This window comes from Capricornis sumatraensis, chromosome X (assembly GCF_032405125.1).
Source record: "Capricornis sumatraensis isolate serow.1 chromosome X, serow.2, whole genome shotgun sequence".
NCBI lineage: Eukaryota > Metazoa > Chordata > Mammalia > Artiodactyla > Bovidae > Capricornis > Capricornis sumatraensis.
Window position 1 is genome coordinate 131,676,198 of NC_091092.1, and position 144,179 is coordinate 131,820,376.

The 144,179-nt window shown below is 40.1% G+C and overlaps 3 protein-coding genes across 3 annotated transcripts; 1 reads left to right on the forward strand and 2 right to left on the reverse strand.

Annotated features, from left to right (window-relative positions):
• Nucleotides 1–837: 837 nt before the first annotated feature.
• On the forward strand, nucleotides 838–27,515 carry AP1S2 (adaptor related protein complex 1 subunit sigma 2). Its single transcript, XM_068962441.1, has 5 exons — nucleotides 838–870; nucleotides 3,006–3,184; nucleotides 9,014–9,122; nucleotides 9,743–9,880; nucleotides 26,048–27,515. The coding sequence occupies exons 2-5, from the start codon at nucleotides 3,006–3,008 to the stop codon at nucleotides 26,093–26,095; spliced, it is 474 nt and encodes a 157-aa protein (XP_068818542.1). The 5' UTR covers nucleotides 838–870; the 3' UTR covers nucleotides 26,096–27,515.
• A 9,822-nt stretch (nucleotides 27,516–37,337) lies between these two features.
• On the reverse strand, nucleotides 37,338–59,899 carry ZRSR2 (zinc finger CCCH-type, RNA binding motif and serine/arginine rich 2). The gene is made up of 11 exons (XM_068963322.1): nucleotides 59,859–59,899; nucleotides 59,390–59,469; nucleotides 55,906–55,996; nucleotides 50,590–50,698; nucleotides 50,152–50,238; nucleotides 47,307–47,345; nucleotides 46,594–46,712; nucleotides 41,816–42,029; nucleotides 40,914–40,969; nucleotides 39,891–40,000; nucleotides 37,338–37,858 (listed from the first exon to the last, which is right to left on the reverse strand). Exons 1-11 carry the CDS (start codon nucleotides 59,897–59,899, stop codon nucleotides 37,398–37,400), a joined length of 1,407 nt encoding a protein of 468 aa, XP_068819423.1. The 3' UTR covers nucleotides 37,338–37,397.
• Nucleotides 59,900–66,348: 6,449 nt separating this feature from the next.
• CA5B (carbonic anhydrase 5B) lies at nucleotides 66,349–95,162 on the reverse strand. Its single transcript, XM_068962402.1, has 8 exons — nucleotides 95,141–95,162; nucleotides 86,112–86,306; nucleotides 75,030–75,227; nucleotides 72,257–72,375; nucleotides 71,113–71,208; nucleotides 70,520–70,582; nucleotides 69,319–69,474; nucleotides 66,349–66,528 (listed from the first exon to the last, which is right to left on the reverse strand). Exons 2-8 carry the CDS (start codon nucleotides 86,251–86,253, stop codon nucleotides 66,349–66,351), a joined length of 954 nt encoding a protein of 317 aa, XP_068818503.1. The 5' UTR covers nucleotides 86,254–86,306; nucleotides 95,141–95,162.
• Between the last annotated feature and the right edge of the window lie 49,017 nt (nucleotides 95,163–144,179).

Sequence of the window (144,179 nt, forward strand, 5' to 3'; positions counted from 1 at the left end):
GTCGGGCTTTTCAGCAGGTAACGGACAGTAATTCCTCAGGTTCGCAGCACTGAGGATGGGCGAGGCAAGCCCCGGCAAGAGACAGTTGCACAGTTTGGGGCCAAAAGGTGTCTAGGACTGCAGCAGTGCGATGGGAAGGGCCGGATTCCGGGCGGTTTTGAGGCAAAGTAATTGCAAAAAAGCCCTCTAAACGCGTGCACGAGCTCCACGAAAGAGCTTTGTTTTCTTCCGAGTTGCAGCACTCCCTCTCTCCCCTCACCAACAGTACCGGCCATTAAACGGCCCCGTCCCACCCTCTCGGGGCACCGAGAGTTGTCGGAGCTCGAATGTGGTTCTTGGAAGTACGGACCTTCCCTGCCCAGCTTAGTACGGTCAATAAACGACACAGTGAAACACTATCTTCTCTCCACAAAATAGACCCGACAGCCGCACGGGTCAGAGAAGCGCACTCAGGAGAGCGCAGGCGCTCCAGCTCTGGCAACAGCCGCTTCCGGGTCACGTGGCCTGGCTTCCGGTTCGGACCTCCCTCTCGGTAGAGACGCGGCCAATCAGATTCCTCGGACTTCGCGGTCACCTGAGCTGCCTTCAGAGCCGTTGGCAACAGCCGAGCTGCATCCAGCGCACCGCCCAGCCCGCCCCTCTGCTCGCCGCAGCCCCGGCTCCTCCCTCGTCCGGCCCCCGGGGCGGGGTCTGTCGGCTCGCCCTCCCCTCTCAGCCTAAGCCTTCCCTCCGCGAACCGGGTCCCCTCCCCACAGCAAAACGGCTTCTCTTCCTCAGCTCAGCGACAGGGGCTTCCCCTTAGTCGCCGCCGCCGACGCTGCCGCCGCCGCCGCCGGCCGAGCCCCGCCGCAGCCGCGGCCCGCGGCCGCCGTAAGTCCCGGGAGGCGAGCGGGGACACCGGGGTCGGGGAGTGGGGAGGGAGGGTCGGGCGAGCCCCCCGCCGCCCAACGAGCGCCTGGACGACCCCACCCCGCGCCCGCCCGCCCGGCCCGCCACTGGGGCACCGCGCCCCGAAACTCACTTCTCTTTGCGTCCGCGCCCCTCTCCACTCGGCGCCGCGTCCCGGGCTGCGGGGGCCAGTTTCGGACGCTGCAGCGGGTCCGCGGCACCTGTGGTTTGGGAATCGCCTCAAGTTTTGCGGGGCATTTGCGGGCGGGGTCGGCGGCCGGGGGCGGCGGAGACGGAGGACTCTTGGCGCCCCCTGCGCGGCGGCGGTTGCCATTGTCTTCCCCGCTCCTTGCCTGTCACCTCGCCCGGGCTCGATCGGTCAGTGATGGAGTGCGGCCCCGTGGGGCGGCGGGCAGGCAACGGCCACTGGCCCCGAGCCCGCTCCGCGGCCGAGCCCATTGTTTTTAATACCAATCTCCAGGAATTGAGGCGCCTTGTGATTTGAAGCAAAATCGGAGCATTGGTTTTTAACTAGAGGGAAGGAATACTTGTGCCTTGCGACCAGGCATCATCCTATGTTAACATATAATTTATTTTAAAGAGCATAAATTATTTATTCGTCATATAAAGTGATAGTGGGGAGAGATGGAGGACCTTGCTATAGACTCCCTTGAGTCCTAGAGTTTCAAAAGCAAACCCTCAGTCCTCCTGGTCTCCAAGATCCTGGAATACGGGTCTGTTCTTTTTCCAAGTTCTGCTAACGGGTTTGCGTGAAACATTGTCCAGTTGATGCGTTACTTGCTGTCCCCTTCTAATGTCGCTGTCTTAACAGGACTTCTGTATGAGGCACTTTGACATCACCAGTATTGTTCGTTTATTTCGTGCCAGTGATGCGTTTTAAGTGTGATGTTAACAGCCAGTTTTAACTTTATTTAAGTTAAATTGTCGCATCGTAAATTTCTAAACACCTTATTGATGCCCGTTTGGATTATTACAAAAAGCGGCAATGATTTCTTGGCGAAATTTAGCGCCCATTTTATTCAGATGGATGGTGTAAATTCCCCCACCCCATGTTCAAATTCAGTATGGTGTGGTTAATACCAAGAGTCAGGCTGAATCCTACTTGCAGAAACTAGTACTGAAACTTAGAATAATTAAAAGAAAAGAAAATATCTGATTTCTACCTTTAAATTAGCTTTGTAGAAACAATGCTTTCTGTTTGCAGTTGGGGAGACTGATTGAATTACAAGAAGGTTTCCTTAAAAATTAAAATATGTAGACTAATCATCATTTGCAGATTCTAAATAAATGTATACAAAATAGTTTGTGTGAAATACACTAGAATTCAGCATCCACTCCATCTGTAGATGGTATGTTTTTAAATCATTTTAAATGAAGTATTTCGTATAATGTCTGAATGTGTGTAGCTCTTAGTTTGGCTTTTTAAAGGTTTATATTCTCTTTGGTAAAACTATATTAACTCACTTTATTGTGTGTATATTTATGTTGGAATTTTTTAAATGAGATGTGAATTTTTTTAATCAGGCTTTTATTAAGAAAAATGTGTGTTTATGGGATTTTTTGGTTTATATTTTAGTTCTTTTGTTTTGCTTAAAATATGTAAACATAAACTGAAGACAGCATTCCAAGTTATAGCAGTCTGTCTACAAGTAATTCAGTTTGGCTCTAGAACAGCTTGTTCTGTGTAGGGTGGAAAATAGTAGGTCTGTTTATTTCAAATGCATCTAAACCAGTTGATGTCAACAGTTCTCTTTTGATCCATATACATTCCTATAGCACACATACACAGTAGTTTCTTAAATTGCAAGAATTATCTTTCTTTTTCATCAGAATTTTCACCTCACCTGTTTTTGTCCTCCCCCTCTCCTCCAAACTTAAATGGAACAGGGTGAGGTGGGAGGATTTGCATCTGGTGGAAAGATCTTTCTACAAGAATTTCCTGCTATTTTAACTAGCATAGAAATATTGATGGCTACTCATCATTTGTTAGCTAAACGCCCTGTCCCTCAAAGCTTCTCTTTGCCACGTGTCATCTTAATCTTAACTTTATTGAATCAAAGTATTGCCTGTAATCTTGCTTCTGTTTATCTTAACAGATGCAGTTTATGTTGCTTTTTAGTCGTCAGGGAAAGCTTCGACTGCAGAAATGGTATGTCCCATTATCAGACAAAGAGAAGAAAAAGATCACAAGAGAACTTGTTCAAACCGTTTTAGCACGGAAACCTAAAATGTGCAGCTTTCTTGAATGGCGAGATCTGAAGATTGTTTACAAAAGGTATAATTTTTATTTATTAAAAGGGTGAAATAGAATCAGATATTAGATCATTTATAATGTGGAAATTGCAGACTTTCAAGAGATGACATTTATAAATAAAGATTACTAAAGATATAAATGAAATAGTCTTAAGGTAAGGCTTTGTACTTTTAAGATAACTACTGTTTTGGTGAAATGATAAAATCATGGGACTCTTTTTAAACGAAATTATGTAACTAAAGGCATAAATGATACTTCATGCTTAATCATCTTTTTAGGAAAACTGAAAGAATTCATTTCTTTGCAGGGGAAAATAAAATCAGTATTTTAAATTGTGTGAGTAATTTTCTGAATTTAGATAAGCATTTACCTCCCCCTCCCTTCTCCCCGCAAATCTGTAATGACTGGTATTTGATATGCCTTTTAATCTGACTTTCAGAATCTCTTATTCATGTATAAACTCCTTGGATATGTACACTGTTTTAGTCATAGATGTTTAAAAATCGGATATATACACGATTTGTTCGTTACTGCTTATTAGTTTGAAGTACACTTGTTGCTGTGGTGGTGGTGTGATTAGATCTGATAGATAGATAATTATGCCCAGAACAGATTTTTAAAATTTTGATGTTGCAAAATGACTCATAGATTGGCTTTGAACATTAAGCTTTTAAATGATGCTATACATCTTTATTAATATCTGAAACCTTTTGATACCTTAAACTTCTCAAGATTGTTCTAATAGGGTTAAAAGAAATATAATCACTTTGTTTCTTCACTATTTCTGTTCCCTTACAATTAACTTTCTGAATTTAAGATAAGAATGTTCATGCATATAAAAATTCTCTTCTGTGGGGGATGTGCAGAGAACTAACTATGGATTGCAAGGAGGGTCAAAGAGAAGTCTGGGTGTTACCTCAGTTTTCATTTATTCCACTCTACTATGGATGGGGTTGTGGGCAAGATGGCAAAGAAAGACATGAAGATTATAGAACATGTAGAATTTTTAAAATACCATGGATGACTCTACAATTTTTAAAATACCATAGACTCCTCTTTACAATCGAATGAGTTTAGTCATCTTTGGGTGATTTTGTATCCAGTGTTTGCTGTAGTATTTGTTGAGAAAACTCATAAAAATACCATTTTAGAGGTGGAAGATGTTTTAGAGTAATCTAGTCAAGTGTTTTGTTTTTTTTTTTTTTATTTAAAGAAACTTTCTGTCCCAGAGATGAAACCTTAAATGAAACAAGTGGAAGTGGAGGTGCTTATGTGACTGTATCTCTACTCACTTGGCTTCCACCCTCTGTGTAGGGCTCCTGAGTTTGAAAACCACTACTGTTGGTCAAAACTGAGTTTTATTTTAAAAAAATGAGAATTTGGGAGAAGTGACTTGTCCAAGGTCAGTTGCTCATGACTGCCATGGGGGCCAGAACTCAAATCTTAAACCTGGAGGCAAGGGTTTTAAGCTGGGATGAGAATAAAATTTGCATTTCTTTAAGGATCCTGTAGTTGGAAAATGGGTAGGGGAAGGGCTGAGACTGGCACCTGAGGGATCTATTAGGATATGGCGGTCCTGAAGGAAGATTTCTGCTGTGGGCTCAGCAGGTGGAAGAGTTGTTGCTGAGGTAAGTTTGGTAAGACTTGGTCATTGCTAGAAGCAGGGAGGGCAGTGAAAGAGGGGGAGGACTGGGGTGATTCCACACTTCTGGTTCAGCTGATGAGGTAAATGGTGAGGTAGAAAGTTGACTTTGAGGAGCCTGTGTGACTTCGATTTGGAGATGCCTAGGTTTCTCAGGGTGGGCATAGGCATGGACGTCTGGGGGAAAATGAGGCGTAAAGTGTTAGATCACCAGCATTTAAGCGGCAGACAGAGGGTAAGTTATAGGGTCAGTCACCTTAGGAAAGGGGAGAGAGTTCAAAACTAAGGTCACCAGTGCCAAATGTTGCATGAAGGTCAACTAAAGTGAAGAATCTATTAGATTTTACAGTGAGCATTTCACAAAATGTCCTTTTCAGTGAAATAGTAGAGACAGAACTCTTGAAAAAATAGGACAAAGTGTGAAGAGGTAGAGACAATAAAACAGCAGGTGTAGACTGTTGGGGGGGCGGGGGGGCAGGGGAAGCTTTGCTATGAAGGACAGAAGAGGTGATAACCACCCATAGACAGGAGTGGGGAGACAGGGTTAAAAAATGGCATGAGACTTAAGCTTATTTCTAGATGGGGAAAGGAGTCCCCCATGTGGAGGAGGAAAATACTAGCAAGGGAATCAGTCCCGGGAATCAAGATTCTTGGAGCTGAAGGAGATGGCCTGTCCATCAAGAGGAAAGAAGCGCTAGTTGGTACTCTGCATAGCATTCAGCCCATCCATGTTGGGATACTGCTTTTTCTGTTGTAAAAACCTGTAAAATGTAGTCTCACCTGACTATGATATTTACATCAAATTCCTATAAATAAAGATGCATTTAAAAATACCAGCTTTGCTAAGATGAAATTCACATACAAAAGTTAGATCCCATTTTATACTAGAAACTTTCCTAGCACCTTAAGGACATTTTTTTGGTAGATATGAACAGGTGATTATTTTTTCCCTAGTCTAGCTGGAAGAGAAGACCTTTTAAGTAAAAGAATTACCACTTAGCTCCTGAGAAATTCTGAACTAGCATTTTTTGCTGTTCATATCACCAAGTGATCTTTCTGTTTGCCTTCTTCAGGTTGCCTCATCCACATTCTTTATTCCTGAGCCTTTCTTACAGTTGCCCCTCTTGGGGAGGGAGAGGTGAGAGAGTGGAGTAAGCTGAAAAAATAGACTGAAAATCTGGGGACTTGAGTTCAATTCCTTTGTGCCATTAGTTTTGTGACTTTGAACAGGTCATTTTGCCTTTGTTTCCTCATCTCTAAAATAAATACTCTTGAAGATCCTGCGAAGACAGAAAACACTATGCTTTTTTGATTCCTATTTTGTGCAGCATGTTACAGGATTAAAGTCTTTAAAAAATATACACCTACCAATTACGAGCTTCAGAATTTGTTTAAGAGTACTGTATTGATTTTCTTCACTAACAAAAGAATTTTTAATGACATACCAGTAGAATATTGAGAACAGTTCGGTTACGTTCATCCACAGTCAGCTGATATTTAGCTGACTGGGGAGAAGTCATGTGTTATGAATATAAGAATAGGCACTTTCAGATGTTCTCTGAGTGCCAGTAATTAGAGTAAGCCTTAATCTACTCTGCTAAAAATAACCAAACATACCTTCTTTCTTACTAGTCTATTAATTTTACTTCAGATTTAGACTTACAAATATGCACTGAGAGAACAAAATGAATTCATTATTGAATTTTTTTTTTTAATCACTTGGTTCTAAAAATAAGGAATACTCTTCAGGTTCTCTTGGTAATCTTTTACTAAATCAGTATAACAATTTTTCTTTCCCTCCTCAGAGCATGTGAAATATTGCTTTGAATATGTTTTAATTTTTACCAGTTGCAGGACTACTTTATTTAATACAGTTTTGGACTGTAGTTTTTAATATAAAACTTGGGCTCTGGAGTCAGATTACTGTTCCTGAGAAGGTTACTCAGTTAAGCCCGAATCTCCTATAAATGCAAATAATAATGGTATCTCTCTGAAAGTTTTTTTGTGAGGATTAAAATGGTAAATTATGCCAAGGCCTTAGGTAACATTTAGTGCCTTAGTCACAGTGAGGATTCAATGAATGTTACCTGCTTCTGTTTCTTCCTTAAACTTTTTGGAACGAGGTGCCTTCTTATGGTCCTAATAACTAGATGTTCACCTACAGTGAAGAATTCATTTAATTTGATATTAAAATAATATTTCTGAATGATTCATACAATCTAGGACCTTTGACTACTGTTTAAATGCTATTTATTTATAAGTAAAAGGCAGTTCTGTGTTTAAGGAGCAAGAGTGGTGTAAGCATTAGATTGCTTAACAGTAGCATTGGAGAAGTCTTGAAATTAAAAGTAAAAGGAATTTTACCCAACATTGCCTATTAGTAAATTCTTTCTAGTAGAATTTATTTAGCACTGTGTTCATATCAGCTAGTCGTGTCAGTTTTTTATTTACCATTTTTAATATCTTTCCCTTTAATCTTTAGTTTTATTAATTCGGAGAATCTTATGTGTCATTTGTATCAGTTTTCCAGATTTACAACTCTATTTGAGCATCATGGGTTAAGGAGGATGGAAGGTTGGGTTGGAATATCTCATTGCCTTTAAAGCAATAAACAGAATAGTGCTGGGAGAGGGAGCACTTTGTTAGTAAAGTTGGAGGTGGTACATGTTGTGCCCTTTATGATAATAAATGAATGTGCTTGAATGCCTTCTGAAAGACTGCAGGAGACCAACCATTTAAAATAACGTCGTGAATGTAGAAATCAGATAGAACGGACATGGCAACTAGTGTACGTGTATGACAAGGGAGTCACTATGGTAGGTGGAAAAAGGCCTGGAGTTAAGGTCTCAAGATCAGATTTCTTGTCCCAGTTCAACCACTTGGCAGGCCTTGTACTTTTGGGCCTCTTTTTTCTTCTGTAATCAAGGATGATGGTGTTTACTGTTGAAAAGCTCAAATAAGAGGAAATGTTTTTTGGTAATATTGAAATTAATAGTGTTATGAAAATACTAGTTATTCTCAGACTGAAGAGCAGAAATTCATTGGATTTCAAAACTGAGGTTGTATGTGTGTGTGTTTGTGTATTATTTTACATTAATGCTATGAGCAGTGATTACCCATTGTTTTTCCTAAAAATTGCTTAAATGCTCCTCAGTGAAAATTATAACGGCACCTGAGACTTATTTGGAATGTCTTAGTTTTTCATTTTGTTCCTTTTCAAAAGCTTCAAACACAGTTAAACCATTTGAAAATACTTTTAATCCTCCTCAAAGGACTTGGTTAGGTCATCCTTTGTTATGCCTCAAGGTTTTGTGTTAATAAGTTTTGGCTTCCTTGGGTCAAGTATAACCTAGTCCCATGTACTAGAATTCTTATTTGGAGAATATGAGTTTTCCAACCTTATACCTTCTTCAAGGGTAAATAGCCTGACCTTCAACAAGGAAAACTTAGAAAATTTGAGGACATGTCTTAGTTTTCCCTGTTCTCTTTCTGCAACTTCTGTGATACTTGCAACTTGTTTTTTTTCCTCAAGGCTTATTTTCCACAATCCTATATACCTCCTTTAAAAATAATTCTATGCTGTTAGGAGTCAAGATAGTAGTTACCTTTGGGGATAGGAGGCTGTGACCTGGAGAGGTTAGAAGAGGGGCTTCAGAGGTTCAGTAATAATTCTGTTTTGTGGTCCAAGTGCTGGTACCACAGGTACATTCACAGTGAAAACTCATCAAGCTGTACATTTATGACTTGAGGTCTTCTCTGTGTGTATATTACGTTTTAGTAAAACATTCCAGAACATTGACTTCATGTTGACAGTATCTTCAATAAATCCTTCAGTTGGAAAGTTTATTTTCTTGCCTGTTTACTTGTGGTTTGAAATAGTCACACAGTGCATTTTGTTTTAAGTAAAATTCAGAACAACGTATGTCAACTATGTTTTAGAATATTCCTACAAAAGGAGCCTGAATGAAGGAAGAGCAAATAAATAACTCTTTCTAGATAGTGTGGTATTTTTTTTGCTTTCCTGTACTTTTCAGAATTTCTTTTTTGTACATTTATTATTTTATAGTCTAGGAGAAAAACAATTTGCTGTTGTAAAGAGGAAATAAATTGTATAGGCACAAGGTCTTTCACAATAGGATATGAAAGTATATTTTAGAAAATACATGATTATAGGGTAAATTTTTTTCTGCATCTGTTTTTTGTTACAGATATGCCAGTCTGTATTTTTGCTGTGCTATTGAGGACCAGGACAACGAACTAATTACCCTGGAAATAATTCATCGTTACGTGGAATTACTTGACAAGTATTTTGGCAGTGTGAGTAGTATTTTGTTTTAGGAAATTGAATGCCATAATATATATTTTTTAACCTTTTCTGTAACAAGTTTATTATTTGTCTTGAGAATTCTATTTGACAGTAACCTCAAGAGAGGGAAGGAATGACTCTATTTCTTGTCATTGCATGTCAGAATTGCCTAGTCAGTTAACTGCCAGAATTGCTTGACCCCACAGACCTACTCATTTAATTATGCTGGTGAGAATGAAGTTTAAAATAGTGAAATAGGAGTCCAGCTGTAAAGATTAATATACTGGAAGTGCTTAGTATAGAATTTAGATTTGGTTAGCACTTGTAATCATATTACCCCGAAATATGTAAATATTTCAAAAGACCAGTCTTTATGAGTAGAAAATCATTATTAAGTTGCCCATGTTAGGAGCTTGCAGAACCTGGTCTTTCTTAGCTTGAAGGCATTGTGTGTTTCAAGTACTTGAGACTTGAAGTTAAGCTGACTAAATCAATGATGCTTAGTTAGCAGGATTGCCATTTTTAGATATAATTAGATTAATTCACTCTGGTCAGATTTTATTGACTACCTGATAGTAGATAAATATCTTCTGCTTTCTTCAGGTTTTATTTATTTATTTTTGCTTTTCAGGTGTGTGAACTTGATATCATTTTTAATTTTGAGAAGGCTTATTTTATTTTGGATGAGTTTCTTTTGGGAGGAGAAGTTCAGGAGACATCCAAGAAGAACGTCCTTAAAGCAATTGAGCAGGCTGATCTACTGCAGGAGGTAAGCTACTCAGAGTTCTCTTAACTAGACACTGGCATGTTTTGCTCTTGCTAGGGAAGTCTCAGTCATCTTCCCTCATTCTTACAGTTTCAGAAATTACTCTGAAGCATGCTTGGCATGTAGTGTCCATGTGCAGTTTATTGATTGGCATATTTGTCAGTCACATCAACTCAGTTATCTGTGGATGTATTGTTTACTTTGGAGATGGTCTGGAGATGGCCCATTTTTGGACCCCAAAACACCAAAGTCCAAACATTTAGAGGGACAGACTACTTTAAGATGGGAAAAGTAGGAGTAATTTGAGAACTCTGTGTCTGTTGTTCTGAATTACTTAAGATAACACCTTATCTCATTAGTGTCTGCAATGAGGAGTTGACTGTGAGATTATGGCATTTTCATTCCAAGTTGGTTCATATTTTCATCCCATGTCCATTAAGTGCAAATGTAGCCAAGCAAATGATAGTGTTTTATTATATTTTTTGTAGAGTCCTCTAGTTTCTTGTTAGCAGAACTAACTGAAAAGTGTTTCTACTTCTCTTTGCTTTTCTTGAATACAAACCCACGTTTTGTCAAACAGCTACATTCTTGTCTTGCCTTGATATCACAAGAACCATTGATAAAACCCCCTTCACTTTCTAATTTCCAGTTGTCTTGGGTTAAATGTATATTTGATGCTTCTGTACCTTCAGTTTCTGAAGCTAAAAATTCATAGAAAAGGCTACCTTTCCTGAAAAACTTAATGATACATTAATTCAGGTACCTAGTTGAATTATGCTTTAGTCATAATTGAAGTTTAATCAAATAGAAAATTTGTAGCAAGAGGAGGAATTAGTTAATATTAAAAAATGTTACTTGTTTTCATTACAGTAATTATCTTTTATATTATTATTGAAGGAGGTTTTAAATCAGAGTAAATCTTTTTTTCTTCATTATAATTTATTAGCTGTTGGCCTCATTCGGGCTTCTCATTCAGGATCTCTCAGTAATCCCTCTGCATCAGTCACTGACTTAGGTCAGTTGTGGGGATTGTTTGAAGTTGGGATGACAACATCTATAACATACGTAAATTAAACATTAGACAGTGATTTTTTACATTTAATGATACTGAGTTACCAAAACAGGGGTTAAGGTGCCTGCAGAATGAAGTATTTTGTTGACAGCCCTAATACCATCTGCTGCTCACTAGTGAAATGAACACAGCCCCTTTTCTGTGTGTGTATGGTTTACTATAGTTTTTTATTAATTGATTACATACTTGTCTTTGGGAGTTTTTTTACTTTAAGTGTCAGGTGTGCTGACTACACACTCCTATTCTACTGTTATAAAATTGGGTTAAAGTTAGCACCTCCTTATTTTGCTGTTTGCTGACCAGACTTTTCTGAAAATTAGGTCAAAACAAGGGTCATAACTTGGAAATTTTTCATATTTGTTCCTTTATTTGATCACTTTTATATTTCATTATTATGGAACTGTATTCTGTGGTATCAGATCCTGGTATTTCCTTTAGTTTGTTTATCATTTCCTAATTAACTACATTTTCCTTAAAACATTTCTATAATTGTTGAAGTTAAGCTTTTATTTTTAATATGTTTTTTCTGGAGAATAATGTTTAGTGCATTGATACCTTCTTGTGTTTGGGCTGTTTTCTAAACTTTACTGGGAAATCGCTATATACTTTACAATATGACAAATATGCTGAATTTACTTTATAGCCTGTAATGAATAATGTACTAGAGGATCAGAAAGTTATTACATGTACATGTTTGTGAATGTGTGTGTGTGTCTCCCCTATAAAAGTATTTTAATAAGAAGCCTCCTTTTTTGAAGTAGTATTTTATATCTCTAAGTGGGAAAAGTAGGAATGGAGAGAGAAGCATGGGATGTCCATAGTTCCATGCAAAATTCTCCTTACCCCATCTTCACCTAGTTTAAAAAAAAAAATTTACTACTGTTAATTATAGTTCCTTGTCTTTAGAAGAGACAAGGCCCTATTTCTCTTCTGTGACTACCTTTACATTTGTTTTTTTGGTACATAAACCGAATTGATAACTACTAAAGACATTTTCTATTCAATGGACCAAGTGAACCATTTTTCTTAATTTCCCCATGCAAGCAAGTCTTAAGGAGACAGAAAGTGGCTGGTCCATTCTGAATTTACAATGATGTTAAGGCCTTTATGAAACCAAGCTAAAGTCTGTATAGGGCAGTTAAGCTTCAGGTTATTCTGTTCAGTTTAACAGTTTAACTTGTTTATTCATATTATTCACCAACAACATATTGTCACAGGAAATCAGGATGATAAGATGTTTGTTTCCTAAAACAGAGTCATTTATATGTTGATACATGATACAAGTTTATATCTCTGGGCGAGTATTTGAATCTTATGTTCACCAAATAGATGATAGAATATAATGAGAAAAAACATTCCACAAACTGCTAAAATGATTTGTCTGGACACTGTGATAACAAAAAAGAACTTCGATGATAGCTAATCCTTACTGAGCACCTAGATGTGGGGCATCCTATGCTAATCATCAGGATTTCCTGAAAAAGGGTCCTGAGAGCTTTTTAACCAATGAAGTAGAGGCTCAGTGAAGTTCCAGTGACTGGTCCAAGGTAGCAGTTGGCAAAACCAGGATTCTAAACCCAGATCTGCTAGACTTCAGAACTGTATGAAATCTTAACCACTGTGTTCTATCTGCCCCAACTCCCATTCAGGTATTTTCTTGGTATGTATATTTTAAACATTCTGTTTTAGATACCAAGTTCTGTTTGTCTCAGTAATATAGTAAAGAAATTCCTTATTCTCCTGGAAATATTGTCCAGTTTATCAGTAGTTGGAATTCATTAATCGGATATATAGATATACATTAGTATTTTTCAAGTCATCTCTTGTTGGGTTTATCAGACTGTCTAAATCTATAGTAGCTTTTTTGGTCTTATAATTTAGGGTATAATAATCACTTAGTTTATGTCATGAAATGATTTTGCTTCCAAAATTGTACATATAGCTGTAAAGACACTTATCTAAATGCAGTCTTAAATTTGTAGAAGTCCAAATTTATTTTAATTTAGTTTACATATATCATGATTTTTTTTTTTTTCCTGGTGTCAGGTCTTTTACTTGAATCAATTGTTCTGAACATCAAAGATGACTGAACTATATTGAAAATATCTGCTGGTTTAAAGATACATGCAAATCACAAAATAATTTTGGTTTTAATCCTTTTTTAATTTTGTGAAATAATACATTTCTATTTTTATGAATTTTTATTTTCAGAAATATTTCTTTGAAATGTCTCTTTTACTTTGTGTAAATGTTATGTAGTTTGTCTAGGTAGTCCTTCATTTCATAGGCAAATAGGATAGACATCAGTGGATAAAGTAGATTTTCTATTAGCATTTTACAGTCAGTAATGAGAACATAAAATGAATGTTTATTTGAATCATAATTACTAAAATATCAGACATTGTGATTAAAAAATAGATATCTTTCTTATTTTACTTAATTACTTAGTAAAGAAGGGTTCAGTTTTAATATTTCTAGACTGAACTCTGTTTATTTCTTTTGGTATTCCAGTGTATGACTCCTTAATTAGATTTGGGGGTAAAGCCCAGAAAAATTGGTCCATTATCCAATTTTTAATGTTTGACCGTTGGAATTTAAAACATATTTTCTTAACATGCCACTAGTACTTAACTTGATTCTTAAATTATTAAAGTGCAACATGCTGAGATTGCTAAATTGACTTTTTTTTTTTTGCAATACTTGAACATTTTCCCTAGCACCAAATACCTATTTTAAGCTAGATTAGATTTTTTTTGGAGGGAGGGCATGGGGGAGTGGTACAGTTGGGGTTTATTTTATAAACATTACATATAATGACCAAGGAAATAATAGAGTGCATATTCTTTGTGAAGTCAGGCACTTACCAGTTTTTCTCTGCTCCTTAATTTTATAGAGCCAGAATGAAGAATGGGGAGGTTTGTCTGAGGATATCTTATGATAAAGAGCAGTCTAAGGCTTTAGTCCCTTTGACCCCCAACTTATTTATTGGTAACTACTAAATTTACCATTTTTGTGGCATGGATAAGATGGGGTGTTATGCAAAAACTGTTGCACGTGAAATGATTTCAAGTCCTTGCTTGATCTGTGAAGATCAAATAGTTAAATACTGGGCGTTGGGCTTTAACCCTCAGCGGTAGATGCATGATGGTGTTGATCAGCGCTTTGAGATGTGTCAGCCTTTTTTTTTTATACTAACAGCATCATTTTCAAATTTGTGGAGGCTTTCCTTTTGAGCTTTGTTTGCTGTTGGTATTGTTTCTCACTAAAGTAATCTGAGAAATGAAAAACAAGTGAGGTACCAAAAGCAAGCATTACACTCATGAATTTGCTTCTACTTCACGGTGGTCCACTATATAAACAGGTTTATTGGATTTACAGTTGTAAATTTGCCTCATCTAGAAAGTGGTGCTCTATGGAAAATTAGTGCTGCTAAAATTGATTTGTTTTAGTGCTGGGGCTGCATGATATATCTTAGTACTATACAACATCTTTGTGGAAGTAGTAATTAATAAATCTGTTGGACTGCATAAAAATGGAAAGGTAAGAATCTTAGGCGACAAAGGGATTTCTTTAAACATGGATCTTTTGTAAATTAAAAGTATTTTAAGTAAGTACATACTTATCAAAGTATTTGATAACATGCTTCTTAATAAGTTTTTTTAATTAAAATCTTGCTAATTAAGAATATTAAGACATTGGGTAGTTAAACTCTATTAAGAATATCTTACATTGTTTTAAAAATCAGATGCTTTCAAATATGTACAGTAATATAACAGCAAAAAGCATTTTGATAAAAATCCTCTTAGATTGGTTTTAATAAGACAAACTCCTATGATTCCTTTGTAATTACCACTGTTTATGTTAAAACCTTTAAGCCTAAACCTTTTCAGTTGGGTTAAAAATTAACAAGGCTATCGTCCTTTATACCAGCATATTTTAATTTTTTATATGTTAACTTGATTAGGTTCTACTAGAACAGATTCTGGATAAGTGAGGTTTAGTTACATTAATGCTTCAAATGGAAAATACAGAAGGGATAGATACAGAGAAAACAGAAGGTGGAACAAATCTTGCCTTTCACTTTGCATTTAATAAGAAGCAATTTGGCCAATGCCCTTGGTCACTGGTTTTCAGGTTGTAATCATTCGCTCTATGTCTTTCGAGCTCTTTTTCCTTTGCTTTTCAGAATTTTGAGAATTTCCTCCTTACTCTTTCATTTTAATTCATTTTGAGCCAACTCTTGCTACTCTGGTCTATTTGTAATAAAAGTTGGAATAACTTAAAATATTCAGTTACTGTAAATCTGATTTTCCGAAGTATTTGACAAGAAGCCACAGTAATACCATACTTTTTTATATCACAATAGTTACATATACATAAACTTAAATTATATATGCTTACTTGTATTTCTTGTTTTATAGTCTCATGTTGTCTGTTCTTCTTTTTTAATGCTGATCCTGATCTACTAAGTTGATTGCATGAGCCCTAGGATTGAGACCTGCACAGGGACCTGCAAAGAACATATTCCTAGGTGTTGGTGATGGTTTTGTTTATTTATGTATTTATTTTTGAAAATTAAAGTAAGTTGACATGATTTTTTAAAAAAAAGTACTTTCTGAAAAATTTCAGTGTTTGAGTTCTTTTTTTACGCTCCTGAGACATTGGTGGTTTTTTTTTGCTTTTTCTGTGGTCTTTTTTAAAATAAAAATTCCCACTATAGGAATACAAGCAAAGACACTAGAATATTATCTTACCCACCAACCAGAGAATTAGATTAATTCTGGTTCTCAACTGGAGTTGGGAGTAGGGCAGTTGTGCCTCCTCAGGGGACACTGGGCAATGGCTGGACACGTTTTTGATTGTTACTACTAGCCACTACTAGCCATGAGGTGCCACTGGCATCTAGTAGGTGAAGATCAAAGATGCTATTAAATATCTAACAATGCCCAGAACAGCCCTCTCAGAGTAAGAAATTATCCAGCCTCAAGTGTCAATGGTGCTGAGGTCCAGAAACCCTGGTTTAATTTAACAACCATGTAATATATAAAGATTTCATTTACAGATTTCATTTATATTTATGGACTGCTACATCTTTTCGATATAACATGCAGATTACAAATGACTAGCCAAAAATGAATCAAAAGTATAAGGGGAAAAAAACCCTAAAAATTGTGAAGAAAGGGATAAATGTGCTCAAGAACATGTAAATGGCTATAAAACTCACCTCTGTGATTCACCAAAATTACTTTTACTTGATCAAAAATAATTTTTGATAACCAGAGATAACCCACAGCAAAACTTACGGGATGTCACTGTATAATTTAATTTCTTCAACAACTAAATCTGTTAACATTTATTCATGTTATTTAGTTTTTGTCTGGAAACAAAATTGAGCATACCCTGTAGGCAGTTAGAACACTTGAACTTGCTGCCAATTTCCCTATCCACCTTAGGGATTTGATAGTTCCTTACGAGAGGAATAGTTTAAATGACCAGAAATTACATATATAATATAGACTTATATTGTACATACATACTTTTTATTGTTTTTCTTTTATGCCCTATTAGCCTTATAGAATTTACTTAGTAAAGAGAATATTTGAAATTCAGTGATTCCAAGAAATCATTTATATTTTGAAAACCTTGGTTAAATTTAGGGCATTTCAAGTTATGATCCAAATGGAAGACCAAGACAAATACAATACAATTACCCTAAGATGTACTTAAAACTATTTCTTTACAGTCTAAAGTTATATTTACTAAGTTAATTATTCTGCTTCTTTATTTTTATTTTTTTGGTTTGTTTCTTGGATTGGCAAAGAATTGTTTTCTCCTTATGAGCACTTAAATTTGTATTCTATTTTGGAGGATTAGTTTAGTGATATCTATTAACAAACGTGTACACTTTTTGCCCCATTAGTTATACTTGAAGGAATTTTATCCAACAGAAATACACAAATGCACTAAGACACACGCTGGGTATAATACTAAACCATTGGAACCTAATCAGATGTCCATCAATGGGAAATAGGTTAAGAAAATTACAGTATACCATATATAAAACTGTTACCTGGCTATAAAAGAAATGAGATCAATTTCTATGTAATGATATGGAAAGATACTCAAGGTTTATCAAGTAAGAAAAGATCTAGGAATAGGACATTAAAAGTATTACCTCTGATGATATTTGAGGTCCCCCCACCTCCTGTTTTAAAACATGTAATGTAAAAAAAAAATCACTCAACTTTCCTAGTGCTTCAGAAGTGCTTGTGAAATAAGACACCATGAGTCCTGTCATCTAAAAGATACCACATTAAGTGCTTTCATTTTTTTCTCTTTTTATTCATTGCTAAAAAGAGATCTTCATGAGTTTGGATACTCAGCGGCCCTTTGGTCTTTAGATCAAGGAATAGGGTTCCAGAGGTAAGAGTAAGAACTTTGCCACAGTATTCAATAAAAAGTACCACTGTATTCTAGAACATGAAGGACTAAGGATACTACATTCTAGTGCATGGAATAAGTGAAGCCCCTTTAAGAAAAACTGGAGTGTAGCCGTAACTTCAAATTATACTTATTTATATATATATATATATATTTTAGGGCTTCCCTGGTGACTCAGTGGTAAAGAATCCACCTGCTAATGTAGGAGACACAGGTTCAATCCCTGGGTTGGAAAAATACCCTGGAAAAGGAAGTGGTACCCGACTCCAGTATTCTTGCCTGGAGAAGCCCATGGGCAAAGGAGCCCAGTGGGCCACAGTCCATAGGGTCTCAAAGGGTCGACACGAACCTGCGTGCATATATATATATATATATATATATATATATTATTAAATGTACGTAATTTTCTCTTTGATTGCCTTGCATACCAGAAAGAAAAATCAGGATACTAGGTTTTCTGTTTTGGATCCATACCACTAGTTTATTTAAGCACTTCTCGTCCCAACAAGACTTAAGCCTTTAGATGATTTTACTTGTGAGTCATCAGCCTAGTATAGTGAATATCTGGGAATTTTAAGGTAGTGGGGTTTGTTTTAGAAACAGGTGGCTTTGAGAACAGGTGTAGCTTAATTCCTCTCTGCTGTGTTTGTCGTCCTACACTTCCCACTACAGTTCAGTTCAGTCGCTCAGTCGTGTCCGACTCTTTGCGACCCCATGAATCGCAGCACGCCAGGCCTCCCTGTCCATCACCAACTCCTGGAGTTCACTCAGACTCACGTCCATCGAGTTGGTGATGCCATCCAGCCACCTCATCCTCTGTCATCCCTTTCTCCTCCTGCCCCCAATCCCTTGGATTGAGAAAAAGATTATTCTTAGGATGGAGGAAAGTTGAATGTGCATGTATACTAAGGAAAAGAGCAAATGCAGAGAGCGATGAAAAACAGGAATAGAATAATGGAAAAAGTATATTGGGAGGGTGAGGGAGGGTGAATAGGAATGGAATCACAAGCATTGGTTTGAGTAAGACGAGTCTTCTCCCTCCTCTGTTTTGAGGTTCATGGGTTTAATGAGCTTAGTGGGCTATAGATTTTTTTTTTTTCCTCATGAGTTAGGTGAGTTGAGAAACTGTCTAGAGGAGAGCTGCTGGGACTGAGGAGAAAGAAGGGGCAGATAATTTGAAATGTTGAAGGTTTGGCATAGACTTAATGGGGAAGAAGTCAGTGATTTGCCCAGATTAAAGGCCCATTTCAGATTGAAAATAGTAAGTATCTAATCTTTATTCCAAAAATAGGTCTCCAGTGTGTACTAAGGGCAACTTGTGGTTTATATTTATTTGTGTAATACACTGGATTAAAATTCTTTTTCTATTTTCCTTTTGGTCTTTATTCCCACATGGTCTATATCACTGACATTTCAGTGTATTTAACTCAGTTTGCTAGGTCATAGAAGACAGTAGGTCTAGTTCTGCAGAGGACTTTCACCCTCCCCGATTCTTAATTAATATAATTATTCCATGACTCATAAAATGTTCTGGTGGTGTGAAGGCCCAGAATACTGGAGTTATATTTAATCCACTGTAATGTTTTCCTTGTATATAAGAGAAAAAATAACTGTTAATTATGGGCATATCTATCATTTAACTAAAAATCAACCTTAAATGTTAAATGGTCATTAAGGCATTTATTTATAGCATAACCTTTTCTGCTTCTGTCAGTTTAAAATGGGAAAGTATTTGAAACATGTTATAGCAACTTAAAAGTGTTGAAAGAATACATTTGTTTTTGTAGATTTTAGAGTTTTTCTTCTTGAAGAATGTTTTTCAGGTGAGGATTTCTGCCTTTGAAGAGTATTCTTCACAATTAACTGGATGCTAATTTCTTATTTAAGTACAGTAATATGAATCATTGCTATAAAGAATAGTTTGGCTTTATCAACTCTTTTCTTCCCTGGTAGTGGTTTAGTTTAGTTGCTCAGTTGTGTCCAACTCTTTGCAACCCCATGGACAACAGTTCTTTCCTAAAGGGTAGTAAAAGGTCTGTTAGAAATGCCCCAGGCAGTCAAGAGTTGAGAATTGCTCCTACAGAATTGTTCCTTTTCTTTCATGGTTGTCTCCTCTGGTGAGGAACTGCTGTGTACTTGACTCTGTTTGGGAAACTACCTTTTTGTTTTCTTTTTTTTCCTCCCTTACTGAATTTTTCTTTTAATTGGTTTTTACTTGGTGTGATATAAAATTGAGAAACAAAACAAAAAAGATGCAAAGCTATAAAGGCTCAGATATTGGTATTATTTAGGTGAAAGTTTATTTGATAGACTTAAATTTTTCTTGTTCTCGCACCAGAAAACAGAGAATATGTTTTACAGCAAGAGTTTGACTGGGTGTAAGAAAAAGCATACTAGAATATGTGCTGGAGTACTGACATGCATCAAAATGTAGTAGGATATATAAATTCAGTTTGTAATAACAATCTTGTCAAGTTTGTTACTTACACTTTAGCATTACGTGAAAAGTTTAATTACATTAAATCCTAAGAGATAGTCCCACTTACTTAACTGATGATATTTTCATAGGAAATTTTGCTCTGATAATGATTCATCATTGGGGCTTATAATTTATTGTTTTACACAGAGAATATTGAAATAGGTTCAGAGTTCATTGACCAAAAAACTATTATTAATATCATTGATACAGAAATAGAATTCCCTCATTAAAATGAAGCATTTGGGGGTTCAATTTATTATTGATATTATTTTAGCTTTTTGCTTTATTTCACAATGTTCCAAGTGGGAGAAAAAAAGCAATTATATCTTTAAACTGTTTAGGGATTATCTGAGGATTAAAATTTTACTGGTTTTTTTCTTCAAATACTGTTGTATTTAATGGTTATTACATAAGGTATCTGTTACATATTTTATTGGAACAGTTTATATTGACTTTGTAGCCTAACAGTTCAAAGTGCCAAGTTGAATAAATAGTAAATTGAGGATATCTTAAAAGCAGTCAAGCAATTTTAAACTTTTTTGAGTCACAAGCCTTTTGGCTCAGGGTATAATTGCTTTGAGAGTCTGATGGTCCATGGGCTGCCTTTTCAGGAAAATCTGTATCTAATTTTGCCCCTGGTTTCAGGGAGTTTTGGAGTCCCTAGATATTCATCTCTTCTGTGCACTCTAGGGTCAGTTTAAAACCACTTCAGGTTACCTTGTTGATGTGTGAGAAACATCCTTTTAGATACATTTAGAGGCATAGACATTTAACAAATCTGTTTGGTGAATTCTTTAAAATCTGTCTTCAGGATTATTTAAAAAGTAATACCCTTAGTCACAAAGGCATCGTCTTTGGAATTTTCTCTTTTCTTGGTAAGCTAAGCGAATGATTAAAAACCTCTATTGCTACTAAATGGGTAACTACTTTTCCATTCTTTTCTTGGGAAAGATTTTCCTTTAGAATCTGTAAAAGTTCATGGTCATTCTAGGATGTAATGATTTTCATTAAGGGATTAAATTCCTTTGCTTCATGTAGTAAAATCCTGATGAACTTGAACACTGGCAGGAGGGATTATTCTAACTGGATTTTGAGTTAACTCAGTGTTGACTAGATGACTTATACTGAAAAATCTTTTCAGTATATTTTTAGTAAATACAGTGCTTTTGGATTTTGTAGGACATAGGTCATCATTTTGGTTATTGTTATATACAGTAAAGTTATAAAAGATGAATATGAATTCCTGGGCATTGTTTAGAAGTTAAATATTCAGCCATGAACCAAAATTCTAAAAACAAATTCTCAGTTTCAATTAAGTTTTCTTTGCTGTGCACTGAACATTCTAGAAATCTGATTGTGTCTGTGTCAGTTTGTATACTGTGTGTAAGAATATATGCATTTCTTTTGTAGCCACGTCATGAATATTTTAATGTCCCTGTGTACTAAATGACCACTCATCGTGTATGCAGAATTTCACAGAGGAAATAGAAAGCTGATATGCTTATGAAAGAAAATATCCTCAGCTTGGTGACTGATTACCTTGTGTAATAATAGAACATTTTAGAACCGTTACCTTTGTAATAATTTTCTTGTTCTCATCCTCTTTTCTGTTTTATTTTCATTCTGTGTGTGATCTTGATACAGCTTTTCCTGCTTGCAACTGGTTTAATTTCTTCTTGAAAAATATGATCTATGATCATTTTGAGTAATGTTTCATTTCAAACACCTACATGTCGTCATTTGTGAACCATCTGTGATTAATCTTGTAAGAGAATACCTAGCAATCATTAAATGTTTACCAAAGAAAATCAAGCTGAAATGCTTGGTCAAAATTAGCAGTGCCACAATATAGCATGATTTGATCTTCAAATGTTGGCAGGATGGGACTATATTTAGGGTAATTATAGTATACATGAGGAAACATTTTTAATTATCACATAAAAGTGTATTTGGCAATAATACAAGAAAGTAAAATCTGTACTATTATATAATATTTAAGGTAAAACATTAACGATTTCTAAAAAATTTGTAATGCCACATTTATTGACTCATATTTGTGCTATACAATATCAAACAATCCCTCTAAGAACTATCAGAAAGCTATGTCAGAAAAGTCTCTTCTGCAATATCTATTGTTTAAAAGTAAGTAATCCTTTCAAAGTATTAATATAGGGTTTATTTTATATAGTTAAGATTCTAATATTGTTTAAATACTATAATATTTTACTAGTTATATAGTTAAGTCTGCATTTAGATACTTAATGATTTGTTAAATATGGTTTTATATTTCAGATATTAAAACCTTTAATATTGATCATTGTGTTTTAACAAAACATGCAACATATATTATTATAAAGAGGAAATTACTGAATAATTCATTGTTACTGTTTAGAGAGTTTAAGGCCCAACTTAAGTAAGCTATCATTAAACGAGTTCAAAAGATGCTCAGAGTGGTTTACCACTGAAAGAAGACCTGTAAAAATGTGTATTAGACGGGGTGCAGATCAGTTGTTTCCATTCTTCCATTCTTGCTGTACTACATGACATTTGAAGCACCTGGATGGGCTATCAAATGAGAAATTAGCATTATACATTGATAACATTGGGAAACATTGGTCTTTCATTTCCACTTTTTTCCTCCTTCCCTCCCCCAGCCCTGCAACATGGTATTCATCTGGTTTTAATGCTGCATAAATATGCATTGTCTCATGCCTGTTTGCTTTGGATGCTGTATGCCCAGCTGTAACAAGATGTTGCTTCTTTTGTTATTTGTATACAGCCGCTTGCTTTAAACTAGTAGATTCTGAAATAGCTTTCCTTGCATGTCTAAAATAAAAATATTGCATGTACTTTGTCTCATGTGAATGACTTTTTTCTTCTCCATCCTTTTTGACAAGTAATATATTTCATATTTTAATTTTTCAGGTAATTTTTAAAAATGATGATTTAGATGTAACAAAATTTACTAGTTTAACCATTTTTAAGTGTACAGTTTAGTAGGTTCAGTATATTCACATTGTTGCACAACATATCTCTAGTTTTTCATCTTGCAAAACTGAAACTGTATCCATTAGAAACAACTATTCCCCATTTCTCCTCCCCTCAGCCATTGGTAACCACCTTTCTACTTTGTCTCTATGAATTTGACTGATTTACATAATAGTTTTTTCTAGATGGTTTTGAGCTACAATTTCAGTGTGAACATGTGAAAATTAATTTTATATTACAATTGATTAAAAAACTAACTTACTATTTGTATAAGTCTCAGTGGAAGAAAATATATAAATGATTCTTTGAAATTAGGCCTTTTAGAAAGGACAGATATTTCAAATGCATTGAGAAGCAATGTGGTTCTCTTCAAGAAATGCTGTCTATATAAGATTGCAAGCAGTGAGCACATAAGGGGAAATCTAACCAGCTTCAACGAATAGGATGAGGGGGCATGTTTACATGGATAAGCTAAGAATCTTAACTCTATAGAATTCAATGTAGGCACCCTGTTATACATTAAAGGTTGTATGACATTTTAAAAATTATTTAACATTAAGTGAAAATGATTGTTTTTAAATTTCCCTCCTTATTTAATGTGACTCATGAAAACTCTGAGACCATACAAATAGAACAGTATAAGAAACCCTTATGTACACATCACTCATCTCCAACAACCATCAACAACTCAATGTTTTCATAAATCACCACCCTACCATGCCTTTTTTGCCTGAGTATTTTACAGCAAGCCCTAGACATCCTATCATTTCATCTTATATACTTCAGTATGTATCCCTAAGAGATAAGGACAGTCCCCCAAATTAACAGTAATTCTTAATATCTTACTCTTGATTCGTTATTTTCCTAATTGCCTGGAAATTGTATTTTTATAATCAGTTTCTTAGAGCTAGATTCCAAACAAGTTTCACACTGTATCTGATCTCTTTAAGTCTCTGTTAATCTTTAATGAAAGTGAAAGTGAAGTCGCTCAGTCATGTCCGACTCTTTGCCACCCTGTGGACTGTAGCCTACTAGGCTTGTCCGTCCATGGGATTTTCCAGCCAAGAGTACTGGAGTGGGTTGCCTTTTCCTTCTTCAGGGGATCTTCCTGACACAGGGATCGAACCTAGGTCTCCCTCATTGCAGGCAGACGCTTTACCCTCTGAGCCACTTAAGTACTTTAATAATTAATCTTTAATAATTCTGTAAATCTTTAATTTTTACCCTCCCTTGCCTTTTTTTTTGGTTAAACTGAGTCTCCTATACGGTAGAATTTCCTCCATTCTGTATTTGGCAGATTATAATGGCGATGTTTAACTTGTTTTCTTATCCTCCATATATATTTAGATCTTTAGCCTGGTTAGGTTGAGGTTCAATTCAGAGGTGGAAAGGAGGGCAAGAATACTTCATAAAAAATAGCCTTTTTTCACCAAAGCTGACTTTTACCCATTTTTCCTTAATGCACAAACATACTAAAAGGTCACTATATGAACTTTGTATATAGAGTTGGTTTATAGTAAGGCTAAATACCTTTATTTAGATTTCAGTTGTGTCATGTATCAGCTAACATATTTTGAGCACTTTCTGTGAATCAGGCACTAAGCCTTATCTCTCTTAATCTCTACAAATGAAGGTAAGTGCTATGATCCTTGTTTTCCAAATAAGGAAACAGACCAGAGAGTTTAAATAATTAATCTGAGATTATTCCATGTAGTGCTTTACATAAAATTAAATCTAATGTATGGATTTATGGTTTAATTAATTTTTCTTCTCCTGTTTTGTGCTGTACCACAATTAGGATGCAAAAGTAAGTCATTTGGGTACAAAAAATTGTTTTCCTCTGTTAAAATCTAGTATGCCTTTTAATTACAAACTTGTTGCTACTAATACCTGAAATTTGACCTAGTTGGTCCTTTTATTTTGTGCTGTACAAAACTGACACTTTGGAAAATTTTTAATTTTTTTATAGTATGCTTCCTTTGGTTAGTCTTCCTTTGGCATTTACAGATGAGTATTGGTTGTTACATAGAACAAAAGGCACTTATGTCTCAGGTATCAGCATTCTTTCTGTATGTTGCTTCCACTGAAGCCATCGGTTGCTCTGGGGAGGTCTGGAAGGTAAGTTCCTGAAGAAAGGAATAAATACGTGTGACTCAAAAATAAGAGCAAGGAAAATAAAAATATGTGAAGAATGGGGAGAACTCAGGAGGTTTCCCTGGTCTTTATTTAGGGGAGGTTTTGAATTTTTACACTAAGACAACTTACATTTTCTGTAGAAAGTGCGAGTCGCTCAGTCGTGTCTGACTCTTTGTGACCCCATGGACTACACAGTCCATGGAATTCTCCAGGCCAGAATACTGGAGTGGGTAGCCTTTCCTTGGAGAAGGCAATGGCACCCCACTCCAGTACTCTTGCCTGGAAAATCCCATAGACGGAGGGGCCTGGAAGGCTGCAGTCCATGGGGTCGCTGAGGGTCGGACATGACTAAGCGACTTCACGTTCACTTTTCACTTACATGCATTGAAGAAGGAAATGGCAACCCACTCCAGTGTTCTTGCCTGGAGAATCCCAGGGATGGGGGAGCCTAGTGGGCTAATGACTATGGGGTCGCACAGAGTCGGACACGACTGAAGTGACTTAGCAGCAGCAGCCTTTCCCTTCTCCAGGGGATCTTCCCAACCCAGGGATTGAACCCAGGTCTCCCGCATTGCAGGCAGATTCTTTATCAGCTGAGCCACCAGGGAAGCCCAAGAATACTGGAGTGGGTAGCCTATCCCTTTTCCAGCAGATCTTCCTGACCCAGGAATCGAACAGGGGTCTCCTGCATTGCAGGCAGATTCTTTACCAACTGAGCTATCAGAGAAGCCTTTCTGTAGAAAGGTCACTATCAATAATTTCCTTAAATGCCAGTGGGTTTGACAGCTTTTTGTATTACAGCAATGGAGCACAGCACAATTGGTAGGTAATCAGTAGGTATTTAATGCATGCTGAAAAAAATCTTCCTGTGGTCCCTGGTGTTTGGGACACAAATTGCTAAATAAGCACTGGCTCTCCGTGGAAGTGCCCAGACTGCTGAACTGCTTGTGTTCAGCTTCTCTGAAACTTGCATGCGCTTCCGTGTCTGTGTCAACTTCACATTCTCAAACCTCCCCAGATCTGCTTACCAGAGTCTCACATTTTCCCTCCACAGGAAGCTGAAACCCCACGTAGTGTTCTTGAAGAAATTGGACTGACATAACTCTCCTCCCCTGTTGATGACTTCCTGTGGCATTTCACACACTGTAGATGGTCACTGCCTTCATGTCCATGTTAGCTAATGGTGTAAGATGATGTCTTGTCAGTATTACTGTTCTGCTAAGCTGCTTCATTCAGGCCTACACAATTTTTTTTTTAAGGGAACTTTGGTTAATCAAGTGATAACAAGGGACTTAAATATGAATTAGAATGAATGCAGAAAAAAAAAGTTTTTCTGGCTATTTTAAAGTTTATAGGTCTGTTTCTCTTGAATAGGTTATTATTACTTTTGATTATGTGTATCTATGAGTATGACACAATCAGGCAATATACATTTATTATTCTCTTTGGAAAAAAAATCATGTGAAAGAAACCTGGTTTTATGAAACCAAAGACTACTGCATTTCAGTATATATGCGAATAAAGGGAATTGACATGTCACATATCAAATGAATGGAAATTTCACTCTATGTTGAAACTCAAATTATACCAAAGACCCTTATTAGAAAATAAACACCTTAAAACAAAGGGAATACATACAAAAAACTAATGGAATGATGCTGTTTTACACTAAAAATTATTTCATAGGCATTCCAAACCTGGGACGAGGAACAGAGAGAAGCTGTTTCATAATAGTAAACATACTATTTTTAAGGCCAAGCAACATTTGACTCCGGACATAAATTTTTTTGTGGTCATAATCATTTAGTCACTTAGTTGGATTGTTTTTGATGTCTCCCAAATAAAATGAAAATGTTGACTTACCAGGGATTCTTAATAACTGTATCTTATGGAAAATGTGTTGCTCTTTTCACAAAGTGTTGCATAAGTCATTGTTTAAAGCATGAATATTCCTTCTGGGGTGCTTGTTACAGCCAAGTTTATTTTACTCCCCTATTGCTTCCCTCCACTTAGAAGTACAGTAAACTTTAGGGCAACTTCCTTCCCTTCCATGGCACTGCCTAGTTATTGGGAGTCCTAAATATAAAAACAGACACCACCTCTCATGAAAGTGTGAGTTGAATGAAGTAAAATGGCATTAGTGGGCACTATATTTTTTAAGGATATAGTCGTTTCAATGTCACTTTTATACATACTTCTACATATGTAAATGTCTTCACAGTTTACACTTTTCATTTGTATCGCTGGGCTGGATTAAGCTTTGTTGTGATTGTGACCAATATTGAGGCCATGTGAGCACTATCTTACCACATTGCCAATTAGTTGTAATAAATGTTCAACGTACACAACTGTAGTGTGTTTTTATCTTTTCCCAAAAGCCTGTCAAACTATGAAGAGCTGCTAAAGGAAGAATTTTTTCAAAAAATTTTCGACTTAAGATGTTGAAAATTCACCTCCATTTGAATGTGGTGGTGGTTAAAAGCACACACAAGATAAATGGTGGAAGATTTAAGGAGTCTTCATGTACTTCAAACCCATTAAAAAATAATGTGGAGTCCATGCTACTGAGAGCTTATCTACACTTATTGTCAATCAATAAATGCCGCTTAAAAAACCTTGATGCAGTTGATTTTTCTCTTTCTGAATGAGTTCAAATCACTCCAGGTAATCAAAGGTGTCCTAACTCAACTGGAGTCCCCCTACGAACTGGAGGTACTAGCACACTTGCTGAGATGGATGGGTATAAGCAAATTACTGCATAGTATAAGTACCAAAGCAAAGCTTTGGTTATCTTGATAGTTGAGGGGCTGCCTATTAACTACAGATAGGAAATGTGACATAAAAATAATGTGGAGTTTTTTTTAAAGTATACTCTGATTTCTGGAATAAAATATCTTTATAGGAAAATAATCAAAAGGATATCTAAGGAGGAGGAAACTACCATATCAAATGAAGTTGCTAGTCTGCTAAAAATAAAAGATGTGTGCAATTTTTAAAATGTATGTGTAGATTTAAAGAGCCTCTAACAATGCAGGTTATCTCTTCACTGAAAACAGGCCTATGGCAATGTAGAGCTGGCAATGTAGTGTTGCAATTTTTGAATCATAAATAGTAATCAAATTATAAATTTAAAAAAATACAAGTTTAAGTTCAAAGGAATACACAAAACACTGATGGATATTTAACAGAGTAATGACCCAGTCACTTGAGGGAAAAGTCAATTACCTTGAGAACAAGCTGATGTTCATCTTGTTTTTTCCTTCTTGATCTATTAAAATGAATGTTCAGCTTTGAATGCCACATTTTATTATTATCTCATCTGTATTTAGGAAAGGATTGAAAAATTTTGAATTTAGTGAGAACTGTTCAGTATTAGTGAATCCTGTAGATACTTACAGAAATTTTTCAATAATTTTCCAGGCATTTATATTTTGGAACAAATCAATTTTTCTTTTTTTCTTGGCTGTGCTGCACAATTTGTGTGATTTTATTTTTTTTATTTTTTTTTTTTAAATTCAGCACATTGTGTTTATTTAATTTTTACAAATAGATTTTTTTTATTTTTATTTTTATTTTTTTAATTAAATTTTAAAATCTTTAATTCTTACATGTGTTCCCAAACATGAAACCCCCTCCCACCTCCCTCCCCATAACATCTCTGTGGGTGATCCCCATGCACCAGCCCCAAGCATGCTGTATCCTGCGTCAGACATAGACTGGCGATTCAATTCTTACATGATAGTATACATGATAGAATGCCATTCTCCCAAATAATCCCGCCCTCTCCCTCTCTCTCTGAGTCCAAAAGTCCATTATACACAGCTGTGTCTTTTTTCCTGTCTTGCATACAGGGTCGTCATTGCCATCTTTCTAAATTCCATATATATGTGTTAGTATACTGTATTGGTGTTTTTCTTTCTGGCTTACTTCACTCTGTATAATCGGCTCCAGTTTCATCCATCTCATCAGAACTGATTCAAATGAATTCTTTTTAACGGCTGAGTAATACTCCATTGTGTACATGTACCAAAGCTTTCTTATCCATTCATCTGCTGATGGACATCTAGGTTGTTTCCATGTCCTGGCTATTATAAACAGTGCTGCGATGAACATTGGGGTACATGTGTCTCTTTCAATTCTGGTTTCCTCGGTGTGTATACCCAGCAGTGGGATTGCTGGGTCATATGGCAGTTCTATTTGCAATTTTTTAAGGAATCTCCACACTGTTCTCCATAGTGGCTGTACTAGTTTGCATTCCCACCAACAGTGTAGGAGGGTTCCCTTTTCTCCACACCCTCTCCAGCATTTATTGCTTGCAGATTTTTGGATCACAGCCATTCTGACTGGTGTGAAGTGGTACCTCATTGTGGTTTTGATTTGCATTTCTCTGATAATGAGTGATGTTGAGCATCTTTTCATGTGTTTGTTAGCCATCCGTATGTCTTCTTTGGAGAAATGTCTATTTAGTTCTTTGGCCCATTTTTTGATTGGGTCGTTTATTTTTCTGGAATTGAGCTGCATAAGTTGCTTGTATATTTTTGAGATTAGTTGTTTGTCAGTTGCTTCATTTGCTATTATTTTCTCCCATTCAGAAGGCTGTCTTTTCACCTTGCGTATATTTTCCTTTGTTGTGCAGAAGCTTTTAATTTTAATTAGATCCCATTTGTTTATTTTTGCTTTTATTTCCAGAATTCTGGGAGGTGGATCATAGAGGATCCTGCTGTGATTTATGTCTGAGAGTGTTTTGCCTATATTCTCCTCTAGGAGTTTTATAGTTTCTGGTCTTACATTTAGATCTTTAATCCATTTTGAGTTTATTTTTGTGTGCGGTGTTAGAAAGTGATCTAGTTTCATTCTTTTACAAGTGGTTGACCAGTTTTCCCAGCACCACTTGTTAAAGAGATTGTCTTTACTCCATTGTATATTCTTGCCTCCTTTGTCAAAGATAAGGTGTCCATATGTGTGTGGATTTATCTCTGGGCTTTCTATTTTGTTCCATTGATCTATATGTCTGTCTTTGTGCCAGTACCATACTGTTTTGATGACTGTGGCTTTGTAGTAGAGCCTGAAGTCAGGCAAGTTGATTCCTCCAGTTCCATTCTTCTTTCTCAAGATTGCTTTGGCTATTCGAGGTTTTTTGTATTTCCATACAAATCTTGAAATTATTTGTTCTAGTTCTGTGAAAAATATGGCTGGTAGCTTGATAGGGATTGCGTTGAATTTGTAAATTGCTTTGGGTAGTATACTCATTTTCACTGTATTGATTCTTCCAATCCATGAACATGGTATATTTCTCCATCTATTAGTGTCCTCTTTGATTTCTTTCATCAGTGTTTTATAGTTTTCTATATATAGGTCTTTAGTTTCTTTGGGTAGATATATTCCTAAGTATTTTATTCTTTTTGTTGCAATGGTGAATGGAATTGTTTCCTTAATTTCTTTTCCTACTTTCTCATTATTAGTGTATAGGAATGCAAGGGATTTCTGTATGTTGATTTTATATCCTGCAACTTTACTATATTCATTGATGAGCTCTAGTAATTTTCTGGTGGAGTCTTTAGGGTTTTCCATGTAGAGGATCATGTCATCTGCAAACAGTGAGAGTTTTACTTCTTCTTTTCCAATTTGGATTCCTTTTATTTCTTTTTCTGCTCTGATTGCTGTGGCCAAAACTTCCAGAACTATGTTGAATAGTAGCGGTGAAAGTGGACACCCTTGTCTTGTTCCTGACTTTAGGGGAAATGCTTTCAATTTTTCACCATTAAGGATAATGTTTGCTGTGGGTTTGTCATATATAGCTTTTATTATGTTGAGGTATGTTCCTTCTATTCCTGCTTTCTGGAGAGTTTTTATCATAAATGGATGTTGAATTTTGTCAAAGGCCTTCTCTGCATCTATTGAGATAATCATATGGTTTTTATTTTTCAATTTGTTAATGTGGTGAATTACATTGATTGATTTGCGGATATTGAAGAATCCTTGCATCCCTGGGATAAAGCCCACTTGGTCATGGTGTATGATCTTTTTAATATGTTGTTGGATTCTGATTGCTAGAATTTTGTTGAGGATTTTTGCATCTATGTTCATCAGTGATATTGGCCTGTAGTTTTCTTTTTTTGTGACATCTTTGTCAGGTTTTGGTATTAGGGTGATGGTGGCCTCATAGAATGAGTTTGGAAGTTTACCTTCCTCTGCAATTTTCTGGAAGAGTTTGAGTAGGATAGGTGTTAGCTCTTCTCGAAATTTTTGGTAGAATTCAGCTGTGAAGCCATCTGGACCTGGGCTTTTGTTTGCTGGAAGATTTCTGATTACAGTTTCAATTTCCGTGCTGGTGATGGGTCTGTTAAGATTTTCTATTTCTTCCTGGTTCAGTTTTGGAAAATTGTACTTTTCTAAGAATTTGTCCATTTCTTCCACATTGTCCATTTTATTGGCATACAACTGCTGATAGTAGTCTCTTACGATCTTTTGTATTTCTGTGTTGTCTGTTGTGATCTCTCCATTTTCATTTCTAATTTTATTGATTTGATTTTTCTCTCTTTGCTTCTTGATGAGTCTGGCTAGTGGTTTGTCAATTTTATTTATCCTTTCAAAGAACCAGCTTTTGGCCTTGTTGATTTTTGCTATGGTCTGTTTTGTTTCTTTAGCATTTATTTCTGCCCTAATTTTTAAGATTTCTTTCCTTCTACTAACTCTGGGGTTCTCCAATTCTTCCTTTTCTAGTTGCTTTAGTTGTAGAGTTAGGTTATTTATTTGACTTTTTTCTTGTTTCTTGAGGTATGCCTGTATTGCTATGAACTTTCCTCTTAGCACTGCTTTTATAGTGTCCCACAGGTTTTGGGTTGTTGTGTTTTCATTTTCATTAGTTTCTATGCATATTTTGATTTCTTTTTTGATTTCTTCTGTGATTTGTTGGTTATTCAGAAGTGTGTTGTTCAACCTCCATATGTTGGAATTTTTAGTAGTTTTTCTCCTGTAATTGAGATCTAATCTTAATGCATTATGGTCAGAAAAGATGCTTGGAATGATTTCGATTTTTTTGAATTTATCAAGTTTAGATTTATGGCCCAGGATGTGATCTATCCTGGAGAAGGTTCCATGAGCACTTGAAAAAAAGGTGAAATTCATTGTTTTGGGGTGAAATGTCCTATAGATATCAATTAGGTCTAATTGATCTAATGTATCATTTAAAGTTTGCGTTTCTTTGTTAATTTTCTGTTTAGTTGATCTGTCCATAGGTGTGAGTGGGGTATTAAAGTCTCCCACTATTATTGTGTTATTGTTGATTTCCCCTTTCATACTTGTTAGCATTTGTCTTACATATTGCGGTGCTCCTATATTGGGTGCATATATATTTATAATTGTTATATCTTCTTCTTGGATTGATCCTTTGATCATTATGTAGTGGCCTTCTTTGTCTCTTTTCACAGCCTTTGTTTTAAAGTCTATTTTATCAGATATGAGTATTGCCACTCCTGCTTTCTTTTGGTCTCTATTTGCGTGGTATATCTTATTCCAGCCCTTCACTTTCAGTCTATATGTGTCCCTTGTTTTGAGGTGGGTCTCTTGTAAGCAGCATATAGAGGGGTCTTGTTTTTGTATCCATTCGGCCAGTCTTTGCCTTTTGGTTGGGGCGTTCAACCCATTTACGTTTAAGGTAATTATTGATAAGTATGATCCCGTTACCATTTACTTTATTGTTTTGGGTTCGGGTTTATACACCCTTTTCGGTTTCCTGTCTAGAGAATATCCTTTAGAATTTGTTGGAGAGCTGGTTTGGTGGTGCTGAATTCTCTCAGCTTTTGCTTGTCTGTAAAGCTTTTGATTTCTCCTTCATATTTGAATGAGATCCTTGCTGGGTACAGTAATCTGGGCTGTAGGTTATTGTCTTTCATCACTTTAAGTATGTCTTGCCATTCCCTCCTGGCCTGAAGAGTTTCTATTGAAAGATCAGCTGTTATCCTTATGGGAATCCCCTTGTGTGTTATTTGTTGTTTTTCCCTTGCTGCTTTTAATATTTGTTCTTTGTGTTTGACCTTTGTTAATTTAATTAATATGTGTCTTGGGGTGTTTCGCCTTGGGTTTATCCTATTTGGAACTCTCTGTGTTTCTTGGACTTGGGTGATTATTTCCTTCCCCATTTTAGGGAAGTTTTCAACTATTATCTCCTCAAGGATTTTCTCATGATCTTTCTTTCTGTCTTCTTCTTCTGGGACTCCTATAATTCGAATGTGGAGCGTTTCATATTGTCCTGGAGGTCTCTGAGATTGTCCTCGTTTCTTTTAATTCGTATTTCTTGTTTCCTCTCTGATTCATTTATTTCTACCATTCTATCTTCTATTTCACTAATCCTATCTTCTGCCTCCGTTATTCTACTATTTGTTGCCTCCAGAGTGTTTCTGATCTCATTTATTGCATTATTCATTATATTTTGACTCTTTTTTATTTCTTCTAGGTCCTTGTTAAACCTTTCTTGCATCTTCTCAATCCTTGTCTCTAGGCTATTTATCTGTGATTGCATTTTGATTTCAAGATTTTGGATCATTTTCACTATCAATATTCGGAATTCCTTCTCAGGTAGATTCCCTACTTCTTCCTCTTTTGTTTGGTTTGGTGGGCAACTCTCCTGTTCCTTTACCTGCTGAGTATTCCTCTGTCTCTTCATCTTGGTTATATTGCTGCGTTTGGGGTGGTCTTTTTATATTCTGGTAATTTGTGGAGTTCTCTTTATTATGGAGCTTCCTCACTGTGGGTGGGGTTCTATCAGTGGCTTGTCAAGGTTTCCTGGTTAGGGAGGCTTGTGTTGGAGTTCTGGTGGGTGGAGCTGGGTTTCTTCTCTCTGGAGTGCAGTGGAGTGACCAGTGATGGGTTATGAGACATCAAAGGTTTTGGAATAATTTTGAGCTGCCTGTATATTCAAGCTCAGGGGAGTGTTCCTGTGTTGCTGGAGAATTTGAGTGATATGTCTTGTTTTGGAACTTGTTGGCCCTTGGGTGGAGCTTGGTTTCAGTGTAAGTATGAAGGCATTTGATGAGCTCCTATTGCTTAATGTTCCCTGAATTCAAGAGTTCTCTAATGTTTTCAGGCTTTGTATTTAAGCCTCCTGCTTCTGGTCTTCAGTTTTTACAGTAGCCTCTAGACTTCTCCATCTATACAGCACCGATGATAAAACATCTAGGTTAAAGATGAAAAGTTTCTCCACATTGAGGGACACTCAGAGAGGTTCACTGAGTTACAAGGAGAAGAGAAGATGGAGGGGGTAGTTAGAGGTAACTGGAATGAGATGCGGTGAGATCAAAAGAGGAGAGAGCAAGCTAGGCAGTAGTCACTTCCTTATGTGCGCTCTATAGTCTGGCCCGCTCAGGTATTTACGGAGTTATACAGGGAAGAGGAGAGGGAGGAAGTAGACAGAGGTGACCAGGAGGATAAGAGAGAGGAATGAGAAGGAGAGAGACAAATCCTGCCAGTAACCAGTTCCTTAGGTGTTCTCCACTGTCTGGAACACACAGAGATTCACAGAGTTGGATAGAGAAGAGATGGGGGAGAAAAGAGACAGAGGCCACCTGGTGGAGAAAAAGGAGAGTCCATAGGAGAAGAGAGTGGTCAAGCCAGTAATCTCGCTCTCAGGTAAACTTGGGTAGTGAAGTTTGGGTTTTTAAATGAACATAATTGACAACAAAAACCTAAGAGCAAAGGTTAAAAATCTAGAGTAGAGGTTGGATTTTCAAAAATACAATATTAAAGAAAAGAAGCAGAAGGAAAAAGCAGGAAAGAAAGAAAGAAAAAAAACCAAGAATTATTAAAAAAAACAAGCAAACAAAAAAAAACAAAACAAACAAAAAAAACCCCACCAACAACCATCCAAAGGCTATATATGGTGTTTGCCTTAAAAAAAAAAAAAAAAAGTCTTTTTTTTAAAAAATAGTAATAATAGGTTATAGTAATAAAAATTAGAGGAGAAATAGAAGATTTAACAATTAAAAAAAAAAGGTTAGAAAAAAAAAGAAAAAAAAAAAAAAGGAATGATTTTTAAAATAGTAAAAATATATCTGGCTCTTCTCTGATGTTTTGGGCCGTGTGGGATCACTTCCAAGGTGGTTCCCTCTGTTTAACTTCTTCCGTTTGCTGGTTTTTCAGGCTCACTAGTTCAGTCGCGCTGTGGGGAGGGGGAATGCCGCAAACTAATAGCGCTGTCGTGTGCTCACAGTGTCACAGCCCCGCTTGACCTGTCCCTTCTCGCGGCACACAAACCGCTCCGGCTCTACGATGCACAGCCGGGAACCGTCTGGGGCCGGCCCTAGGCTGCGTGCACTTCCCGGTCCAAGCCGCTCATGTTTGGCGCTCAGGCAGCCCTCAGAGGCACAGATTCGGCTGGGACTGCGCTTTGTGCCCTTCCCAGCTCCGAGTAGCTCAGGAGTTTGGCGAGCGTGATCGCCGTGGCTTGTCACCTTTTCTGTCGCTGCTGCTCAACTTTCTGGGTGGACCGCTGGCGTCCCCCGTGAGGCAGATTGTGACTGTCCAGCACCCCCAGAAGTCTTAGCAAAGAAGCCCGCTTGCAGTTAGGTAAGTAAAGTCTCTCCGGGTCTGCAATTGCCCCTTTCCAGTCCTTACGGCTCTGGCTGCCTGTCCCCGGCGGGGGATGACCTGCAGCCGGCTTTTCCTGTTCCGTCCTTTGTTCTGTGCTTGGTCCTGGCGGCGTCTTATGTTCGAGCTTTTTGTGCTGTAGCTATCACACAGTCTGGTTTGCTAGCGCAAGTTAGATCGTTCTGGTTGCGCGTGGGGCGTTCCTGCCCGATTCTTACAAAGCACTGCAGCCCGCGCCTCCCGCGCGTCCCTGCCCTGCCCCCACTTCCCAATGGCGGATGCAGGCGTCTGTGCTGCTTTTCCGCTGGGGGAGTTACTGTTGGGCTTGTAATCTCTTGGTTTTAATTATTTCTTTATTTTTCCTTCCTGTTATGTTGCCCTCTGGGTTTCCAAGACTCGCCACAGACTCGGCAGGGAGAGTGTTTCCTGGTGTTTGGAAACCTCTCTTCTTAAAATTCCCTTCCCGGGACGGGCTTCCCTTCCCGGGACGGAGTTCCCTCCCCACCTCCTTTGTCTCCTTTTTCGTCGTTTATATTTTTTCCTACCTGTTTTTGAAGACAATGGTCTGCTTTTCTGGTTGCCTGCTGTCCTCTGCCAGCCTACAGAGGTTGTTTTGTGGAGTTTGCTCAGCGTTGAAATGTTCTTTTGAGGAATTTGTGAGGGAGAAAGTGGTCTTCCCGTCCTATTCCTCCGCCATCTTTATGCTCCTCTACCAATTTGTGTGATTTTAGTTTCCTAACCAGGGAATCGAACCCTTGGCTGTGAGAGCTAGGGGTCCTAACCACTGGACCACCAGGGAATTCCCTAATTTTTTTTCAATAAGTTTTCTCTGAACACTTTTTATCAGAATTGCTTTAGCATCTGGCATATTCAGCAATGAACTCTGTAACACAATACAAAATAGATGAATGCCCGAATGGAAAACTATGGGGGAGAGGGTGGGGAAACAACTAACTCTTTAGTACTTTAAGAAAGTGAATTTTAAAGTAAAAAGCTGTTCAGCTATTAACATGTAAAAAATCCAGCAATAAGGGGCAGACAACCAAACTGAATGCCCATTAAATACAGAAAGTATTTGGCTTACCTTATATGTACAGAGATGAGTAAACAAAAGAATTTTCCAAACTGGCAAAATAAACTGGAAAAGTAACTTGGCATAGGAACAGCAAAATTTATTGTTGACAGCATAAAATTTTCCGTAGTCTTTATGGACGGCAATTTGGAAATACTTTCTCTTGATATAATTTATATTATGGCAATGATCAGAAATGGGTTAAAGTATTTAAGAAAATCCACCACAGGACTGTTTATAGCATGGGATTCTTTAATAGTGCAAAATTTAAAATAACTTAAAAATCCAACAATAGGGATTATGACTTAATAAACAGATAGATCCACACTATGCAGTGAGTAAGACTAGAGCTTGATGAAATAAGACAATGTTTGGTGTGAAAAAAAACATTTCAATTACAGCCATGATCTTTGTGTAAAAAAAATGTGTACACACTCATATACTCAGAAAAAAAGACTTAAAAGTAACGCTGCAGTGTTAATTGGTTATCTTTAAGGGTCAGGATTTTAAGTAATTTTGGGGCTGTATACATTTTATGTTTTCTAGGTTCTCTATGCTAAACACACTGTGATTATCAGAGAATAAAAATATTTTAAAACAGGGTTCCAGTCTACATACAGTTTTGCCAGACTTGCTAAGCCACATGAGCTGAGAGCCCTCCATCCAAGTATGTAGCCGCCATAATAAATAAGGTGTACAATCACTGAAAAACACAGTCAGTTTATTTGGATTTGGGGCTCTGAAGAGTTCAGTCTCTGCTCCCTGACCTCCTCCCTCCACGACTCCTGGACCTGGAGGAGCTCTGGCTGCGGCTCCTGCGGCTGTGGCTCCGGCTGCCCCGTCCGCGGCTGCGGTCCCTTTTTCTTCCTCTGCTTCGGGAACTGTGCCTTCCCAGGCTTCTGGACCTGTGTTTGTGAGATTTCTTGGCCCCGTGACTACTCCTCCTCTTCCGGTCGGCCTCCCCGTTCCTCTTGTAGGAGTGGGCCAGCCCAGGGCTCCTCCTCCTCCTCCTCCTCGGCCTGCTGTAGTAGTCGTCGTGGGGGCCCAGCCTCGCCCTCCTCTCTGAGCTCTTCCCAAAGGAGGAGCCAGTCCGATCTGGAGATAGGTAGATGTCTCGATTCGCTTCCCAAAACTCATTGTTGGGATTTCTGAACACGTGAAGGAAGTTGCAGTGTTTCCCTCTGGGACACTGCTGTATTTCAAATAAACCTGCAATGCCACGGCAAGGGAACAGGTTTACTGCTGGCACTACATCCTTTTCACAAGGTCCATTTCTGATGTTCGCTTGTGATAGGACTAATTTCTCCTTACGTACTTTGACCTCACAGTTTGGGTTCCCTGAATTTCAAAAATATTAAATGCTCTAACAAAAGGCACTGTGAAAAGTAATACATCAGAACTTTTAATTAACCAGAATGTCCCATTCCCCTCCTGGGTTATGGTGTGGAGTGCAACCCAACCAATGGCAACCATATTATTTATTATTTTTTCTATTGTTTTACCATTCTGCTGACTGACAATGCAGATCCCTAACTAACACTGAAGAACCAGCCCTGGTCGCCAGTCCTGGTGGCAGCATGCTTTGAGGGCACGGTGGTGGGAGGACAGAACCACTGGCTAAAATAAAGAGCATGTTGTAAGTAGAGGATCCTGTATTTTCTTACATCTCAAGAAGATGATAAACACTGGCCTAATGCTTTATCAGGTGCTTTTAATATGAAAGACTTTTGTCAACAGTGAAATCTACTTGCACAGTTTAGAGATCCCTTGAAGATTTTCAAACTTTTTTGAAAAAGCGGTAAATGATCTAAATATGTAAAAGAGGTAAACATGAAATACCTGTACACCACACACTATATACAGAAAGTCAGTCAAAATGGGTCAGAGTCCTAAACGTAAGCTATGGAACTATACATTCTTGGAAGAAAACATACAAGTAAATCTTCATGGCATGGGCTGACATGGATTCTTAGATATGATACCAAAGCACAAGCAAAAAAAAAAAGAAAAAATAGATGAATTGGGAGTCATCAAAATTAAAAACTTTTGTGCTTCAAAGGACACCTTCAAAGTGAAAAGACAATCTATATAATGGGAGAAAATACTTGCAAATCATATCTCCAATAAGGGACCTGTCTGTAGAACATATCAAAGAACTCTTACAACTCAATAATAAAAAGACAAAAGAAAAATGGGCAAAGTATCTGAACAGACATCTCTCCAAAGATGATATACAGTGGCCAATAATCCAATAATAAAGACACAAAAAATGCTCAGTAGTTAACTAGTCACACTCAGAAGCATCTCACTGACATCACACTGGATTCCTGGGAACTGACAAAAGTAACTGCCTTCATGGAGAAAACAGAGCCATCTCTTTCAGTCCCAAAGTCTTTAAGGTATAATGGTTCTTCTGGCCTGCCAAAGAAAGGAATTCTAAATGCCTCCCCCCCGCCCCACCTCCCGCTTCACATGATTTTTAAGCGACAGCATCCATTAAGACCAGGTTTGCCAAAGATTCAGACTTTATAAATTTACAGATTTTGAAATAGGAGGTTTTAAGCAAGTGAGTATGAAGTGAAGTGAAGCAAAGGGTAAGGGAAGTGGCCCCCAAAGGCACTGCAGCTCCTCTCATAGCTTCCGGGGCACTTCAACAATAAATGGTTTGGCTAAGCCTATTTGATAGAAATCACAACAGAATGACCCCTTCAAAATTGCCAGCTACTCAAAGACTGACTCATTTCCTGATTCGGCAGTCACCATCTGATCAGTCAGTCTGACTGAATGTGCCCTGACCAGGTTCCAAAGCTATAATCAATCTCTAAGGCACAAAAGTTTGTATTTCAATAAGGCAGGAAGTGTTACAGGTAATGTTTTAGGTGGCAAAGGTGACAAGGTTCACTAGGGATAAAGATGGGGGAAAAAAACAGCTCAAGTGAGGACCCAATGAATAAAAAACATAGACACAACTTCTCAGGCTTCCTGCAGAGCCTAGGACTTTAAGCACTGACCCTGTCACCTATACACCATGCCCCCAGTCACTGCATCCATAAAGTGACCCACAAGGTCGGTTACAGGTCTAAAATGTGATGTACTTTATATAGTGGTCTCTGTTCATCTACCAGGTGAGGCAAAAGCTAATCTCCACTCCTCTAAAAGGTTGCTTTCCCCTCTCCCCCCAAGAATATCACTTTATATGACAGTGGAACAGTTGGGGGAAAAAAAATCATGTTGTATTTACCACAAATTGCCATTTTCCATCGGGTCACTGGGCAGAATTCACACTGAAGCTGTCGTCCTGCGTACCACCGTCCATTAAACAGAGAAAGGGCTGCTTGGCATTCTTCTTCCCTTTAAACCACAAAGGATGTAACTTTATAGAGTAACTTTCTAATATGTAGATTAATCCTATTGTTAACTAACTCTTCTATTTGTTTACCAGAGGGCCACCAAGCTCACTGCTTCTGTGCTACCTAGGGAGTCCTCATTACAGCATTCAAGCTCCTGAAGCTCACAATTTATTCAGAAACCTTTTTTTTTCTAACTAACCTCTCAGAGATTCTGATGCATGGAAACCAGCTTGAGTCAAAGCTTCTTAAACCAAAAGACTGGACCATTAAAAATGCAGAAGTGTTTTCCACTGTCAGCGCCTGTTCTTTCTCAGCTCAGATTGCTGTCCTTCCTATTACAATGGTTAATTTACCCCATTAGCCATGGCTCCGTGCAGGCAAACAGCATGACGAGCAGAAATGACACACTAGCTGCTCTCTTAGCAGGCAAAATGCACACTGAAATTATTTGGGGCTTTAATTTCTCACTCTTTCGATTTATCCTTTTCTGTTCTCTATTCTGGTTATCCCTTTTCAGTTTGTGTTTTAATTATTAAAATTATATAAGTAAAAAATTCACTATATTGCAAAAGATTAAAAACTCTAAGTATACAAAGAATGAAATACAAATATATACTTTTCTAATCTTTTCTGTATTTCTAGATCAGCTCCTAATATTTACACTTTTAAAAATACCATGCAGGGACTTCCCTGTTCCAGTGGTTTAAAAACTCTGAGCTTCCAATGCATGGGGCACGAGCTCGATCCCTGGTTAGGGAACTAAGATCCTTCATGCCCTTCAGTGCAGCCAAAAAAAAAAAACAACCCATGCATATGAAACCTATATAGTCAGGGAAAAAAATCCCACATGTCAGTGTAAGTCACAACACTGTACTGTGACAAAATGTGAAGATGTTTATGTTCAGAATACTTACGATTGATACTGAACATACACATTGCCCCTCAGATGAGGTTCCAAGTTGCAGCTGACCTAAGGAGCAATGAAGAACTGATTTACTAAAAAAAAGACAAAAACCTAAGGAAAAGAAGCCCTCCAGTCATCATACGTACTTCTGTCCAGGCCGACATTACCATAAGATGTTATCAATCAAAAATTTCAAAATTAAGATACTACCCCATGCTCACATCTATTTAAGGCATACTTCAGCACATGGCAGTGTTGCAGGCAATTACCTGATCCTTTTTTTGTTCAAAGATATAAAATGTTACACACATGCATAAAAATAGACTATTAAAAAAAAGAAAAAAAATACAGAGACTAGTAATCAGCCCCTATATACATCACCCAGATTTAATACTAACATTTTCCATTTTTGACTGAGCATGTTTAAATACATAAAACATGAAAGACCCAGTTAAGGCCCTTCCATCCTGTTCTCCCTCCTCCATCATATAGATCAGCACTCTCCTGAGGTTGGGCAAATCCTTCGCATTCCAAATACACCCAGACATGGGCACCCCTATCTACATAGACCCAATACCCACAGCACACATATACATGTGCATGCATGCTAAGTCGTTTCAGTCTGTCCGACTCTGCGACTCTATGGACTGTAGGCCGCCAGGCTCCCCTGTCCATGGGATTCCAGGCAAGAATACTGGTGTGGGTTGCCATGCCCTCCTCCAGGGGATCTTCTTGACCCAGGGATTGAACCCACATCTCTTATGTCTCCTGCATTGACAGGTAGGTTCGTTACCATTAGCACCATATATGTGTGTCATAAAATATATATATTTATGCATGGACATGACATAGAGGCAGAGCCTGCGCCCTCGCTTTCCCACTCCCTCCTTCACATGCACTGCTCGTGCCCACCTTAAACTGGATCACTTTTCCCACATTCTTGAACTCAGGGAGCACGTCATCATAAAAGTCCAAGAACTGCTGGTAGGTTTCCTCTTCGCTGTACTCCAGGCTTGCATCGGGGTCATAGTCGTCCCTTCTGCACTGCTCCATCCCAAACGTTGTAAACATGCTTTTAATAAGAAGGGTGGGACTCGATGTCGGGAAATTATGTTTACGTGAACACCTGCATATGAAGGAAAAACTTCAGCAGTCCAATGGTGAGAAATTACACATAAGATACCTGCATTAAACTGTGAGATAAAGACTTGAGCAACTTAGCTGTCTTGACTAAACTGTAAGATGACAAACCTCATTCAGACTTTAAATATCAACACTTAACAAAACTGTTCTACAGCTGACCTATATATTGGATCTCATTAAAATGTACAGTTGGGAATTATTTCCAAGTTCAGGAGTCATTTTAGCTGCCTTTTACTGAAATTCAGAAAGCCTTACAGACATGGAAGCACATGGAAAGAGGAGCTGCGTGGGCATGACAGACAGTGATGACAGGCACAGAGACACCATGTGTGGGACTCAGGACAACGTGAGAATAGTGCAATCCTGATTCCATACAGTCACCAACAAACCCAACACCTAGAGAACAGAGTATTCTGAGAGTTTTAGCTAAATGGAATGCAGTTCATAGTTTTCATGGCATTTTTATATTATTTCCTCTGATCCTTGCAACCTGTTATGACAGCCAGGGCTAGTATTTTCTCCACTTTGAAAGAAGGAAAGTGAGGCCTAGAAAAGCACACAAGTTACCTGGCTGGGGAGAGAAGATCCCAGAGATCTGAGCTAATCAACAGTCCACTGCTTATGTGTTATATGATGTGCTAAATGTTAAGGAATTTCTCTTTTATGAAGGAGGTTGACCACTGTGAAGAACAATTTTCTTTTCAGTTTAAAGTAGACCGGGTTGTAACTGAGTAATTTTTTACAAAAAAATCTTTCATATGAGTTTACTTTCTTATTTACTTCTTTCTCCTCAAATAAAATGAAGAGGGGGAAAAAATACAGTTTAAGATTCCAAATCATCAAATTTTCCTGATTAAATTTCTAGCTTAAAAATTACAACAAAATTTTTAGAAAAAAACCCCAAGAACTCTTGAAGAAAAAAAAGTTGAAGAACAAACCAAGTGTTAGAGAAAAAAAAACAATGGCCCTGAAATGAATGTTTAACTCATGTTTACTTTCTACTGTCTGTAACATACATCTGTACACCTGGCTGAGACAATGCACAAGAATGCCTTGCACATAACATGCCCAACTCAGAAATGTGCAATCAGTGCTCACTAATGTGAAATTTTCTAGTTTTCAAAGGACTCTCCTAGATTATTCAGCCAAAGACTTAGTTATGAAATCCATCTTCCCAAGGACAAGTGCCCACAGAAAAAAGAAAAGGAATCAACCAGGTTGGCAGTGTTAGCAGAACCAGAATTTTACAAGTATGAAGCACATACAGAATTAAATGAGAAACCAATTTAACAAGGTTAAAATCCTCATGGGATTCTTATATCTGAATGAACTAGGCTCTAGCACCCAGGATGTCAAATGAACATTTGTGAGTTTTGGAACAGTGCCAAAGTCCCCATCTAGGGGAAAATCCCACTTGGCCTGGAGACAGTCCACATAGTATGAGTGTATTTAAGGCTAACTCTACAGCTTATACTGAAAATTCAGCTAAGACAAGGGATACTTGGGAAGGCAGTCTAAAGCTGTGGTACCCAAACCCGTGTGATTCTTAGAATCACCTGGGAAGAGCTGAGATTTCTTCGGTCCTGCCCTAGACCAATCTATTCAGACCTCAAAGAGTGGGGAACCCATGTTTTCAAAGTAACTCTATACGTGGTCCTTAAGGTCAGTCATGTCTAGGGACTCCTGGTTTAGGCCACGCTATTTGCCCATTAATAATAATAATTATTATTATTTACCCATTATTCAGATCCTTGAATCAAGTAAGACTGCCACAAAATCAGGTAGTTGGACATTACCTTAACTGGAAGGTCAGCCAATAAATGGCATGGGTCTCCAAATGCCCCCTCAGGTAGAACTGACTATGCCTCTTTTTCTCTTCTCCAGGCACTCACTACCTTTGTTCTTTATAGAATAAAGTTACACACTAAAGTTAGGCTCTGATTATTTACTGAAGGTCTTTGTGAGAAATATTCTCATGAAAATTACATATGCATCTGTTAATAAAATATCCATGAAAGTTACTGTCCACCTTCCTACTCAGTATCTTTATACAGTATTTTATGGGAAAACATTTAGACTCTGATGCCTAGAAAATCTGTCATTCCAGAGATCCCACTCATTTCCTTTTTGGTAAAAACTACAAAGCTCATTGTTGTGTGGGATGGATATAACTCCAAAGTCAAATGTACTGTCCATTCACAGTAGTGCACTTCTCCTTTCCTTGCTTTCTATTTATTTTATTAAACAGTGTAGTAGACTATGAGCCTTCTTTAAACCACTTTTGGAAACAAGTAAGGTATTAAATAACCACTCTGGTCAAAGAATTTTACTTTTCACCAGTGATTATGTTCTTTAAGGACCAAAAAACAAACAAAAAAAAACCTGAGCTCCCCTCCAAGCTGTGACTCTAAGAAAAATCAACTCTAGAAAGGTTCTAGAATTGAATACTATACTAACTACAAAAACAAAGCGACCAAAGAGATGCTTCGGTTATGCAAATGTGTGCTTATGTGACAGACCTCAACAGAGAAGGACAGTTGTATGATCTTGAGCAAGACACTGGGGCTCTCTGTGGAAGGGGAGCAGCATCTTTGTTTGAAGGGACGGTACTGGATTTTGTAACTGCTAGTTTCACGGAATCTTATTTCACAACTCATCACCTGAGTGATGAAAATATCCAAATCAATACTTTTTAAAGTACTTTTTTTGATAGTTGCGATGGTGAAATGTCACATGCCTATGAAAATATTAAGAAATCTTCACAAACTAATCTGACTACTGTCAATATTTCCTTGAAATGGCTCTCAGGGATGAGTTTTGAGAACCTGACAGACCATTCCCCTTTTCACAATTAAGTCCTGTCAACCAATTTCCTGAAACCCTTTAGGACATCTTCCCTTCTCTCACTTATGCCCAACAGAAGAAGAATCCAGAATCCGATGACTGCAAGCCTTCACATCATTACTACTTTGATGAAATTAAACATACATTTGGGAAACATTTCTAAGGGTACGAAGAGGGATAAAGTCTTTCTCTCTTCCTTTTCCTAAGGAGCCCAGATCCTCAAGAGGAGGCTTTCACTACTGACTGGATTCTGTGAATACTTTCACAGATATTCTGGGCATATAGCATCCCAACTATAAAACATAAAAGGAGTCACAAATCCTACATCAGTGACTCTCAGTCCTGGGGCATATTACAAATACCTGAGCACATTTCAAAAATTAGGGTGCCCAAGTCTCAAAAACTCTGATTTACTCAATTTGAGATAAGACGTAATTTTTTTCAAGCCTTCTAGATGATTCTAGTCGGAATCTAGGGTTGAGAACCACTGTTCTTAAAAACTGTAAAATGATGTAATGGCTTAAATTTTAAAAGAAAGAGAAAGCTAGAGAAGGTTCATATTTTCAAAGAAGGAAATAAAACTCACAGCATGTATAATTTTATGAATAAAATAAACACGAGAGACAACATACAGTTTCTCATTAAATACATATGAATTTGCCAATTCATATCCCTTTTTATGATGAATAGGACACTAAGATATAATTAGATCTTTTCTTCTGCAGAATGAAAAGTAATAATTAGATTTTGCCTCAGATGGATTTATTCACCATTATGAATTATTTATCCACTTTAAGTTGTTCAGTCATAAACAAGCCAAATTATAAAAATCATCATTGCCTGCCATACAGTTGATATTTAAATATTTGCCAAATGAATCAAAACACCAACACTTAGTTTTCTACGTGAATGTCCTGTTTTAAAATCATTGATCCAAAAGAGGCAGGGAACCAGAGGGTCTCAGAGAATAATGGCAACAGTAACAAAAAGAAATTATCAGCAAACACTCAGCGCTTGCCATGGGCCTGCCACATTTGACCTGTCGACCTGCTTTCCCTGAATTCACTCATTTCAGCCTCACAACTGCCTTGGAGTTGGAGAGTACTACTTTTAATATCCATTTTACAGATGAGGAATCTAAGGCACTAAGGACTTAAGTAACTTTCTCACTGCTATAGCCACTAAAGCCAGATGCTGAACCCTGCGTCTGTTCCTCGATCAGAGCAGACTGAGAATGTGCACTAGAATTTTTCTCTACTCACTCAGATCCTGTCTTTCACAGACATCCCTTTGGGCATGCCAGTTTTTAAAGCCTCCTTCGTGCACAGTATTTGCCATTCAAAAAATAAAGCCAGGCTGCTCCAGTCTTTTGAAATAGATTTCCTCATCCCAGTTCACCCATGTGGACCAATTCAAGCGCAGGAAGAAAACTAAAGTGAAAGGTCCTCAGACAGCTGTGGGAGGAATGAAAAGGAAGCCCTGCCAAAGAACTGGACCAACTTACCCGGGGCGGGTGGGGAAGAGGGTGTCAGGGAGCAGGGGACACTCAGCTTGGGGAACTAGAGCAGCAGCAAGAACATAGCAGAGGCCTGACTGAACATGAACATTTCAAACTCCAGCCTGTGCCATTCTCCAAATGGGAACTTGGAAACCTTGATGTTTTGAGTCACTTAACTCTGACACAATAAAACAAAATTGGTTACCGATCTCCGAATCTGCACGCTCCTGTTTTACTGTAGAATGGACAATTAGCTCGATCTTTCTCCATTACTCTTAATTCCATGGGTGGTTCTGGGTTTTGCCATGTGGCACCATTTTCCAACTGTTGAAAATAACCGTGACTTTATTTGATGTAAAAATCCATAAAGAATTAAATGTTTAAAAGGTATTCAAATATTTCAGTCAAAAATAAAAACAGATTCCTGTAAAAATATACACATTTAAGTTGTGCCACACAATCGAGACTCTACAAACAACTGTCATGAGATAGGGGCTATGTGTCCCTCCTGGCTCCTGGGCACTGTCTAGCATCAGGCATTGCCTCGGCTACCAGGAGCACTCACCAAGGTTTCCCTTCTGTCCATCGATTCTGAAAAGAGTCAAAGGACTTGTTAGGGAACTATCCCTTGATTTACTCTGAATCAAGTTAAAACATCCACTGGGGTGTAAAAATGTGTGAGGCTGATTACACATTCTTTAAGGACTATAAACAAGTCCAGTCCACAGGGGTGATTTTTGCTTTTGTTCATCAATTCACTTTTGTTGTTGCTGTTGTACAAATTACAGAGCCTCAGATGTGAATCCCACATTCAGACGGGATCTAAGTAACTTACCACAAAATTAACATTACTGGAAGTAGAGTTTTTAAAGAAATGCTCATTGGCCTCAAATTGTTAATGAAAGGTTTTGAAAATACCTCATTTTCAGCCTGCTCCAGCATCTTCTGCACAGCTTCCTACAAATGGTGCAAACATAGGACTAATGAAAACCTCGAAGTCAGGTAAGTCATATCTGGTTTATCTGGTTAAGAATCTCATGTATAACAATTTAAAAAAACCCATCATACAAAAGGCTTCAGGTTGTAATTTGCTTTCTACAGCACAATCTTCTGAAAAACTTTCAAAAGACATACAGGTGAGAATCTTCATTCAACTAGGACATTAAACAGCTAACATTTCAAAACATAGTCTTCTAATAGTTTCAGTAAGAGTAATATATAGCAGATTTGAACATATATTCCACATTCTAGTTTTTAAGGTGAGGTACTAGTGAATATCATAAAAGACAATGGTAGCTGAAACATCACAAACACTTAACAGATGCTACATTATGATAAGAACAGTAGGAACTGGGATTGATGAAAAATCTCAAACTTTCTGATAAGGCAGTATCACAGTTCTGCACTATGCCAGTAAAAGTTTACCTCCTTGGCATTTAAATAAGCTTTAAATTATGTTTGACAGACTTTTCCCTAGCTCCTTAAAATAATAGATAAAAGACTTATGTCTAGCTGCTTATTTGATTAACTACCTGGCCATGTAAGGGTGCTTAGTAACTTAATGTGCTCAAAATGGAACTCTACTCTTCCCTACTCCTTACCGATCTAAATGCCTCTTCTCAAACAGAGCTGCCATGTGCCTACATGCTCAAATTAAAAACATATGGCTTGAATTCTCTCCTCCTTTCCCCTTCCTGCCCATTCAGCCTACCAGCTAGAATTCCGCTAACTGCCACAACTCATTACAAATCTGTGTACTTCTCTGTATTAAGCATCAACTGCCATCCAAACCACTATCATGTCCTGTTTGGAGCAACAGCCTTCTAATTGGTCACAACAGTTCTACTCTTGCTTCCTTAGTCATCACTCCCAACTGCCACCTGCTATTCTTTATACAAAAGTTAGAATGATCTGTTAAAGGTAAAGATATAAATTAAATGAAGTCAGTCCCTGCTTCAAAACCCTTTAATGGCTTCCCATGACACTTCAGGTAAAATCCAAACTCCTCCTTCCCACCCAGGAGGCCTTACATGAATGACCCTGCCTACCCTCCTGAACTTGGGCCCACCTCTGCCACTCTCCTCTTTTTGGTCTCTAGGATTTAGGCACCCTAACCTCCTTTCAGCTCCAGGCTCAGACTTCCCTGCCTCTGCCTGGAACCCTTCTCCCCAAGATCTCTACACTCAGCCGTCAGTTCACACATCGGCACCTCCTCAGAGCAGTCTTCCTTGACAGGCAATCAATTGAAAGATGTAGTTTCCTACCACAATCAGTCTGTCATGTGACCTGCTTTCTTTCTTTATACCACATACCATTACCTTAAAGCACCTAAAATGATCTTTTTGGTTACTTATCATTCAGTTTCCCCATCAAGAAACTGAACGCAATGAATACAGATCTTTGTAGCTACCCTATCTCCAATCCCAGAGAAGCATCTAGCTCACAGCAGAAAACTCAGAATGCAGATCCCTTTATATATATATATGCTTAGAATTGACTTCATTTTACCTACTTCTCCTTATGTCTCACCAGACTTCCTTTGAAACAAAAACTTTAGCTTTTATCTGGTGCCAGAAAAGACCTCAATTGAAAAACATTTCACTGTTAAAATAGTTATTACTCTCTCTCTAAAACAAACAAACAAAAAAAAAGACAAGCTCCAAACGATTTTCCTGCCCCCTAAAAACCTAGCATGATCTTGCCTCATCTGGAAAGCAGTACTCAAGTAAGGGTTTTTTAAATTTACACTGGAATTAACTGATGGCTTGAGACACAAGAAACAAAGGTTGCTTCTACCCCATTATGACTAGGATGTAAACAAATGCATTTTTCCCTCCAGCAGGTGATTACCCAATTTTATGTTATTCAAATGTAGCAATATCACAGAAAAGATACATCCTGATGAATCAGTGAAGGAAAGATGAGCTGTGATATCTTTGAAATAAATGCACTGTTAAGGAATAGCAGCAAAATAGACCAAAGCAATCCTTAAAAAACAATCCTAGAAGATACAGATATATACAAATACCTTAAGATTCTTTTTTCGTGTGAACAACGATGTTACTTACAACTGTCTTTAGAGCACAAGTTAGAAAAGAAGTCAAAACTTAATAACAAAAAATATTTCCTAATCTCTCAATACTTGAGCTTCTGATTTCTTTCAATCTATTAGTTTTTGCTGACATGTCCAAAGTAGTGAAGTCTCTTACGAATCAAACAAAGGTGGAAACTATAAAAAATAATATTCACTCAGTCAACCCATATACAACAAAACCTCAGAAAAACACTGTCTGCTGTGGAATGGTACAAAGTGTAAAGTAGGGGTCAGCTTCCTGTTTTTATCAATAAAACAATAAGGTTTTATTGGAATTTGGCCACAACCCTTTATTTGCATGTTACCTATGGCTGCTTTCATGGGACACTGGCACTGTTGGATGTTTTCAACAGAGACCATACAGACCATAAAGCCTGAAATATTTACTCTGACCCTTTACAGAAAAAGCTGGCCAATCCCTAGTATACAGGATAAGACAGAGTTGGGGGAAAAACCCTTAATTTAAGGCATCTGCCACAGCAAACACCCAGAGAAAAGCATCATAAGAAAATACTAGTGTATATCTAAACTAAAAACATGACTCTTTCTAAAGAAAAAACCAAGCTCAAACCCAGATATGCCTATAGCTTATTCTTCCACCCCATCATCCACCCCATCCACCCACTGAGAGGATACGCAGTGCGTTTATCCTCCTGTGACAGGCATCACCTCTCTTTCTTTCTTCTCCTGTAGCTTCTGCTGCTCCTCTTCTCTCTCTTTTCTCTGCTGTTCTTCCCATTCTTCCTTTAACTTTCTCTTTACAGAGGGGAAAAAATAAAAAGAAGAAAGGTAATTTTTTTCAGACTCACGTTTTTAAAACATTTGACATATGGGGCAAATAAATGAAAAATCTTAACATTGGTAAAATGTATAACATCCCTCCCCCTTTTTTATTTGGCTGCACCAGCTCTCAGTTGCAGCACACAAGATCTAGTTCCCTGACCAAGGACCAAACCCAGGCCCCCTGTATTGGGAGCACAGAGTCTTAGCCACTGAACCACCAGGGAAGCCCTAACAGCTGGTTTCTAAAGTTCAAGGTATGTAACTCTTACTGAGAGTCATTTTGGTTAACTAGTTAGTTAACTGGTTATCTGATTAATACCATACCTCTTGTTCTTCCTGCCGTTTTCTAGCTGCCTCTTCCTTTTCCTTCTTTATTCTGAATTCTTCTTGTGCCTTCTGCTCCCGCAGCAACCATTCCTCATGTAATTTTTGCCTATTGACGTAATGATGTGATCAAATAAAAGGAATGGGCGCTAATCCACAAATACATCCACACATATATGAAAGTAAAATGACATTTTGTGAATGATGAAAGTATCATGAAAGATATTTTCTAGAAAGCAGTTAAGTAGAGGTAAGAGGACCAGGATACATGAGTAGTGATCCTGGAAAAGCACTGCATTTTAGCAACTATCCTCCTAGAGGGAAACAGTGTAAAATCATTACTTCTACATTTCCTAACTGTAACATCTTTAGACAAACCAATGACACTCTAGCTTTCTCTTTAGGTTGGCCACAGTGATGTTTCAGTTCAGTCGCTCAGTCATGTCCGACTCTTTGCAACCCCATGACTGCAGCACACCAGGGTTCCCTGTCCATCACCAACTCTCGGAGTTTATCCAAACTCACGTCCATTGAGTCAGTGATACTATCCAACCATCTTATCCCATCGTCCCCTCCTCCTCCTGCCTTCAATCTTTCCAAACATCAGGGTCTTTTCAAATGAGTCAGCTCTTCGCATCAGGTAGCCAAAATACTGGAGTTTCAGCTTCAACATCAGTCCTTCCAATGAACACCCAGGACTGATTTCCTTTAGGATGGACTGGTTGGATCTCCTTGCAGTCCAAGGGACTCTCAAGAGTCTCCTCCAACACCACAGTTTAAAAGCATCAATTCTTCGGCACTCAGCTTACCTCACCGTCCAACTCTCACATCCATACATGACCACTGGAAAAACCATAGCCTTGACTAGATGGACCTTTGTTGACACAGTAATGTCTCTGCTTTTTAATATGCTGTCTAGGTTGGTCATAACTTTCCTTCCAAGGAGTAAGCATCTTTGAATTTCATGGCTGCAATCACCATCTGCAGTGATTTTGGAGCACACAAAAATAAAGTCAGCTACTGTTTCCACTGTTTCCCCATCTATTTGCCATAAAGTGATGGGACAGGATGCCATGATCTTCGTTTTCTGAATGTTGAGCTTTAAGCCAACTTTTTCACTCTCCTCTTTCACTTTCATCAAGAGGCTCTTTAGTTCCTCTTCACTTTCTGCCATAAGGGTGGTGTCATCTGCATATCTGAGATTATTAACATTTCTCCCGGGAATCTTGATTCCAGCTTCTGCTTCTTCCAGCCCAGCGTTTCTCATGATGCACTCTGCATATAAGTTAAATAAGTAGGGTGACAATATACAGCCTTGATATACTCCTTTTCCTATTTGGAACCAGTCTGTTGTTCCATGTCCAGTTCTAACTGTTGCTTCCTGACCTGCATACAGATTTCTCAAGAGGCAGGTCATGTGGTCTGGTATTCCCATCTCTTTCAGAATTTTCCACAGTTTATTGTGATCCACACAGTGAAAGGCTTTGGCAGAGTCAAGAAAGCAGAAATAGATGTTTTTCTGGAATTCTCTTGCTTTTTCGATGATCCAGCCGATGTTGGCAATTTGATCTCTGGTTCCTCTGCCTTTTCTAAAACCAGCTTGAACATCTGGAAGTTCACGATTCATGTATTGCTGAAGCCTGGCTTGGAGAATTTTGAGCATTACTTTACTAACGTGTGAGATGAGTGCAACTGTGTGGTAGTTTGAGCATTGCCTTTCTTTGGGATTGGAATGAAAACTGACCTTTTCCAGTCCTGTGGCCACTGCTGAGTTTTCCAAATTTGCTGACATATTGAGTATAGCACTTTCACAGCATCATCTTTTAGGATTAGAAATAGCTCAACTGGAATTCCATCACCTCCACTAGCTTTGTTCGTAGTGATACTCCTAAGGCCACTTGACTTCACATTCCAGGATGTCTGGCTCTAGGTGAGTGATCACACTATCGTGATTATCTGGGTCGTGAAGATCTTTTTTGTATTGTTCTTCTGTGTATTCTTGCCACCTTTTCTTAATATCTTCTGCTTCTGTTAGGTCCATACCATTTCTGTCCTTTATTGAGCCCATCTTTGCATAAAATGTTCCCTTGGTATCTCTAATTTTCTTGAAGAGATCTCTAGTCTTTCCTGTTCTGTTGTTTTCCTCTATTTCTTTGCATTGATCGCTGAGGAAGGCTTTCTTCTCTTCTTGCTATTCTTTGGAACTCTGCATTCAAATGCGTATATCTTTCCTTTTTTTCTTTGCTTTTTGCTTCTCTTCTTTTCACAGCTATTTGTAAGGCCTCCTCAGACAGTCATTTTGCTTTTCTGCATTTCTTTTTCTTGGGGATGGTCTTGACCTCTGTCTCCTGTACAAATGTCACGAACCTTTATGTGCCAATAAGTGAGTAACATCCAGCTTTTCACATTCAGAAAGTATTACCCTTCCTATTCCATGCAGTTTGAAAGTGCCAAATGCAGGATTGTAGCATGACAAAAACCTGGCATCTCCTGCTCTAAACCCTTGGACTGCTACTCTTTACAGTTCAGAGACTTGGTTTGCCTCAAGCAAAAGAGAACTATATTGTGATCACGTCTTTAAAATAAAGCTACAGGTTTTAAGAAAAGACGACAAGGAGTTAAAAAAAAATGAGTTGGTGTCTAGTTTATGCTTAGAAATGACCAGTTATAAACAGTGATCTTGTATTACAATTGTATCTCAGATGTCCAATACCACAAGTTTCCAACTTAAAGACAGGTTATATTTCAAAAGTTTATTAGGCAATTTGGTGTTCAAAAACCTTGACTGTATATTGTCCCACTGAATTTATAAAAGGAAAATGAAATATGAGAAACTGTACTATATTACTTCAGGGACATCAGGAGTTAAATAAGGTTTTATGTCTAGTCTGGGGACCCAACCACAATTTCAAATACTCAATGGGAGAAAGTATTCCATTTCCTACTACAGATTCCAGGAACCTATCTTTTAGCCATGGTAGAGACTGGCATGTTGGATATGCCAGCGTTTCTGTGTATGTCATGGGGTATATGTAGATGTTTCAGTGTGCAGAACTCTGATTCATGAACTGCAGTATTTTCAAATAATTATCCTGCTTTTCAACAGTAAAGTATTATGCAACACTTACAGGAATAAACAAATATTAATGGAACACAAAGACACATGTATGTGATTTAAAAGAAGCACCTAAGTAAATGGGGAAGCAAAAAAAAAAAGACTTCCCTATTTCATACTATACATATTATCTTCATCTTAACAGAAATCTCTAATAAGAACAACCAGAGTTATTATAGCATCTCCTATCTGCTCACACTGTGTTAAGCACTATACACTTACCACCTCATTCATCTCATTCAATCTGCTCAATTCTACGGAGTAGGTACTATGATTATTATTATATTTTTTGGCTACGCCATGCAGCATGAGGGATCTCAGTTCCCCTACCAGGGAGTCCTAACTACTGGACCACCAGGGAAGTCCCTGTTTATGTTCCTATTTAGGGTGAGGAAATCGAAGCTTAGAGAGATTCAGCAACTTGAACACAGCTAGTAAGTAGCAGGGCCAAGAATGGAATGCAGATCTGGCTGAATTCAACTCCATGTTTCCCGTCGCTACTACCTTTTTTTTTCCCCAGCATTTTGATACTTCCACCTACTTATGTGCTTAAGTAGGTAATAGGAATTAATTACAAGAAAAGAAGCAACATTACCAGTGAACACACTAAATAGCTGGAGAGGGTCTATCAAGTTTTTTTTCCTTTAAAATATTATTTATTTTTTGTTGTGGCAAAGTATATATATCATAAGACTTACCATTTAAGTGTACGGTTGAGTAACATTAAGCAAATTCCTATTACTGTGTACTACTTTTTAAAAAAGCCCAGAAAACAAAACAGTACTCCCTGAAAAATACCAAAAAAAAAAAAAAGAGCAGAATATTTTTGTCATCTTGTGCTGGGGAAGGCCTTTTAAAGTCAGACACCAAGGCCAGATATCATGATGAAATTGACAACACGGAAATCAAATTAATTAACTAACACTAGAATCTAAGTTAGGACTGATGACAAACGGAAAACATATATATCACACACATGACAGATATAGGATTAATATCCTTAATCAAGTAATAACATTGCCTACATAACAAAAAAAATGTATCCCCAAAGAGAAAGGTTTAAGCAATCTACAAATAGATATTATATAAAAAGATACTCAACCTACGAATTAAGTAGAATATATCTGAACTCTACTCAATACTCTGTAATGATATATATGGGAAAAGAATTTTAAAAAGGAGTGGATGTAAGTATACATACAACTGATTCACTTTGCTATACAGAAGAAAGTAATGCAACATTGTAAATCAACTGAACTCTAATGATAAAGTTTTTTTAAAATGTACATTTGAAAAGATGAGAAATAACTTTTTACTATAGCAGTTTTAAGAATTGATAATGCGTATTGTGACTGACAGTATGGAGAGATGGGCACCTTGATTCACTCTTGGAAAGGTGGGAAACTGCAAACCGGGATGCTCTTTCTATCTGCATAAAAGTGCATTTTATGTGCACTTTTCCTCTTGGCATTTTTCTAAGGAAATAATAGGACAATACCAAGGATATATAATCATGGATACTTGCTGCAACTTTTTTTAATAATAGTAAAAAGCCTGAATGTAAATAAATAACAAATAGTAAATGAGAGTAAATTAATAGTACCATGGTAAGTGAATGTGATTTAACAGTAACCAACATTTATTTCGAGAACTAAACATTCATCAGTAGAGAACTATAAATTATGAATAGGGAATAAATTATGCTAGCCATACAATGGATACTGTGTTGCTACTGAAATGGTTGAATTAGATCTTTGTATCAACACTGAAGTAAATGTCCTATACACTTAGCAGAAAAAAGCAATCTATAGAAAAATATGTATAAATATCATCCCATGAAAGAAATATATATATATATATATATATATATTTTTTCATCTACAGTTTCTTTCTTACCTTAACAGTGGCTATCTTTAGATATGTGAAGTTTATTGAAGTCTCTTCACTGTTTACACTTACTAATTATCTGGATTTTTTTCTCAAAAACAATTACAAATTAGCAAAAAGAGTGAAAAAACTATTTTTAAAGACAACATCTTGTTTCAGCCCATCAAGTAGAGATTTAAACAGCTTATCCAGGGTATTTTACAAGATCTATTTTGTATAAGATTGTGTAAAGAAGACCTGTCCTAGTTAGTGAAGACTTAGGATATTCAAGTAAAAGAACTGGGCTTGCAGAAAGAGCTTCAATCAGTGCTGACCTCTCTCTCTCCAACAGCCTCTCTTCTTCTTCTTGTTCTTCAGTCAAAGCATCTGCCACTGCCTCCTCTTCCTCCTCCTTCTGTGAGAGTCCTGAAGGAATGTAAATGTGTTAGGACACTATCCGTGTATTACAAAGCCTTGGTCAATAATTCCAAGAAAAAAAATTATATACAATTTTTTATCTTTACAATTATGGTACAAACCTCTTTTTAAAACTTTCTAACAATAAAGGGCCCCAACCACCCAAACTGGAACAATGTGAACACTGAAAAGAACAATAATGGTAGTAGATTAACACATTAAACTGATATCCCCTAAAATGGTGAGATATGGGAGGGAATATCCATCTTTATAGAAGAATGGCAACTGAAAAATGTAGAAAGACTTAAGTACAATAGTCCTCACTGCAGTACCCCACTGTAGGAACTAACTGTTGGGAGGAGGATATTTATTTACACTATCTCAAAATACCAGCCTACAGATGAATACTAATTACAAAGGGGGAAATATCTATTACAGTGGAGCCATCTGATTGGCAACACTTTGACCACACTTCACATCACTAGGAGTGGGACAACTTGACATGAGAGGCCCCCAGATGTATGCAATGAGAGCTATACAGCATCAGTTGTGTAGTATTTTTTCACAGTGTACCTGAAGCTACTCAGGAGAAGAGGTACTAATCTAGAATGCAGGGCATTCCACAAAACAACTGGCTTGAGCTTTTCAAAATAATCAAACTTGAACTGGGAAAGTTTACATATGGTCTGTATATCATATTGCTGAATTACTATTCCTTTATTTGTTTAGTATTGTGGCCTTATTCTTAAGAGATGCAGGCTTAAGTATTTAGGCGTGAGGGCTATGTACATGCAACTGACATGCAAAGGGTTCAGAAAAAATTTGTACGTATGTGTCTATCTATCTATATACAGAGAAAGTAAGGCAAAATGTTAACAACTGACAAACCTAGGCAAAAGGTTCATAATGTCTACTGTACATCATAGATGTCTACTGTCAAAATTTAAATTTGTGGGGAGAAAAAAAGGAGGAAAACTGAAGTGATCTTAAGGAACTATAACAGAAGATCTCAGGCTAAAAGGAAAAAGATACTGTCTTTTTAAATACATTAAATACTTTAATACATTAAATACTTTAAATACATTAAGTATTTAAAAAGTGAAAAGTGTTAGTCACTCAGTCGTGTCCAACTCTTTTTGATCCCATGGACTGTAGCCCGACAGGCTCCCCTGTCCCTGGAATTCTCGAAGCAAGAACACTGGAGTGAGTAGCCATTCTCTTCTCAAAGGGATCTTCCTGACTCAGGATCGAGCCTGGGTCTCCCACACTGCAGGCAGATTCTTTACTGTCTGAGCCACCTGGGAAGCCCATATTAAGTATAGGTCTAACCAAAGGCTCACCTAGTCCTAGATAACTACAGTACTGAAACACTGAACGATGCAGTGGTTACAGGCACTGGCCGTCCATGCAGTTGAAAATCCATGTATAACTTTAAAGTCACCCCTCCACATTCACAGTTCTTCCATATCTGCAGTTCTGCATCCTTGGATTCACCCAACTGCAGACCATGTAGTACAACAGTATTTACTACTGAAGAAAATCCACGTATAAGTGAATGTGCGCAGTTCAAAACCCACGCTGTTTAAGGGGCAAGTGTGTATCTAACTGTATTATACATGTAAGTATATATGGAGTCATTCTACAGTTTTCCAGCTTCCTTTTTTCCTTCATGTTACCTTAATTTCTGATAATGCAGCTTATTTCAGGTTATTTCAAGTAGAATTGGGTGCTAAAGAAGCTACCTGTAATAGACAGGTTGATAATCCAGAAATTTCTACCAATCACTTGCCAATTCACTCTGGAGCAATTCTTACAGAATATTTCTATATTGTAGTCTTCTGGGTAATGTTTGGCCATCCAAGTGTGCTACAACCCACAGCAGTGTTTGGTTGACCATAGTATTCATGAAGCACCACTAAGTAAAAAATTGTGAGCTGGAGTAGGCCAAAGCAGGAGCAGTCATCCAGAGGCAAGTGCTTCATTGTGGCTCTGCCATTAACCATATAAAATCATGAGCAGACCAGTGAGCTGCATCCTTCAACTGACTAAACTGCCAAAGGACACAACCACTTGCCTATTCATAGAGGCTCACTCCAAATGCACTTTACAAAGTTAAAAGGGAATAAAAAATATCAATGCAATACATTGGAATTGAAGAATGTAAAGCAAAAGAGAAAGACTTTTAAAAAGTTGGGGCATGTTACAAGAAAACAGGTTAGCATAGTAAGGAAACCGAGAACTTTAAGGGGGGTGGGGAATTACTAAGGGCATCAAAAATGCCAATCTACCCTGTTTCTCCTTTTATCCCTGATGTTTTATCCTGTCTCAAGTGGGACCAGTTTTGAATTAAAAAAGAGATAGTAATACAGGCTGCAGGGCAATGCACTGTTCCTTTCATTCTAAATATCCCAAGTATTGCTACTCAAACAGTTTCTGGGCAACTCTAATGATAAATAAAACTGCTATGGCTATTTTTCTCAAGCCCCCAAAGTCCTGGTTCCTTGAGGCCATGGTCTGTGGACTTCAAGAATTGTCCAGGATAATTTACTAGGCATATTTTGGTTAATGTACATGACAACCATTATAACTCAGTACTCCTGTGTGATTTCAGTGCTTCCATGTGCATTTATTACTATTATATAACTTTACAACTAAGGTCATTGAACAGGTAGGTTTAATAAACAAACATTAGATTCTGCCATGTGAGGGCCAAATGACACCACCCGCCAGTACAGATGAAGGTTCCCACAGTATTTTAATAGGAAGAAAAAGTGATAAATAACCACATGGCAATAGTAGTAGTAGCATTCCAAACTCCACTCAGTACCATATTAATGTCCTGAGCATCTGTTTCCCATCATCCCTAACATTACATAAATGTAGATATAGGGATGGCGGTCGAGTGGTTAAGACTCCGCATTTCCACTGCAGGGGACATGAGGTCCGTCCCTAGTGCGGGAACTAACACCCCACATGCCACGCAGTGCGGCCAAACCAAAAACCAAGTTAAGTTTCATAATTAATTTCATCTGTATGTATTTAAATAAGATCAACAAGGGGTCTCTCACGTTAGTGTAGTTTGAGAAAAACTTGCAAAATGTCTAAACCCCTCGAATCCTGCTGGTTTTACAAAGAAAAATATTCGCCGAATACTTACTATGTGCAAGGGCTGTGCTAGCTGCTGTAATTCATGATGCCTGCACCTGTAATATTAGATACTTTATAAATACTGATTCACCATGACTTCTTCCCCCTCGAGTAAGTACTTTTACCACTGTTTCTGATATGGGTCTAACAACTTTTTGAGGGGTCGTGGCCACAAGCAACTATGTATTAGGTAACAATACTTGGACGGGAGTCGCGGGGGCAATTTAATACACAGAAAATAAGTAAGTCTATTACCAGAGTCTCTCAGTCGAGCGAGTTCCTGTCGCCGTTTCTTTCGTTTCTCCTTCTTCAGGGCAGCCCTGTACTTTTTGTGGCTGGAAAAACAAGACACACACTCCAGCGTCAGCGCCCGCAACTGCAGCGCTGCCTGAGCTCCCTTCTCCTCCGCGCCCAGTGACAGGAACTCCAACAGTGAAATCTTGCTTCCCGTGTTTTAATTACAGAACATGCATTTACCACCGCCTCGCCATCCCATGCGCACACGGCAGGTCTTCTCCATGCCCCTCTGCTCCCCTTCTCGCCTCCCTGAGCCCACAGATGCCCACTGGTAATTCAGGCGCGCCCAGGAAAAGGATAGAGCTGCTGCGGTGGCTCGTGTGCTTGGCCCAGCTCCCCTTTACTTCATGCTTGCACATCTTCCATGCCCAGCCTCGGTCTGCTCCATCCCCTTTTCTCTCAGCTCATCTCTCCTATACCAGCTCACCTCAGCTTCTCCGAAAACAGCATATTCTCGGGCGCCGCCATCTTGCCAGCGCCGCCAAGCCCACGGGAGCCGGCCGGAAAAGGCGGGCTTGAGGACGTGCGCAGACGCAGTTGCTGCGCGGCTTCTCGGGCGAGAGTGGAGGGGAGCGTTTCTGACCTAAGACTAAAGGCCGGGGTAGGTAGCTCGTCTTCCAAAAGTCTGCACAACTAAATGTCTCCTTCCCGAAAAAGAAGGGGCACCTACCCCGCCCTGTAAGTAATTCTTCTCTCCTAGCGCTTCCCCAGTGCGTTATCATTACCTCTCCCCAACTCATTGTGAGGTGTTTTGTGGTCAAGAAGTTAGTTACACCTCTCCTTTTCTCGTCATCCATTCACGAAGCCTCATCGTACACAAAGCGGCTAGCCTTTTTTTCCAGTCCGAGGCTGTGCCTCCATTCGTGGTTCCACTTATTGTCGCCTTAGACAGAGCCCTACACTCCTCCCCCTTCCACTGACACCTGCCGGCTCTAGAGGCTACAGAGGTGCAACCTCTGCTCCCAAGGAATTTCCAACCTAGAGACAGAGAAGGACCAATTCACAGATAAGATTATATGTTATAGGCAACTCAGTTTACATTACAAAGGCCACCTGGGAATTCAAAGAGAGCTTTCTAATGCCTGAGTTGTTTTGAAGGCGGTTGGGCTAACCCGCCTGCCAATGCAGGAAAGAGACGTGGGTTCAATACCTGGGTGGGGAAGATCCCCTCGCATAGGAAATGGCAAACCGCTCCAGTATTCCTGGCTTGGAGAATCCCATGGACAGAGGACTCTGGTGGGCTACAGTCCATAGGGTAACAAAGAGTCTAACACTACTGAAGCGACTTAGCACACAGGCACGAAGGGCTATTACTCAAGTGGAGAAGGCTGGGAATGGAATTGCAGGTAAATCAGCACAAGCAAAGGCACTGAGCGATGAAACAACGTGGAGTCTGCCATAACCGCGAGAACTTTGGCCATCGAGTATAAAGGACAATATGAGAGTATCAAGAATAGATAGAGGTGGCTGGTGCTAGGTTATGGCGAAGGGCCATTCCCAAAAGCTTTAATTATGCTCTGTAGGGAATAGGGAACCATTGCAAGTTGAGTTGAGGCTTTTGTGATCGTATTTGTGTTTTAGGTAAGTGACTGGTTTGCAGTATAAAGGATACAGCCAGAATAAAGCAATCTAGGTGAGAGGTAACAAGGAATTAAACTGGGACAACAAGAGTAAGAGATTGAGAAAGCAAAATCAATCCTGCTAATAATTAGACTGTGGTTTACACACATAAGACCAAGAAAAAACGTTTCTCCCAAAGACACACTGCAACTGCAAAAGGATTAACAATCCCCTTCTTTTAATAATTGGATAACTTCCTTCCTGGCTTGTCTTTGTTCCTCCCTCATCCAAATCAAATTTACTGAGATACCCAATTACTAAGGTGCCTGTTTCCCTACTCCCTCCCTGAAATCATTCAGCAGAAGCCCAAACTCTTCATAAACTCTGCCTTATTCTTTCTTACAAAGACACTTGCATAATAAAGGCTCCAAGGTGGCCTTGTTCAGCTCAGTGCATCAGTAATTAGGAACATAGACTTTGGAGTTGGATGGACTGGGAAACTCCAGCCTTGACTATTTGATCTTTTTTTTTTTTTTAATCTGAGTCCTAACCAGTAGACTGGCAGGGAACTCCCAGTTCCTAATGTTTAGCCCTCAGTTTTCTCATCTGTAAAAATCAGGGAAATGCTATATGTTGGCATAGTGTCTGGCGATAATTAGTGTCCCAGAAACATTAGTTGTTATTAACAGCAGCAGTAGCTTGAAAACTTCCCAACACCCTCAAGAGTAGATTAAATACTTGTCCTATGGGTGCTCCTTGCACAAGTATTTCACCTTTTATAACACCTATCACACTATATTGTACTTTGTTGCCTCCATAAGACTTCATTTTGCACTGTATCTTAAACTTCTTGAAGGTGGAGATTTGGCAGCTATAGCTTCTAACTAGAGAATTCCTTGGCTGGCACAAAATATAACTGTGCAGATCTCCAATTTTGCTGGTTTCTGTGACCAGGAATTATGCTGAGAATTGTTGCCATTCTGAAAGCATTAGTGTTTGGGTTGTTGTAACATTTCTTATGAATCAGACCAGACTCTCATATCAGAATAATTAAAGATGTCTTCTAGGAAGATACGCCTAATTTAAAAGGATACAGATTTAGATTTTATTCTATTATGATTTAGAAGTGAATTTAAATCTTCATTTATAGGAGTTAGATATTTATCTTCAGCAATTAACTGCTGAATTCATTTTCATGAATAAGTTTAAATTAATTTCATTACAGAAGTTACTCTCTACAAGCCAGTTTCATTTCCAAACTATAGTTCCCATCATTTGATAAATCATAAGATAAAAATAAGATATGCAAAAATGTAATACAAAGATATAGTCTACTATGATATTCTGATAAATAGAACAAATTTATATTTATTCTGCAATGTAACATGTATTTTCTATTTTTCTTGGTGCCTGAAATACAACTTCTACTTATTCTCAAGTATACATGTTTATCCCTTTTTTATGGGAAAAAGCCTAAGTTTTTGTCTTAAATTGTCAGTAGGAAATAGCTGATTATTCTTAAAAAGTTAAAGAAAATATTTTTCCTTTATATTTAAAATATTTCACATTTATAAATATATAAATGATGTAATAGATAATGGTATTACAAATATGCTATTATTAAATGAGTCTTAATTACTATAAAATGACAAAAGAATGATCCATAATTGTATTTTTTTTCATTTATAGCAAGCATAAAGGGAGAGCAAGAAAAAAATATTTACTCTTTACCAGGTTGGGAGTCTTTCAATTAATTTGGCTTTTTTATTGCTCTCATAGGACAGTAATACTGGGACTCACTGAATGGTCAATGCAGGAATTCTCATGAAAGAATATTTCTTGCCTACCATTAATTTCATTATTAAATCACCAGATTTACTCAAGGAGATACAGTGGAGTCTCAAGTCCTCTTCAACACTCATTGCTATGCCAAAGGCTTTATATATTTTCCAGATTACAGTTATCCCTAAAAGTAACAAGATAAGATACTTATAAATGCATATTAACATGAAAATACTTACAAATCTATATATGTACAACTGATTAAAAGTTTTCTTTGGAGGAAGGAATTCATTCTTACTGATTCTTTTGTCTAGTGATAAGCTCAGAGCAACACAACTGTTAGAATGGTGACAGATGGTATCCCCACCTAGAACCCAAACCAAAGTACCACTTTTGAAGAGTAGGTTGAATTTGAGAAGCAGGAATCCAAATGTATATAGGGACAAGTGTCTTAGTCTGTTCAGGCTGCCATAATAATATACCAGACTGGATGGCTTATAAATAACAAGATTTATTTCTCACAGTTCTAGAGGCCAGGAAGTCCAAAATCAAGGTGGTGGCAGATGGCATATTTAGTGTCTGGTGAGTACTTTCTTACTAATTCATAGATGGCCGTCTTCTTTCTATGTCCTCACATGGTGGAAGGGCTGAGAGAGCTCTGTGGGTCTCTTTTATAAGATCACTAACTCCATCATGAGGGCTCCAACCTCATGACCTAGTCATTTCTCAAAGGCGCCACCTTCTAATGGCATCACATTGGGAGTTAGGTTTCCAACATATGAATTTTGAGGGGACACAAACATTCAGTTCCCAACAACAAGAAAGCAGTACTATTTATAGGTGAAGTAGCCAGTATTGTTAATATGTACTAATTAGATTGCAAAATTGAGCTTATTCACTTAATTGAATTGTATCCATTTTGATCAGTAAAATTTGATATGAAAGAACTTAAAGTTGAATTGAAAAGACAATACAACATTAAGTAGAATAGTTATCAAAATTTGAATCTTCAAGTGAATAGAAAAACACCTAAAGTGATTACAGTACTGTGTTTTTGCTAATATTGTGCCAAAAGAATGTGTTCCCCCTGCCCCATCCCCCTACCCTGCCACCCTCCACTCCCCTGTAATCAAGAGAAGGGCATCTTCCTAAACTTTTTTGAGGTGGAAGCCTGGTTTTAGAATAACCAACCTTACCGTAACCCATGTAGCCCTGGGAAAGGAGAATGGGGCTGGCAGCTTGCCCTACTGGTGATGTCAGCAGACTGTGCACTGGTTCCATAGAAATTGGAGCACTGGATGGATCTTTCCATTCCTGCTTCTCTGGTAAATCCCTCATGAGTTTTCCAATAATTTTTTGATCTGCATGTTGTCTCACTAATTTTACAAACATCTTACATACTCAAAGAAACTAATAGGAACAAAAAGTCATTTAACAAATATTAACATTTTAAAGAAAAGGTTTTATTATATTATGTAATGAAAATGAGCAGCAATTGTAATACAAAGAAGGACATGGTTGAGAGTGAAAGAGGGTACTGTTAAAAACTACACCAGAACACTAGATGTATGTTAATCAGGGGTGGCCAACCTGGACACACCCTATGAATATCTTCTATATCTCTAAGATGGAAGGGCAGGTGAGGCATTCTGTGCATTGGTTCTCCCTCTAATTTAGAAGACTCACTGCAATAGAATTTTACACCAAGAATTTGCAAGAAAGCTAGGAGGGAAGCCTGTACATATCTCATGTGTGTACCTGTTAAAAATAACTATGGTTTGCAATGGCTTCCCAGGTGATTCAGTGGGTAAAGAATCCACCTGCAATGCAGGAGACACGGGAGACGTGGGTTCGATCCCTGGGTCGGGAAGATCCCCTGGAGAAGGGCATGGCAACCCACTCCAGTATTCTTACCTGGAGAATTCCATGGACAGAGAAGCCTGGCGGGCTACAGTCCATAGGGTCGCAAAGAGTTGGACACAACTGAAGTGACTGAGCATGCATGCAGGCATGGTTTAAAACAGATAAGAATAAAGTTAACATAGCTTTTTCCCCATATTAATCTTGTAAAGAATTTTATTCATTTCCTAGAGCATGTATGCTTCCATTTTCCAGAGAAAGCATGCACTGTAGAAGCAATGCCTTCACCCTCTTCCTTTTTTAAGAGCAGAGATATGCCCCTAAACTTAAACATACAACTCCAACCCTATTTTTTTCCCTACTGAATTTATTAGTTACTTTTACTTGTGGTAAAATACAGATTAAAATGAAATTTACCATCTTAACCTTTTTCATTGTATAGTTCAGTAGTGTTAAGTATATTCATCCAACCTTATCTTACAGATCAGATGACTAGCATACTAATAAAACAAATATACTAGTAAATGCAGTATTGAGTTTGAATACAGGCTTATAGGCAATTAGAAACATTCCACATATTTACAAGCAAGGGTGACTCTGGATTGGATTCCTCACAGTATGTAGAATTATCTAGGTTTTACCTATCTGATGAGTTTCTTTCCTTCTTATTATAGCAAAAGTCTTCTAAACCACGGTATAAATTAGGATATTTATGTTATCTCCTACCTTGCACAGAACCTCAACTAATGAAATAAAATACAGTTCAGATAGTTTTAAAGGGAAGTCAAGATAGTTTTTTCAGTGTGGAAAATATGATTGTATTCTATGAATCAGTGTACATACAATGCAAAATAATATTGTAAACCATAGACTATTGTATTACTAGTCTTTTGAAAAATATTTCTGTAAAATAGATCATGAAAGCATTTCTAGGCACTCAAAGCATTTTCTTTAAAATATTCTGCATATGCTTTTCTTTTTTCTTTTTGAGATGAACATATTTGTGGTTATATTTTCCTCAGAATGCATATGCTTTCTATATGATCAAGCCTTTAAGTAGAACATCTGGCTTTCAGAAATACAAAAGAATTTCCAGATATAAGTATACACTTGTGTTTTTAGGATTACAAAATATTTTTTCTATATCTTTAATTGATAGTAAGTAATCATATCATGTGTTAGTGATGACAGCTAAAAGTTGAGGCACATATACCCACTGAGAAGGCCTTATAAAAGAATACACAGTTATGTTTTAAAATCAAATATACCTAAAACATAGCCAGTGTTCAACCAAGAAGTGCCAATCTGGGTCCTGTGGCTGTTTCTGAAAACCCTGCATTCCGGATGGTCAGTGTCTGTGCCTTACCAGTTGTTAAATCTTTTGATTCTCATCCCTACTTATAACTCTAGAATCACCAATTGATAAACATAAAACAACAACTCAAAAATGTTGCGTGTAAAAAGATATTACAGTTACCAACAGGTTGCTATAAGAGAAACTTGTATCTCTTACTGGTACTTCAGTGATAAACATCAGCAGCAATAAAAGTAAAAATTTGTTTACTAAAGAGCTTCCCTCAAAGACTAAGGAACACTGCCATACGAAGAAAGGCTCATTTATAATTGTTAAATGCAGGCATTTAGAAGAGTCTAGTTAACAATATTTAAAGAAGTAGTATATATTTAAGCAAGATAACTACCTAGATAATGGCATCTTAGGGAGTCACTTGGCTGGTGGAAGGCTTGGGTTTTGCCTGTATGTTTAGCACATAGTCATGACGGAAGGATGAGCGGACAGTGCGGTTCATTAGGGGCTGAAGGGGGCGGAAGTTGTCCACCATTCTTTTCTCTTTCTCCCCCTCAGAAGTGAAGAGCAGGGTTCGAAATTGCTCAAGCTAGAAACGGAAACAGGAAGCATAAATATTTTCAATAGAAAGATAGCTTTACTTCATGAATAAATTACTTTCATTTTTACTACTTTCATTTTAAACTTGTATATATTTATATAGCTAAAAGAACAGAAGGAATTATGTGCATCTGTATAAATAAAAGACCGGAAGGATTTATCCAAACAATGATTAACACATAGTGGTAAGATTATAGGCAACTAGGATTATTGATGACAGCTAACATTTTTTCTTACTGAATTTTCTGTGTTGAAATTTCATTTGAAAAGTTCTCACATGGGCCACTGACCCTCTGATCTATTTTATTTATTTTTCAATGTTATATCAATTTTTAAATATGAAGGATAGTAATAGACTAAATGCATAGGTCCCCAAGACCAGTCTTATGAGCAAACTCTGTATTGTCATTTATTTATAGTGGTTTTCACTACACAAATTTTTTTTTCTTTAAATTATGTTGTCTACTAGTTGCTATCTCTGTGACTTCTGGTTTTGATACATGGTTAGAAAAGCTTCCTCCATTTGGATGTATGAAGAGATTTTCCTGGGCTTATCCTAGTACTTTTATGACAGTATTTTTAATACTTAATATGTCTGGAATATATTCTTGTCTAAGGTTTGAATGGTTGATCCAACTTTTTGTCCCCAAGTGTCTGCTCAATTGTCCCCATTGATCTTACTGAATAATCTCATCTTTTCCCCCTACTGAGCTGAGATGCAACCTTTATCATAAACTAAATTCCCATATCTACATATGAGACATATTTCTGACATATTTCTGAATCTACATTTTTCCTCCTATGATTGATCTCTTTATTTGTGTACCAGCACAACGCTATTTGGGCTTCCTCAGTGGTAAAGAATCTGCCTGCTGATGCAGGAGATGCCGATTCAATCCCTGGGTTGGGAAGATCCCCTGAAGGAGGAAATGGCAACCCACTCCAGTATTCTTGCCTGGGAAATTCCATGGACAGAGGAGCTTGGTGGGCTATAGTCCATGGAGTCACAAAGAATCAGACAGGACTGAGTGACTGAGCACACAACACTATTTAACTATTGAGGCTTTGTAACTTGGTTGATTTAATCATCTTTCATTTTCTCTTTCACAATTTCCCTGGCTATTTGTTTATACTTTTTTTTCCACGTGAGGCCAGAAGTGGCCTATTTTTAAAATCCTATTGGTATATTTATTGGGATTACATCAAATTTATAGAATTCACGGACAATAACAACTTAAGGAGACTTGACATTACAGGTATCTTTATGATATCTTCCTATTCAATCACATGGAAGTAATTTTTTATCAGTTCAAGTCTATTATGTCTTTCAGGAGTATTTTAAGTTTTCTTGTTAAGCTGATTCCAAGATATTTTGTATTTTTTCTTTCCATTATAAATAGCATTCTTTCTTCCATTATATCTTTTAACTGACTGTGATTCCTGCATGTCAAAGGTACTGATTTCTAGAAATTAATATTTTGTACTCCACTAATTACTGAATTATCATATTTTTATAGTAGTTCCTTTTATTGTTTCTCTAATTTATTTTTTGTTTTGTCTAATTATACTACTTCCAGAATAAAACTTAATTTAAAATTTAATATAGTAATATTCTTTTCCATATTAAGCATCCTACTTACTTTAGAACTGAGATCAATCTATTTTATCAAATTAGAGAAGTCTCTATACATTCCTATTTTATTGAAAATTAAAAAGAAAAACATGAATGTTGAATTTTGCTAGTGCATTTTAAGAATCTATGGAAATAATAATAATTTTTATATTTAGATTCATTGATATGATAAATAATATTCCTAGTATTGAACCATCCTTGCATTACTAGAATAAATACTACTTGAATAGAGTATAATATATATTTCTTGTAGCACACTGCTGGATTCTGTTTCTGAAATACTATTTTAGTTTTTGTGTTGTTTTTTTTTTAACCACAACCTCTGTGTGATGTGCAGGATCCTAGTTCCCTGACCAGGGATCAGACCTGAGTCCCTTGCATTGGGGGTGTGGAGTCTTAACCACTGAACCACCAAGGAAGTCCCTATTTTAGCTTTTTAAAAAATATATTCTTCAGAGATATCAGTCTGTAAAATTTTTTTTTTTTTTTTGGTCGTATCTTTGGTGGATGTTGGTGTCAGTTATCCTGGCTTCATAAAAAAGGTTTGGGAACTTTTGTTCTTGTGAAAATGCTTTGTGATGAATTAAAATCCCATAAAGCAAGCATAAGCAAATACTACTGCAGTTCACTTATATTATGAATTAAATAGGATTTGTGTGTTAACATAGTAATTAACACCTATTTAGTTTCTAGGGAAAAATAAACTCCAGGGTCAAAACAACTGACTTAAAATTTCTGGACACATGCTGTTGGCTTCTGTTTTTATCGTGAGGTTCCATAGCAAAATTCCCTTAAAGCTTCTGAAGAGTTTTGAGCACATCCACTTTCAGCCTTCCTTATTCCCTTTAAAAGGGTCTTGTTTACATAAAGATTCATATTTACATATAAAATATATAATACATAAAACACATGTAATTGTCAAATATGGAAGTAAAAAGCTTATGTTTCCTAAGTTTTAACTCTTCTCTCTAGCCAATTTGAAGCATTCCCTAATTTATATCCAAAATAACACAAGATGTTAGCACATTTTAATAAAAATATATAAGTATTACAAGATAGTAAAAACTGATGCCAATGTTTGAGCTCAGCCTTGTTTTAAAGGCACAGACTAAAATTTCTTTATATAGAAATGTGGAAAGAACATACCTGATCATGATCAACCTCTACAGGCTGCTTCTTAATGATCCAAGTGACAGACTCAGAGAGTGGCGGTGTAGTCAGGGACCCCGAGTAGGTCCAGTAATCTGGGCAAGTAGGCATCAGACAGGAAGGGTCGAATGACCCAAATTCTGCAAGTGTGTCCTAGCCAAGAGAAGGAGTCATGGAGTCATCATTTCATGGTGAAAACAACTCAGGAATCATATGATGTGGTGATGATTCTAGGGGAGTCTGAGGACCTGCAGTGGTCCAGATGGGCTCCAGGTACCTCTGGTCACCTTAGGACAAAATCACACTCTCGCTTTGTTCTTACAATTAACCATGTATTTCTGATAGTCCTCAGTGGGAACAGAGTAAAAGCCATTTTCTCCCTCAGTTCTAGTGAGGTTAGCGCAGGCTGGCTTCCCTGAACTCTTTGAGAGGCATTAGGTAGTAGCTGGTGCATAAACATGGAGGCTTTTCATTTTCAAGAGAGACTAAAAGAATTCACCTTTCTAAAATGCAGTACATTAGGAGGAGACAGGATCCTGGATTGGGAACAGGAGAGGGAGGGATAGGGACATGGGAAGCGGGGCAGAAGAGTGAGAGAGAGAGAGAGGAAGAGGAAAAAGAGAGAGATGGAGAGGGAAGGAATGGGAAGGAGGTAGGGGAGAGAGACAGAGGCAGAGAGGGGGAGGGAACAGAGAGAGAATAGACTTTCAGAGAGTAGCCCCATCTGGGATTCTGAATATTGAACAATTAATCTTTGGGGCACACAGAAATATCCACCCTGAAGGATGTGGTAATTGTTCTGTAAGACTGGACAAACCAAGTTTCTATCAAACTTTGCTCCCTGCCTGTGGGAGGGTAGCTAGACTCCAGAAGGCTGCCCTGAGGGTTTGCACAAGGACTGAGAAGGAGCAGGGGTTGGGGCCGAGAAGGGGACTCATTCTGTTCCCGAGTCCCTGAGTGCTCAGTGGCATGGTAGCCAAAGCAGAGCCCTTCTGTCCCCTGCAGAGTGTCCCAGGGCCAGGGGCTCTCTCAACAGAAGCGTCATAAATGGCAAGTTGTCTTAAGGGGAGACTTTCAAAGAGAACCTCAGTTGCACTGAGGTGAGTTACATTTCCCAACTCAAAGTGCCCTATTATTGTCTCCACTCAGAGATTGAAACATAAAGCATATCTCAAGTGATTTAGAGGGGAAAGATTACCTTGTGCTTAATTGATGGCAAAATATTCACCAGTTTCTGTAGCTCTTTGTGATGCTTGCCTAGCTAAAGAAACAATGAGAAAATACTAAAAAAAACAATAGAAATCTCACTTTTGAAACTGCAACAAAATGTAAATTAAAATTAACCACCTGGTGATTATATAAAAACAAACCAACCATACTACTTAAGCTACATTTAAACTGGTAATTTAGAATGTTTTAAACATCACTGAATTCAATTAGACACAGAAAACTGAGTAGGCTGTTTGCTGACAGGGTCAACGTGCCTATAGGCAAAGGTGCCCTGCTCCATTTAAGCATCATTTCTTTAATTAAAATTAAAAATTGTTCCACAAATTAGCCACATTTCTTTTTTTTTTTTAAGTGGTCACATTTCCAGTGCTCAGTTGCCACAGGTGGCTTGTGACTACTGTACTGGACTGTGCATTGCTATACCATTTGAAATATATTCATAACCACCTTGTCTTTTAAACATTTTTATCTCAATATTTTTAGAACTTAAAATTGCAATGTTGTATCTTTTCATCCTAGGATACGCTATATCATTTAAAGCTAGTAGGATTTTTTTTTTACCTTTAAAAATACTCCTATCACAGCCAAACCATTTTCTTCCAGTGCTGCATCCTCAAAGTGTTCAAACTTGACTGCATTCCAATGCACCAAGTGCAGCTGAAACACCATTAAAAGATGGTTTCACATATGATCATGTAGGATTGCTCAAAAACAGCCTTATTCACATATGATATTTACTGTGCTTCCTTCCAAAATAAAGCCACTGAGAAAAGCATATGACAATCTGGTGCAGAATAAGACAGAATTAAAGAACAGGAAGAAATATATACAGGGGCAGTAATTAATACTACTTTGGAATAGGCTTTATTTGGGGTGAAAATTTTGTATACACATATATGTGTATATATCTATCTCCAAGTGAATAACATTTCAGTGAGGGAGCAACATTTGTCTATTCCCATCCTGATTTGCATGAAACACTCATATACAAAATCCATTTGCATCTGTAGGAGAGATGTTTATGTTGAGAGAAATAGATTCTCCCTATGTGGACTAGGAGTTTAGGACAAATTTGTTCGAGGCATAACCACTTTAAATGTGTTTCTTTTTAAGGTACCATTTAAAACTAAATTAGGTGGAAAGTTGTTAAGAAGAAATTCTATGTATTTTGGCCCCTTTTATTTCCCTACAAATCATTCCTTGTCCATCATTCATGAATCCTCACCCTGCCTCCCAAGTGACACTCTCAAGGTCATGTTTAACTTTTTCCTCTCCTTTCCTGAAGGGGACCCTGCCTCCAAGTCATTTTGCTTTAATTTCAAAAGTGCTTGTTAAGTCGTCCTCTTTTTCTCTATTTCTATTGCCACCACTTTCATTTAGGCTCCCAGCATCTCTCACTTGGGTTAACTTGACCTGGTGACCCTGCACTGTGCCTGTGTTATTAATTTAGGCTATCGTGTGAGCCTAGCTTAGAATTCTAGAAGAATTCTGTTTCAGGACCTTAAGGTTGATTTCTGTCATATTATTTGAAATGAGGGCAGTTATTATTTTTACATGTTTGAACTGGGAATCATCAAATATGCCCCTGAGAGAGTTAGCATTTATAGGAATTACCTGATTCTTCTTGATAATTTCTTAGAACTGGAAACTCAGAACTATTCCTTCTTCTCCACTGTTGTCACTGTTCCCAAACTTCTCAACTTACCTCTGCCGGGTAACATTTGCTGTCCACGGTATGCTCAGAGCCCCAGGCATCAATGGCCCCCCAGTGAAAATGGAACTGCTTTAATCGGTAGTTGTGTTCCAGGGGTCCTCCCTCGATCACTGAAATGGCACATCCAACAATTCAGGGGATTTGATGTTTTTGATGTCGTGGAGAAATGCAGGGGAAAAGTAGACTCTGTGGATGGACCTTCTCATGAACTGTCTTAAATGGAGCACACTGTATTATATACCAGTGTTTACAAACTTGATTTCCATGCAGTTAATATATGCATAAGGGCAAGACCTGCACTCGGAATGACACCAGGATTTAACTATACTCCAAGCCACACACAATTATTAAAGGCTAATTCTTGCCTTAGTTTTATGGTCTATATTTACTATGCCCAGTGTTTTTTATGTACAATAAAATGCAGATTTCTCTCAGCATATTTATCTAACATAGTCTTATAAAACTGAAATATGGGTACAAAAGATACTTTCTTTTTTATGTGCCAGCACTTTGCTTTTCAATATTTGAAGATAACAGTGTTTCTTTTCCTTACATTGAAATGGAAAAGGAAATTTGCAAATCAAAAACTATCACCTATCTCCCTTTGGACAGAGTGAACAATGTGAGTCATCCACATACTTTACTTTCTGGAACTACTGAAATCAGTACATTATAGGGGAAATGTTCAGATATGAGTTTTAAAAGTCATCCTTCCTCAGGCTTTGGGTTGTGCAGTTTTTTTTGTTTTTTTGTTTTTTTTTGCTTGAATCTGCTAAAGCTGTTAGTTCCTCATTTCTGGCATCTGAGCAGACCCTGGTGATGTCTGTTCATGGTTAAACCATACAACAACAGGAAAACCAAACCTTCCATCTCATCCATATTAATTATTTTAGAGTTTATTGCCTCATTAGTTGAATTTTATGTATGCAAATGACTGAGTACAGTCATCCAGAGGTCCAAATACACTGGCTATGTCATGTAATGGTCTACTGTTTATCTTACTGGCTTTCATAAATGTTTTACATAATTTCCTTTTTTGAAAAAAGAAAGTTAAAAAAAAAAAAGGAGTTTTGTAAGGGTGAGCAAAGATACTAATGACTACTTTTCTTTGAGGGCTAGGGGAAGTGCAGAGAATAATACCACATGATTCACTAAATTAGTAACAGTATGATACTAAAGTGTAGTGAAATAGACATAAAATTGTCTTCTAAAAAATTCTGATTTTTCTATGCCAGCTCCATATTGTGAGCATGAGTTTGGCAAATGTTCAGTCTAATCTGTTGGGTGAAATTGAAATCCTGCCCAGCCACATGTGGAATCTTCTCGGACCGAGGATTAAACCCATGTACCCTGCACTAGCAGGCAGATTCTTAATGACCGAACCACCAGGGAAGTTCTGAGATATACTTTTAACTTTATTCATTAACACTTTCATGGATGCATTTCACCTTCATGAGAGAAAATCAAAGCTTCTCAATCTTAGCTCTATTGATTTTCTTTTGCAGTAAAGAATGATTTAGGCCTAATAAAAATCAAATTTAATTACTGTATCAGTATTGGTAATAGAAAGAAACAAATGCACTCTAGTGAGTGCATCTATTGATATTTGAAGCTGGATAACTCTTCATAAATGCAGGTGATTGTGGCCTCGACCCACGAGATGCCAACAGCACACTCCTCCCAATGTGACAACCAAAATGCCTATAGCTGTTGTCGCGTCCCTAGTCCCTGGGGAGGGAGGGGCAGCAAAATTGCCAGTGGCTGAGAACCATTCCTTAAGATGGATCATGTGCTTAGTTGCTCAGTCATGTCTTACTCTTTGCGACCCCACAGACCGTAGCCTGGCAGGGTCCTCTCTCCATGGGATCCTCCAGCCAGGAAGACTGGAGTGGATTGTCATTTCCTCCTCAAGGGGATCTTCCTGACCCAGGGATCAAGCCTGTGTCTCCTGCATTGCAGGCAGATTCTTTACCTGCTGAGCCATGGATCAATCATTGCTTAAGATACATTATTTCAAGTAACAATTATTTCAGACAAATTAAGATTATTTGATACTATCAAATTCAGTTTGAAAAAAGAATCCTGCATAGAATTAATCACATGGTTTTCAATAGACACTAAAAGTTTCAGGTAAACTTTGAAGTCATTAGATTAGTTTATATCTGGGTAGGCTGAAAAAAAGTAGTTTTAAAAGCAATATAATATTTGAATTTTAAAATCTCTTTTAAATTGTGCTTCATTTACACTAGGTAATATTGTTTAACAAAATTAACAGAACATGAGTTTCCATTTTTCTTACATACCATTGGTCTCTTAACTAGTTTAGACTGTAACCTCATGCACACATGAATATGCTTTATGTCCCATTTCAATGGTACTGTAGTCTCATCAGTTAGATTTATTTAAATAATATTATAATCTAAATAAAAATGTCTTATAAAGTCAGCAAGCAGAGAAAATTTGTACATATGCAATACACATATGCAAAAGAAATTTCTAGCAAGGATTTAATTTCAAAGCCTATCTTTTTATCACTTACAAATTCTCTCTATAGAGATATTTGTTCACTAATGAAAAACACTACCGATACTAGAGGAAAACGTTCATAAAAAAGAGAAGGGGCTTCTTCCATACATTATGAAAGTAAGTCCAATGAGTCCCATACCACTGCTACCAAGAGACTTCCCGGGGCTGTGTGATGTGGCCTGTGCTGACATGAAGTTGTCCCTTTAACTCCAGATGAGACCACGGGTCTGGCTCTCACCTGATTTATCTGCAGAGTCTTCAAATTCCACGAGGAAAGAGTACCCATTATTCCAGACGTGGAGGCAGGTGGTCGGGTCATAAGAGATGGTGAGTGGCTGTAAGCCAGGATCGTAGACACTGTCCATCCACCGGATGTTGATGGGCGACTGGCGCTCACCCGCCGGGGCCAGGTCCACTTTCTCCCAGAGGGGGTGCACTAGGAGAAAGCACATCGGGGCTGTCATCGAGAGGCCCACTAGCTGGGATCCTCACTGCGGGGATCATATGGGCCCACGTAGGCATGTCCTCTGAGTTCACCTCTTATGGGAGCCAGCTGTGAGGATTAGGCAGACATCCTGAAAAGCCTGGCCAGACGTTACCATTGCTAAGGTCCCTGGAGTTCTGTCTGTCACATGCATAGCTATGACACTGTAAGTTCAGGGGTACATGCACACTCTGTCTCACACAGCATCACCAGTGCTGATTTTTCTACCAGACTCAAGCGCCAGGTCTTTGTGGCAAGTCTCTGATAAATCTCAACAAATTTCTTATAATAAAGAGAGCTATGCACATGTGATAGACAGACTCCATGTGTATAATTCAGGTTGTCCAGGTCTCTGCCCTTTAGAAGCAGCATAGATGGGCAGAACCAAGACCAACAGGAAAACCAGGCAAAATATGAATTGAGATAAATCATGACCAATGCCCCTCTGTACCTCATCCCACCGCTGAGAACGAGCCTGAGGATTTGAGAAAGTGACAAGGCAGCTGCTGCCCAGTCAAACCCCTCTGTGCATGGCAGGGTCACTGGTACTCCACTTGTCAGAAAAAAACAAGCTTGCCTCCGGTTTCCTCTTACACGGGAGATGGTTCTCTTCCTGAGATAGCTGCCCCAAGCGGGATCCTACAAGTGGCCCACAGTATAGACAAAGAGCGTGCCAAGGCAGTTTCTAGACTAGTGGTTCTCACAGGAGGGAGCTATGGGGACCCCAGGAGACATTTGGCAATGTCTGGAGACACTTTTCAGTTGTCCAACTGGAGGAGGGTGCTACTGACATCTAGTGGGTAGAGGCCAGAGATGCAGCTAAACATCCTCCATAGTAGCAGGACGGGCTTTCACAAGAATTACATGCCCCCAAATATCAGTAATGCCAAAGCTGAGAAAGCTTGGTCTAGAGCCAAAAGCAATAGGCAAACTCAGGGTATTCCCTTTTTTCTGCTCAGCTTTTCACATACTGCAGATCATCTCTTCTCCAGAGAGGTCTGAACCCAACGTTTTGGGTTTTCTCCCTCGGTATAAAGTAACTTCTGAAGAACAAGAACTTACTTGAGCGCAGGAGAACTTTCTGTTTCAGAAATCTAAAGTGAAAAATGGAGGGAACTGGCACCATATAATCATATTATTATTGGATTGGAATGCAGATTCTTTGCAGGCAGGAGCCATGTCTTCTCCCCCTTTATTGTGCCCTGTAGCTCCTAATTTGATAAATGCCCTTTAATCTGAGCATGGATTATCCAAATGCTATTGTTAGGTTAAAAAGCTACATTTTATTAGTGTTTAGAGCTTTCAGAAACCCCCAGAACAGGCCTGAGTCAGTCTTAAAGCTGACCGCCAGCAGAGACCTGACAACATTTCCCCTGAGATGCCCAGAGGGAGGCCGAGGCTTTGAGCATTCACACCCTTCAAAACCAGCTGGTGAGGGTCTGTCTCCCATGGAGACTAGGGAAGACAGGAATGATGAGCAGATGCCTAAGACGATGCCCTGTTTCACCTTTAATTGGCCCCTACTTTGTTCAGGAAATGCGTAGAATCTTCTCCCTCACCCACAGAAACAGCAGCCTGAGGAAACCAGGCCTGTTGCTTCAGTGGCTCTTTTATGGTCATAACGGGCTTCCCAGGTGGCACAGTAGTAAAGAAACCCCCTGCCAATGCAGGAGACACGAGAGACTCAGTTTGATCCCTGGGTTGGGAGGATCCCCTGGCGTAGGAAATGGTAACCCACTCCAGTTATCTTGCCTGGAGAATTCCATGGATGGAGGAGCCTGGCGGGCTACAGTCATGGGGTCGCAAAGCACCCAGGTATGGTCATAACACTCCTATCAATTCACGGCCTTCAATTCACAAGTTTAGCTTCCAAGCTTTCCCCCACTCACCTCCTCCTTTTGGAACCCAACCCCCTCCACCCGCCTCCACCCCCCATTAGGGAGCCCTTGGTCACTGTCCCCTTAGAGAAGCCAGCTTTTGCCCAGGCTTGTTTTGCCAATGATAAAGTCACATTTTTGTTCTCTTCTCTCTTCCTCCATTCTAACAAAGTACAGATTAAAATGATTTCTTGATGGTTGCTCAGAATTTGCCTCAAAGCAGGAAGATGATTACATGCTCTGACAACGGAGCCTGTTTCCAGTTTCTTCTTGTGTGGGGAAAATGAAATGAATAGCAAGAGTGATTCTATCAACCATGGTTTAAGGGGCTACACCACACTATTAGGTGTCATTAATGAAAGCCCTTAGATCTCATGTGCTTGGCTTGGCTTTAGCTCTTGTTTATGTGACTGGTCCTGGCTTTGATTTTTCTTTGTGCTTATACCACCTATGGCCCCAGCCTGGGCTGGGATGGGGGAGGGGCATCACTTTTAGCCCTTGAGAAGCTTATTCTTGCCTTAGCCCCTCAGTTCCTGCTCTTCCTTCTCCTCAGAAGTTAATTTCCTCTCATTGAGTTTATGGCTGGCTCCTATTACATTTAGATATTAGGCTTGTCACTTCCTCAGTAAAATCTTCTCTCACTACTCTCCTATATAATATGATCCCCTCTTCTTATTTTTTAATCACAACACTGATCTTTTTCCCTCACATTTATTACATAGGCATAGTCATAATTATATACATATGAAGGGTAGCACAATATGCTACTGTAGGGGAGTAAAAATAACTTTCCCTCAGCCTTTTAGGTCCTTAGCTGAGACCCCCACACCCCCACCATAATAAAAAGACAGATTATAGGGATGAAAAAAAATTTATTACCTACTTACTTACTGGAATCCCCACAAGGATATAAAACTGAAAAGGCATCTGGAAAATTGTGGCTTAAATACTATTTTGAGCTAAGGGCTGGGACCAATCTGGGACTTCAAAGGGGAGGAATGAATTTCACAGGAAGGTGAGAAGAGGAAATACATCCTAAACAAAGTTTATAGAAAGGTGAAAAAGTAATCTCCAGTAATAGTTGTCTTCCAGGTACAGGCCCCCTTTCTAATGTAAATGGATTTTGCAAAAAAAAAAACCTGGTAATTTATACTCTGTTTCCAGAGCTTCTTTGCAGTGTCTCAAAATAATCAGCTCAAAATAATCCATATGTCAAAGAGGCATATTTCGGGGTAGTGGAAGGGAACCGAATATGCAACCCCCAAATGCATCTCTTTGGTATAAGGATTATTTTGAGAAACAGCAGACATAGGAGAAGCTCTGGAAACAGAGTGGAAGTTACCAATTTGTAAAGGAAATTTACATTTCCAGCAGAAAGCTCCATTTGAAAGGGTGTCTCCCTCTCAGTATCAGGAAGAGGAGGATGACTAAGTCACCAAAAACTCATCAGTCGAGAATGCAGGACTTAGATCTGTAGAGCAGTCTTACCCTTGTTGAACGTGCTTTTCCTGGTCATCCCCTGTCTCAGCAGCCTCTTTTGTCTGTAGCTAGAGCGGGTATTGAGGTGGTCTAGGGCCACACAGAGGAATTCCTGTTTTCCTGGCTCTCTCCCATGCTATCGAGGAGGTATGCATGTTATTAAACCCTTTTTGTTTGTTTTCTTCCTGTTAATCTGCCTTATTACACAGGCCTCAGCCAGGACCCTAGAAGGCTAGAGGGAAAATGAGTTCTCCCCCTCAGTGTTCTGCAGTCCACGACCAAGCTGCAGACAAAGGCCACCATTGGGAAGGGCTCATTCCCTTTTTATCTTTGTTTCCTATTACCCTGCTGATCATCACACTATTTTTTTTTTTAATCTTCCTTCAGGTTTGTCTCTTCTTGCCTTGCCCGTGACATGGCCACCAGCCTAGTTTAGGCCTCTCAGCCCCACACTTCACACCACACTGCTTAGTTGTTTCTCCTCCTGTCTCACCCCTCTCTACTCCATCTTCCCAAACTGGTCTTGACGTCTTCTCCAGTCACTTTAATCTTTCCTTCTTCGGAACTCATATTGCATTCATTCTCACACCATTTAGCACCAACCATTTCACATATAAAGTGTATTTGCTGTGTCCTCCACTTTTTATACAGCCCAGGGTCAAAGTTGGTGCCATGCACAAAGGAGGCACTGAATGCTTATGTTACGAATAGAGAAAACCAGACAAGGTCATGCCAAGTCTCTCTACCCTTCCAACCAAGCAAGCAGGTTTACCCCAGAACCCTTGTGTTCAGATGATCACATCTCCCAGTTTCTCTCTCATTTCTTAAAATCCTACGAGGCTCTCAAGGTAAGTCAAAGCCCATTCCCTAACAAACCCACACTATATTAAGCATCCCTTCACCTGCTGTTGCTCTCTTAACCTGCACTGTCTAATATGGTAGCCACTCACCCCATATGACTTGTTTAAATTGAGATGTGCTGTAAAACACCTAGGGACTTTGAAGACTTAGTACAAAACAAAGAATGTAAAATAGTTCATTTATAATTCTTATATTCATTTTAAAGAGACAAGATATATTTTGGATATATTGGGTTAAATAAAATATATTAGTAAAATTAATTTCTCCTCTGTACTATATCTCACCTATATATTTGATATATTATAATTAATTTCACAAATGAATAAAATTTACTTTTTCTTTTTTCCCCCCAGTTTTATTGAGATGTAACTGACATACTATTTGTTCTTTTTAAAATGTGGTTATTGGAAAATATAGAATTGTCTATATGGCTCATATTTGTGGCTCATATTCCATTTATTTACTGGACATCACTGCTCTATACCATCATTAACCTTTTCTCCTGTGCCTTGCCCTGTACTGTCCTTTTTCTTGAGATGTGCTGTTTACTCATCAAATTGAACACCATCCTAGCAGGCCTAGGTCTACTGTAGTGAGGGTATACACAGGGACCCTCCATGTGACTTTGTTGAGGATGGTCACAGAATCACAAACTGCCTTGTTAGAGCATCAGGACTGTAAGAGGCACTTTGACGCTGAGCCCAGGTAACCACAGCATCACACGCAATTACCACCACAGCAGACTAAGGCCCACACTTCCTGGTGGTCAGTTTAGGGCTATTTGTTAGTGCGCTGTAGCTGCAGATTAAATTCACCCATTCCCAACCATTTTAGTTGACTGAATCCTAAGGTGTCGATGTTCACTCTTGCCATCTCCTGCTTAACCACTTCCAATTTACCTTGATTCATGGACCTAACATTCCAGGCTCCTGTGCAATATTGTTCTTTACAGCTTTGGTCTTGACTTTCACCACAAGACACATTCACAACTGAGCATCATTTGCACTTTGGCCCAGCCGCTTCATTCTTTCTGAACCTATTAGTAATTGCCCTCTGCTCTTCCCCAATAGATACTGGATACCTTCTGACCTGGGGGAGCTCACCCTCCAATGTCACCTTTTTTGCCTTTTCATTCTGTACATGGGATTTTCTAGGCAAGAGATTGGAGTGGGTTGCCATTTCCTCATCCAGTGGACTACTTTTGTCAGAACTCTTCACTATGACCCATCCATCTTAAGTGGCCTTGCATGGCATGGCTCATAGCTTCATTGAATTATGCAAGCCCCTTTGCCATGACAAGGCTGTGATCCATGAAAGGGATCCACGAATTTAATTCAGATGACCATTATATCTACTACAGTAGGCAAGAATCCCTTAGAAGAAATGGAGTAGCCCTTATAGTCAACAAAAGAAGCTGAAATGCAGTACTTGGTGCAATCTCAAAAACAGCAGAATGATCTCAGTTTGTGTCCAAGGCAAACCATTCAACATCACAGTAATCCAAGTCTGTGCCCCAACCACTAATGCAAAGAAGCTGAAGTTGGTTGGTTCTATCAACCAACATCTAGAACTAACACCATAAAAAGATGTCCTTTTCATCATAGGGGGTTGGAACACAAAAGGAGGAAGTCAAGAGATATCTGGAATGACAGGCAAGTTTGGCCCTGGAGTACAAAATGAAGCAGGACACAGGCTAACAGAGTTTTGTCAAGAGAACATGCTGGTCATAGCAAGCACCCTTTTCCAACAACACACAAAACGACTCTATATGGGCATGACTGAATAGTCAATACCAAAATCAAATTGATTATATTCTTTGTAGCTGAAGATGGAGAAGCTCTATACAGTCAGCAAAAACAAGACCTGGAGCTGACTGTGGCTCAGATCATCAGCTCCTTATTGCAAAATTCAGTCTTAAATTGAAGAAAGTAGGGGAAACCACTGGGCCATTCAGGTAGGACCTAAATCAAATCCCTCATGATTATGCAGTGGAGGTGACAAATAGATTCAAGGGATTAGATGTGACAGACAGAGTGCCTGAAGAACTATGGAAAGAAGTTTGTAACATTGTACAGGAGGCAGTGACCAAAAACACTGCAAAGAAAAAGAAATTCAAAAAGGCAAAGTGGTTGTCTGAGGAGGCTTTACAAATAGCGGAGAAAAGAAGAGAAGCAAAAAGCAAGAAGGGAGAAAGGGAAAGATATATCCAACTGAATGCAGAGTTCCCGAGAATAGCAAGGACAGATAAGAACGCCTTTTTAAATGAACAATGCAAAGACATAGAGGAAAACAATGGAATGGGAAAGACTATAGATCTCTTCAAGAAAATTGGAGATATCAAGGGAACATTTCATGCAAGGATGGGCATGATAAAGGACAGAAACGGAACAGACCTAACAGAAGCAGAAGAGATTAAGAAGAGGTGGCAAGAATACACAGAACTATACAAGAAAGGTCATAATAACCTGGATAACCATGATGGTGTGGTCACTCACCTACAGTCAGACATCCTGGAGGTGAAGTCAAATGGGCCTTAGGAAGCATTACTACAAACAATGCTAGTGGAGGTGATGGAATTCCAGCTGAGCTATTTAAAATCCTAAAAGATGATACTGTTAAAGTGCTGCACTCAATATGTTAGCAAATTTGGAAAAATCAGCAGTGGCCACAGGACTGGATGAGGTCAGTTTTTCTCCAATCCCAAAGAAGGGCAATGCCAAAGAATGTTCAAACTACCATACAATTGTGGTCATTTCATATGCTAGCAAGGTCATGGTTAAAATCCTTCAAGCTAGGTTTCAGCAGCATGTGAACCAAGAACTACCAGATGTACAAGCTGGATTTAGAAAAGGCAGAGGAACCAGAGATCAAATTGCCAACATTGGTTGGATCACGGAGAAAGCAAAGGAATTCCAGAAAAAACATATAATTCTGCTTTGTTGACTATGCTAAAGCCTTTGACTGTGTGGATCACAACAAACTGTGAAAAATTCTTAAACAGATGGGAGTACCAGAATATCTTACCTGTCTCCTGAGAAACTTGTATGTGGATCAAGAAGCAACAGTTAGAAGCAGACATGGAACAATTGACTGGTTCAAAATTGGAAAAGGGTAAGTCAAGGTTGTATATTGTCACCATGCTTATTTAACTTCTATGCAGAGTACATTATGTGATATGCCAGGCTGGAGGAATCACAAGCTGGAATCCAGATTGCCGGGAGAAACAACAGCAACAACCTCAGATATGCAGCTAATACCACTCTAATGGCAGAAAGTGCAGAGAAACTAAAGAGTCTCTTGAGGGTGAGAGAGGAGAGTGAAAAAGCTGGCTTAAAACTCAATATTCAAAAAACTAAAATCATGGCATCTGGTCCCACCACTTCATGGCATATAGATGGGGAAACAGTGGAAACAGTGACAGATTTTATTTTCCTGGACTCCATAATCACTGCAGACGGTGACTGTTGCCAAGAAATTAAAAGACACTTGCTCCTTGGAAGAAAAGCTAAGAAAAAACCTAGACAGCATATTCAAAAGGAGAGACATCACTTTGCTGACAAAGGTCCATCTAGTCAAAGCTATGGTTTTTCCAGTAGTCATGTATGGATGTGAGAGTTGGACCATAAAGAAAGCTGAGCACCAAACAATTGATGCTTTCGAGTTGTGGTGCTGGAGAAGACTCCTGAAAGTCCCATGGACTGCAAGGAGATCCAACCAGTCCATCCTAAAGGAAATCAACCCTGAATATTCATTGGAAGGACTGATGCTGAAACTGAAGCTCCAATATTTTGGCCACCTGATGCGGAGAGCTGACTCATTGGAAAAGACCCTGATGCTGGGAAAGATTGAAGGTGGGAGGAGAAGGGGACAACAGAGGATGAGATTGTTGGATGGCATCACCAAGTTAGTGGACATGACTTTGAACAAACTCTGGGAGATAGTGGAGCACAGAGGAGTCTGGCAGGCTGCAGTCCATGAGGTTGCAGAGAGTGGGACATGACTTAGCGACTGAATATCAATGGCTGCAGAGACCCCTGAGGCTGTTACTGTAATTCCGAAGGGCTCTTAATAGGTTAGTTGTTTCTCAAGATTATTTGAAAGTTAATGGAAGACAACACATTCTGGATATCCCAGCCTCTGTTATCTGGGGAATACAGAAATTTTTGTGAAGACATTGCAAAACAAACTTTTGAGTACTGTTGTTCTCCAGGCTTTATTGGTGTCTTTAAAATTAATTGGAGCACTAATAGAACCGTTTTCTAACACTGTTCAGTTATTAATAGATAAGTACTGTAAACTAGAACTTTCTCTGATGATGAAAATGGCTGATACGGTAAGTGCTAGGCACTTGTGGCTATTGTCAGCTACAGATTGGCATTTGCCATGGGCACTTGCCATCCATCTCTGCGAGAATTAAATTATGTATTGCTACAGCTGCTGATTTTCAACACCGCCTGAAAGGAGATTAGGATTGAGAGCAGAAGTGTGGCCCTCTGTGCTCAGGGAAAACATGGCAGTACAGGTCGTCAGATAGATATTTTCAGGAGCCGATTTTATGAGCCCAGTTCTTATATCTCCTCATGTAGAAAAGCACTAATAGCCTTCATGGTGACAACAGCTCCTCATGACTAGGCATTTAGGCTCAATTTCAGTAGGTGATACATGAAATGTAATTGATTTTCTTTTCATTTTGGGTAATTGGTGCAGGCTTTTATCTTTATTTTATCATATGACCAGTCCGCAGGGTTAGGACTGTGAACATTTACTGTCTGTAGCTTGAGAGCACAGCAAATAGCAGTTTGAGCTGACACCAGTGATTCCCTGGGGCTGATGGGGAATGAAGGTAGAGCACGGGGCACAGGCCCCAGTGAAATGCTGCTTCTCGATCTGCCATCACCCTCCTCCTCAGTCAGTCCTCGCTGTGCTCCCCAGATCCTAAAAATGGTCAGACATCTGAGGGGGCTGCTGAGCATATGACATGATGATGGTGGTGATGACGTGACAACTGTGGTACTGGAGGTAGCTGCCAGCACTGAGTTCTCACTGTGTGGGACACGCTTGCTAAGGACTTTGAACATTATCTTTTCTAACCCTCAACGATTTTGGATCATTCTTGGTCACTGGGCCTTATGCTGAGGTACTGTGTTTCTAGGAATAATGAGTATTGTCCTTACAGCTAAGCAGATAAGGGACCAGGACATGCTCAGTGGCTCAGGGCAGCAAAGACCAAATATTATTCTGGGTGAAACAAGAAGGGACAGTATAAACGTCTAAAGCAAAACCAAATTATGACAGTCATCAGTCTGTCTTAGTAAGCTAAAAATAAGAACATGTGATATGGGAAATTAATCAAGGGTAGCTCCTCATCCCTACATCATTACCACTTTTTGTTTTTGTCGTTACCAAAAGGAGCAAACTGTTTTATGGGTTGTTTTTTTTTTTTTTGGCCCCACCACTCAGCTTGTGGTATCTTGCTTCCCCAACTAGGGATCAAACCAGGGCCCTTGTCAGTGAAAGTGTGGAGTCCTAACTGCTTGACTACCAGGGAATTCCTTAGGAGCAAAGTATTCTAAGTCATGAGCATATTGAATATTAGACCCTTAACTTTCAAGTTTCTGTTAAAAAACAAAAACAAACTTTTCTGTTAGTAACTAGATAAATATGACTAATTTTTTTCCATTTTTAGCCTTAGACTGCAAAGTACCAGTGTTGAGAAGAAGCCATTCTGGGGAGGATGTGGGCTTGCTGGTAGGAAGCCACACCCAGCAACCAGAAATTTATTATGACTCAGGCCAGTTCAGTTTAATGAGAACACAGTTAGTGATGGAAGAAACAAAATAAACTTAGAATAAAAATATATATATGAAGCAGTTTCAAGGCAATGGATTTAGCTAGACTGGCATTCTCATAAATTCCTTTTTTAATGTGCAAATAAGGTCAGAGAGAGTAAACCCAAGGAAGAAAAGTTGAGAAACCTACAATCTGGAAGCAAACCAACATTGGAAAACTGTGTGAATTCACTGTGAATGGTGGAAAATATAGAAAATAACTATTTGGCAGATACACTTAACCAGTGCATTAAACTCATGTCTCCACCATCACACACATTATCCGCTCCTATCATCCCAGGGGTTTTGTGCCAGTGTCCCTTTGCCTCCAGGAGACCTTTAGGGAGGTCTTGAGACAGTTAGGGATGCCATGCAACATCTGCAGCGCACAGTCCAGCCCCAACAGCACGGAATGAGCCACCCCCATGGCAGCAGTGCCGTGGAGTCAGGGAAGACCATCTGCCACCTCCCCTGATCTGCAGGGTCACAGCGAAGCACACATGGGCCAGGTGGTCAGCTACAAGTAACTCTTCTGCAATTTCTAATGAGAGATGGAACGTTCCAGACTACATCATCATGATGTGTACCTCAGACTTAGGTCAGCTGTAGCTCAATAAAGTTAGGGGAGAAACTTCCCATATTTTAACAAACAGAGAAATAATGGGGTATTCTCCTCAAGGCATCTAATCCCAGTCTGGAATGCCACTGACATCAGAGCTGCACACACTCAACACACGTGACTCTTAGGAGACAACCAGGCTTCCGCTCTGTCCAGGCAGCCGTGTACTCACAGACTCGGTTCCGGGATTTGTAAGTGCAGGTGTAGAGGCTGCAAGGCCTTGCAGGCGTGGACCTCGGAATCTGGAACCTTCTCCACAGTGTCTTGCATGGAGAGGCTTGAAGAATGACCCTCAGGTAACTCATCACCACCATCTTTAGCTTAAAATCTTGATCAGCTCTCCAGTAGCTTGCAGAAACCTAATAACCTAGAGGCAGGACAGAAGAGGCAAAGCCATAAACAACAGAGGTCCCGATCACGTGGAAAACATCGTTCAGATTATTAGTACATAGGAGGGGAGGCCAAGTGAGAGTCAGTCATTTATCCACTCTTATTCTTCAAACACATTGTTCACCTCATTGGCAGGTCCAGATGACTGACTCAGGCACCTTGCCTTTACCTTATGGTTACTAAATATTAGCGGTTCAGAGAAAGGACTCTCTTAATCCACAAAATGAAAGAGTGTTAACAATACAGCTTCTTAAATTAAAAACAAAATTTTACTCCTTGAAATCCAGATTAATAGTCCAGCATGGTACTGATATTTAGGAGAAACCAAAGATTAAAGTTTCCCCCAGGCAGCCTGAATTTAAAAAAAAGAAATCAATCTGCATCTGGACTGCTTAAAAAAAAAAAAAAAACAAGATATATCCCCCCAAAATACTCATGGGTAGGGGTAGTTTTTAAACACTTTTAAATGCTAGTGTGTCCTTTAAAGAAGTAGGTCTCATATCCCTACATGTAAGACCCGAAGGACTCCCAAAGTTCTGCCTGATCTAAAAGAGAAACCTTCCTGAATATGTGAATCTAACCTAACCTCACAGCTTGGGAATTCTGCCAGTAAACATTTTCGTTTCAACATTTTTTTGCTCTTAAACACTCTGTTGGGTGCTGGGAGGTAGTAAAGATGAAGTAGATCATAAAAAAGAATGAAGTTCTTGTACATGCTATAATGTGCTGAACCTCGAAAACAGTGTGCTAAGTGAAAGAGGCCAGACACAAAAGGTCACATATGGTATGATTTCATTCGTATGAAATACTCAGAATAGGGAAATCTACAGAGACAGAAAACAGGTTGAGCAGAGGGGGAAATGGGGAATAACTGATGAATCGGCATGGGGTTTTCTTTTGGGTGATATAATTGTTTTAGAACTAGATAGAGGTAGTTGTTACATAACATTGGGACTGTACTAAATGCCTCTGAATTGTACATTTTAAAATGGCTAATTTGGGGAATTCCCTGGTGATCCACTGATTAAGACTCCTCACTCCACTGCAGGGGACCTGGATTCAATCCCTGGTCAGGAACTGGGATCCCACAGGCCACGCACTGTGGCCAAAATATTAAAGATAAAATAGCTAATCTTATGCTGTGTGAATTTTGCCTCAATAAAATAATGCACATCATATGGGAAGGAAAACACATACCAAACCAGTTCTCAGCAGGTATTGGTACCTCCTGAGTCTGCTTTCTCCTGCCAAAGGAGGCGTCTCAGCAATTTGGCCTTGACTGGGGTGCAAAGGCACCAAAAGGGAAACTGAGGGGACAAGAAGACACGTCACTTACTGACCTGCACTTTATTCATTCATACCATGTTTCCCCAAGAAGAGTGTTAGATACAGAAAAAGCACATGACCACAAGCGATGCTGAGCAAGGAGGGACACATTCTCATTTCATCCTCCCTCTGTTCATATACTTCACTGCAATTAATTAGCCATGAACTAGCCCTTCTGCCTGTACTGCTGCCCTTGTTACTGCTAGCTCCGAGCTGGAGGAGACAAGGCTGCACCCAAGGGAAAGGAGAGAAAATCACACCTAAGGTGTGTCCAGTGAGTGCAGGACACAGAGAACAGAGAACTTCCTGTCACTGCCCTGCAAAGCACAAGTGAGGGCTCCAGACAGATCTCTATAACTAGCTCCCCACAAACCATGTGCCCACACCCGTATTGTAACATGAAGCACAGCATGGTGACAAGCCAGCCTTTCAGCCCGGGGCCATGCCCTCTGTTGTACACATCACTTTGCCAGTGAACACACTGAACTAAGGGAGTGGAGGTGCATGGTCACCACATTAAAGGGGACCGATAGGGAGCTCATGACTCCCAGGGAGGCTTCTCTCCTGCAAGCCTAACTCCCTACCTAGGGTCTTTAGGCCAGTGACACCTAAAGTGTGTCTGCGTTGCCAAAGGGTATTTGATATTCTCAAACCAAGTTAAAATCACTTTTGTTCATAGTTTTATGTGTATGTTTGCATATATACATTTTAAGGGTGTGGGTATGTAAAAATATACCTTATTTAAGATATGCAAAGTCTGACACGATTTCAAGTAGAGACTGATAATGAAATTTCAAGATATTATCTTGATGGTGCCTTGAGTCAAATGAGTACCTTGTTTTCAAAAAATCTTAATATTTGAAATATCATTAACCAAATTAACTGAGCAAGGTTAAAGAGTGGACGATTTGCCACATCAATTCAGAATCTATTTCTGATTTTTAAAATTTTTTTATTTTGGAAAACTTCAAACTGATAGAAATAGTGAAAATACTGTAATAAAACTACCTATGTACTTGCTACTGCATTTCAACAATTATCTCTTGGTGGCTAAGCAAGTTTTATTTGTGCCCAACCCACTACTTCCCCTCTCTGAATTATTTGAAACAAATCCAAGAAATCTTAGAAACTTATCCATGATTTTATTTTCCACATGAAAGTGAAAGTGAAAGTCACTCAGTTGTGTCCAACTCTTGTGACCCCATAGACTGTCCATGGAACTCTCCAGGCCAGAATACTGGAGTGGGTAGCCTTTCCCTTCTCCAGGGGATCTTCCCAACCCAGGGATCGAACCCAGGTTTCCTGCATTGCAGGCGGATTCTTTACCAACTGAGCTATCAGGGAAGCCAGGGAAAATATCCTCCAAATTCATAGTTTGTTCTCCATGAAAATTATCTGTATGAAATAGCCCTTGGCAATAGTTTATTGGCAGAATATGAAAACTATCAATTTTTCAAACTTAAAAACAGCACAAAAGCACAGTAACCAGATACCTTCTCAGTGCCTACCTATCCCTTAAAGTAAACACTTCATTTCTCTCTTGATATCTCCACTCTAATCTTGGATTAGCACTCAGGTTCAGAACTTTATGCCTCTAATTTATAAGACTATGTCTAGCATGAAACAGCTGGAGAAGGCAATGGCACCCCACTCCAGTACTCTTGCCTGGAAAATCCCATGGATGGAGGAGCCTGGTAGGCTGCAGTCCATGGGGTCGCTAAGAGTCGGATACGACTGAGCGACTTCACTTTCACTTTTCACTTTCCTGCATTGGAGAAGGAAATGGCAACCCACTCCAGTGTTCTTGCCTGGAGAATCCCAGGGATGGCGGAGCGTGGTGAGCTCTTGTCTATGGGGTCACACAGAGTTGGACACAACTGAAGTGACTTAGCAGCAGTAGCAGCAGCAGCGTGAAACAGCATAATCTATAATCACGGGTCAGCAGGGTCAAAGGAGTATATGAACGGAAATGTTTAAGATTAAGACTGAAGGGAGTTCCCTGGCAGTCCAGTGGTTAAGGCTCCCAATGCAGGGGGCATGGGTTCAATCCCTGATCAGGTAACTAAGATCTTGCATGCCGCACGGCAGAGCCGAAAAGAAAACAAAACAAAAAAGATTAAGATTTAATGTACGTCCTTCAATTTATGCAAGAAAGAATCCAGAACCAGAGGAGCAGGAAAAACAGTCATTCAGTAACGCTGCACAAGAAGTAGAGTTTCTGTGACTCCAAATAGTGTAAGGTCTGAGAAAAGCCCAGAAAATCCTGTTAAGTATTACATAAATGAAAATTATTATTACTCAAATTGAATTTGCTAAAATGCTACCCCTGATATAAGTACAAAAATTAAGAAACTAGAAAGCAGCTTTAGATGATTTTTAATGTCATTATTTTCTTTTTAAGACAGTATCATGAAGTAATTCCAACTAAATAGGATTCTCTCTGATAAAATCAATTTGTAAAATTTCAAAATTGCTAAGAGATATGGGGAAATCTTGCCTTAATTCTGTGCTTCTTTCCATTGACTTCCATTCCTGTATTGAAGCAATAATGAGTGATTATCTCATGCAAAGCACTGTGCTGGGTTAAGATAATAAAGTTATGTTTTCTCCTTATTCTCACAAGCTTGCCATCTACAAAGAAAAACTATTTAAACAAATAACTTCTCTTTTTAAGTCACTTTTTCATTGTAGTAAAATATGCATATTTATTGTTTTCACCTTTTTAAAGTATACAGTTCAGTGGCATTAAATACATTCACAATGTTGTGTAACCATCACCACCAAAACTTTTTCATCATCCTCAAAAACAAGCTCTGTACCCATTAAACAATAGCTCCCCATTCCTTCCCACGTCATAGCCCCTAGGAACCTCTATTCTTTTTGTCTCTATGTATTTGCCTACTCCACAGTGGACTCATAGAATATTTTTTTCCTTGAGTCTGGCTTATTTCACTTAGCATAATTAAATACTTCTTAATCAGAGTCAGATCTGATGACAGCCCTGACTTAACTCAATGAGAACATAGAGGGTAGAGGCTTTAACTTTCAGGAACAGGTATCATCTGGAACCATGGGTCAGAGCGGACAGTTTTAACAGGTGGGGCAAAGGCAGAGAGATGGCTGGGGAGGAATGATAAGGACATTTAGGCGATGGACGGACTGCAAGAGCCGAGGCCAGAGAGGACGACTAGGGTTGAGTTGAAATGGGAAGAGCTTTGGGTTTGTTCAGTAATCAATCTCAGTGTCAAAAGAGGTGGGCAAACATGTGAAAAAGGACTCCTTTCTTGCTTACAATCTGGATGGTAATGCCCAGGAAGACAGTGCCAAGTGTAAGATACTGGTTTGTCCTTCAAAGGGAAGGTCGTGATAAGACAAGGCCACAGACATGCCTGATGACTGAGGGAATTGTACAGAAAAATGGGCACACACTTGGCCCTGCCTATGGAGCTGGGTGGGGAATCTGAGGCCTGTTGGCATGGCACCTGGAGAAGTCTGGGTAACTGATCCTTGGTCTAGCTCCACAGAGAGTAATCAGGAAAGCACGAGGCCAGGGTGAGCTGACATCATAGGCTGGGGCTGACTGCTGGGGCCATAGCCATTGGGGGACTGCCCTGCATGCTACAGTCGTGCTGTCTCTGAACAGCATTGAGGCTAATGACACATGGCCCAGAGGAAGTGTCTCCTGTCCACTTCGAGACTGGCTGTCTAAGGCTGGGGGGAAACAAGAGCTCCAGACTATCTAACATCACCCTCACTCACAGTAGTCTCCCCAGGGCCCACTCGGGGGGGGGGGTGCATGTAGTAGTCTGGAGAGCTGCACCTCTGTCCCCTAAGAATGCTGCTGATCTCACTGAAGGAGAACACTGACTCTGAAGATTACCTTTTGTGTTTTTAGACAAAAACAAAACCCAAATCCTTTTTTTGGTAACAGAGCCAAGTGTATCAGAACTTCCCATCCTCCCAAGTCTTCCATGAATATTTTTCAAGGTGTTGGCTAAGCAGATACTCAGGGAACACAGTGGAAGGTAGAGCTGGATAGAGATTTGAGATTAATTAAGGGAATATTAATTTCCAAGAGACAAGGTGACTTTCAGATGTTATTCCCTGTGTACAGGATGAAACACTGATGGTTTCGGATGACTCTGTCAGCTCGGCACAGGATGGATGGGACTGGGCAAAGAGGGGAGCCAGGAAAGCCATTCAATCCATCACTCTTATTCTGTCATTCACGAGGACATCAATCAAATATGATAAGTAGCAACGTTGTGGACAATTAAACTAAAATATGTTCAGTGAAAAGTAGAGCAGGCTAAGGTGAATTTGTAGTGCCACAGGGGAGGGGGTGTTGGGTTTAAATTGCTCAGGAGAGACCTTATTGAGAAGGTGAAATTTGACCAAAGACCTTATTGAGAAGGTGAAATTGCTCAGGAGAGACCTTATTGAGAAGGAGGTGAAAGAATTAGTTATATGGCTTTCAGGAGGAGGGTTATTCCAGGCAGAGGAAAATGCCTGTGCAAAAACCCTGAGGTGGGAGCTTGTCTGGCACATTCAGGGGACAGTGAGGAGGCCAATATGACGGGAGTGCCGCAAAGCAGAAGTAAGGCAGTAGGAGATGAGGTCCAGAGGTAATGAATGCTAAGCAGATTTCTAGGCCATTGTAAAGGTGCCCCACTGTGGGAACACAGTAGAGTTTTTGGAGTAGAGGAGGAATTTAATCTGATATACATTTTAAAAATGTCATTCAGGAAAATGGAAAATGACCAGAATGGAAGAAAGAAGCGGGGACTCCATTCAGGATAATCCAGGGGCTGCAACTAAGGATGCTGCAGTGGACGTGGTGGGAAGTGGTTGGGCATTGGCCGTATCTTGGGGACACAGCCTGTAAGATGTGAAGGAAAGCAGTCAAGGAAGACTGGCAGATTCTTGGCCTAAACAACTGCAAGGATGGAGTTGCCATGAACTGAGATGGGAAGGCTGTGTGTGGAAAAGGTTTTGGGTGGGAAATCCATAGATCAGATTTGGGTATGTGGAGTTTGAAATGAAATTCCAGTAATTCAACTGAGAGAATATGGTAGAATAGTCTAACTCATGGTAGAATGAGGATGAATCCCTGAACAGAGAAACAGAACCTGGCACAGCGGGCGAGGGAAAGATGGTGCTCTTACTGCTAACCCTACTGGATTTTGAGGTGCTGGGGCGGGGGCAGGCGAGAGCAAAGGTCTGGGAAGAGTTGGCAATGCAGCGCTGCTGCTCAGGAGACGTGAGGCTAGAAAGAGAAACAAAATCCCCTCCCCCAGGGGTAACAGGTGTCTAGAGGGAGACTAACAAAATGGAGTGATTAGGGAGGCCTAGAGAAAAGGAAGTCAAATGCAATCAAGGAAGGAAGGGAGCATGAAAGGTCAGGGGCAAGGAGGGTTCCAGGGAAATCCGAATACAAAGAAAACTTAGCTAATGCTCAGTTACAATACCTGTAACAATACATGAGATTATTTATGCTAAAGCCAAAGGCCAATCCCCTCTGTTACATTAAAAGGTAGAATTTATTGAGAGGTGAGGTGGTTATTTAAATTTACCCATGGGTCTTATAAAGCCCAAGCTAGTGAAACCACAAATGTTTAATTATCAACCATAATATGTAACAGTAAACTACTAGCAGACATTACTGGGTGTCACAGAAAATCTGTCCTTACTTATGTGTGTCCTTAAAGATGGGACCATGGGATGAAGGGGCCCCAGAAGAGCCTTTGTTATTGCTAATTATTTACATATGTCCCTGGATCTTACTGATACATCCCTTATCTGTTTTGCAGATTTGGAAATGTGTGAGGGGAAAAAAAGATTCTGAAAGCCTTTAAAAAATTATTCATAAATCATGTATTAAACGACAGTAATTTGAACTCTGCCTGATTAAGCAATTTATAATACATGCAAAACAGCAAGAAAAAGGTACTGTGACTAAAGGTTACAATTACATTGAAAAAAATTCCTGATTCTCATCAGATTCACTTTTCCGTTTCTCACCTCCTCATTTCCAAAGGAAGCAAGACTTTTGCAGTTCCCTGACATGGAAATTAGGAGTTATGTTGCCATGTCTTCACTGAAAAAGCTGAGTTTCTTCTCACCCACTTCTCTGATAGCAGGATCCCAATCTGGGATTGCCAAAGGTTTCAGAATACATTTCTAATAGCTGTTTTGCGTGCTGCAATTAACTTCCCCAGTGTGGCCAATGAGATGAAATGCATTTCCCTCCTTCCATCAGATTTCCAAAATACTCATATTTTCTCATAAGTCACTCAGTCTTTATTGAGTTCTGACTGTGAGCAGTCACAGCCTTTTGCCTTGCTCCTAGGACAACAAGGCAGGAGTGTACAGAGAGAATGGTATCCTGCTGCTCTTGACCTTTTGGTGAATTTTAGTCCTGCTACTATGTAAAAATTGTCTGAGTAAAGGAAGAAAGCTCCAGATAGCTAAAAGGTTTTCCATTCCTCCAAATGTGCAAAAACAGTGATCCTTCTGTAGGATGTGCAAGGGAGGAGAGGGGTAGGGTCTGGGACAGCTTCCCTCAGAGAAATCTAGCTACTCCCTTGCATATTCCAGCAAGGTTTTTAATAGCAGAGTGAAGATGGCCAGATGAGTAGTAAAGGGGGAAGAAGGGGAAGCAGAAAGCAATGTGGTTTTCAGTGGCTGGGTGAGAACAAGTTCTGTCCACATTAAGGTGTACACATTAACTTCTCAAATATCTCAGTTTCCCAGTGAAAATACACCAGAGGGGAGGGCACTTATATTAACAAGTTGGCACCAGCCTCAGGGCAGTAGCATTTAACACTGAATTTTAACACTGAATGCCACAACGACTCAAAACAGACATCAACAATGTTTGTACTGCGGAGGTTCTCCTCCAGTTCTGGGGCGGGGCACGAAACAAAAAGGCAAAAGGAAATTGTGGAACGGAGAACGCTCAGATTTGTCCACGTGACACAGCTGTAAGGCAGATACCCTGCCCTGGGGGTGGCTATGACTCCGTTCTCAGACCCGGACATATTGGTGAGGGGCGGGGTGGAGAAATGCAGGGAAGACCCAAGTCATTCCTAGTTTGCTGCGCCTCGGTTTTCGGAACTGCAATCTCAGATTTGTAGTCCTTATTCCAATTTCAAGCTATTTCACAGCAGGTTGGACTTTTTGAGTTATTCACATCCAACCACCCCTAGCAAAACTCCCTCCCAAGTAACTACCCTTATGCCCCGACAAGTTCCCTGAGACAGCTGTTTACCCGTCGACTGCAAATAATCCTAAAAGAGGTGCAGCCATCTGGTTGGTGACTCCCACAGTAGAAGAGGTCCCAGGGCAAGGAGAACGGGCGGGGGCGATGCCCTACGGGCCTCCGCAGTCCCCGGGCAACTATTCGCAGGACCAACAGCTGTCCGGGCTCTGAGACCCGGCCTGCCTCCGGTATAGTCCCCAATCTACGTGGCTACCCATCCTTACCTGAGCCTTTCCCCAGAGAACGAACCGTGCGGCTCGCTCTAGTCCCCGACTCGCAGCAGGAGCGCTTGGCCATCGTAGCCACGCCTCCATCTCGCCCACAGCCCTGACCAAGCGCGTACCCCTCTAGGTCACGCCCCATATGGGATAGCCGCGCCCCTCCAGGCCGATCCTGTCCCTGCCGGTTGGCCTGGCCTTGTCCCTCGCTCCAAAGCCACTCCCTTTTCTTTAGGACCCCACCTTGAGTTCCGCCTGGGCCCACCCCCTCCACCTTGGTAACGCCCCTGTATTCCGCTCTGGTCCCGCCCCTCAAGCCCTGCTTAGCGGCTCAAGCTCCCGCCTTGGAGCAGGACTTTGTTGCGGGAATTCGAGGTCGCGTGGGTGGCCCTCACCTTGAGTCTAGAGAAGCCCTCTTGGGTCCTGGGACCTGAGTTCTGGCAAAGTTTTGTCGCATGAAGTCAGATGGCGGGCCTAAGTGCCTCGTCTAAAAAATTGCTTTTCTCAAGTTTCTCCCATTTCCAAACATCAAGACTAGGTATGCTGAGAACAGGTGATTCAGGGAAACGCAAACACTGGACAGATCTTGCAACCGTGATTCTTTCCTCTAGTTTGCATTTCCACTTTACCCCAGTTTCTTTGACCCAGTTTTCATGTCCTCCAGACTGGAAGTCAGTTTTCACGTTCTTTAAACCAGAACTGTCACCCACGTTCTTTCTAGTCCCTTGTGCATGCTTGCTAAGTCGCATCAGTAGTATCCGACTCTTTGTGACCCTGTGGACTGTAACCCACTAGGCTCCTCTGTCCATGTGATTCTCCACGCAAGAATACTGGAGTGGGTTGCCATGGCCTCTTCAGGGGATCTTCCTAACCCAGGGATGGAACCCGCATCTCTTATGTCTCCTGCATTGGCAGACAGGTTCTTTACCACTAGTGCCACTTGGGAAGCCCCTTCTAGTCCCTCATGGGACCTTAAAGGCTAGGAGATCAATGGAGTAAGCAGAACTCATGTATTTCCTGGTGTCTCTGGCTCCAGTGAGCTCTTGCTGTCTAGGGCCTGTCAAGACATTATCACATTTAGACTGAAACTCAGGTTGCCACTCTGAGTGGGTTGAGATTGTTCTGCCAGCCTCATTCTCTCCATTTAAAACTCTGGGTCCACAAGGAAAGTATATAGAGGTGATAACAAGCTTTCCCACCCCTGTACAGAAATGTTTGATTCATTCATTCAAATCATATTTATTGAGAACATGCTCCCCTGACAAGCCTCAAGGAGTTGTGGAATGAAGTAGTTCCAACTTGGATTGGGACATGACAAGAAATGATGAGAAAAAGATGTGGCAATAAATTGATAGGTAGAAAAGGATTTGGTAATCACAGGTCTTCCTGATTTGATTAATAGAAATATTTTTGGGGAGCAAATATAGAAGCAAACTTTTATAGGACTTAGTACACTTCTTTACACAATAAATTCTCAGTAAATCTTCACTGAAACCCTTTTGTGTAGAAAGATAACATTTCCCCTTCTAACCAGTAAAATTTGCTACTTGTATATCTTCAAGTATACAAGGGCTTCCCTTGTGGCTCAACTGGTAAAGAATCCACCTGCAATGTGGGAGACCTAGGTTCGATCCCTGGGCTGGGAAGATCCCCTGGAGAAGGGAAAGGCTACCCACTCCCATATTCTGGCCGGGAAAATTCCATGGACTGTATAGTCCATGGGGTCACAAAGAGTCAGACAGGACTGAGCGACTTTCACTATATCTTCAAATGCCAACACATAAAGATTTTATGATAGCATATTTGGTTACTTTTTGTTCTCTTCCCACCCTCCACTGCATTTCTGGCTTGAAGATAGTGGGAATGTTCACAGTATTGTGCTAGAAGGAACACAAAGAAAAGAACACTTTTCAACTGAACGCTTTCATTAAGCTCACCCTGACCCTGAAAACTGTCTCATTTATAAAATATTTCAACTATCAGTCATTTTTTGCCCTAAAAATGAACTCACAGAAACTGGTCCAAATGCAAGCTGTACAAAATAACGAGTCAATTTTTGTACAGTTAGTCATACTTCACCTCCTTCCACAAATGATTTGAAGTAGTTTACTAAAATATAGGTATTACTGGATAAATGAAATAGTTGAAGGAACCAGGGAAAGCAGAACTTAATGGAAGGAGAATAATGCAGCTGATGATAAGATTAGATTTTAAGTGAATAGGCCATCAAATCCAAAATAGTTGTTTAAGATCAATCAGAGATTTGCCCCCCAAGCTTATGAATGGCAATAGAAACAAGGAAATAGCTATCATTTAAAGGTCTTCCAATGTTCATAAGATAAAAATCAGCCTTTTGTTCTTTTAGAAATGCAGTGTTTCTTGAATTTTAGTCCTGGAAGAAATCCCATTTCTCTGTGTTGATGATGTAGTGACCTAAGTGGGAAATACAGAATTAAACACAGGTCCCCTCAATGTAAACTGTTGGTACAATCACTAAGCACAGTGCATTAATCAATCCTATGAACCATCAAAACTTTTCTGTTCATCCAAATATACAGACCCTTAATGGTCTGACTTAATTCAGGGTAGCAATTTGATAATTTCTCCCCAGGATGGCAAATATGTTTCAACTCATATGTCAACTTGGAGTCATTTGTAGTGGCTGCTTTGATAACTGTGTTGACTTTTGTGGCTTTGTCTAGGCTCAGAAGGAAGAAGTTCTGTGATTGATTAACAATGTCTATCATGGGTGCAGAATGGGTGAGTGGCTGCATGCAAAACCCTATCTGGTGTCCCTGATTTGTAGAAAGGAGGTCTTGATCCAGGGCTTTTGTATCAGTTCAGTTCAGTTCAGTCACCCAGTCGTGTCTGACTCCTTTTGACCCCATGCACTGCAGCATGCCAGTCCTCCCTGTCCATCACCAACTCCTGGAGTTTACCCAAACTCATGTCCATTGAGTTGGTGATGCCATCTAACCATCTCATCTTCTGTCGGCCCCTTCTCCTCCCACCCTCAATCTTTCCCAGTATCAGGGTCTTTTCAAATGAGAAGCTCTTCACATCAGATGGCCAAAGGATTGGAGTTTCAGCTTCAACATCAGTCCTTCCAATGAACACCCAGGACTGATTTCCTTTAGGATGGACTGGTTGGATCTCTTTGCAGTCCAAGGGACTCTCAAGAGTCTTCTCCAACACCACAGTTCGAAAGCATTAATTCTTTGGCGCTCAGCTTTCTTTATAGTCCAACTCTCACATCCATACATGACTACTGGAAAAACCATTGCCTTGACTAGATGGACCTTTGTTGGTAAAGTAATGTCTCTGCTTTTTAATATGCTGTCTAGGTTGGTCATACCTTGCCTTCCAAGGAGTAAGCGTCTTTTAATTTCATGGCTACAGTCACCATCTGCAGTGATTTTGGAGCCCCAAAAAATAAAGTCCTAGCACTTCACGGCAAATAGATGGGGAAACAGTGGAAACAGGGCTTTTGTATAGTCACTCCAAATCTACAGTTCTCTAGACGTAGTGTTAGTCGCTCAGTCATGTCTGACTCTTTGCAACCCCATGGACTGTAGCCTGCCAGGCTCCTCTGTCCATAGGATTCTCCAGGCAAGAATACTGGAGTGGGTAGCCATTCCCTTCTTCAAGAGATCTTCCTGAACCAGGGATTGAACCCGGGTCTCCCTCATCACAGGCAGACTCTTTTCCGCCTGAGCCACCAGGGAAACCCACAGTTCTCTAGGGCTTTTGATAAATACCTGACAGTAGAGAGTTCAAGGTCCCTCTCTCAAACTCTGTCCCATCCACACTGGTCTTCCCCTGTCCGCTCCTATCTCAGAACATTTTCCTTCACCTTTCCCATTGTTTGGACTATTCTTTGCCTAGATTTACATGGCTGGCTTTTTCTCATCTTTCAGGGTTCAGCTAAAATGCCATCTCTTTAGAGATGTCTCTCTTGACATCCATATCTGATGTTATATCCAGAGCCTCTCAGTCTGTACTGGGTGTATGGATCACCTGGAGATCTTATTAAAGTGGAGACTCTCAGTGGTTCCGGGATGTGCACTGAAGTTCTGCCTCTCAAGGAGTCTCCCAGGAGATGTTTACAAAAGACACTTTAAATAGCAGCCTAACTTCTCCCTCTCTGTCACATAATTTGTTTCATTTTCTTCATGTTATATCTCACTATTTGAAATTATATATATATATATATATATATATATATATATATCTGTTTGTATATTGGATTGTTTGTTGATTGTTTATTAAATGTAAATTCCATGAGAGCAGGGACTTTCAGCTTTGTATCCCCAACACTTAACACAGTACCTGGCACATCTGTGGATGCTCTTTCAATGTTGCTGGATGAACAATGTTATTCAAGATTCACCGATTTCTTTATCTCTTCAGTGCCCATGTATCAACTATTGAGTGACTGTTTATTTACACACCAGGAACTAGATTATAAGTGGAAAAAAGGCAGTGCTTCTCAGGTACCAGTAAGTGAACTGTTAGTTACTGGTCCAAACTGAGATAAGAAACTTGAACTAGAATGTAAATCTGATCTGTCACTAAGGACAATGTTTAGTTAGGATAACATTTTCTTTTCTTCATAGCAAGACTTTACTGATGAAGCAAGCAATGAATGAGTTGTTTTCCCTTCTGGGGCAAGTTCCTCTTCTCATCCTGGTAACTGTCAGAATTGACACCTGGTGGTAGGACACATTTTGAGTAGTGCTGATATAGAGGAGAGAAATATGTAGTCTATTATATGAAATGTATGATTTTCCATCTTCAGAGAATTTATAGGCAGGTAGAAATACACATTTAAAGATAGAATTAGAAGATTTTTAGTTACTTGCTACAATAAACAATTGTATGAGAGAATAGAGACTTGTGAGAGAGAATGAACACTTTTTTAGGAGAAAGAATTGCCCAATTTAGGAGAAAATGGGGAATTGTAGAACAGAACAGAAAATTGTGAGAGAAAGGGATAATTATAGAAGAGAATGGAGAAGTGTGGGAGACAATGGGGGAATTTTGTAAGTAAAGGAAGAATTGTGGGAGAAAAATAATTATTTGATAGAAAAGAATGATGAAAGAAAGGACTCTGGGAGGGAGTGAAAGATTGTGGACAAGAACAGAGAACTGTGGGAGAGACAAGAAATTTGGGGTGACAAGGTGTAATACTTAAGTTTATGTGTCACTTTGTTGGGCTACAGTGCTCAGTGTCACTCAAACATTATTCTGGATGCTTCTGTGAAGGTGGGTTGTGGAGGGATGATATTAACATTAACATCAGTGGACTCTGAGTAAAGTATCAGTCAGTTCAGTCACCCAGTCATGTCTGACTCTTTGTGACCCCATGGACTGTAGCCCACCAGGCTCCTCTATCCATGGGGGTTCTCCAGACAAGAATATTGGGGTGGGTTGCCATGCCCTCCTCCAGGGGATCTTCCCAACCCAGGGATCGAACCCAGGTATCCCACAGTATAGGTGGATTCTTTACCATCTGAGCCACCAGGGAAGCCCAAGAACACTGGAGTAGGTAGCCTATCCCTTTTCCAGGGGATCTTCCTGACCCAGGAATCGAACTGGGGTCTCTTGCATTGCAGGTGGATTCTTTACCAGCTGAGCTACCAAGGAAACCCCACATGCCGCTAGGCATGGCCAAAAAAAAAAAAGAATTTTGGCCTGGAAAAACAAGCATTATAGGCCAAGAACATGAAAAAAATTTCAATATAATATCCAAGAAGCAGTGTAGATAATTGAACATCTAAGAGAAAATATCAGAAGACTTAGTCCATCCTTGCTTTTACTGCATGGGACTTAATATAATTTATTTGTCTTAATTCATAGATACACAGGTACACATGCACCCCTTTCAAGAAAATGTTCTTTAGATCCCCACTTTAGGAATACAACTTGGACAAAATTGCAGTTACTCAGTTTGTTTAGTTTTCATTTCCCAGCAGTAGTGATTAACTTTCACTGAAATAAAATAATGTTAGACTGTGAAAAATAAGTCAAAATTTATAATGGTTGTGACTGTTAACCTGTAAAATTTGATGAGTCTTTTGAATATCCTAGGATTGAATATCATGATATTTTCTCATCGTAAAGCAGAGCATAGAATATAAGGATGAAGACAAAAATAATTTTAAAGTCTAGTTTATGACAAATGCTATCATAAAGTTGGTTTTCTTTTTACCCATCTAGGAAGTTTTTTTCTTCTATCTAGAAATGAGAAAAAAAATTATAATGCACCCAAGACACTTCATTTCCAACAGTTTGAAGCTTAGAAATCCAGTTTATGATAAGAATTAGTCAATTCAGCAGTCAAATATTCATGGACCATGAGAAATGCAAAAAAAAAAAAAAAGAACCAAATATAGTTCTTGCCCTCTAGGAAGTGTTAATTTTGTAGGATACAAAAGTAAATCATGTTGGCTATAGCTGCATGTATGAATGTGAAAAAATACTATGAGAATACAGGAGGAAAGGATAAAAAGTTAGATTGGACTATTATAAAACTTTACCCAAAAAAGGATAAGAAAGGTTTCTCAAAGAAAGTGATAGTAGAGGTAGACCTGGAATTATGGCTAAGACATTTAAAGGTTAAAAAAAAAGAAAAATTTCATAGTATTCAAATAAAACTATAGTATAAATATGCAGCGAACAAAGGTAGCTGGTGCTGGCTGGTAGAATGGCTCAGATGGGGGCAATAGTGTAGGTGCATCTGACCACTGGGTTCAGACCTCAGAGGCCAGAGAGTTCGGATTCTCTGTCACAGGCCCTGGTGCTAATGAAGATTTCGATGTGGAAACGTTGTTGTTGTTTACTCGCTCAGTCATGTTGGACTCTTTACGACCCCATGAACTATAACCCACCAGGCTCCCCTGTTCATGGGATTCCCCAGCCAAGAATACTGGAGTGGATTGCCATTTCCTTCTCCAGGGGATCTTCCCTACCCAGGGATCAAACCCGTGTCTCCTGCATTGGCAGGCGGATTCTTTACCATTGAGCCACCAGGGAAGCCAGATGACCTGAACAAAAACGACAAGGAGAACAAAGAAGGTAGAACAGGACTCATGACTGAATTTTTAGTGTGGCAGCTCATAGTCCCTCTAACAACCAGGGGGCGCCAGTGAGGCTCTGTAGGGAGGGAAAAAAGGACAAGAATTAGAACAAATGAATGAAAAGCGGAAGCAGGAGAAGGGGAGTTTGAGCATAATAGGTGACATTGACTTTATGCCACCCTTTCTGGACCTAAGTTATTGTTTCCACTTGTAAGGTGACACCCTGGACTGAAGGATATTTCAGTTTTCATTCAGGTTTACTAATTCTGCAGTGTTCTGTGGGGTTGAGGTAGGTGCTATGTAATCTGAAAAACCAGTTCCTGAGCTAAGTGATGTGACCAGAAAAACCCAGAAAAAGAAAGCTTTCTCAGGATGGAAGTGAGGAGGAGGTGGTTGCCCTGGTGGAGGATCAGATCCACAGGGTCTTAATCCAGGGGACTTTGGGAACAAGTTTTGACTTAGAACAGATGAGTGAATTCCAAGAACACAAGGAGCAGAAGAGCTGAGCACATCAGCTGTCTCCTTGCTCCCCGTTGTAGGTCTCTCAATCTTAATGCGCCTCCTACTGACCTCACTCTCCTTCCTTCTGGCCCCTTCTGATCTGTGAGCAGAGTAGCACTGTTTCCTTCTACTCAGTTTTCCCAGGCTAGACATCCCTGTGGTTCTTGACTGCCTTCACATCTACACTCTCCATAATCAGTCATAATCAGTGACTGTGAGGCCCTGTAGTTTCTGCCTCCTAAAGGTCTCTTGCATCTGTCCCCACGTCTCCACACCAATTGGCACTGTCTTCACTGATGTACCACCACTTCCTCCCTGACTTGTTACAGCTGGCTTATGGCTGACATCTTGGCTCTGGTCTCTCCCACACTATGCACCATACTGGTCCTATAGGCAGATCTTAGCATGTCTCTACTAACCTAAGCACATTAACTTGCTTTTCAGTGGCCACCAGATAAAGTCCACACTCCTTGGTAGAGTCTGTAAAAGCACTTATTAACTGGTCCCAACCCTTCCCTCCAGCTTCCCACAACCCATCCACACCATCCCATGCACATACAGACATTCTGCCCTGTGTCTCCACACAGGACCTTCTCTCTCTGGGTTCTTTCTCCTCTCTGATGCTGATCTATTGTACAAGGCTCAGCCTGAACATCGCCTCCTCCAGAAACTTTCACCAAAGCTCCAAAAATCATTGTAGCACTGCATTTTTGTGTGTTCCTTTGTCCGTTTACAAATTTTTAAAAAGTAAAAAACTAGTATTGTCCTTCTTTACTTGTTAGTTCTATACTTTATGCTTCTCAAGGACATTCTCCATCTCTGACTGCAGTACTGCTGACCATATAGCTGATGCTCAATGAATATTTGGTTAAGATCAAATCCAGTTCACTTGTGTAAAATTCCTAGCAAGTGCCAGACACCATGTCAGAGTTAATAATGGAAGTTCAGCAAGAGCTCAGTGAATCATAAAGCAGTAAAGGCTTAAGGATATGATGAATCAGTCAGGCTTTATCATGACGGTTTACAAAAGGAGAATCCTAATTCTGTTTGCTGTACTTAGTTTGTAACTGTGGACATTTTTCCCCACATGTCGAAAAGTAGTTATTGCATTATGAATATCGCCTTTAGTGAAGAGGCCAAAATTAAAGCAGCTGGAAAGAAGGGGAAAAACTAACCTATATCTTGGTCCCAACATTACTATTTCAGAAAAGAGGGCTGCCTGTTTGTTTGGGTTCTAGCAGCAGTATAATATCTGTGGTGGTATAACAGGAGTCTGCTGTTCGGGGGTCATATCCTGGACTAGTTTCCTTATGTATATCCACATCGTTAGCCCAGATTCCTGTACCTTCATATTTTAAATGCCAATTGGAAATTTTTACTTGCCGAGTTTGTCTTTTATATCTACCCCTCACCAACATTTGCCCCATTTTCCCCTCAAAATATGAACATGTTATATAATTTATTATTAATAGTAGTGTAGTTAGCATTGATTGAATGACTACTACATGCCAGGAATTGTTTAAGCATAAAGCATATAGATCTTATTTGAAACTCACAAAGGCTTATGAGATAAATACTGTTAAGTAACTAAGTGAAATTTGCAAAGAGGGCTAGTCCTTAGCTTACTTCACTTGAGTTTAGTTCAGTTGGTCAGTCATGTCTGACTCTTTGCTACCCCATGGACTACAGCATGCCAGGCCTCCCTGTCCATCACCAACTCCCAGAGTTTACTCAAACTCATGCCCATTGAGTTGGTGATGCCATCCAACCATCTCATCCTCTTTTGGCCCCTTCTCCTCCCACCCTCAATCTTTCCCAGCATCAGGGTCTTTTCAAATGAGAAGCTCTTCTCATCAGGTGGCCAAAGTATTGGAGTTTCAGCTTCAACATCACTCTTTCCAATGAATATTCAGGATTGATTTCCTTTAGGATGGAGTGGTTTGAGCTCCTTGTAGTCTAAGGGACTCTCAAGAGTCTTCTCCAACACCACAGTTCGAAAGCATCAATTCTTTGGCGCTCAGCTTTATAGTCCAACTCCCACATCCATACATGACCTCTGGAAAAACCATAGCCTTGACAAGACCGACCTTTGTTGGCAAAGTAATGTCTCTGCTTTTTAATATGCTGTCTAGGTTGGTCATAACTTTTCTTCCAAGGAGTAAGTGTTTTTTATTTCATGGCTGCAGTCACCATCTGCAGTGATTTTGGAGCCCCCCAAAATAAAGTCAGCTACTGTTTCCACTGTTTCCCCATCTATTTGCCATGAAGTGATGGGACCGGATGCCATGGTCTTAGTTTTCTGAATGTTGAGCTTTAAGCGAACTCTTTCACTTTCATCAAGAGGCTCTTTAGTTCTCACTTTCTGCCATAAGGGTGGTGTTATCTGCATATCTGAGGTTATTGATATTTCTCCCAGCAGTCTTGATTCCATCTTGTGGTTCATCCAGCCTAGCGTTTCTCATGATGTACTCTGCATATAAGCTGACTTGGATGAGGCCAAAATGAGGAGCCCTATGCCCAGATGCCACTAACTCATGAGGTTATCCTGATGGCTCTTGCATGGCAAGTCCATTCCTTAAATTTAAATTATATGTCACCCAGCCTTTAATACATTTAACAAGTGTTGTCATTGCTTGTATCTTGCTTAAAAAGTGATTAGGAAGACCTCAACTCATTTATTACTACTAAGTTTTAAAATTCCATTATTCATTATTCTTATTTCCCAGCTAGATCTTATAGAACCATTCAGTACATCCAAAGCTATACACAGACTCCAACTTTCCATCAAAAATCTGTAGTTTAACATTATTATTAAAACCAACCTTTGAGTAATTATTAAATGCATGGGCTGAGCATTAGGTATGAGCACAAGATGGTACATGAAATGCACAGTGATACTGGCAGTGATCATGAGTTTTAGTTAAAGGTGTTTTTGACCAAGTTCCAAGGTAATAAACTGGAGGATGTTGAGGAAAGTGAGGGCCTGCAGGACCCCAATGGGGACACAAGGAGGGGCGAGGTGGCTTCCTCCTCAGACACCATTTGTTGGAATCAGCTCATTGGTCTCTAGAGGAAGATGCTGCCAGCATGTGGTCTCTTCTTATAAAGCATTTTCAATCTTGTTACTTAATATTAACAGTTAAATGTTTATTCAAGGAGGGGATATTTAAAAGGAACAAAATCTAGCCACAAAATACATACTAAAAATTGAAGCATGATTTTTCCCTATAAGCCTTAAACAGAAAAATAAAATGAAATTTTAATTAGGCAAGTCAGATAAAGTAGGTGAGGTAAGGTAAAATTAATCAGTTACAGTAACAATGAAATTAATTGAGGTTTAATTAGAAATAAAGATCATAGGTTTTACTCTTCTACATTCTCATTAGCCATCTTAACAAGATAAATGAGCTTATTGAAATAGTAAATTCAGAATATAGAGCAAGTGATAAATTATAAGCTTATAGTACATATGATGAAAAAATTACATAATATATATTATATAAAATGAGAGGTATATAATTATATATTATAATACATATTATATGTTATATAAAATAAGATACCAGTATCCCATAAGTTTATGAAATGATAATCTTTAGATAAATATTATTTAGGTCTTTAACTGGTTCTTTTTTCCTACTTATTAGTTATGTTAATAGAATAACCGCAAATATAAAATATGGGAGTTAGTAAAATTGATAAGTCAGGCTAATGATAATATGAAGTCGGGGGGAGGCTTCATTAGAATATACCAAAATGCTACAGTCACCACAGAGGAAAACAGAGTTTTAAAAGAGGAAAGATTCAAGTCTAAGTAAAAGCTCATCTGCACAAGCAATGTAAAAAGTTAATGTAAATTCTGCATTCTTTTCCACATAAGACTGACGTGTCCAAGTTGAGAGCTCTTTAAAGTAGACTGTGCAGTCCTAAGAAGCAGCTTCTACAGAGCAGTCAAGGCTGAACCCAGTCATTGAACCCGATCGCATATCTAAGCAGATAATGAGAAAACAAACTACATATACAGCTAGGAGGTTTTCCTCAGAATGTGACATATAACTTATTTATTTGTACAGTAAGCAATAAAAGCAATGATGCCAGTTACCAAGGTGTCAGTGCCAAATATTGTCTCCAATATACTAGAGCCCAAAGTGGCTGTTTCTGATACGGTAGGAAGGAATGCATGGTCCATTTCCCAAAAGCATCTGCACATGAAAGTGGCATCATTAGGTTAAAACAGGGTTCCTCAGCCTTGCGTTATTGACATTTGGGGCCAGATAACTCTTTGTTATGGAGTTGGGTGGAGCAGGGAGAAGGCTGTCCTGTGCATTGCAGGATGTTTAGCAGCATCCCTGGTCTCTACCTACCCATTCAATGCCATAGAACTCTCTATCCCTGCCCCCCACATTTGTAACAACTGAAAATGCCTCCAGATATTTCTGAATGTTCTCTGGGGGAAAAATCACCCCTGATTGAGAACCACTGGGTAAAAGATAATAGATTTGCACAGAGGGAAACATCTCTTACCTCCATATGTATCTTAACCCAATGATAGCTTTTTTTGTCACCTTTCTCATTATTCTGAAAATATTTTGTAATTAGAAACTTCTTGAAATTGTTTATCATATAGATATATCAATTTCACTCTAATTTAACTATGAAGGATCACATTTGATTAAAAATGTACAACTTCTATTCTAGAAAGTGGGTGACTCTAAACGTAATTGAGATGCTAACTTTTATTTTTTATTTTATTTATTTTTTTAATTTGAGATGCTAATTGTTAAAGTGTAAAGTTTTTTCTTACAAAAGATTTCCATAATCTGTGATTAAAGGTTTCATTTGGTTTCTTTTAAATGTGGCATAGCCAGATACATTATGCAAAAACCATTAAAAATGTATAAAGTAATGTATTTTAAATGGTTTTATAGTTTGCTGTAGTAGATTTAGGTACTCTAGGTTTAGTAAATTTGTGACAATGAAGCAGAATAATCAGGGTCAAAATTCAAAAGGGATATTGGCCCCCTACTACATCTTGTTTTATCGCAGGTAAATGGAGCATATATCTGCCACATGCATTTACAGCTCTGATGAACTTTAAAAGGCATCTTATGTGAGTCAAAAGACCAACTCATGTGTTTTCTTTTTGTCTGATCTCATATTTAGTTCATTCTCCAGATCAGTAGTTATGTGCCAAGAAACTGCTTTCCAGTAGTGGTGTGGAGTATGAAAAAGCACGGAGAAATCAATTTCTCTTTCCTGTCTCAGGAGACTCAGTGCCTTTTGTATTGCTCATGGCAATAGTAGTCTCAACTTTTTATCTGCATTCTTGAAACTCTAAACACTGGCAGTAATAGGACCATATTCTGAATGTTTGAAAGTGCTTTGTCATCATTACCACTGTTACTATTTAATTATTAGGCTGCTATATGTGGAAATGAGCTGAAATGAGCACTATATGAAGCAAGTTACATAAAAATGAATCCTCTGGAAATTCATTACTTAAAATTTGCACATCAAAACAAACCCAAACTTTGTGTAAGATTTTGAGAAGTGTAAGAAAGTAAAGACAGTATGCTGAGAAGAAAAATTCTAGTATTTAATCCTGTTTTCCGTCTGTTTCATTGAAATCTTCATCAAACTATTTAATAATTTATTTTTAGTACTTTCTGTTCATGGGGTCACAAACAATCAGGCACGACTGAGCAACTGAACTGAACTGAACTGATGTGATGTGTATGTAACTTGTGGTATCTTTGGATTTGGAGTGGAATTATTGACAGTGTCTCATAATAGTTACTTGAGCTTTTGTCTTTCTATTCATCTGACAGGATCTATAAAAGTCCATTTATTTTTAGTCATGTCATTTGGGGCCACACATCTACCGATTCCTTTTGCTAATATCAAACAAATCCAAACATATGAGCACATCAGCTCATAGTCAGGAATTTGCTTGATCCTGATATAAAAATCTTACTACCTTAAGAAATTTCCCTTTTCATAACATTTTAATATTTTGATATGTTTGCTTTAAAACAATATGAAATAGTTACCTATGATACCTTTATTGTAAAAAGGGAAATTTACTCAGCACAGTGTTCTCACAATTCCTTTAAAAAGAATATTGTTAGATGCTCATTTGAAGTTATTAATGAAATATCCTTGGCTACTAATGGATCAATTTTAAGACTTTCTTTTATAAATCCTAAGATTAAAAAAGAGTTAATGTACTTGAGATTAACAAGAATACTATTTAAAATATAGCATATACATAGATACTTATAGTTAAATCTGAGAAAGACTTAGAAATTTAGAAAACACTTCTCAAAATAATTACTGAGTTATAGAATAAATGAAACTATGATTATAACTTCCCTGGAAGCTCAGCTGGTAAAGAATCTGCCTGCAATGCAGGAGACCCTGCTTTGATTCCTGGGTTGGGAAGATCCCCTGGAGAAGGGATAGGCAAGTATGCTTGCCTGGGAAATCCCATGGATGGAGGAGCCTGGTAGGCTGCAGTCCATGGGGTCACTAAGAGTCTGACACAACTGAACGATTTCACTTTCACTTTTCACTTTCATGCATTGGAGAAGGAAATGGCAACCCACTCCAGTGTTCTTGCCTGGAGAATCCCAGGGACAGGGGAGCCTGTTGGGCTGCCGTCTCTGGAGTTGCACAGAATCGGACACGACTGAAGCGACTTAGCAGCAGCCACTCCAGTATTCTTGGGCTTCCCTGGTGGCTCAGCTGGTAAAGAGTCCACCTGCAATGTGGGAGACCTGGGTTTGATCCCTGGGTTGGGAAGATCCCCTGGAGAAGGGAGCAGCTACCCACTCCAGTATTCTGGCCTGGGGAATTCCATGGACTGTATAGTACATGGGGTTGCAAAGAGTCGAACATGACTGAGTGACTTTCACTTTCTTTCACCCTTTCATTTTTCATGATTATAACTATTTTGAGAATTAATCATAATGACGCCACTGTACATCTACACTTCTTATGTCATGTGGCCAGAGCAGCGCTCAGAGTAAAATTCATAGCCAAAGATGTTTTCATTGTCAGCTAAGAATAAAAATGGGGCTGGTGCACTGAGAAGACCCAGAGGGATGGTACGGGGAGGGAGGGAGGGGGGTTCAGGATGGGGAACACGTGTATACCTGTGGCAGATTCATGTTGATGTATGGCAAAACCAATACAATATTGTAAAGTAATTAACATCCAATTAAAATAAATAAATTTATATTAAAAAAATTAAAAAATGAGCTTCTTAGTCAATTCAAGAGTTATAAAAAGAACAGTAAAACAAGTATAACAAAGAAGGACTTAATAAATGTAAATAAGATGGATCAGTCAGAAAACAGGAAGAAGAGTAACAAAAATTAAGAACATGATCTTTGAAAAAGATAATAAAACTTCTGACAAGTCTAATGGAAAAATAAGAAAATTAATGTATTCTGTATTAAATATGTAGGAAACATAGTAACAAATATAGATATTTTATGGGAAATTTTCTATAAAGCTCAAGAGAGTTACTAGAAAATCTGAAAGAATGAAATTAAAATTAATGTATTCTCTATTAAATATGTAGGAAACATAGTAACATATAGATATTTTATGAGAAATTTTCTATAAAGCTCAAGAGAGTTATAGAAAATCTGAAAGAATGAATTTCTTTGCTTAGAAATTATAAGGAACCTAAATTGATTCAGAAAAAAGTATGAAATCTTAAATAACAATGGAAGAAATTGAAAGTTTTCAGAGAACTCCTTGTGCCAAATATGTATGTATGGTCCAGATTATTTACCTGTAACATTTTAATTTCTTATGCTTTTAAAGTATTTCTATACGTAGAAAATGTTGGAAATATTTCTGTGTTTTTCAAGGTGGCAATATAATGACCAAAACAGACTCTTCGAGAATGATCACCAGAAAAGGAACTCACATGCTTTTCTTCTTATAAAAGTAAGTCTAAAAATCCAAGGAGAAAAGAAGCAAAGTCAGTTCAGTTCAGTTCAGTCACTCAGTCATGTCTGACTCTTTGCGACCCCATGGACTGCAGGACACCAGGCTTCCCTGTCCATCACAAACTCCTGGAGCTTGCTCAAACTCATGTCCATTGAGTCAGTGATGCCGTCCAACCATCTCATCCTCTGTCGATCCCTTCTCCTCCCACCTTCAATCTTTCCCAGAATCAGGGTCTTTTCCGATGAGTCAGTTCTTCACATCAGGAGGCCAAGGTATTGGAGTTTCAGCTTCAGCATCAGTCCTTCCAATGAATATTCAGGACTGATTATCTTTAGAATGGACTGGTTGGATCTCCTTGCAGTCCAAGGGACTCTCAAGAGTCTTCTCCAACACCGCACTTCAAAAGCATCAATTCTTCGGCACTCAGCTTTCTTTATTGTCCAACTCTCACATCCATACATGATTACTGGAAAAACCACAGCTTTGACTAGATGGACCTTTGTCAGCAATGTAATGTCTCTGCTTTTTAACATGTTGTCTAGGTTGGTCATAGCTTTTCTTGCAAGTGTCTTTTAATTTCATGGCTGCAGTCACCATCTGCAGTGATTTTGGAGCCCAAGAAAATAAAGTTTGTCACTGTTTCCATTGTCCCCCCATCTATTTGCCATGAAGTGATGGGACCAGATGCCATGATCTTAGTTTTCTGAATGTTGAGCTTTAAGCCAACTTTTTCCCTCTCCTCTTTAACTTTTATCAAGAGGCTCTTTAGTTCCTCTTTGCTTTCTGCCATAAGGGTTGTGTCATCTGTATATCTGAGGTCATTGATATTTCTCCCAGCAATCTTGATTCCAGCTTGTGCTTCCTCCAGCCTGGCATTTCACATGATGTACTCTGCATATAAGTTAAATAAGCAGGGTGACAATATACAGCCTTGACGTACTCCTTTCCCAATTTGGAACCAGTCTGTTGTTCCATGTCCAGTTCTAATCGTCACTTCTTGAACTGCATACAGATTCCTCAGGAGGCAGGTCAGGTGGTCTGTTATTCCCATCTCTTGAAGAATTTTTCAGTTTTTTTCTGATCTACACGAAGGCTTTGGCGTAATCAATAAAGCAGAAGTAGATGTTTTTCTGGAATTCTCTTGCTTTTTCTGTGATCCAACGGATATTGTCAATTAGATCTCTGGTTCCTCTGCCTTTTCTAAATCCAGCTTCAACATCTGGAAGTTCACGGTTCACATACTGTTGAAGCCTGGCTTGGAGAATTTTGACTGTTACTTTGCTAGCGTGTGAGATGAGTGCAATTATGTGGTAGTTTGAACATTCTTTGGCATTGCCCTTCTTTGGGATTGGAATGAAAACCAACCTTTTCCAGTCCTGTGGCCACTGCTGAGTTTTCCAAATTTGCTGGCATATTGAGTGCAGCACTTTCACAGCATCATCTTTCAGGATTTGAAATAGCTCAACTGGAATTCCATCACCTCCACTAGCTTTGTTTGTAGTGATGCTTCCTAAGGCCCTTAGTTACTGATGCTTCCTTACTTACTAAAGTAAGTTCAGTACCTTGTTAAATATAATCAACTGAGTTTATCTAAGGATTGGATTAACGTAAAGAAATTTACTAGTATAATGCACCAAGTGGTAAAACCCCAATAATAGATGCTGAAAAGACAGTTGATAAAATTCAACAATTATGGTTAAAAGGAATTTTCAGTAAACTAGGAATAAAAAAGATACTTTTATCTCTATGGCAAAACAGGATCAACAGCTAAGTATTACTATTGAAAAGTAAGAGAAAAATTTTAAATCATGTTTGCTGCTAAGTCGCTTCAGTGTGTCTGACTCTATGCGACCCCATAGACGGCAGCCCATCAGGCTCCCCCGTCCCTGGGATTCTCCAGGAAAGAATACTGGAGTGGGTTGCCATTGCCTTCTCCAATGCATGAAAGTAAAAAGTGAAAGTGAAGTCTCTCAGTCGTGTCCGACTCTTAGCGACACCATGGACTGCAGCCTACCAGGCTCTTCCATCCATGGGATTTTCCAGGCAAGAGTACTGGAGTGGGTTGCCACTGCCTTCTCCAAATCATGTTTAGATGACATGAAATATAGGATTGCTTCATGGAAAATACAAGAGAAAGGGGGGAACTAACAACTGACAGTGTCTGTGCACACATAAATTCATGCCAAAAAAATTTGAGAAAAGTGAAGACTGCCAGTAAAAGCGGCAAAGGATCAAATAAGCAATTTATTAAAAAAAGAACTACAAATGGCCATTCAACGTATAAAACTTAAACTTTACTATGAAACAAAGAATTGCAAATCAAAGAAGTATTTATGTACTGCTGTAGCATTTGTTTTGCCAAGAGTTTTGAGCACTGTAATATCTGGTTCAGGATACTAGAAAATGAACATGTAAATACTGCAAAAAAATATATACACTGACATATACTTTTGAAAGGAAATTAGCATGTATAAAAACATTACATTTTTGCATAACTTTTAAAAAATTGAAGTATAGTTGATTTACAATATTTTATTAGTCTAGGTATACAATATAGTGACTGTATTCAGCATTTCATTATTATACTCCATTAAAGTTATTATAAGATAATGGCTATAATTATCTGTACTATACAATATATCTTTGTTGCTTATATATTTTACACATATTAGTTTATAAATTTTTTAATTGCAGTATAGTTTATTTATAGTATTATATTACTTTGTTTTTATATAATGTTTAACTTCAAAATTTAAATTTTAATAATTTATACCAAAGATATTATTACAAATGAGCAAAAATTGTTACCTTACAGAATATTTATTACAATGTTTTATATTATAGTAAAAAAGAAAAGAATTACATTGAAAAGCATATGACATATCTATAAAATGAATGCAATATTAAACCATCATTAACAACTATGTTAATAAAGAAGACTTAATGATGTGGACGGAGAAGGCAATGGCACCCCACTCCAGTACTCTTGCCTGGAAAATCCCATGGACGGAGGAGCCTGGTGGGCTGCAGTCCATGGGGGGTCGCTAAGAGTCGGACACAACTGAGCGACTTCACTTTCACTTTCGCTTTCATGTATTGGAGAAGGAAATGGCGACCCACTCCAGTGTTCTTGCCTGGAGAATCCCAGGGACAGGAGAGCCTGGTGGGCTGCCGTCTATGGGGTCGCACAGAGTTGGACACAACTGAAGCGACTTAGCATCAGCATAGCATCAATGATGTGGACGTACATTCAAAATAAACTGTTCAGTTCAAGAAACAAGGTGACAAAGCCTAATAATAGTATAATCCCAGGTTTTTTGAGACATAGCTCATAAATAGTTTAATTTAAGGTTGATCTGATACAATTTTATGCTACAATATGATTACCACTATAGCATTAGCTAATACCTCTCTGTCATTATGTGCTGAGAATAATTAAGATCTAAATCTTAGCAGCTTTGAATTTTATAAGGCAGTATTGTTGACTATAATCACTATGCTGTACATTAGATCTCCAGAACTTATTTATCTCCTAGTTGCCGCTTTGTACCCTTCAATATCTCCTTAATTCCCCCACCTCCTGGTAACTGCCATTCTACTCCCAGTTTTGTTTCTAGGAAGAAATGAATCTATATTTACACACACACGCCCATACACAGTAAGACCCAAAACTAAGAAAGATATGTTCCAAATATTTATAAAACATTACCAATGGTCATTGATGCTGGTAGAATTACAGGTGACTTCTACTTTTCTCTTTTGACTTCTCTATTATTTTCTATAGAGAACTTGTATTGCTCTTTTTTCTATCTTTAAAAAAATGATACAATGAGGATTGGGAAATCATGATTCAAAAGAGAAGAGATTTTCTTTTCTTTTCAAATGAGTGACTTAACACTGACAAAACCTCAGCATTTTACTGTCTTTAATCTTCATCACATAAGTGACTAAGTAAAAGCAAAAGAGAGACATTTGATACTTTTATAAAGTTTTAAGGCTAAAAGAAAGCTGAATCAGATCTTTATCTTTTAACTCAGCTTTGTTCCTTGATGCAAATAATTAACTTTGTTATAATCTCTATTTATTGTCTCCCCCACCCCCACCTGCCATGATGCTTTTATAAGGCATAACTAAGATAAGCTGAGAGTTGGGCACAACTGAGCGACTTCACTTTCGCTTTTCACTTTCATGCGTTGGAGAAGAAAATGGCAACCCACTCCAGTATTCTTGCCTGGAGAATCCCAGAGACAGAGGAGCCTAGTAGGCTGCCATCTGTGGGGTCGCACAGAGTCGGACACAATAAGCTCATCTAGTCTGACTTTGTTTTCAGGGGTTAGTTATGCAGGCCATTCGTTCTAGGAAATTTCCCCTAATAGTGAAATTTCTGGAATGACTGGGTTAACTTTTGGCCACGTCTCTCTCTGGTACAACTTTTCCCGACTCTGTGCCCTGGCAACCAAGGTGAAGGAGATGAAGAAAAGCTCCTTAAGTGGAGTTAGCTGACAGCAGTGTGTCATCTATAATAAACTATGACCCTAACCAGGAAGGGGAAATGAGAAATACAGTTGCTGATATTTTTCTTGTTGTTTCTTTAAAAATCCAAATTTTCTATTTAACAGTGAAGTCATCCAATTTGATTTTTCCACTCATGGTTTTTAAGCAACAAGGTAGAATTTGGGGACTGAACTCATGCAGAGGTGGCGTGGTAGAGAGGAAAGCCTGCTGGGGGCTTGATTGGCATCTGTAGAATGCCCATGAGGGGACGGTTCTTCTCTACTCACTGCCATAGTCCTCAGAGCATCTCTGAGATTTTGTTACAATGTCCGTTTTGACCAGTGATGACCCAAAACACAGTCTGGTTCAGCATGGTGGAGATAGGGTTCAGGTGTAAGTCATCCAGGCTGGTAAAGCAACACCCATTCCACTCCTCCTGTTGCCACCAATGCCTTAAACACTGAATCCTCAGTTTTCTCGTATGTAAGTTGATTATAACACAGCAATGTGGGGTGCTGTTTTGAGGATTAGAGGAATAGTCCAGCGAAGCTAGTTCATGGTGAAAGTGAAAGTTGATCAGTCGTGTCCAACTCTTTGCAACCTCAAGGACTATACAGTCCATGGAATTCTCCAGGCCAGAATACTGGAGTGGGTAGCCTTTCCCTTCTCCAGGGGATCTTCCCAACCCAGGGATCAAACCAGGGTTTCCTGATTCTTTAGCGACCAAGCTATCAGGGAAGCCCTAGCTCATGGTAGGTAGTTCCTAATTACTGTTGTATAACTGCACTGACCATCATAGTCACTAGCCACATATTTTTACATTAAATTAATACAAATTCAGTTTCTCAGCAGCAGTAGCCCCATTTCAGGTGCTCAACAGCCACCTATGCCTAGTGGCTAGTACGTTATATGTGTTGTATACATACTATATTATTGCAGATATAGAATATTTCCATCATCACAGAATGTTCCATTGGATAGCACTGCTCTATGTCATTAATTTTACACAACTACCAGACCTTAGGGCTGACCGAAAGCATTCTCTTTGATTTGGAAGCTCTCCTGAATGTTTACCTGTGGAGGTGACAGTCAGATGAAGCCAGTCTTGGAAGGGTGTCCTTTGTTCACCAGAGATAGAAAGGAGTGATGTTTGTTTCCTAAATTAAGATAGTCTATCTGTAAGCCAGATATTTCAGCCCTGAGAAGGCAGAGAGTTCACATTGTAAACCTCCAGAAAGGACTAATTCTTTCCACTGTGCATTTAACCAGACAACAGAAGAAAGGGCCAGGGAGGATTCCAACTTCTGAGTCAGCAGAGAAAACATTCTTTGGAGGTAGAGTTTGGGAAGGACAGCTAATCTGTTTTCCAAACAGATTTTCATAAATAACTGACAGGAGATGGGCTGCTTCTATCAAAGTATTAACCCAAATGATCGGGGTTAATCATTAAACCTTTTAGGTGGTGACTTGCTTCTTTGTCTCATATTCTAATCTGGGTCACAGAATGGCTAAGGCAGCTTTAAGTGGAAGGTGGAGTTTTTTTCTTCTTTCCCTCCCCTGCTTTTTCTGTTTGTTTGTAATTTTCCATTCTGAAACTATGTTGTGGCCTCCTTTCTGAATCAGGTATGTCACCTTGGAAGTTAAACATAGATACAATTTACTGTTGTCCAATTGACAAGTCTTTGATGTAAAGAACTCAGTATTTTTCTGGTTTTGCACATGTATCAAGGCTTGAAAGGTGAATCCCTAAATGAGTTTGGGAAAAAACTATTAAGCCATATGATGACTGAGGCTAAACTTTTGGCAATATTTGGAGTCGAATATTTGTATGTCTGTTTTCAGGTCATGCCAGTGGCATTAAGTATTAGGACTTATCAGGCCCTGTTTGGCACTTTTTGTCATCATATGCTGCTCTTTCAAGTGCTCAGCAGCCACTTATGTCTAGTGACTGCTTATAGGACAGCACAGGTACAGAACATTTGCATCACTGCAGAAAGTGAATGGTGCTCAACAACACACTTCTAGAGCATTAACTTTAATGTTACACAACTACCAGACCTCAGGGCTGGCCAAAGCCATTCTCTTTGCAAGAAAATGCTTTTATAATGAAATTAGTTTTAGTATGAGGTCAGCTTGGGAGATATAGCCATCAGTGGAGCATCTGCATGTTCATTCTCAAACTTTATTCTCTACTGACTCTGTGCCTTCTTTAGTAATGGGCCCTTCTGCAGAGTTACCTTAAGCTTGAGTAAATTATCCCAAAGACCTCAGTCTCTTGTTTTGTTAAAGGAATAATGGATTCAAATGGAAATTGTTAATAAAACCATTTTGCATGTAGTATTTATCATATAGGCTAAAAATTCAAACCAATGGATAAATACATGCAACAAGTGTGTGTCGCTTGATCTGTTAAGTCACATATGAGAGATGAAGATGGGTTCAATTCACTTTCACCCATTTATTGAACACCTATTATATGTCAGGTACATGGGCAGTTCAGTTCAGTCGCTCAGTCATGTCCGACTCTTTGCGACCCCTTGGACTGCAGCACACCAGGCTTCCCTGTCCATTGCCAACTCCTGGAGCTTGCTCAAACTCATGTCTATCAAGTCAGTGATGCCATCCAACCATCTCATCCTCTGTTGTCCCCTTCTTCTCATGTTTTCAATCTTTCCCAGCATCAGAGTCTTTTCCAGTGAGTCAGTTCTTCACATCAGATGGCCAAAGTATTGGAGTTTCAGCTTCAGCATCAGTCCTTCTAGTGAATATTCAGGACTGATTCAGATACATGCACAACAGGCAGCTAAACTGCCAGGAACATTCTCATTCATGTATTTTCCATATGTTTTCTTTTTCCTGAGTATTTACCCCAGAGAGAAATTGCAGGTCATAGCATATACCTATGATTAGCTTTAGCAACCTTTTCCTTACTGTCCTCTGTTAAGTTGTACATTTTGATTCCTTTTATGCATGAAGCCTATCTCTTTGAAATGTTTTGAATGCCCTAGTAGAAATGTGTTACATCCAACACACAAGCGTTCAGTCCTTTAACACTTACCCAAGACAAGTGGTTCAGTTGGTGGAAGCACACTGAAACTGCCCACCCTGGCCAGGCACCATAGTAGCTATTTGCATGAATTATTTTGCAATAGGAAGTCCTGGTAAGTAACATGAAACTAATAAGGAACCGCCAACTGGAAGAGTTTGGGAAAGGTCAAAAGGATGTACCACGTGTTATACCGCCTCCCAGAATCCTTCTCACTGGCATCCATGTTGGATGAGCAATGTGTGTGCCACTAGAAAGGACTCTGAATCAGAATGGCCAAAGAAAATCCGAAACTGACTCTATCACCATAAAAGCAGAGACTTTCAGCTATGTGGCAGAGCAGTCCTGCTGGTTTTCCTTAACCTACTTCTCTCTGCCTGGGCACCCTTTCCTAGTAAAGTCTCTTGCTTTGTCAGCTCGTGTGTCTCCTTGGACAATTCATTTCCAAGTGTTAGACAAGAGCCCCGTTTGAGGCCCTGGAAGGGGTCCTGTTTCTTGCAACAGTTCCATTGGCAAGATACTTAATCTAGAACTACGTCAATCCTGTTCAGATCTAAATAGCTTGAGGCTTTGTTTTCTGACCAAAACTCAACTCATCACCAGCCAGCTCATGCTCTTGCGTTAAGAGGAAGCGGCAAAAGGATAGGAGATCAGGTCAAATTATACCCAACACCTGAAAAAAAACTTAGATTCATGCTCTGAGGAGAGCTGGCTAGCATCTTCAGTTTCATCTGCTACACCGAGCTTACCATCCACATTTGAACTTGGGCAGACTGATCACCATCTCATTCTGTAAACAGGTCTTCCTTGTCTGAACAGTGTTTGTGTTGATCCCTGATCAATAATGGTCTTTCTTGATTTTTAAACTTGTAGGCATGAAATCTTTCTACACTTTACCTCTTTAAGCAGGGAAAATGAAACTCTAGCTCATTTTCCCTAATATTTATGAAAGTCATTTTGAGGAAAGAGGATCTTAAAATTATTCACTGAAATGAAGATATTTATTTATTTAATTCATTATGACGTTTATCTTAAACTGCAAGGATGTGTATTAAACATCCCAGTTAAACATCCCAAAGGTGAAGCTATGTTGTCAAAATCCCTATTTAATCTACCCAGACACCTCAAATCCACCCTTTGCTGATCTGCTATAACCCCATTTTTTTTAAAGTTTCTTTTTCTTTTTTTTAAACAAGAGAAAGCAGACAGATACATGTTGGTAAATGGTAACTGTTCATATTCACATAGAGACACAATGCAATCTCTGAACCCAATATACAGAGAAAGGAGGGAAAAAGCTGGGATACTGTATACCACTACACTGGGATCTAGCAGCCTCCAGCTTCCATCAGAGCTAAGGGAGCAGAAGGTTTTCTTTTTTTCCCCAAAGAGAGTGGTAGTGTTGATTCTGTAAAGTTTTTGTTGGGACAGGAAGGGATAAAAATGAATTGGAACAGAAAGGAGTAGAGATTCTTTCCCACTGAGTTCTGCTCAAAGTCTTTCTGCCAACATAAGTTATGAACCATGGCATAAAGGAGTTTCTTGACTTCCTACTTTTGCATTCCAGTCCCCTATAATGAAAAAGACATCTTTTTTTGGGTGTTAGTTCTAAAAGGTCTTGTAGGTCTTCATAGAACCGTTCAACTTCAGCTTCTTCAGCATTACTGGTTGGGGCGTAGGCTTGGATCACCGTAATATTGAATGGTTTGCCTTGGAAACGAACAGAGATCATTCTGTCATTTTTAAGATTGTATCCAAGTGCTGCATTTTGGACTCTTTTGTTGACCATGATGGCTACTCCATTTCTTCTAAGGGATTCCTGCCCACAGTAATAGATACAGTGGTCATCTGAGTTAAATTCACCCGTTCCAGTCCATTTTAGTTCGCTGATTCCTAGAATGTCGACATTCACTCTTGCCATCTCTTGTTTGACCACTTCCAATTTGCCTTGATTCATGGACCTAACATTCCAGGTTCTTATGCAATATTGCTCTTTACAGCATCGGACCTTGCTTCTATCACCAGACACATCCACAACTGGGTGTTGTTTTTGCTTTGGTTCCATCCCTTCATCCTTTCTGGAGTTATTTCTCCACTGATCTCCAGTAGCATATTGGGCACCTACTGACCTGGGGAGTTCCTCTTTCAGTATCCTATCATTTTGCCTTTTCCTACTGTTCATGGGGTTCTCAAGGCCAGAATACTGAAGTGGTTTGCCATTCCCTTCTCCAGTGGACCACATTCTGTCAGACCTCTCCACCATGACCTGTCCGTCTTGGGTGGCCCCACAGGGCATGGCTTAGTTTCACTGAGTTAGGCAAGGCTGTGGTCCATGTGATCAGATTGACTAGTTTTCTGTGATTATGGTTTCAGTGTGTCTGTCCTCTGATGCCCTTTCGCAACACCTCCCATCTTATTTGAGTTTCTCTTACTTTGGACGTGGGGTATCTCTTTACGGCTACTCCAGCAAAGTGCAGCCACTGCTCCTTACCTTGGACAAGGGGTATCTCCTCATAGCCTCCCCTCCTGACCTTGAACGTGGGGTTGCTCCTCTCAGCCACCGCCCCTGACCTCAGGCGTGGGGTAGCTCCTCATGGCCACCACCCCTAACCTCGGACGTGGGGTTATTCCTCTAGGCCGTGGCCCCTGACCTTGGACGTGGGGTAGCTCCTCTCAGCTGCTTCCCCTGAACTTGGGTGAGGGGAAGCTCCTCTCGGCCACACTTCTGCACGGTCCGTCCCAGCCCGTGCACTTCTGCATGGTCCATCGCAGCCATTCATGGAGTAACAGGCAAATTTGGCCTTGGAGTATGGAATAAAGCAGGGCAAAGGCTAATAGAGTTTTGCCAAGAGAAAGCACTGGTCGTAGCAAACATCCTCTTCCAACACAAGAGAAGACTCTACACATGGACATCACCAGATGGTCAACACCAAAATCAGATTGATTATATTCTTTGCAGCCAAACATGGAGAAGCTCTATACAGTCAGCAAAAACAAGACCAGGAGCTGACTGTGGTTCAGATCATGAATTCCTTATTGCCAAATTCAGACTTAAATTGAAGAAAGTAGGGAAAACCACTAGACCAGTCAGGTATGACCTAAATCAAATCCCTTATGATTATACAGTGGAAGTGAGAAATAGATTTAAGGGACTAGATCTGATAGACAGAGTGCATGATGAACTATGGATGGATGTTCGTGACATTGTACAGGAGACAGGGATCAAGACCATCACCATGGGAAAAAAATGCATAAAAGTAAAATGGCTGTCTGAGGAGGCCTTACAAATAGCTGTGAAAAGAAGAGAAGTGAAAAGCAAAGGAGAAAGGGAAAGATACAAGCATCTGAATGCAGAGTTCCAAAGAATAGCAAGGAGAGATAAGAAAGCCTTCCTCAGCGATCAATGCAAAGAAATAGAGGAAAACAACAGAACGGGAAAGACTAGAGATCTCTTCAAGAAAATTAGAGATACCAAGGGAACATTTCATGCTAAGATGGGCTCAATAAAGGACAGAAATGGTATGGACCTAACAGAAGTAGAAGACATTAAGAAGAGGTGGCAAGAATACACAAAAGAACTGTACAAAAAAGATCTTCATGACCCAGATAATCATGATGGTATGATCACTCACCTAGAACCAGACATCCTGGAATGTGACGTCAAGTGGGCCTTAGAAAGCATCACTATGAACAAAGGTGATGGAATTCCAGTTGAGCTATTTCAAATCTTGAAAGATGATGCTGTGAAAGTGCTGTACTCAATATGTCAGCAAATTTGGAAAACTCAGCAGTGGCCACAGGACTGGAAAAGGTGAGTTTTCATTCCAATCCCAAAGAAAGGCAATGCCAAAGAATGCTCAAACTACCGCACAATTGCACTCATCTCACACGCTAGTAAAGGAATGCTGAAAATTCTCCAATCCAGGCTTCAGCACTATGTGAACCGTGAACTTCCAGATGTTCAAGCTGGATTTAGAAAATCAGGAACCAGAGATCAAATTGCCAACATCCGCTGGATCATGGAAGAAGCAAGAGAGTTCCAGAAAATCATCTATTTCTGCTTTATTGACTATGCCAAAGCCTTTGACTGTGTGGATCACAATCAACTGTGGAGAATTCTGAAAGACATGGGAATCCCAGACCACCTGACCTGCCTCTTGAGAAACCTATATACAGGTCAGGAAGCAACGGTTAGAATTGGACATGGAACAACAGACTGGTTCCAAATAGGAAAAGGAGTATGTCAAGGCTGTATATTGTCACCCTGCTTATTTAACTTCTATGCAGAGTACATCATGAGAAACGCTGGGCTGGAAAAAGCACAAGCTGGAATCAAGATTGCTGGGAGAAATATCAATAACCTCAGATATGCAGATGACACCACCCTATGGCAGAAACTGAAGAGCTAAAGAGCCTTTTGATGAAAGTGAAAGAGAAGAGTGAAAAAGGTGGCTTAAAGCTCAACATTCAGAAAACTAAGATCATAGCATCTGGTCCCATCACTTCATGGGAAGTAGATGGGGAAACAGTGGAAGAAGTGTCAGACTTTATTATTTTGGGCTCCAAAATCACTGCAGATGGTGATTGCAGCCAAGAAATTAAAAGACGTTTACCCCTTGGAAGGAAAGTTATGACCAACCTAGATAGCATATTAAAAAGCAGAGACATTACTTTGCCAACAAAGGTCCATCTAGTCAAGGCTATGGGTTTTCCAGTAGCACTGTGAAGAAAGCTGAGCACTGAAGAATTGATACTTTTGAACTGTGGTGTTGGAGAAGACTCTTGAGAGTCCCTTGGACTGCAAGGAGATCCAACCAGTCCATTCTGAAGGAGATCAGTCCTGGGTGTTCATTGGAAGGACTGATGCTAAAGCTGAAACTCCAGTACTTTGGCCACCTCATGTGAAGAGTTGACTCATTGGAAAAGACTCTGATGCTGAGAGGGATTGGAGGCAGGAGCAGAACGGGACAACAGAGGATGAGATGGCTGGATGGCATCACTGACTCAATGGACATGAGTCTGAGTGATCTCCGGGAGTTGGTGATGGACAGGGAGGTCTGGCATACTGCGATTCATGGGGATCACAAAGAGTTGGACATGACTGAGCAAGTGAACTGAACTGAACTGAATGGTGTAAAGGAGAAAGTGAAATGAAAGTGTTAGTCACTCAGTCATGTCCAACTCTTTGTGACCCCCTGGGACTGTAGCCTGCCAGGTTCTTCTGTCCATGGGATTCTCAAGGCAAGCATACTGGAGTGGGTTGCCATTCCCTTCTCCAGGGGATCTTCCTGACCCAGGGATCAAACCCAGGTCTCCCGCATTGGAGGCGAATTCTTTACTGTCTGAGCCACCAGGGAAGGCCTTAAAAGACAAAAGAGAGCTCTAAAATGGGGAAACTGAGCACAAGGGGAGAGGGAAAAAAAGACTGCAACTTGCCCCCAGGGACTGGAGAAAATGAAAAAAGGAAGGTTGGCATTCATCAGTGTTACATTAGTCATCTTTTCCTTCATCTTCTTCTCCTTCCTCCCTCTCATTATCATCTTCATCACTTCATCCTCATACTCTTCTTCATCAATATCTTCCGGTCCTTTTCCTCTTGATCATCATCATCTTCTTCTTCTCCTTCCCCTTCCCCATCATCCGTGACAGGAATCAAGTAATGGATTTGGTAAAATATCATCTTTGATGACCTCTCCTAACTCACCTGCATTGGCATCAGAATGATCAGTAAACCAAGTGAAGAAGCTCCCTGGTCCCTCATGCTATCTCTTCCTGCTGACTTCATTCTGTGTTTGACTTGAATTTTCTGTCATGAAGATTTAGATTTTATTTTTATTTCAACACCTCATTCTTTTGTTGTGTAAAGTTATCATGGATATACAAGGAAGCCTATCCAAAGCCAGTTCTTCCTTCATCATGCTCAGAGAGTTGTCTAACTGCAATGTACATTAGTTTAAAAAACCCAGACTTTGAGCAAAAGAGCCGTTACCGACATCCAAGGTGTTCCCTCTGGTTTTCAGTCAATAAGAATACCTCAGACCCAGTGATGGCTTAACAGTTTGTCTGCTGATGGGTAGGGAGGCTATAAGGGACTTGTGTTGAAATTGCATTTTGACAGTGAGCTCCCCTTTCACTGAGACCTTATGTTTATATAGAGTGGCTGTGAGAGAGGTACTGATGGAAATTATCATAGGCTAAAGTCTCAGACGGTAAAGCGTCTGCCCGCAATGCCAGAGACCCGGGTTCGATCCCTGGGTCAGGAAAATCCTCTGAAGAAGGAAATGGCAACCCACTCCAGTATTCTTGCCTGGGAAATCCCATGGACAGAGGAGCCTGATAGGCTATGGTCCATGGGGTCACAAAGAGTTGGACACAACTGAGCAACTTCACTTTCACTTTAAAGTCCCCTTAAATCATTCCCTGGAGACACTACTGTTTACATACTTATACCTTTCAGTTCAGTTCAGTCGCTTAGTCATGTCTGACTCTCTGAGACTGCATGGACTGCAGCATACCAGGCTTCCCTGTCCATCACCAACTCCCAGAGTTTACTCAAACTCATGTCCATCGAGTTGGTGATGCCATCCAACCATCTCATCCTCTGTCGTCCCCTTCTCCTCCTGCCTTCAATCTTTCCCAGCATCAGGGTCTTTTCAAATGAGTCAGCTCTTCGCATTAGGTGGCCAAAGTATTGTAGTTTCAGCTTCAGTATCAATACTTGTGTAAAATTACATGAAAAAGCAGCAATAAGTTGCAGGTCACAAGTGACATTTCTGAAAGCTGTTGCTAGGCCTAAGATATCCCAAATTGCCCAAACCAAATTGGGTAACATGGTTATCTACTGAGCGTCCTTAGGAAATGCTCTTCATGCTGTCTGTAGACCAACAGAGAGACTGGTGGTTAAACATGTATTCTGAAGTAAAAGAACTGACTACTTTGATAACAATCAGACAGGGTGAGGACTTCCTTATGTTGAGTAATCAGGAGAAGGACTCCCTGAAGAGATGCCATTTAAGCTAAGACTGGATTAACAAAAAGGAACATGCAAGCGGAAAAATGTTCTAGGCAGGAGGAAATAGCCCTTGGCAGGACACCCTGGATGGAGAGATGGGCTGCACTCACCGCCAGGCAGCTTCAGTTCAGTTCAGTCGCTCAGTCGTGTCCGACTCTCTGCGACCCCATGGATCGCAGCACGCCAGGCCTCCCTGTCCATCACCAACTCCCAGAGTTCACTCAGACTCATGTCCATTGAGTCAGTGATGCCATCCAGCCATCTCATCCTCTGTCGTCCCGTTCTCCTCCTGCCCCTCTCAGCATCAGAGTCTTTTCCAATGAGTCAACTCTTCACATGAGGTGGACAAAGTACTGGAGTTTCAGCTTTAGCATCATTCCTTCCAAAGAAATCCCAGGACTGATCTCCTTCAGAATGGACTGGTTGGATCTCCTTGCAGTCCAAGGGACTCTCAAGAGTCTTCTCCAACACCACAGTTCAAAAGCATCAATTCTTCGGTGCTCAGCCTTCTTCACAGTCCAACTCTCACATCCATACATGACCACAGGAAAAACCATAGCCTTGACTAGACGGACCTTAGTCAGCAATGTCTCTGCTTTTGAACATACTATCTAGGTTGGTCATAACTTTTCTTCCAAGGAGTAAGCGTCTTAATTTCATGGCTGCAGTCACCATCTGCAGTGATTTTAGAGCCCAAAAAATAAAGTCTGACACTGTTTCCCCATCCATTTACCATGAAGTGATGGGACCAGATGCCATGATCTTCATTTTCTGAATGTTGTGCTTTAGGCCAACTTTTTCACTCTCCACTTTCACTTTCATCAAGAGGCTTTTTAGTTCCTCTTCACTTTCTGCCATAAGGGTGGTGTCATCTGCATATCTGAGGTTATTGATATTTCTCCCGGCAATCTTGATTCCAGCTTGTGTTTCTTCCAGCCCAGGATTTCTCATGATGTACTCTGCATATAAGTTAAATAAGCAGGGTGACAATATACAGCCTTGATGTACTCCTTTTCCTATTTGGAACCAGACTGTTGTTCCATGTCCAGTTCTAACTGTTGCTTCCTGATCTGCATACAGGTTTCTCAGGAGGCAGGTCAGGTGGTCTGGTATTCCCATGTCTTTCAGAATTTTCCACAGTTGACTGTGATCCACACAGTCAAAGGCTTTGGAATAGTCAATAAAGCAGAAATAGATGTTTTTCTGGAACTCTCTTGCTTCTTCCATGATCCAGCGGATGTTGGCAATTTGATCTCTGGTTCCTCTGCCTTTTCTAAAACCAGCTTGGACATCAGGAAGTTCACAGTTCACATATTGCTGAAGGCTGGCTTGGAGAATTTTCAGCATTCCTTTACTAGCGTGTGAGATGAGTGCAATTGTGCGGTAGTTTGAGCATTCTTTGACATTGCCTTTCTTTGGAATTGAAATGAAAACTGACTTTTCCAATTGTGTGGCCACTCCTGAGTTTTCCAAATTTACCAGGCAGCTTGAGTCCCCGTAATACTGCTGTCAGAGGCTGAGTGATGAGGGCTGCCTAATGAATGGGGTTGTGTTTAAGATGCAGTACAGGTGCTGGGCCTGATTCTACGTGCGCTGCCCTAAAAGTGGCTGCATCTTTACATGAGCAGGTGTCCCCTGTGGGAAAGGGGACCACATGATGCGGTAGGTGAATGGAAGACACCAGTAGTTTGACAAGTGGTTTCGGTTTTAAGTCTTCTGCCTTTCAGTGGTCTTTTGGTATCAATGTGGAACAGAATGAATTCTGGAGGGTAGCTGTTATGGGATGAATTGTGTCTCATCAAAATTCATATGGTGAACTTCCTAATGCCCAGTACCTCATAATGTAACTGTATTTAGAGACATGGTCTTTACAGAGGTAATCAATGTAAGGTACTATAGGACACAAATATGAATGGTGTCCTTATAAAAAGAGATTAGAACAAAGACTTGCACAGAGGAAAGACCAGGTGAAAACAGAAGGAGAAGATAGCCATCCACAGGTCAAAGAAGGAGGCCTTAAGAAATCAGTCCTGTCCACAGGCTAACTTGGACTTCTAGCCTTCAGAAGTGAGAGAAAATACAATTCTATTGAAGCCACCCAGTTTCCAATATTTGTTACAGCAACCCTAACAAGAAAAAAGTAGCCAATATTCCTTTCCAGGATAGCTTCAGGGATCCAGATCTTGGACATTTGCTGTTGATTGATGTGGATTTTTGCCTCAATGCTTATTGTATGGATACCACAGAAAATTGAGAGATGCTGAGGTGTGCTGGATGGGAAATGTAATGAGTAATTCACTAAAGATAGTAAAGTAATAAACAGAGCAATGAAGGCTCTCAATTTCATCCCAGCTTTTACCCAGTCCTAATTAGAGTATCTCTTCTATCAAGCATGATCACCTCCATGACACAGGGTTATTGTCTCCTCTGCATATTTGGGAACCTACGAGCAGCCTACCCTTGACCCAGTAGAACCTGGCTGGACTCTGCAGGAGGGTGTTCCTTCTAGAGTGAGGTCCTGGCTGCCTCCATGTGGGACTTACATCCAGTCAGCATGACCCCACGCAGGCAGTGGAAGAGAAGGTCAGGGGTCCCAAAGGCAGAGGTGTGGGCCTGCAGAGAGGGGGCGGGGCACCTCCACCACCCTCCCCGGAGGACGGGTGGGCTGGGTGGCAGCAGTGTGCACTTGCAGCCCACAGGGAGCTGACAGCTGGGCCCATGTGAGGAGCTGGTGCCCAGGCCACACTGGTGCCAAACTTGCCTGCTCCCCTGCCCACCCCAGGTCACACAGAGCCACGAGTAGAGAGAGGAGTCGTCAGTGAGAGGAGAGATGGGCACGTCGTTCCCCAATTTGCACACGTGCCGAGGAGCAGCACCAGAGTAGCAGCGCCTAGAGCTCTGGACACCATGAGTGTGTCCAGGCACTGAGACCATCCTGCGCGTGGAATAGAGACTGGCACCTGCCTCTCAGCTGGAGAAAGCTGAAGGCAAAGGCAGCTCGAGCCTGCATGAGCGAGAGTGGCTTTGCCAGCAGTCTGCCTTCGGATGGCTGCTGGGGCCAAGTGGAGGCCACTGAAGGGAGCTGGACGGGCCTGTGGGGCCCAAGATCCAAGTGCAGGGCCCAGGGAAGGCGGAGAGTGGGCAGGCAGGGCGAGGTGGAAGCCATCGTCTGTGCCAGGGGAAGGGCCAGTGCAGAGATCACCACACCTTCTCCGAAGGCCCCAAGTGCACTCTGGAGGGACAGGAGGGCCCGCCATGATGAGGCCACCAGCAGGCAGGGGCACATGGGGAGCCCACCTGGGGAACCGAAGCTGGCCTCGTCCTCTCCTGCAGATCCCCGCCCCCGCCCCTGTCCCTTTTCCATCCCTCAGTGAGCAGGAGTCGGGGGAGGTCAGGGGCTATGGGCAGGAGGAGTGGAGCCTGGAAGGCAGAATGCATCCTGCACAGGCCAGCCCAGTGGGGAGGGAAACTGGGTGTTAGAGGCGCGAAGACAGTTGATCTAGGTTTTGATGAGACTGGCCTGAGCTCTTAAACAGCCAGAAATGCCACGCCAGCTCCATCAGTCCCTCCAGATGCTGCAGGAGTGAAGGAGAGAGAGAGCTGACAGAGCACCCAAGGCTGTGGTGTGAGAAGCAGAAGACTCTTCTTCACTGGGCTCTCCTGAGGCTGCATGTGCCGCACTGCTGGGTGGGAGCCAGAGAAACTGGTAGCCACTATCGGAAGCCTGCTGTGTAGGCTGCCACATAGGCCCTGAGACTTCAGTGATGGATAAATCCAGGTCCCACAGAGGACATTCGCGAGAAGCTGGCCCAGGCACACATGGAAGATGAATGAAATGTGACAGAACCAATTCTTTTGAAATCATTACTGACAGATCTTGATATCAGGTGCTTTTCTTGCTCTTCCACGAGTTTTCTTAAAAGTAGGGGGGATGATTCAAGTAAAAGACTAAGTGGAAGAAAGTTCTGCTCTTATTGGATCAAGTTACATTCAGTTTTCTTGGGACTTTGAAAATAGTAAACAGGTGTTTTCAAGGTTTTGTTGTAAAGTTTAGTCCAGATTTTTGAAAAGATTTTCACAGGAAGTTTTAAATGTTGAAAGTATTATCTCAGGAAATTATGACAAAATTTTAGCCCATTTTCCAGGTCAACTGAGAAATTTATCTGCCTCCTTTACTCAAATACTGTTTTTATCAGATGATTTATCATTTTTAGCAGAGAAGAAGTGTAACTCAAGCACGGTGTTCTCTTTCTGAGTAAAATGATGTAGGGCACAGAATGAATTTCTCCCTCTGTCTAATTATTCAGGGATAAGCCTTGTGATCTAAGAAGGAACAACATGCTCTTGTATCCATGGTAAGGGGATTAACGGTCTTGTGCTTGTAAAAGAGCAGCCCAGCTCCTATTTAGTCCTTTGATTTCAAGAAACAAGAGCCTGATTCTTCTCAGCCCAGTTGGCCCTGTCTGGTGCCACTGATGAGAAGTGGCAGTGGAGCCACTTCTTAGACAGTTCCCTTCAGTCCAGGGCTCCCCACGCTTTAGGAAAGGGAGTGGACAGTTCTATCTTTTTAGTGGTTTGCTGACAGAAGCAATTGTTTATGTCTAAGTATTGCTGTTTCTGACACAGTTTGACAAAATTATTATTCAAGTGAATACAAAGAATTCCATCAGACCCACGTATATTTACAAATCTTGAAAATGTGTGTTTTCCATTTAGCTGTGCTAGTGCAATTTCACTCTGTGTTTATTTTTATTGAACTGTAATAGAGCCCCTTATGTGAGCTGCAAGTGTAAAACATAATAACTTGATATTGGTGTGTATTGTGAAATGATCACCACAATAAGTGTGAATAACATCTGTCACCATGTATTGTAATAAGATTTTATTTGTCGTGATGAGACCTTTTAAAAACTTAGGCATTTCAGTTTATTTATTACATCAAAACATGCTTTGAAAGACTAGTTCAGTAAGTGCTGTTGGCTGATTTTTCATTTCATGCAAACCCTAGAGGACATTCACTCTGGTCACTTTGGGAAGAAAGGCTGTGGAAGAAGTCATGCTGGTTGGATGTATGATGTATGAATGGAAGGAATTTGCATCTTTTGGTCGCTAAGTAACTTATCTATTGAAATCTGTAAATCAGTCTTCATGTTACTTACTTTAGCACCAACTTTCTTTACATGTACACTTCCTCTTGGCTATTTCTGTCTGCATGATATTCAGGAGTCTTCGTATACTAGGGAGTCCTCTGTGTTATGCTGTCTGAATATTTGTGGCTGGGGAACAAAGGTTTGGGAAAGAAATCTCCCTCCTTCCCTTTATTCCTTTTCTATTATTGCTATGCTACCCCCAACTTAGTTTCTCTGTTCCTCTCTTTTTGGGATATTGTAGAAACAGTGAATAAAAACGATGGAGCTCATTTCTCCATTCTGTTAGTTCATCCATCCATCCATTCATTTCACAGTCCCTGAGTGTCCACATGGACGGCTCTTTGGGAATACAGCCTTGGCCTCAGGCCCCAGGCCCGGAGAAGTCTTGTGTTGCTGATGGACAGGGTGCTTGATAGGCTCCCAGGGGATGTCAGCTGATAAAATTGAAAATGGTGTTCAAAGCTTAGTCTATGAAATTCTCCTGTGGGTAGAAATTAGAACCCCTCCTGACAAAGACTGTCGACAAGCAACATGGAATTCAGAAGTCCTGTTCTCCCCACAATCCTGGGTCAATTCTCAGATGGAGCATGGAGCTTGTGGGCAGATTCTGGCAACTTGGGAGTTTTGGCTTCCATGTTGGATTTAATCTTTTGTTAGGCTCACACTATGAACTTGATCTTCAAGAGTCTTTTTTAAAAATAAATTTATGTATTTTTTTAATTGAAGGATTATTGCTTTACAGAACTTAGTTGCTTTCTGTCAAACCTCAACGTGAATCAGGCATAAGTATACACATGCCACCTCCCACTGGAACCTCTCTCCATCCTCCTCCCCACCCCACCCATCTAGGTTGATACTGAGCTCCTGTCTGAGTTCATAATTCCCCCGAGTCATACAGCAAATTCCCTTTGGCTACCTATTTTACTGGCTTAAACCTGGCTTAAAACTGAACATTCAAAAAACTAAGATCATGGCATCCAGTCCCATCCCTCCATGCCAAATAGATGGAGAAACAATGGAAACAGTGACAGACTTTATTTTCTTCTCCAGAATCACTGGAGATGGTGACTGCAGCCATGAAATTAGAAGACGTTTGTTCCTTGGAAGAAAAGCTATGACCAGCCAAGACAGAATAGTAAAAAGCAGAGACATTACTTTGCCAACAAAGTCCATCTAGTCAAAGCTATGGTTTTTCCAGTAGTCATGTACGGATGTGAGAGTTGGACTGTGAAGAAAGCTGAGTGCCAAAGAATTGATGCTTTTGAACTGTGGTGTTGGAGAAGACTCTTGAGAGTCCCTTGGACTGCAAGGAAATCAAACCAATCAGTCCTGAATATTCATTGGAAGGACTGATGCTGAAGCTGAAGCTCCAATACTTTGGCCACCTGATGCAAAGAGCTGACTCATTGGAAAAGACCCTGATGCTGGGAAAGATTGAAGGCAGGATGAGAAGGGGAGAACAGAGGACGAGAGATAGTTGGATGGCATCAGTGACTCAATGGACTGAGTTTGAGGAAGCGCTGGGAGTTGGTGATGGACAAGGAAGCCTGACAGGCTGTGGTCCATGGCGTATCATAGAGTCAGACAGGACCGAGCGACTGAAGTGAACTGAATTGACCTATTTTACCTATGGTAATGTAAGTTTCCATGATCTCACCCTCTCCAAGAGTCTTAATAGCACTAAATGCCCTTGCATTTGAAGTCTTCTCCCAACCCCCGCTAACCATAGTGGCCAGTCATTGTTAGCTCTTAGTGAGCATCTGTGAGTGAATGAAGCATGCTTAACATCCTGGCTGTTAACCCAGGGGCCCATCTTCTGGGCTACAGTGGATATAAGAAGATGGTGTCTGACCCCCCATTTCTCCCTCTCGTTGCACTCTTCTGTCCTGGGCAGATACTCCCCCGGAAAACGTAGTGGGGATGGTCACAGTAGAAGGAGGTCTCCTTGCCTGTGGTTTAGCTCGTGTTGGACTTCAGTGTCTTACCCCTGTGGGAACCAAGACAGTGGTTAATTTCTCAAAGGATCGTCCAAACCAGGAGGCAACCCCAGCCCACTGGGGCATCTCCATCTTCACATGCAGCCTCTGCTTTGCAGCTGCCTCCAGAAGCAGGGGTGTGCTTTCCCCTGGCCCTTTCTCCACAACAAGTAGGCTTACTCCATCCCAGGTCAACTGCTTCAGTCAGAAGAAAATGGAAACACATCTCTGCAATTCTGTCTATTTCTGCAGCTGTAATTTGTAGAGCACAAGCTTACTGGTGTGTTTGCTTAAAACCTTAGGCTTACTTTTTTTGGCCAAACCATCATGGAGGAGGGATGCTTACTATTCTTCTATTGAGGAAGACCCAAGCAGCTAAAACTAATCACCTTTTTGCTGATATCAATTTTGGAGAAATGATGCTTCTTAAGACATAGTAGAATGGGAGATATCCTAATGAATACTTGGTCAATTTGAGTATATAAAGGAACTACTTAAAATTTTTTGTGTAATTATTACAACCAGTCTCATATGGATGAACTCAATATCTTTCGGTTGAATTCAGCTTATTTTCAAAGTACATTTGTATCTGTTATGTGGTTATCAATGAAGCCAGTAAGAACTGTTACTTTTCCATTGCCACCTTTTATGCTTAGAGATCATTTTAGTATGCCCAGGTAACTTTAAAAATCACTGCTTTGCTCCTCTGTTTCTATGAATATGTGTAAATTTTTCCTCTGTTTCTCTGAATATGTGTATGTGTTTGTGTAAATTTGACAAAGATCTCCCTATCTATATATATACTTAGAAAAGAGTTGAAAAATAATACCGGACTCCTGTGTACCACGGGCCCTCCACCTGGGGGTACTTCATCCTTCCATTGCTCCCAAGGATATGTGGAAATGTCTGGAGCATTTTGGTTTTCACAGTTTGATAAGCTACTGGCAAGAGTTATTTAGCTTAAAATGTTAACAGTACTGAGGATGAGAAAGAAACTCTGCTCTAGACCTGTTTCCTAATGGGTTAAATCACCATGACAGATATATGAAAATTAAGAAATTAACATGAATTCAATATTATTAAACTATGGAATTTTTTAATTTCCCTTTTTAAAAACCTGTGTCCTTTTTTTTCTGTTCCGAGAGCACCCCTTTTTAGTCTGATCCATTCTAGGACACCATCTGCCACTTGCTTTGTTTTTCATGACCTTGGCACTTGAGAAGCAATTTCTTAGTGTCTCTCACCTGCATATGGTACACACTACATCCAGATAGCACCTCCAGGTGGCGCATGGAAATGCAGTATGTCCTGGGGGCATGCTGATCTGGAGATGCCCTGGCACTGAGCCGGTGGAGAGGAGAGATAACCAACGTGGTGCTGAGCTCAGGAGAGCCGCACATCAGGAGGAATTTCCCCCTCAAAATGTCAACGGCACCCTCACTGATGCACAAAGGTCCCACCCAGTCCCTTTCTAGTAGGTGATGCAGAGTGAAATGCCTTGTCTCAAGTCTAGCAAAGGGCAGGTAGTAAACTTCAAAATAAAAGCTTGATTTCTTGAGTTTCAGCCCAAGACATTTGCTGTGTAACAGTAACTGTCACCATTGAAAATGTTGGCTTTAACAAGTATAGGAACAATTTTAATGATCCGGAAGTCTTTATCTCTAAGTAGATAACAGCTTTTCCTTGTATTTGTTGAGGTGCTGTGTAACAGCCTGAGTTGCGTCTGGTGAAAACTCTGAGTGAAGAATTGGAATGCATGGGAAGGGACAGTGGAGTTTCCTGGTGATGGGGACCGAGGCAGCGTTCGTGGCCCCAGGGGGTGGATGGAGTCGTGTGCATCCCTTCTCCTGCCTTGCTTCTTTTCATAGCATGCCTCCTCGCCTACCAGTGTGCACATTTATTTATGTGCTTACCTTCTGTCTCTGCCCTCTTAGAAAACACACTCAGTGGGAGGGAGAAGGGACTTTGCTCTTTATGGCTTATCTTCCAACTCTCTGAAGGGGAATAGTTTGAAATTCATGTTTGAACAGATTTAAAGATGCTTCAGATGGAACAATCCAGGCAAAGTGTCCAAATGACCCCTTGCTTGGTTCTGGCCTTCTCTATTATGCCAGCTTGTTACTTTGTTTTTACTTAATGGATAGGAATGGCTATGCCACCCATAATATGCCACTCCCACCTTTTTCATTGGACAGGATATTTTTGAGTTCTTTTGTTTAAAAAAAAAAAATGTACCTCTAGCTCAGTAGTTTTCAACTAGGGGTCATTTCTGTCCTTCAGGGAATGTTTGGCAATGTCTGGAGACATGTTTGATTGTTATTACTGGAGGATGTCCTGCTGATACCTAGGCCATAGAGGCCTGGTTTGCTGCTAAACGTCCTGCAACCCACAGGGCGTGCACAGCTCAAAATTATCTGGCCCAAACCCAGCCGTGGAGGAAACCCTGGGCTCTTTCCTGCCTTAAATCTGTGGAATAGTCGTCCCATGGTAGCAATACCATATTGACTTTATCCCTTCCTCTTTATTGGACGTTTAGATTCTTTCAGTTCTCTCAGCTGACTAAGGGGGCTGGCAAGAACCACCTCACCATCTATGAGTGTTGGGAAGAAGGTGAGTGGAAGAGTGTTTCTGGTGGCCCCACTGTGTTCAAGGAAAAACTTCCAAATGCTGTTTCAGAAGGGCTGGACTCATTGATACCCACAGCACTGCTTGAGATTCCAATTCTCTGCATCCTGCCCAGCATTTGATATTAGTCACCTTTTTGAGTTTGCCAACCTGAAGATGATAAATGAGTAGCTCCTTTTTAAAAATTGCATTGTCTGATTGTTATGTGCTGTGTGCTTAGTCGTGTCCGACTCTTTGCCACTGCATGGACTGCCAGGCTCCTCTGTCCATGGCGATTCTCAGGCAAGAAATCTAGACTGGGTTGCCATGTCTTCCTCCAGGGGATCTTCCCAATCCAGGGATTGAACCCAGGTCCCCTGCATTGCAAGTGGTTGCTTTACTGTCTGAGCCACCAGAGAAGCCAAAGAATACTGGAGTGGGTAGCCTATCCCTTCTCCAGAGCATCCTGCCGACCCAGGAATCGAACCGGGGTCTCCTGTTAATAAGGCCCAATACATGAGTCATTCGCATCGCAACCATTCTACAAATTGGGGGATATTTTATTGGCCAGCGCACAACCATTTCATTTTGTTCAGCTCTGTGTCTTTGAAAATGGCATGTGTTGGGAGACCAGGATTGACAGTTCCTGCCAGCAGAGGTCACTGTCCCTCAGTGATTCTCCACCAGTGTCATTGTGCACCATCCCCCCACCCCACCGGCAATATCTGGCAGTGACTGGAGACTTTCAAAGTAGGTTATGTGCTGTCACCTAGAGGAGAGGTACCAGAGAGTGAGTGAAAGTCGCTCAGTCATGTCCAATTCTCTGGGACCCCGTGGACTGTAGCCTGCCAGCCTCCTCTGTCCATGGGAATCTCCAGGCAAGAAATCTGGAGTGGGTTGCCATGCCTTCCTCCAGGGGATCTTCCCAATTCAGGCATTGAACCCAGGTCCTGTGCATTGCAGGCGGATTCTTTACCTTCTAAGCAACCAGGAATACTGGAGTGGGTAGCTCCTCCCTTCTCCTGGGGATCTTCCCAACCCAGGAATCGAACCGGGGTCTCCTGTTAATAAGGCCCAATACATGAGTCATTCGCACCCCAAGTATTCTACAAGTTGGGGGATATGTTATTGTCCAGCACACACCATTTCATTTTGTTCATCTCTGTTTTTGAAAATAGCATGTGTTGGGAGACCAGGCTTGACAGTTCCTGCCAGCAGAGGTCACTGTCCCTCAGTGATACTCCACCAGTGTCATTCTGCACCGACCCCCCTCCCCTCCTCCCCCAGCAACATTTGGCAGTGACTGGAGACAGGTGTGATTTTCAAAGGAGGTTATGTGCTGTCAGCTAGAGGAGAGGTACCAGAGAGTGAGTGAAAGTCGCTCAGTCGTGTCCGACTCCTCACGACCGCATGGACTGTAGCCTGCCAGGCTCCTCTGTCCATGAAATTCTCCAGGCCAGAATACTGGAGTGGGTAGCTGTTCCTTTCTCCAGCGGATCTTTTGAACTCAGGAATCGAACCCAGGTCTCCCACATTGCAGGCAGATTCTTTACCAACTGAGCCACCAGGAATACCCAGAGGGGAGAAACCAGGGTTTCTGCTAAAACCCTGTGATGCCGAGGTCTGCACCCCACAGAGAATTGTCTGGCCCAACAGAGCCAAGGTGGAGAAAACATACTGTGGATAAAATCCTAACATTTGAATCTTTGAAAGGAAGACAATGACAATCCTCATAGTAATAATGAAACTTTTTATTATTATGTAAAAGAAGAATAACCTATAAAGGTTATAGAGGGAAAAGCTCACCTTCCTGAGAAGGGTCTTCTTGGGGGAAAAGGTAGGAAGGAGTGAAGGCTTGGGAATTAGCGGTGCCCCCTCAGTGTGGGCTCTGCAGGGTGGCGGGCTGGCTCGGGGGCTGGGCTGGTGTGCTGGCTGGGGTGGAGGGAGGTGGCTTGGCGGTATATGTGACTCAGGCAGGGGTAGGGCAGTGCTCAGCTGGGTAGAAAGAACTGTGGGTGGGAGTTTCATGGGGAGGTGGTGCCCGGTCCCTGGCTCTCTGGACACGAGGGGGGACATCAGGCTGCAGGAGGCCCAGGACAGAGTGCTGGTCTGCTCCCATCTCTGCAGGGAGGCTCTGTGACTCTGCCCTGGGGGTTGGGGGTGGCAGATGGGGGGAGTAGGGGGGTAGGGGTGCTGGCCTTGGAGCAGGGTGGGCTGCAGGCAGGGAAGGCTCAGGCAGGGCGAGAAGTCTGGTTCTCAGACGCTGATGCACCCGGAGCAGAAGCTGCTTCTCAGAGGCCCCGGGTTGGGCACAAAGGCAGGGACTACTCCATCAGCCGACAGCCTGGACTTCAAGCTCTGCCTCCTTCTCTTGGTCTCAGAACAGTCAAATACAAGCGAGGCTCATCAAAGCTCCTTTCTAGTGAGTGGTCTCAGTCCAGTCTCACGGGCACAGAGGTCCTGTTGCTCCGGGCTGGGCAGACACCAGGCAGGGCAGACAGGTGTAGACGCTGCCGGTGCGCTCAGGGAGGGTGATCTGGACGGTCACCAGGATCCGTCTGCTGCGGCGGTGGCGGCGGTTCCGGCGGTTCCGCGGGCGAGTCTTCCTGGAAGTCTTGCGATGGCGGGAAAAGCGCAGCCCCTTGAAGTGGTGGAGGAGCAGCCAGCTGGGAAACGGCCTCCAGGCCTGGTACACCAAGGCCCTGCGGGTCGGACTACGGTACAAGGTGGGCGAGTTGCCCCGGAGCCGGCTGCTGCGGCCCCGGGGCGCACGGCGGACCAACAGAACTTGGCCTGGGCCCTGGCCCAGCGGGAGGCGAGAGGGCCCTGGGAACTCAGGCTGCGCGGCCTTGTCTGTGCCCAGCCACCAGCCCAGGTACCTGCTCAAGAAGCTGCCCATGCTGGCCGGCCGTGGGGTCGGATCTTCGAGCTGCTTTGGCTTCTAGGAGTCCGAGGTCAGCAGACGTGAAGCGCAGGAGGCTCAGGTGACCGTTGGCGTCGGGCTACAGGCTGGGGTGTGTGGCGCTGGCACCTCGGGGTCCCCTGGGCTCGGGGTCCTGCGCACACTAGGACTGTGCCCCCGGACGCAGGACCTCAGCGGCTGCCCCTGCCCTCTGAGCAGAGTGGTTCCTCCAAGCTACCGCTGCAGGCTCTGGATCTTGGCTCTGGGCAGATCAGCCTAGGAGTGCCTGAAATCTTTGTGCTTTATATTTGAAGGGACTAAAATGAAACAGTGTACAAGTTTTTGTATTCTTGTCTTTTGAAGTAAAACAGTGACTGAAAAGATAATGATTGGGCAATGTGAAGATATAGAAACAAAGAATAGCTTTGGGGCTAGGGAACTGATAATAGTTTAGACTGTAATTCGGCCATATAGCAGAATCACTTGACTCCCAGTTCCCTGAAGGACAAAGATAAAGGCCTGAAACACATTCCTAAATTGTTTTTATAGGAGGCTGACCCCCCACCCCTCAAGGCTTCCTAAGGGTCTCAGTGGTAAAAAAAAAAAAAAAACAACAACTCTGCCTGCCAATGTAGGAGATGTGGGAAACCCAGGTTCCATCCCTGTATTGGGAAGGTCCCCTGCAGAAGGGAATGGCAAACCACTCCAGCATTCTTGCCTGGGAAATCCCATGGACAGAGGAGCATGATGGACTGCAGTCCATGGGATCCCGGAATCAGACATGACTGAATGACTGACCTGGCAAGAGCACAACTCCCTCCAGTTGAAGAAAACTGCTGACCACAAGAACGCAGATCCTAGACTGGTTGAAATTGAAAACTAATGATGCTTGAAACTTCACCTTGATGCCACCAATCCAAGAATTGTTCACGAGGTGACCATACCCTGCTCCTTGAAAACTATAAAAGTCCTCACTACTCTGTCCAGAGTGGGTCACACAATCTTTAGGGCATTAGCCCACTGTGGCCCCCTTTGCCTGGCAAGCAGTAAAAGCTACTCTTTTATACTTCACCCAAAACTCTCTCTGTGTTTCTGTTCGGCACAGTTGAACAGAGACCAAGTTTAGGCAACAAAGACATAATCTGTACCAGGTCTTGAAAACTACAGAAAATTGACAGAAGGGCATTCTCTTTTAGTATGTAAAAATGAACACAATGCACTTGAATGCTCCTTTAAGGGAAAGGAGTGAATTTCCTTGTATCCACAGAGGCTGTGTTTCTTCTAGTGAAAGTGAAAGTCACTCAGTTGTGTCTGACTCTTTGAGACCCCATGGACTTAGTCCATTGAATTATCCAGGCCAGAATACTGCAGTGGGTAGACTTTCCCTTCTCCAGGGGATGTTCCCAAACAAGGGATCAAACCCAGGCCTCCCACTTTGCAGGTGGATTCTTTACCAGCTGAGCCACAGGGAACCCCAAGAGTACTGGAGGGGGTAGCCTATTCCTTCTCACGGATCTGCCCAACCCAGAAATCAAACCGGGGTCTCCTGCATTGCAGGTGGATTCTTTACCAAGTGAGCTATGAGGGAATGGTTGCTAATGTCACTTTTGGAAATTTTATTTTTAAGGACTGGAGAAAGTCATTCAGGATTCACTTTTTAACCCAGACAATATTGGTTTAGTGTGCACTCTCCTGTAATTTTCTACCTTCATATATTTCATCCATTCATATATAGATTGTCTCTAATCTAAAGAACAATGCCCTTTCTTTCTTGTGAAAGAAGAAATGATCCAGGTATACAGGGTAGAGTGAGGCACATTTCCAGTTTACACTTGGAAGCTGATACCTACAAAAAGTATTCAAAGCCTGCTTGCAAAGATTAGAGCACTTCAGTCCAGAGGTCTGTTACTGGGCCGACCCCAATACTGAAGTAAGAGAGGGGCAGAGACAGAGGCCAAGAGAGGCAGCAAGTAGTGGATCAACAGATTTGTCTGGTTCTGAGAGGTGGAAGGCTGAATGAGGAGGACACTAGAAAGATCTTGATGAGGAAACAGAAAAGACTTCAGTATTAGGGAGGCCAGGCCAAGTGTTGAGGAAACGGATGCTGTCACCTAACAGGTGGTGGAGGTTGCAATTCCTGCCGCCTTCCACTGAGTCATTCCTTTTGGTTTTTGGGTTTGTTTTACTCTTGGTTAAATTTCTTATTTAAGAATGATCCCCAAGCCTATGATTTTGAAATAAAGGAAATTTCCTATATTATTTTATTGTTAATTGAGACATGTCTTCATAATAGTAGAAATGAGTTAATTTATAGCTAAGATACCTCTTAAGGTACTCGTAACACTGAAGTGGAATTACAATGCAATTTGGTATTTTTTGCTTATAATGTATTTTTTTTTCTTCTCATCATCTGCAGAATTTCCCACGTCCTGCTTTGCAATGTAACGCAGCGGGTGTCGTTCTGGTTTGTAGTTACTGATCCTTCAAGAAATCACACCCTTCCTGCTGTTGAGGTACAGTCAGCCATCAGGTAATCACTGCTAAGTATGCCTTCTCCTGGTAAATCAACTTGTTGATTAATTCAGCTGTTTTCATAGATTTTGAAGACCTCTCTCCGCTTTGCAATGATTTGTTGATTAAGATGTCAGTGATTTTGCTGTGGTGGGCCAGAGGCCACCAGCATGGAGTGGGCAGAGGTTCGGGATGCTAGTGAACACCCTCCAGTGCCCAGGACAGCACTTCCCAGCAAAGAACTGTTCAACCCCCAGCGTCAGTCGTGCTGTGGTTGAGAAGCTCTGCTTTAGCATTAGCTAAGGTGGTTTCGTTCTGTCTGCCTCTGGCAAGAACACCCTGAAAGGCACTATTGTGTGATGGCTCATCACATGCATTCTTGAGCCTGAATGCTCAGGTTTTGAATCGTTGTCGTTTTGCCTCTTGGTAGCTATCAGAATACAGACAAGTTACTTCCCCTCTTTTTGCTTTCCTCTTATCATCTATAAAACAGAAAGAATTATGGTACTCTCCTCTGGGAGTTGTTGAGTAGATTAAATGCAAAGCATTTCGAGGGGCAAGTCATACCTTTGACTTTTATTTAGAAGTCAAGAAAAATATTCACATTTCTTGGGTTTCTAAGGACTTACCTTCTTGAGTTAATGTACAGTCCTTACCTTTAAAGCATACTTTTTGGGGTTAAAGAAAGGTAAAATCTTGACTCTTATATAAATGAAAAATAAATGCTATCAAAGAATTTGGGCTTTCCTGGTGGCTCAGGTGGTAAAGAATCCACCTGCAATGTGGGAGACCTGGGTTCGATCCCTGGGTTGGGAAGATCCCTTGAAGAAGGCAGCGGCTGCCCGTTCCAGTGTTCTGGCCTGGAGAATTCCATGGACTGTATATCCATGGTGTCACAAAGAGTCGACGCCACCGAGTGACTTTCACTTTCACTTTCATCAAAGATTTTATTATCTTATAAGTTAATGAGGAAACTAGTAAGATATTAAAACCATTTTAATGGAGACTTCAAGGCAGCATGCAAATATAGGAATTGAAGATTTGTGGTGTTTATTTACTAAAAGATACGCCAGTCTATCCATTGGCAGTGCTCCACCAGACACAATTCACCTGATTTTCTGTGGACAAGAATCATTTACATTATATTAGTTTTCTCAACTTACAAATCTGAAAAATAACTCAAAGACAGTAAAAGGTGGAAATTGTTCAGAAGGGTAGACTGGCCAGACACTCAGTCATATTTTTCACCCATTTGAAGTTTTACCCATTTTTTTCTGACATTTCCCCTCCTCCTCTCCTTGGGATTAGAATAAACTTTCAAAAGTGAAATATATTCCTTTCTGCACAGAAGGGGAGGATGCAGTTTTTATTTCAATTAGTGTGCAATTTATGTGTGTCAAAACTTCAAATCCCACACATGATTGGTGTTGAAGATACACATTTCTTGGGTTTCTAAGGATTTACCTTCTTGAATTAATGTACAGTCCTTACCTTTAAAACATACTTTCTGGGAAAAAACATAAAATCTTGACTCTCATATAAATGAAAAATAAATACTGTCAAAGACTTTGGGCTTCCCTTGTGGCTCAGCTAGAGAATGAATTCCCAATATAATCTTGATCCTGAGAAAGAAAGATTGAAACAAAGTTCACCCTCCTTACAAAGGGATTTACAGGTTATTGAAATGCACATTTTTTCATTATATCTAGTGAAAGAACTCATTTGCTCTTTGTAAAATGTTACCATTTAAGGCAATATGTGTATAATGGAATGCCAAATGTTTTTGTGCCAACAATCATCTGTTTCCCTTGCCGAAGTGAAGGCATTGTGGCTCTGTACCAATGGGAAATGGTTTAAGAAGAAGGTTTGAATTAAATTGTTTCTGCACTTTTGCCACTAAGAATACTGCTGAGAGCCACTACTTAGGGAGTAAAATTAGGAATACTGTATTTTGTGAGAAAGGGGATTTTATTCAAGCCCTGTGATCAGGGAGGACTACAAGGAAAATGAGGGCACTGTGGTTAAAGCAGGCTTCAGTTATTGTCGGGGGGAGGAGTGAGTGCTTAGGCTGAAGGTGGAGGATGGAGATGAATATGTTCCCAACAAAATGTCTGTTTCAAAGGCCCCAGTAGGAAGGGCTGTTTGGTGGATGATGGCCAGTAGAATGGGAATTGATGTCAGGGTATGGATAGGGCTCCTGAGAAGTGTATGAAATTAAAGGAAACAATACCAGGAGGGCAGGACAGAGTGAAAAGAAAGGACATGGTACCTGGAAGCAGCTAATAGGAATTTCAAGGCTGAAGAATCTATGTCATCGGGCAAAATGATACTAGCTCCACCTAGTGCTTGCTTAGTATCTTCTGGTTCACGAGGCATATTCTGATGCATCTTTGGCTTTTAGTATCAACACCAGTCATTTCTGAGTAGTTATTATTATCCCTGCTTTACAAATAAGAAAATTGAGGCTCAGGGAGGTAAATTGCTTTTCCCAGGTCACCTTGTGAGAAAAATAGAGTGACGACTTGAACACAGGCACGCTGCCTTCGCATCCAGTGATTTGATTTTCCCCTACTCTACTAGAGTATCCACACCTATGGAATTAGGTGGGGGATGAAAGATCAGTTCTCAGATGTCTGCTTTTGGTCTGTTTTGAGGACCTGGCCTTATTCAATGCCAATTTTGAATAGAAAGTATCCATGGTGATTGACGCCTATTGGGGATTTCAGTGGTAAATGGAGATATAGTTTGTATTGAACTGGAACTTCTGATCAGCCTGACTGCTAAGCAACAAAGTAGACAGAATGAGAACACAGAGCAACTTTTCGTTTTACTGTTATCTGTTGGTAGGGGACTCATCATTTTGTGAAAAGTTTTGTATTATCGAAATTAGGTTACAAAAAAAGAAACCATTCCATCATTTGATAGAAATTGCACTGAGATTGTCCTGTGCTGCAGATTACCTGTCTAGGATTCTCCTTCATGTGAGTAATCTTGCCTCCCTGTAGACTTTCATTTACTAAGGGTGGTCTTTCCTGACACCCTGGTACTGGTCTGCAGAGATTCTGAAGCTATTACTCTCAGGTTCAAGATGTGCACTGTCCAGTACAGAACTCAGCAGCCACAAGTGGCTCCCAAGACCTCGAAATGTCTCTAATCCAAGATTAGATATGCTCTGTCAAGTACACACTGAATTTCAAGGACTCTGCCCAGAATAAAATGTGAACCAACTTACTCTTGATTATACATTGAAATTATACTTTCTTGATATATTGGGCAAATATATATTATATTAAAGTCAGTTTTGCCTAGTACTATATTTTTAATGCAGCTCCTAGAAAATTTGACATCAGGTAAGGTGGACTGCAGCCTTGAAATTGAAAGACGCTTACTCCTTGGAAGGAAAGTTATGACCAACCTAGATAGCATATTAAAAAGCAGAGACATTAGTTTGCCAACAAAGGTCCGTCTTAGTCAAGGCTATAGTTTTTCCAGTGGTCATGTATAGATGCGATAGTTGGACTGTGAAGAAAGCTGAGCGCCAAAGAATTGATGCTTTTGAACTGTGGTGTTGGAGAAGACTCTTGAGAGTCCCTTGGACTGCAAGGAGATCCAACCAGTCCATTCTGAAGGAGATCAGCCCTGGATGTTCATTGGAAGGAATGATGCTAAAGCTGAAACTCCAGTACTTTGGCCACCTCGTGCGAAGAGTTGACTCACTGGAAAAGACTCTGATGCTGGGAGGGATTGGGGGCAGGAGGAAAAGGCGACGACAGAGGATGAGATGGCTGGATGGCATCACCAACTCAAT

Coding starts and splice junctions, on each gene's coding strand:
- ZRSR2 (XM_068963322.1), bottom strand. CDS start 59,899: ATGGCGGCGCCCGAGAATATGCTGTTTTCGGAGAAGCTGAG. Junction 40,970..41,815: donor GAAAAGTGATCCAGTTTAAG/GTGGGCACGAGC, acceptor ATTGCTCCTTAG/GTCAGCTGCAACTTGGAACC. Junction 40,001..40,913: donor GTGTATGTTCAGTATCAATC/GTAAGTATTCTG, acceptor TGTGGTTTAAAG/GGAAGAAGAATGCCAAGCAG.
- CA5B (XM_068962402.1), bottom strand. CDS start 86,253: ATGGTGGTGATGAGTTACCTGAGGGTCATTCTTCAAGCCTCTCCATGC. Junction 69,475..70,519: donor TGCCATCAATTAAGCACAAG/GTAATCTTTCCC, acceptor TCTCTTGGCTAG/GACACACTTGCAGAATTTGG. Junction 66,529..69,318: donor TAGAGGTTGATCATGATCAG/GTATGTTCTTTC, acceptor TTCCGTTTCTAG/CTTGAGCAATTTCGAACCCT.
- AP1S2 (XM_068962441.1), top strand. CDS start 3,006: ATGCAGTTTATGTTGCTTTTTAGTCGTCAGGGAAAGCTTCGACTGCAG. Junction 9,123..9,742: donor TTGACAAGTATTTTGGCAGT/GTGAGTAGTATT, acceptor TTTGCTTTTCAG/GTGTGTGAACTTGATATCAT. Junction 9,881..26,047: donor AGGCTGATCTACTGCAGGAG/GTAAGCTACTCA, acceptor TTCCCTCCACAG/GAAGCTGAAACCCCACGTAG.